The sequence below is a fragment of the Pseudoliparis swirei genome, chromosome 9 (assembly GCF_029220125.1).
Source record: "Pseudoliparis swirei isolate HS2019 ecotype Mariana Trench chromosome 9, NWPU_hadal_v1, whole genome shotgun sequence".
Lineage (NCBI taxonomy): Eukaryota > Metazoa > Chordata > Actinopteri > Perciformes > Liparidae > Pseudoliparis > Pseudoliparis swirei.
Window position 1 is genome coordinate 13,657,030 of NC_079396.1, and position 104,515 is coordinate 13,761,544.

The 104,515-nt window shown below is 42.0% G+C and overlaps 5 protein-coding genes across 7 annotated transcripts; 4 read left to right on the forward strand and 1 right to left on the reverse strand.

The window, feature by feature from the left end:
* Positions 1 to 9,794: 9,794 nt before the first annotated feature.
* sp5l (Sp5 transcription factor-like) lies at positions 9,795 to 12,472 on the forward strand. The gene is made up of 2 exons (XM_056423415.1): positions 9,795 to 10,228; positions 10,620 to 12,472. The coding sequence occupies exons 1-2, from the start codon at positions 10,175 to 10,177 to the stop codon at positions 11,667 to 11,669; spliced, it is 1,104 nt and encodes a 367-aa protein (XP_056279390.1). The 5' UTR covers positions 9,795 to 10,174; the 3' UTR covers positions 11,670 to 12,472.
* A 909-nt stretch (positions 12,473 to 13,381) lies between these two features.
* Positions 13,382 to 53,051, reverse strand: arhgef25a (Rho guanine nucleotide exchange factor (GEF) 25a). 3 transcript variants are annotated; one of them, XM_056423413.1, is made up of 17 exons: positions 52,926 to 53,051; positions 51,856 to 51,985; positions 25,905 to 26,212; positions 25,279 to 25,389; positions 22,012 to 22,136; positions 21,811 to 21,877; positions 20,960 to 21,063; positions 20,807 to 20,876; positions 19,199 to 19,288; positions 18,530 to 18,622; positions 18,059 to 18,109; positions 17,871 to 17,948; positions 17,550 to 17,741; positions 17,119 to 17,299; positions 16,595 to 16,824; positions 16,237 to 16,371; positions 13,382 to 15,297 (listed from the first exon to the last, which is right to left on the reverse strand). In XM_056423413.1, exons 1-17 carry the CDS (start codon positions 53,019 to 53,021, stop codon positions 15,175 to 15,177), a joined length of 2,184 nt encoding a protein of 727 aa, XP_056279388.1. In that variant the 5' UTR covers positions 53,022 to 53,051; the 3' UTR covers positions 13,382 to 15,174. The 3 variants fall into 3 exon arrangements, with proteins under 3 accessions (XP_056279388.1, XP_056279386.1, XP_056279389.1); XM_056423411.1 differs by having other exon boundaries at positions 13,382 to 15,300; XM_056423414.1 differs by lacking the exons at positions 51,856 to 51,985; positions 52,926 to 53,051 and adding an exon at positions 40,166 to 40,599 and having other exon boundaries at positions 13,382 to 15,300.
* Positions 53,052 to 62,686: 9,635 nt separating this feature from the next.
* Positions 62,687 to 65,043, forward strand: ankrd33aa (ankyrin repeat domain 33Aa). Its single transcript, XM_056423955.1, has 4 exons — positions 62,687 to 62,944; positions 63,057 to 63,186; positions 63,277 to 63,417; positions 64,130 to 65,043. Exons 1-4 carry the CDS (start codon positions 62,687 to 62,689, stop codon positions 65,041 to 65,043), a joined length of 1,443 nt encoding a protein of 480 aa, XP_056279930.1.
* A 5,334-nt stretch (positions 65,044 to 70,377) lies between these two features.
* Positions 70,378 to 81,174, forward strand: acvrl1 (activin A receptor like type 1). The gene is made up of 10 exons (XM_056423571.1): positions 70,378 to 70,987; positions 75,494 to 75,565; positions 76,563 to 76,799; positions 77,125 to 77,330; positions 77,416 to 77,515; positions 77,598 to 77,744; positions 77,861 to 78,136; positions 78,337 to 78,534; positions 79,713 to 79,843; positions 80,136 to 81,174. Exons 2-10 carry the CDS (start codon positions 75,496 to 75,498, stop codon positions 80,280 to 80,282), a joined length of 1,512 nt encoding a protein of 503 aa, XP_056279546.1. The 5' UTR covers positions 70,378 to 70,987; positions 75,494 to 75,495; the 3' UTR covers positions 80,283 to 81,174.
* A 4,757-nt stretch (positions 81,175 to 85,931) lies between these two features.
* acvr1ba (activin A receptor type 1Ba) lies at positions 85,932 to 99,374 on the forward strand. The gene is made up of 9 exons (XM_056423389.1): positions 85,932 to 86,080; positions 93,432 to 93,662; positions 93,775 to 94,029; positions 94,285 to 94,515; positions 94,628 to 94,795; positions 95,411 to 95,567; positions 96,280 to 96,404; positions 96,512 to 96,642; positions 97,055 to 99,374. Exons 1-9 carry the CDS (start codon positions 86,017 to 86,019, stop codon positions 97,178 to 97,180), a joined length of 1,488 nt encoding a protein of 495 aa, XP_056279364.1. The 5' UTR covers positions 85,932 to 86,016; the 3' UTR covers positions 97,181 to 99,374.
* The last annotated feature ends 5,141 nt before the right edge of the window (positions 99,375 to 104,515 follow it).

A 104,515-nucleotide genomic window follows, 5' to 3' on the forward strand; every position in this document is an offset into this window, starting at 1 on the left:
AACCATGCAGAGGACAACAAATAAAGAAACAGGAGAAATGGTGTACACAATCCAATATGGAAGCAGTGTCCTCTTGTGGAGGGAGACTGTAAAATAAAATCCACCACATCTTTTCCCTCTAAATCCAGAACCAGCTTTGTCTTATTTAGCCGTTTTTTTTCTCTTTTTTCTGCCATTTTCTTTTCTATGTGAGCCTCTGCCCCCCACCACACACAGAGGCAAGAGGGTTCCTATAGAGACACCATTGTGTGTGCTGTATCAAAGGGAGATTTGTTAGAGGAGCTTTGGTGTGCTGTGATATCACATCAGTCAGGACTGCCCGTGGGGGGGGGGGGGGGGGGGGCCTCGACTCACCTGCTCCAATTTCATAGAGTTCTGACCTGATTGGAAAGACTGTAATAGCAGAGGGAAGGTATCCAAAACTAGCAGAAGTCACAATTCTGGTGACTTTAAGCAACTTATAAGTCAATCTCCTCCTTCCTTAAAATCTAAATGTGAAATTGTAAATGTTGGCCTTTTGTAGAGACGTGATCCTGAATTCTCCAGTAACAGAAAGTATATTTCAGCTACTTGTGTTGTTTTATCAACAGCCCTCTCTAGTGGAGAACCGGCAAACTGTCTGCTGCATGTGTGGTAAAACAGATTTAGTTTGTATTTGGGTGGAACATGTGAGGGGAGTGGATCACATCTGTGAAAGTGATTGATTAAATTCACATTAAACATGTGCAAGGGAAAGCAAGACTATTCTCTTTGAGTTTCAGCAGAGAGGTGGTATTTATCAGCAGAGCGAACGAGCAGCATGAGTGTACAGTGATGTAGGTATGAAGTGACCGCTTTATTGACATTGTACTTGACAATAATAACAGAGTCCAGAATGTCACAGTGTGTATTAAAGGCCAATAGTGTGATGGGACTTTGTTTAAAGTAGTCATCAATAAAATACCTTGTCAAAATGCTGACGCTCAAAGTTATTTTGATGTATTCACACGATTGGTTACATTTCTTTTCTCTCGACAAAATAAATATTTAACTAGATTTGTTCAGTTTTAATTCTTTCAATTCAATTCAATTCAGTTTATGTGTATAGCCCAATTTCACAAATTACAAATTTGTCTCGGAGTGCTTTACAATCTGTACACATAGACATCCCTGTCCCGAAACCTCACATCGGATCAGGAAAAACTCCCAAATAACCCTTCAGGGGGGGAAAAGGGAAGAAACCTTTCCAGTGTAATATCAGTGGCAGCAGAACTTAGATACTTACACATTGGCTTATCAGAGAGTTGAATGACAGTGGGTGATGGTGAACAGTCACTACCTGGGTGTGGAGGGTTGAAGGTCCTGGATGTGGATGGAGACTAGGTCTGGGGTCTGATGGTCATTTTTATATTTTTAGTTTTTTAGTAGTACAATAAATTGAGAGAGAGAGAGAAAGAGAGAGAGAGAGAGAGTGGAGGAAATCCAATGCTTTAAAAAAAGAAAGCTTTAGAGTGTAGTCAACACATAAGCACATGGGTTTCCTTCACAATCAAACAGCACAGCACAGGATGATGTATGAGTAGACGCACCAGATGAAGAACGAACGCTCATGAAACTGAAGAACACTGACTAAAACTGATTCATCCATCTAGAGCTCCCCTACTTTTTCCTCTCTTCTTTTTTGAAGATCAAGCAAAGGCAAAAAGTTGAATAATTCTGCCTCTTTGATCTACACACACAAGTGAGAGTTCATTTCCATTTTTGATTTTTTTCCCCTTCCTTTCTGTAAGAGTGCCAGCATCAAGATTTACCTTGGTGTGCAAATGTGCTGGAATAGGTTAAAAGGAAATCTCGCTGCTCTCTCAAAGCACAAGTGCAGATGTTGTGAAGTTAATTAAAAATGTATCAATTCGTTTCTCCCGTCCCAATTTAGGCACCATGAAATAGAAGAAAACAGACGGGAAAATGACTTATGAGAAGTTTGTGTCTGTCTTTTTACATGTATGGCAGCGTCAACAAGGAGGAACATTTCTGTAATGTAAAGTTCAGCATGATACACCAATCCTTTACACCATTGATGTCATTCTTTTCAGGGGATGTGTCATTAATGACACTATTCAATCTTGTAAATGTATATTTTGACACAAAACAATTAATAAAATGTTAAATTATGATTATAATCCATCATTCCTACTTATTGGAAAACTGTCTTTATATTTCTTAAAATCAGTAACTTTGGCCTATGATGTTACTGAAAAATCAGAGGTGAGTCCAGTCATGATCTCCCAAAACACATTTCCCACAGCCTGCCTTATTTGGAAGACAACAGGGATAAACACATTGTAAACCGCCTCCACCAATCTTCCCAACAAGTAACCTGGTTTTATCCATGTTTACTAAAATTGCATCAGTATGTTGACATCGGCCCCGTATCTTCCACCAACTCTGCAATCTCCTCCCAAATAATAGTGCCATGCACAGAAAGGATGTCAAGTCTCAAGGTACTGCCCACCCCTCTCTACTCCCCCTGCGTGGATGATGCTCCAGAAGGGTAGAAGGAAGGGAGGGGGGAGTAGTTTCTGCGCAGGTGTTGCAGCTGCATTCGTACATAATTCCTCTCTGTGCGAGCAGAGCTCAGTGTTAGCCTCTCTGTGCTGCTTCCCCCGGTGGGACCCCTCCTCCACTGAGTGATATTACAAGAGGCAGCCGTGCGCCTCTGATCTACATGCGCCGGGCTCCCTCCTGGTCCTGGGTGAATAGCGCTTGACTTGTTCAATTTGTTTAGAAGCCGCGTACAACGCTTTGAAGCCACACATTTTAGCATAAATCATAACCTGTCTCCTTGCTCACAACTGCTTTGAAATGCAACATCTGCTTTTGAATCCCCTGCTTTTCAATTAGTGAGGCAACATCAATAGATTGACTCCCTATCATTTTTCTTGATAATGAACTGCTTTGTACCCGTGCAAGGGCATTAGTGGTGGGCCCATTTGATTTTTTAAGGCCAAGGTCCTGAGACGGATCAATCTTCATCATCCTCACGATGCCGGGCCGGCGTGAACTTCCTGAAGTGCTCAGCATGTTCTGACTGCAATCAGACACATGTGTTGAATTGGGTTACTCTCCACGGTAACCTACTTAGGAAGTGTCATGGTTGTGGGGCATGTTACCGGGCCGTGTTGTTTACTCTTTCATCACACTCTTCAGGTTCCCTGTTTGTTGGTTTGTTTTGCAAAGCACAGCCTTCTGTTCAGCAGTGGGAAAAGTGCGGAATCAAAGTCCCGGAGAGCAGCCTGACGTTGACACTGATAAGCTCGGCCTGTCACCATCCATTTGTCTGTCTGAATGACATTGATGCTCAGGTTGGATCTCTGGAGGAAGCCTTACACACGGAACCAAGGTGCATATGCTACTGCGCTGCGTGCCAAAGAAAGAGAAGTCTATGCGAGTTTGCTTAATGAAGTTTGTACAGCTCTAAGGTTAATGTATTGAAGAAAAGGAAATATGCACAATATTGGCAGAAGTTGCGGTTAATTGCTGTACCAAAGTTCAAACTCTCAAAAGCTGATCCGTCAGTGAGAAACCTCTCATCAGGTGCATTAAGAATTCTTTTTGCAGCTTGAAGGGGAAAATAACAATCCCAAAGATTTTATTTTCAAAGGCAAATATTTGATCAGTAGTCATCAATTAAACTTACTGAGGTGAAAATTACACCACACGGATTAGATGAAAGAGCCTCCGTGTCATTTTCTCCCCTCCTTCTCAAAGCTGGGCTTGGCTCGCGGTACACACAAACAGCCGGCTGATCCCTGGCATGGTGGTGACAGGGTGACACTTCCCCTCACATTACGCAGGCTGAGCTGACGGAGGGGCTTAACAGAGAGTGGCATCACAAGCGTACGTTTACAAATAAATCTACTGCTCTGGCTGTGCGGCACTCCTCTGCACATGTAGCCCTTGTATCTCTGATCCTGCTTTGAATTTTAAATTTCAGCTGGAGCCTTGCCATAAGATCCGGTTGCCGTACTGACGCGAGTCCCTCTTCCCAGATGGCATGTCGGGGCTTCCTGGGTAATATTTATGAAATGGGATCCACAGCTTTTGCCACTAGGCCTTCTGCGCACATAACAATACACAACAATAATATTCTACACAGTCATTTTCTCCTGTGATGTTAAACATCAGCATACAGAACATTAGAGAATCCATTCTTTTGATAACTGGTGTGATTGTATTCCTATTTCCTTCCGGAGTCGGTCCCACCTGAGTACAGTAGTTTGGATCAGACGCTGTAACACTGTGACAGGTGCTCACATCTCTCACAGCCACTCAACAAAGCCATAAAATCAATTGGAAGGGGTCCCTGCATGCTACAATACCCACATTGAATTGATGGCTGTAAGTGATATTGTCAAGTGTTACAGCTCATTATTTACCTCTGTTCATCTTTGTCCTAATGCGTATGGAGACGCTTCATGATTGATAATTCCGTTGTTTCTTTTTTTTCTTTTGTCTCTGCATTTGCTTTTTTATTATTCATTCTATGTGGCATGGTACAGACAGGCAATTGTAGGGAATTCATCTTTTAAGGGAGTTACACAGCAAACCCTATGAATAAACAATATTTCTTTTCCTGGTAAATTAGTTAGCATTAATTTTAAATGTGTTGGGGATATGTATTAACATAAACGCATTGGGCTCGGAAAGGCTGTGACAGTGGGCACCAACAGGAAATCCAGATAGGAGACAGACAACTGACAGACACACTGCCGGTGCCTGTTATTAAAAAGCAATCAACACTATTAGTTCAGTATGTTAAAGAAAGTAGAAGGAATTTGAATCTGTCGAGATATAATTAAGGCTTAAGGCATACAAGACAAAGACATGAAATCAAACAAAGACTGAGACAAACAAATAGCTATTATGTGCATGTAAAATTAAATAAATATACATAAACAACAAATATGTTGTTAAATTGCGTTAAAACATGTATAAACAAATATAATAGATATAACAGACTATATAACTACAACAGTGGTACGAATCTGCTTATCTAACTTTCGGCAAGAAAGATAAAAAGTGTATTGCACCAAAAAAAACGTGTCCTTTAACTCTCAGTAACTGACTGTTTAGTTCAAGAGTACTGTAGCCCACACTTGAGGCTTTACTAGCAGTGTCACGTATTATCTCTTGATTGACTACACATCTTTTCACGCCAACAAGAGTCTCTCTTTTTCAGATCAAACGCCATATTTTATGGGCTGAATCCTTCAAAGCATGTCGTTTCCTGTCGAGATGATGAAATGATTATGAAGCGCTATGAAAGTGACATTGGCAGATGGACTATATCCATCTTTATCACTACAGAGTGTATGACTTTCCTTTGATTAAACATGAAACACATCCTGTGCTCAGATTTCCAGTCCGTGACACGTATTTCAGCTCCAGCACTGATGTATCGATCTAGTTGAAGTTATTATAAGTCTATTAAACAAAAGGCTCACAGTTTTCAGGTTTATTTTGTGACACAAAGTTGCCAAGCAACACAACATTGTGTTGATTAAAATCAGTTGCATCATAAAACGTATTGAATAAACTTGGGCTGATGTATTCAAGATGAGTAGATTAGGCTGCATTCTTAGTGTAAAGGGCATCTCAGTTAGTCTTACACAACATTGCCACTAAAGGTGAAGAAGGCAGTGATTTCTTCAATCCATTTATTTTATATACTTCACCTCCATCTTCCTTGGATTTCTCTCTCTCCCCCTCCATCTTTCGTCTCTGGGAGTATGGGTGCATGTCAAGTGATTGTTGAATTGAAATATTGATGTGGAGTATCAAAGCGTGGCGTAGCACTCCTGTGTTTCCAGAACTAACCACGAAGCGCTTTGATCAGATACTCCTGTGATCTGACTTCTGAAGTTGTTAAGAGTGCTGGAAAACAAAATGCAAACAAACTTCAAGTGCTCTTGGTAATGATAAAAGTTTTCTTTGACAAGTGGAGACGCGTGCTGTCTGCCCAAGACTGGAGATTTGGGGGATTTCGTACATGCTAATGGACAAGAGATGAGGGCATTATTATAGATTTCTACGTCTCACACACCTAGCAATGTAAACTGTGGTACAGGGAATGTTCACAGAACCCTGCTGCCAGATCGAGATACTCGAGTAGTCATGCAAAAACATTGCAGTTCTGGGATTTGTTGTTTAATTTTTCTTAGATCCGGATTAAGCGTGCATTAAATTTACAAGTTTATTTAGTTAGCAAATAATTGAAAATAAAAACTGCAAATGAAGTGAGGGAAACCTGAAATTAAACCTTTTTAAGGAACTATGGACAATCCAAAATGTATTCATTAATTATGGATTTATGTTTTTTGGAAATTTAAGTACTGAACATATAGATTCTAAATATACGTTTTGAATAACTGATTTTAATTGCGCTAGTCCTCCTGGAATCATTTAACATTGCATTGTTACTGTGTCATTGGGAGCAGAAGAAGTTTGTTTTTCCATCACATACAATTAATAATGTTACTTCGAATCAAATAATATATGTTGAATGATGCTAGGCGCAGAAATAATGTGTATGTTAGTTTTAAAACAATGTCTGAATGGGCTGACATGAAGCAAGGTGGGTGCAAGTGGGCTTTCACAGTTTTCCGTCTCCACAATGTTCCCTGATGGAGGAGGACATGTCTCTCCACTGATGACGCGGCACAACTGAAGTAATGTGACTGAAGTGAACAGTTTCAACGTAGAGTCATGATCCGTGGGATTTGCAAATGTTCCAATGCCCCACTGAGCAATAGGCTCATAAGATGAGATACACCTCATCAATATGCCTGACTCTAAACATCAATCTCTCTGCCACTCCCTCTCAAACATAACCCATACACGGCTAACTCAATAGGAAACAGGAAAGAGACTCCTGAATGAAGTATCATGTTGTAGCGCTGTAAAGTCCAGCTGTTGGTGTTGCTCCTCATCCCAATGCAACTAAGTGTCATGCTAATCACCCCCCCATCTTGTCCTGTCTTGAAGTTGAATGGTTAAAGAGTGCAGCACTACAGTTGGCAGCAGTCTTTAACATGCTGTCTGTCTCATCCATTAGGGCCACATTTGTCACATGAGAGCCATTGAGTCAGCACGGTGCTGTAAAATTGGCTTCTTGACACGGCCACCAGTACAAAAGCCGCTGGCTCTCCTCTGTGGTCGTCCTTTTTGAGTGCAGATGGTCAAGACAGATGGGACAATTTAGTGATCTGAGACTTTTAAACTGCCCCGCAGGCATGATAAAAACAGCTTGAGTAGCCACTTGCATATTCTACGTTCTGAGCTTCAGAGTAAGGTTATGTCTGCAACAAAAACACCACCTTTTGTTTTTTACAATGAGCAAAAGGACTAAAAAGGAGATTTCAGGTCAATACACTATCACTAAAAGCCCTGTTGAGTTTTAACGTGTGTTCTGTTTTTCTTGGATGTATTTTCTGTTCTTGAGAGCTTCTCCGTCGCCTTGTTGGGATTTAGCCTGCGTTAGTTACAAAGTTGAATTTTCTGGTAGCCGCCCAGATCGGAGCAGCCATGTAATGTATGACGGAGCGGACCTGATTACCAGCTATCTCAGCAGCTGTTTAATGAACACAGGGACCTCTTTCTCTGGAATGAGATTTCCCTTGAAAACTGTGGAAGCTGTATCCAGGTCTATTTAAATGAGGTAACATGGGGAAGGTAAGCACCACCACATGAGCATTGTTTTCACAGTTCAAAGTGAGGAGAGAGTACTTTGCACTTCAAAGCCAGTCATCTGGGAGGCAGTACAGTGGGGGTGGGGTGGTGTGGGGGAGAGGGGACAGGAAATAAGAATCAGGGTAATTAACTACTTCTGCTCCGTAATAAACCAGAGACATAACAGTATACCTCTGCCTCCAAGACACACTCCTATTTCCAAGTCCTCCACTCTCTTTTCCTTTACTACTGTTTTCTTTCATCCTAAATGTTCACTTTAATTAGGAATTAAACTATTTACCTCAATGTTTTTGGAGTAACATCACACATATTAATTAATTTGCATTGGAGATTTGTATTATACAAAATCAATGCATTTTATTTCTGTCAGCTCATTTTAACGGCCTGCACATGTTCAACCTTTTTCGAAATGATGTATTTGGTATTTTTGTATCAAGACAGAAGCATTAGGCAACATTTAAACAATTATAATTCAAAATGAGACATCTTTTGCTTTTGCTTAAATATTAATGGGTTAATTAGTCTAACATCCTGCAATTATTTGTTGGGATACATATTATTTATTATTATTAGTTGTGTTTTCATTCCTACTAATTTTCTCTGTTTTGTCTTCACCTAAAATAAACACACTCTGTGTGACCTATGATCACGCTGCAGCTGAAGTCTGCACGTCATTGTGAGTCAGGAGACATCTTTTGTTTCAAGCGTCTCTGTCAAGGACATAAAGAAAGTTGCACTCTTTCTGCTCTGCTTTGATACCTATAACTTTAGAAAGGCCTAACCTGAATGATACAGTTGATACAGCTTATCTTTACTGCCTTGAATTGTTTTATTTTCAAAGCTGTAAAGACTAACAATTACAATACAATAACCATTTGTTTACATTTTAACAATACATTCTGAAGTTAAATTATTTCGAATGTTGGCTTGCTCATGCTTGAGGTATGTTTATTTAAGGATCACAGAGGGATCCAGAGACAGGGAGCCGTAGATAAGTGAGGAACTAGGAATTTACATGAGAAACAGGTTCCCAGCCTGGATTTAAACTCTTAACATTGTAATGGTGAACAGACTTACAGAATGAGATTAAGCCTCAATCTGCATTTAATGGAGCAGATCTGAAGCGGCCTCTACTTGACCTCTGAAATGTGAGAATGTCACACAGGGCAGCCTATTTGACATGTCACCCACTGGTGAGAACTCTGAGGCTTTGATTGAGTTTTATCAATTAGCTTTGTGAGGGAAAATACTGTTACTGTCTTCCTAGTGTGAGTGAGCCTCACGCCTGAGCGAACAGGAGCGGCCTGCTGCAGCATGAGGAACCACAACGTTTGGGTCATCTGGAGAAAAATAAAAAAAGACAATTAAATAAGTTAGCTCAGAATTACAGTCTATGTATTTATTTGTTATTCTCATCTCCTAATAAATCACTTAAGAGTATCCACATTAACTCCAGCTTCACATTGTCAAATGCCAAATTTAACTTGATCAAAAAATAAACTTGATATACTTCCCTGTATGTATACATGTATTATTTAGTTTGACTTTATATTTGTTGAGATCATGTAGTTTGGCCACCTTTTGTAATTCATAACTGCATCACTGATTTGCTAAAAATATAATATCCATGTATTTACTATCCTCACGCGAATTCCCACAGCAGAGTTGAAGCAGTATGCAAATACTCCCAGAGTGAAACATATTTTGACTAACTTGCGATATTAATCTTAGATCTTTTAACAGACTAAGCATTTTGTTCTTGTGCAAAATGTGGTCCTAAATGTAGAAGTTAAAAGTTGCTGAAACTCTAATTGTGAATACTTTAAAATGTTTTACGAAGTTGTGTGGGTTCATTTGAAACTTAAAGAATTAGGAACAAACATCAGTGGTCCAGATAGATACTCAATAATGTATCTATTACAGGAAACATGTTTTTGTTCCAGAACATTTGGGGGAGGAGTCAGCTCTGGGGGTCAGCATTTGGTTGAAATTGAGTGAAATTATGAGTAGCCCACCCCTTCACCCCCTTTCCTCCCACACATCTCCTCTCTATTGACTCGCTCTCCTGCATCATATTGGAGACCCCGTTGAGAGGATCTTTTCTCTCTATAAAGAGAAGATGCAGCTCAGGCGCCTCTGAGATGATCGCAAGGATTTACTGCGCGCCACTCTGCATCTAACTTCGGACGGGCGTCCTCTGCTGCTTCCACTTCCACACCAAGTCCTCTGGACTGCGACCACGCGAGAACGTGTTTACTCAGTGGACTGAGGGACATTTTAATGACGCAGGATTTACTCTGCCAAAGTCTCTCAGTCACAGAGACCCGAACGTGAGCGTCTTGTTCTTGTGCGCTCCGAGCTTTAGCTCCGAGCTGTAGTTCGTGCACGTCGTCGCCTCTTGGCGCAGTTGGTGTTGCAGGTGCGCGGAGAAGGAGCGCGAGGACAGATGGCTGCGCTGGCGATACAAAGGACTGACAACTTTTTACACACCTTTTTACAGGTTTGTTGTGTATTTGACACATTGCACGTGGATGTATTATCTGCTTTCCTGGAGGTGAAAACTCCGCATCTTGTGCGTTAAGAATGATTGTGCTTCACGTGCTAGATCTGTGTGAACATAATCAAACTTGTTTTAGTGGTACAAAAATATATTAAAAAACCCACAACAAATAATAGAAAAAGAGGCAAGTTAGACAACAAAAAATACGACATAAGGTAAATACCAAATGTATTTGTTGAAACTATTTGGGTTATCTCTTTTGACATTATCTGAAGGTTGTACTGTAACGTCATTATAATAATGTATTAATTAAAATGATCATAGATTTAAAAACTTTTAGTTGTCCACTAAGTGGCTTATGATGTATTTGTTTGTGTGTATCACCATTCAGGACCGGACGCCCAGCTCGTCTCCAGAGGGAGCACCCAACGCCCTCTCCTTCCTGGCCACCACCTGTAGCCAGGCCTGGCAGGTTGGAGGCGCTATGGGCTCAGAAGGCTCCCAGTTCCCCTACGAAAGCACCGTCAGCTCCACGTCAGGAATGTTTCAGCTCTGGAGCAACGACATAGCGCCAAGCACAGCCCTCAGCACACACCAGATGACCTTCACGGTACCTAAGGTGCAGTTCCCGGGACACATGCAGCCTGGTCTGGGTCACCATCATCATCATCACCCCCATCATCACCACCACCACCACCACCATGAGCTGCCTCTCACCCCTCCAGCTGAACCGCCATCTTCCTACTCTTTTGAACTCTCCCCTGTTAAAGTGCTGTCTTCGCAGCCACAGACCACCAGCCCCTATTATCCTCAGCACAATAGTGTGGGACAAAACTTCCCCAGCTTCATCCAGAACTCCTCAGCCAGGCACCACCTGCCTGGAGGCCATGTGGACGAAGGGCAGCAGTGGTGGAGCCTCCCCCAAACCAACGCCACCCCTGCCCACCATCCCTTCTCCCTCGGCAGACAGCTGGTGTTGGGCCACCAGCCCCAGATTGCTGCTCTTCTCCAAGGCACCTCCAAGGGCCTGCTGAGCTCCACGCGCCGATGCCGCCGCTGCAAGTGCCCCAACTGCCAGGCAAATGGTGGGGGGTTAGAGTTCGGAAAGAAGAGACTGCACATCTGCCACATCCCAGAGTGTGGCAAAGTGTACAAGAAGACCTCTCACCTCAAGGCACATCTGCGCTGGCATGCCGGGGAGAGGCCGTTCATCTGCAACTGGCTCTTTTGCGGTAAAAGCTTCACCCGTTCAGACGAGCTCCAGCGGCACCTCCGCACGCACACTGGAGAGAAGCGCTTTGGGTGCCAGCAGTGCGGCAAGAGGTTCATGAGGAGTGATCACCTCTCCAAACACGTCAAGACCCACCAGACCAGGAAGAGCCGGTCTGGGCCACCTTCACAGAGCACGGACCCGCTGCTCACGAATATCAAGAGAGAGTGATCTCTGTGAGCAAATCACTCCAAAATAATAATCAACAATGAATAGACTGTGTGACTTACACTAACCACCATAGGTTTGCACTCTAGGGTGAGCATGAAGCGGCCCGAAGATCTTCTCGTCAAAGCCCTACTTTTGACTTCAAAAATATATTTAAAGACCATTTTTAATTAAAGTAATTGTGTGCTATTTGAGGCACCTTTGAAGAATACTTGAAGCCTTTTTCAGTGATATTGTGAGATTTTTGCTGAATTCAGTGTAATGCCAGAGAAACAGATTTCCCCTGAATCAAAAAAAAAGATTTAATGCCTTCCACAATTTAAGATTTGTTTAAATTTCATCTGAAAAAACATTTTCAATATTCATTTTGTAAATATTTTTAGAAGGATGTGACAGATATCAGACAAATCCCACAAGGTTTATCTTCACATGTTGTCCATATTGTGTTCAAAATAAATGTATGCCTTAGAACAGCTAATGGTTGCTCTAAAAAAGAAAAAAATTCCTGCCCTTGTTAACGGGTTCAGAATGAAAATGTGCTTCTGTTACCGCTAATTTGATTATTATTCCAAAACATACCCACATTTGTGAGCTTTAAGGTTAAGACCTGTATTGAAATGTAAGTCTTTGATCTACAGATTTATCTTGTTTGCTCTTAAGCAGTAATGTGAAGCGGCGTTGCTCCAGATTAGCAAACATTCGAAATGTTCCAAATCTTTGTAAATTATGTATAAATATCATTAACAATTTTATTAGGATTATGGCCGCATGTACATTTTAATAAACATTGTCCTTGCTGAAACAATTCCCTGTTTCTAATAATGTTTTTGTTTTACATTTTGGTAAATATCTAGGATATACTTAACCCTCTTATCTCATTCAGTATGTGTGAATCTCTAACGCCCCGGAGCTCCAACATTTTATTTAAATGATAATTTGATTGCTTTCAGAATACGAATGCTGCCGGTGTGAAGGAAGAAGCTCCCAAAGAAGCCCTAACATGGTGGGCTGTTCAAAGATTTTCACACCTCAAAGTAAATAGTCAATCCATTGATGGGCTTGTTTGTCTCGCCAGCTGCAATCAAGTTCACAGTCATGTGGCTTTTAATGAGTGTTTTCTTTCTCTCAATGGAGAAGATTGAGTCAACAGATGCAACAGAGGGCACTGGAGAGGAATTCCCTGTGAATGGGACCCCTGTTGCTGAGACCCCCTCAGTGGTGACAGGAACTCCCTTTGATTTTGCACCCTTGTGAAAGTTTATACCCCCTCCGTCCCCAACCTCCATATATCACAGCCGTGTTACGATCGGCCCTGCTTTACTGCCCAGAATGGGGCTTTATTCAAAGGCCAGCCAACCAGATGTCTGCTCATCCAGGGGTTTCTTCTCTTTGTTTTTAATCCTGTTTGAACTTTCTGCAAGGGGGATGCCACAGCAAGCCAAGTGCTTTGCCTTTGTCTTCTTCAAAGGCTCCCAAAAGTGGAGCCTGAAGACTTCCATTGTGTCTTAAGCAATAAGTTAATAATAATTAATTACATTAATAAGAAATGAGCACACTAGGGTTTGGGTTAACCCTATGGATGGCAGCATCAGTCATCATGAGGGGTTCAAAAAAAAACTTTCAGAATAAAAAACCCTCAATGCAGAGGTCTCTGTAGACATTAAATGTAAAGTTATATCTAGAGATTAAGAAGCGAGAAAAAAAATCCCACTGCACAGTTTCAAAAAGACACTTTTTATTTGATATTATACAACAGTTCCTACTCAATCGTACATGGAATTAACCAACCCTCTCCTGGTTTTATATCCTTGCTTTTGGTTCTCTGTAGTGGTATTATTTTGTATTAAAGAAACATTGTCTGATCAGCAGTTCCCATGAAAACACACCAGTTCACATTAACTGCAGATAGATTCTGTGAGGTGGCTCCACTCACATGTGTAATAATGGTGTTTTGGACAGATTATTGAGCAGCTTTATCTTCATTGTGAGCACTGAAATATGAGGCCTATAGATCTTTGGTGCAGCTGTCTGATCTAACTCAACTAAAATAAAAGCCTTGTGGGGACCTCTAGTGGCCACAGAGCAGAACTGACCTGATATTAGCAGGACAGCCTTCTTCATCGACTTTGTGTCACTTAGGAGTTGACAACCAAGCTACTAACACAGACATCTACGATTGTTTTGTAGGTTGTTGCCAACTGAAATAAGTAAGAACATTAACCGTTGTGGTGAGCTGCTTTTTGGCACTGTTGTCTGAGGGAGCATGCAGAGTCACCCGCATCACTCTGTTTATCAAGCAACATATCATCCTTCATTTTAACCAACTGCAACGGTAACACTTCTTGGCATATCTGGGCCGTACTCCATTTTAGAAGTGGAAATGTTTGCCTTTATGCTATGCACTGTACAGTATTTAGTCCATGAGGGCAAAAGCTAACAGCGAGTATAGAAATGGTGCACAGCCATGACATGACAACAGTGGACTAAACAAAACTATTTGTATTATTTTAAACAATGCACTTTTAAGGACATGTGCCCCCCAAACCACAAGCACTCTTCGGCCTGTAAAGAAAGTCAATCACACTGGAGATGTTGCATGCAACACTTTGGGTCAGCACTGCAGTCCCTTTGAATGCACCTACTGTTTCCCGCAACCCTGGAGTATCCCAAAGAGCAGCATGTATTAAGAAGTGACGTCATACTCACAGAGAACCTCCAGGGGGCTCCCTCACATCTATTTTTTGTCCAGATCAAACAGGGGCCAAGCAAACGGAATAACAGAGCACACAGGGGCTCCCAACACGGTGGCAAGAAGGAAAGTTCTTCCCTTTCATTTGAAATTCAAGTGAGCCAAGTCCTTGTGGCTCGTTCACATCCAGAGTCCGGCCTTTTGCATTCTTCTCGACACAAACAGAAAACTCAGTTGTCAGCAGGGGAATGACAAAATGTACTAGTCCCACAATGGGGCATCAGAAGAAGAAACTTGATCACGGTAATTTACAAGAGGGTACAAGAGGTGCCCCGGCCACTACTTGCACACTCGCATGCACTCAAACACATTCACTCATCTTTGTATGAAGATACATTCAAGCACACGCGTAACTCCAGTGACCGCCCCAATTAGGAATGGATATTTCTTCAAACATATTCCCCTTGCCCTTTGAAAGAAAGAAGAGTATGGTGTACAAACTCTCAAAAAGCTAAAAAGCACTGAGTGTCCTTTGAGTTTTTTTCACTCTGAACCCATAAACATCTCACTGTGTGCTGTTCGAGGTGGCCGAGGCTCGTCACCTCCCATTGAGTGGCTCTCTAAAAACAGGAGCAAAGTCATTTTATAGCTGCAGCCCATAATTCCTTCACATGTTCCTTCAGGTTCCTTAAGTATCCTCCAGAAATCACTGAACCAGGTTTAGCCTGGTCTTAACAGACAGTAGACAAGTCTTCTTGTCTCCACAGCTGTGGCATTAGCTGTGGTCCTCTTCACCCAGGAGGCAGATGGCAACAGAGTTCAAAGGTCATCCTCGGCTAGCTGAGCCAGATTGCTGGGGCGTCGTCCAACTAAGGGGCCCGACAGTGAAGCCTGGCTCCCAGGATCAGCAGCCTGACCCCTACGGCAGCCCTCTCCTGCTCTCTGCTGGGGATGGAGTGAACATTCGTCACACAGGTATAAAGTACTTTACTGCCCTCACATTTCTATGAAGAAAACTGTATTTTCTTTTAGTTTTACACCAAACAGTCACAGTTGATTAAGTTATTCATTTAAAGTCACAGTTGAAAAATGAACTGGCCAAAGTGCCATATATTCACCCCACCACAAGGATAGGAAAGGAGTATGTGGCTTTGATAGGCATCTCTCTCTCTCTGACTTCCTCTGCAAGCTTAACCCACTTCCTGTTGTATTATGTACAAGGCCTATCCAGCCTGAGTAAGAGAAAGAGAGAGAGAGAGAGGGGGGGGGGGGGTGGCGAATGCTACTGCTGGCCTGTCAGCGCCTCACTGAGAATAACAGCCTAATGACGACATGAGATGTCGCTAATGGTAATTTAAAGTCCAACAACAAGATGTCCCCATTGTTGACTGGCCAGATGTTTAAAACTTCCAAGCGTAAGGGCAGACAAAGGCCTGAAATGGAAAATTTCCTTTTTGGTGGAAAATCACTGAGATGTGAGAATTTCCCTTCTTTGTATTCAAACTGCATTGTTCTACATTTCCTTCAGAAAAAAACATATTTTTATTGATTCCTTTTTCATCCAATAGGGGGAGAAATAACTCTTCTCATGACTCGATAAATCCGTTCACTGTATGTGCCTAAATAAATAGTTACCATTTAAGAAAGTCTTTAATCTTTTAATTACCCTTAATGAGCACATTGTAATACTTGTTAGGTGTTGTACAATGGCCCATTATTTCCCGGGGGTTATCTTGCTGTGGCTTGTTTTGTCATTAATTTTCCTAACGCTGTGTTGAATACCGACTGTTCACCACATTCAGCTATGTGCAAATAATTACTTTTGAATGTAACAGAGGCTCCGACATAGACTTAGTCTCTAAGTGCATACATATACAATACCTGTGTGCTTTGTGTGGTAGGTGTGCACAGCCCGTTTGACACAGTTTGACAGTTTGGTGGATCAGGGAAGCCCAGTTGGACATGTGACGAAGAAACAGTGTGGGAGTCAGCAGGGCCTGGCCGGACCACAGTGGGCTGCAGATGCAAACAACAGGTAGGTCACCCACCAACACTGCAGTGCATGCACACAATACCATTAGCTGTTTTTGGTTATCCCATTTGTGCAACAGACTAGAGCGTAAGAGATGAGCAGGGCCGCCGGGGTTTATAAATAGAAATGCTGTGTATGAATGGGTAGTTATTGCAGAACAGTGTCCCATTATAGAGCAGAGAAGGAGATAGCTGAAAAAAAACCTACGTCGCGCAGTGAGTATGTCTCGATGGCTCCTTGGCCCTGGCCTTGGCTGGGCAGGTAGAGCGTGGGCAGGGATGTGTTGTGAGAGTGAAGGGAGGGCAGCTTATGACGGTCAATAGAGGCCGAGGAGTGTGGCCGCAGGGCACTGGCAGCAGACAAAAGGGGCCTCATGCTGCGACCCAGGCTATTAGACTTGCTCTCTCGTCGCTGGTACTCAATAGGGGACTGTAAGGCTGAAAGACAAAGGAACAGAGACAGCTCTAATAAAACTCTGGTCCTGGTTGTGATTGAACTTCTCCTATGAAGACATATTTAGCATAGTACAACTGTGATAATGTTTTTCATTATCTCCACTTCTGGATACCCACAGTATGAGTTATGCTTAATTCAAACGTCTGCACCTCATAATGTGTTATATGTATTGTATTAAATGTTTGTATAGTACTTATTAATGTTCTATATGGGCGTTACAGAAAAGGTTTTTTTCCGTGTCCTAGGAGATGTGGTGTAGTTAAGCCGGGACTGACCGTTGAGGAAGTTGCGCTGGCTTTCCAAGATCTGAACCACATCATTAACCCAGGCCCTGCCGATCTCAGGGGAGGGAGCCTGCAACTGGAAGCGCACCACACTTGCATCGGGGTTGCGGGATGTCAACACAAAGCGGGCGTCATCCCCTTCCACACTGGGCTCCACCCCCAGGCTGCTCACCTGGAACATATCACATCTGATTAGCATTTGTAGGAGTTCATCCAGCTGGGTTTTGCTTGTGAAATGCAAGCCTCTAAAAAAGTCCCTGCTCTGGGATTACGTAACGTGTGCTGATTTAAGCGGAATAGAGTTAGTGTGCTGCGAATCTGTTGTGTAACTCATAACTTGGGAGTAAAATGTAGTTTTGGGATATTTTATTTTGCTAAAACATCCTGTGGAGCTGATCTGAATTCACTTAGGCTCAGCCCACCTTGATGTTGTTCTTAAAGATGTATCCAGGGAGAGAGAAACCTTTCTTCCTGTCGATTGGCTCACTGAAGATGACCAGCTGCTCGAACAGGAAGATGCGTCTTTCCTTGGCTCGGGACAAGAAGCCACTGTCCTGCTCAGTCACAGTGAAGGTGTCTTGCTGGAGCAGTTTTCCCTGGGCTGTGATCTTCCCCTGATACCACAGCAAAGATAGATACAATAAACCAAGGAAGTGGTTACGGTTGGATATTCTTGGGCGGAGTAGTTGGCATGGGAAATAGTTTGAAGACTTTAAAGGATTGTATAGATTCCTGAAACGTACCTCGAAGTCTTGTAGTCTGCCCACATTCATCATGTCATTGCAGCGTTTTGGCACAAAGCACATCACTTCCACTGCTTTCTGTTAAAAACAACAAAGTGAGATTGTTAAAAAGACTACTCATAACAAGTACGGCTTTGCACACACAAATCATCCCTTTAAACCTTTTATTTATAAATCAGGACACCCACCTCCAATTCCTCTATGTCCATCCCAGCTTTGGTGTAATACTTCAGGAAGTCCTGCTCAAATAAACACAACATGTTCACCAGAGCATTCTGGGTTTACTGCTCAGAGTAAGGTGCGGACATCTGGACGAGTATTTATGGGTGTTGAACCCATCTTTCATTTTAATGCCAAAGGGCAAAGTTTTATATTTAGGCAACGTTTTATACCAAGGATGTCATTTTATGATCATCTTCAAAGGCTTTCAAATATTATTGTTTAAATCCTATAGTAATAATCATATGATGTAATTAGCCAAATTTCCTCTTTGGCTGGAAAGTAGCCTGAACAGATGCACCTGTTTGTTGTGCTTTCTTGTATGTTTACAATGCCGTGACTGAACATGCGTGTGTGCGTATGTGCGTGGTGATTGTGTGCGTGTGTGCGTGCGTGCGTGGTGCGTGTGATCAACAGCATAGCAGTGCCCTGCTTTTCACCTTGAGCAGCAGCTGGTACTTCATGATCCTCTGCACAGGTTTGATCAGCAGGTCGTTGAGCTGCAGTCTGTGGCCCAGCTGCCGCCGCAACTCCTGACAGCGGAGAGACGGACACAATAACACGACACCAGTCAACATGACAGCCACAGCACAACACACAGGAGCCAATGACCAATACAATCACTCTAAAACACCATAGCACAAGGGTTATACTGTTTGTTTGATGATTAGTGTTGTGTTTACTGTCAATAAAAAGGAATTGATTACATTTTGTCTAATAAATGGCATCTGAAAAGACACCCACATGGCTACGTGTAATATATTGTACAGGGACAGTTAGACATCCATGCATACTGAAGGGCTTATTAACGAAAGGCCGGAGTGGCAGGTGGCTTCTCTATCTTTGGTATCCAAGTGTTGGTCCAGTTTTTAAAAAGTAGTTCAACACAAACTTAGAAAAAAATACTTTCATAATGGAATAATCATTTCGGTCTGTTAGGTCAAAGCCCAAACATGTGCTTGCTTCAGCTCAGCATGTGTGATAATTTGTTTTCATCTTTGAACATGTAATATGTTTAGTTGTCATTTCTGACTAGTAACATTTTCACTATTTTCTGACATTTATAGACTAAACTAAATATTCGCTTAATCCAAAAAAGAGGTACTCACCTCAAAGTAAGTCTCAATATACTCCGATACGATATGTTCCGACTTGGGCTTGTTCTGGCAGTACACAACATACATATGCAGACGCCTCTCCTACAAGTCAAACAAACATCTCATTGCAAAACCATTTTGTCGAACCTTTGGTAAAACAATTAGTCACAAATGGAAAATATACTTGTTTTCTGTCAAAGAAAAGTATCTTTAATTGCATTACAGATAAATGAAATTCCTCAGGCTTTGTGCTAAAACATCAACAATCAATGGCTGTGTCTCTGAGCAGAGCCTTTGAAGCTGACCCTGTCTGGTTAGCGCTTACTCTTCTGTGAATAATTGGCATGGGAGCACAGATGTGGCCGCCCTGAGAGTCATAATGGAGTTACATGTAGATGAGCATCAGGTTATATATAATTCAGCCAAGTTACACTCAGTGCAACCTGAGCCTTTCAAAGACTGCAGATATAAGGCTGTACCTAGCAACACGCTGCATGGCTCAGTAACCTAGAGACCAGCGAGCTGCTTTCCTGAATATGGACATTGTGTAACATGGAACAATATGGCTGCATGTGAAATATGAGCTCTTCCAACGACCAGCTTTCAGTATACTAGTGTGGCTGCATGTTTACATGTTGCATGTGCGTGAGTGAGCACACACATGTCACATATTGGGGACACAGCTCTTGTTAAAAGCAGATTGGGCATTCTGCTTTTCCTTACGGCCATGTTCCCAGTCTGCTCGTTTTCAAAGTGTTACGCTTAGATTTAGTTCCAAGTTTCTTTATTCCCCCACAGGCTTTTTAAGTTAATTATCCAGTGGGCTGAGCTTTAATGAATTGTTTGAAGAGCTTCAGACAGAACGTGAATATAATGAAAGAGAGACAGACATTTAATTTAATCATTGTAACACACAAGAAGCAAAAGAAAAATTATCAAATTATCAAATTATCATGTCTGCTCAGTCTGCATGTGCCACTACTTAAGCAATATACATACATCTAATTATTCTCCCTGTATGCCGTGTGACCCTATTTCGGCTCAGGCTCTATTCTATTCTAAGAAAAATATACTTAACAGTGAATATTTTGCATTGCCTTGCAGCATCCAGTGTATGTAGGAGGACGTCGGTCGGCGTTTGGGGTGGAAAAAGGCCTTCATATCAAAGAGCGCATGCTGAGGTTTTGTAATGCCTCGTCTTATTCATGTTGTCTTTACCAGCAGTTTTTTCACTGGTGTTTCTGGACCAGTCGAGGCCAAACTGAAAACCGTCCGGTGTGTTGTTGTGTGTATGTGACTGGTTGCCGTGTGCGCTGTTGTAAAAACACAGCTTGGACTGAGACGTATCAGTAACAGGGAAGTGGAAGGAGAGATGCTGGCAGTAAGTTGAGGGAGAGGGTGAGGGAGAAAGAGAAGGAGAAGGAGAGGGGGAGGGAGAGGGGTACGGTATAAGATAAACAGGAGCTCTGTATGTTTTCTTAGCTCTATTTACCCTCACACCAAACAGCACAAGGAAGCAGACCCAGACACTTCCTGTTTGTGTGTGTGTGTGTGGGGGGTGTGTGTGTGTGTGTGTGTGTGTGTGTGTGTGTGTAGGTGTGTGTGTGCGTGTGTACTCACATGTTTAATGAAGAGCTGAGCCAGCCTCTCTGGCTCTGCTATACACTTCTCCAGCTCTCCCAGGAAGTAACTACAGGTAGAAAACATAAACACACACAATCATTTATTTTAATTTTTCTCAAAAAATCAATAAAATAAAAATCAGGGACTTACTCTTTATGCCAGTCAAATATTTGGTGAATGTTCCCAAAAACAATCTTGTCTTTTCCCTTCATGTCCTCCGGTATACCTTTAGAGTGCATTGTGGCCATGTAGCCCTGCAATGGAAAATAACAGAACTGCTGACATCTGTTCATACCAACAAAACCATCACCGGGCTCTGAATACCACCAGTGCATACAGCTAGATTATTATAACACACATCAGCTAATGCTAAGTTTGTATCAACATTCAGATGGCAATATTTCTTCTCTGAACCAAAATAACTCAATTAAAGACACCCGTAAAATAGATTGCCTTGCAACATAATACCCTTCAAGCTAATAATTCCCCAAATCAGCTTAATACTGGAGACAGCGGGATGGAGGCAGACCAAAATATGGCGTGAAGTGGAGGAATTGTGATAAAGATTCCAGACGTCTCTGACAGACTGCGTTGCGTGAATGAAAAACTCTGTTTGAGCTCCAGATCACATTTGCTTTTTACTTTTAGATACTGCAGCCCTTACAGAGTATGTACTGTTGCATGTGGCATGCATTCAATTGGAACATACTACTTTGTCATGATATTACAAATCAAACTTTGACCCTCTTGCTCATATATCTGCTGTGCAGAGGATTGTGGGTCGGAATGGCCAGAAAAGCATGCTGGCTTGCATACTGCAACATGCAAACAGATGCACTAGGACCAATGAGTTTTTTGGCATCCTGGATTTGACATATTGGCACATGCTCAACCTTTTTCTGGATTGTATAGCCGTAAAGGTATTGGGACGCAGAGTAAATGAACCCCCTTCTGTGTCAGTGCAGATTGTGTGTTCTGAGCTGGCAGACTTCGAGGTTTACCTCCACTATGAGCCCCAAGTCCACCACATAGTGCTTCTCTGTCTCAATAAGCTCCTTCAGTACATACCTGTAAAGATGAAAAAAAGAGGCAGATTGGTGTTAGTTAAGCTACCACATTTATTGTGCACACTGCACAAATATTGCTAACACTTCATTTTAAAACATATTAGATTTGTTTAAAAAAAAAGATAAAAAACATACATGCTTTTCTCTAAGGCACTCCTCCTCTCCTCCTCAGTGTCGGCCACAGCTGACCATTGGCTGGAGGTGTCGTCCATCAAGACAGAGCTGCTGTCATCTGGCAAAACACAAGAGGACTGAGTGTCCTGGGGAGACAGACAGACAGAGAAACTGTTTATCAACGGTCCATTGGCAGTAATGGGGATCATGCCAGGAATAAAGAAGGCCAAGGGAGATAAAGAGCAAAAGAGAGACGATAATGATGCAGGTTGCCAAGGTAACCAGAAAACGCAGAGAGACACGAGGAACAGAGATTGAAGGATAAGAAGATCAGATTCAGATTGTCACCGTTCATGGTCCGCGCTCTGCACATCAGCCACAGATTGATGGAGAGAAAGAAAGATATAGAGTTGGAAGAGCAACAAGCTCCCAAGCTGATCACCCGCTGGCAATTACATTACCGATTTGTGTGTAAATTAATAGATGAGATATTTTCCATTTTACCCCCTGACATTTCAAACCAATATGTAAATACATTACACTGTGTCTTTTTTTTCCATTTCTTCATCTCCTATAACCAATAGAAATGCACGCCAGATAAATGCAAGGTTACTAGTGGATTGTGTTCATGCGTTGCATGACCTCCTATTCAAGGTTTTTCCTGGAATTGATACACTTTCCTGTGGGGGTCCTGGTGCAAATATAGAGTCATTGTGCATGCGGAAACAAAGCCTGCAAAAACTAAAATCATCACAAACTCAATACATGTTCTATTTTTCTTGCACAATAGGCCAACAAAATATGTTTGTACAATGACTCACAGGCACCCCTCTGTTCAATTATATGATTATAAAAGTTTGTCCCTCTATTTCTAGCCATGCTGCTCAGAGGTTTCTTTTTAAGCTAGTGACTTTCTCCTGACTGTGTAAACTTCTAGGAGCAGCCGTCTGTCCTCACCTAGATCTCTGCATCCAACTGTCCTAGTCAAGCATAACCTCCACACCTTAAACACATACACATAGCTGCACACACACCCCAGACATACAGCTAATCCCCTGGCAGGCAGCTACCCCATGGAGAAAAGCATGGGCTACATTGATCAGATAGATCAACATAAAGCAAGTGGAAAAAGCTGTGGAATTGTTTCCAGTTCCCCTCTGGCCTAGTTCAATTTGTTCACCTGCCATTCTCATGATAAACTGGTTGCTCTCTACAAGTTGTGAGCATTCTGTTCTGTCACAGTGATGTGTCACAAAGAGACAAAGAATAAAATTGACAAAGCGCAGCCAAGTAGTAGGCAGGGGTGTGGGAAAAGACAGAGAGGCTCCATAAAGACCCTCGCTGCCCCGCGCCGAGTGTTCCAGCCGGGCTGACCGGCCCCCCTGATCGCCTCCAGATGTGCTGTGGCAAAGCCCAAAGGCCCAAAATTCACCGCGTCTCCCGATGTTACAAGTTGGGTTTTTCTACTCAGCAGCTCATGAACAACACCGTTTTAATAAAAGCTGAGGGTCATGCTTTTGTATAGGATCTTACATTTTAAAAAATCAAGAACAGTGTTGTAATAAATTATTTTGCATGTGACTATGTGTCATAACTTCTTAAGCTCCAAATCTCAAGTAAGAAGCATATCTGTTAAACGTCTAATATGTTAAAGTATTGTACAATGGCAGGATGCTTTTGCTATTTTCTTTGTTGTCCAAAAGCAAAATGTTCAGTCATAACAAATATATATTTGTTTTTGAATTGTTTATCTCTCGCTACCTATTCAACTATTTTATATATATAACTACATTGCTACTTTATGGACATAGACACCGCTTAATGTTGGAACTCGTAACATTATGCAAATCTGCAATATTTAAGTGCACGACATAAAGAAATGCTACGTTTTATATATATATATATATATATTATATACACATATCTGAGTATGATGTTTTTCATCATATTCGGATATAAAATTGCTGACGCTTAAACCTGGTGTGTTATTTACATTTTCAGCAGAGGCATCAGCAATTTCTCTTTTTTGGGATGGAGCAGACAACACAAAGGGCCGGTTTATATTACTACTATACTAGACATGTGAGCAAGAATCAAAGGTATAGTACTGAGCCAAGGAGGAACACAGTTACATATTCTCAAGTGCTGAAACCGGCAATGTGTATGTATTGTTGCTAGTCGCAAGGGATTGGCATTGGAAACCATCTCACAATAACCATTGTATGTATTTGTGGGTCGAGATGACAGACTGTACAAACTGTTTCTCAGGACAAGCTATTTAATAAATATTGAGATCTGCAGTTCCAGCCTTCTTTTCGACACCACATCTTGTTTACCTGCTGACAATCACAGGAACTTTCCTTTGACCAACAAAACACTACATCAAAAACTGCTCTGCTGTTATCGTGAGATTAGACACATTAGTGTGAAGAAAAGAGGAAAAACAACAATGCATAAAACACTGGACATGAGGTCATTGAAGGTGAAATACAGGGACAGAAACACAGCTCAGAGATATCGGCCCTACATCATTTAATCTCTACTTCTCTATTTCTCTCGCTCTAAACCCCGAGCACTAACCTCATCCCCCTGATGTAATCGCATCAATGCCTTTTGATGTGTTGCTCAGACTGTAAATGAGGTTTTAAATGCTATGGCATTGATTTACCAACCAGAATCACTCCACAATGCTAAAACACATACTAATAAGATGTCATTATTGTTTTCCTGTGTATCGATAAGGTTCAGGTTCTCACGATTCTTGAAATATTACTGGTGTTCCAGAAAATCCCAGCTTCTGCCATGCCGCCAACTCAAAAGGGATCCTCTGAACACTTGACTTAAGACGCTCCTTTGCCGTGTTGATGGAGAAATGAAAGTGTATGTGCACACACAGCGTTCTTTGTCAGCTCATAGAAGAGGAGTCATCTTTCATCACATCTGCCATTTGTGCTATATTCTATTTACCTCCAGGCCTGTCCTTTTGTACATGTTGAATGTGAGTCATGCATCCAACTGGTCGAGGTTAAGCTCTGCCCTCTGGTGCATCGATCTACTCTAAGAGGGCCTTGTATTCACTTCGACTCCCTTACATGTGGGGGGTTACGTCTATGTCCATATGCTTAGGTCTATATATCTATATATGCATCTGTGGTTGCAGAAACCAACACACACCAACACAGATCTGACCGGAGGGCCATGGAAACAGTACGGATGTCAGCTCCCTGCCATGCTGTGTGATCTAAATAATATGCGGTGACAGATACAACAGGTTAGATGGTGATAGACCTGGGTGTTTGGCAGAGACGTGCAGCCAATCAGCGAGTCAGTTATGTAGCTGGGAGACTGCAGTGCAGCTGGTGACAGGTCTTCAGGGCTTGCCAGGCCATCTTTCCACTCCTGGAACACACACGTCACATCACACATATCACCAGTGTTGGAATAACACAATATCAACATGATGCAAAATGTCTGGAGCATGCTCATACATTCGGACAGCTGCACAACGGCAAAAAAAGAGCACATGAATCACAGAACATGGCGCCATGAGTTCCTGAGGGATGAGCCAGCAGAACCTCTGTTTATGTAACAGCATCGCCACCTGCTATGATACTTAGTCCTTCATGGATCAGCTCTACGTTAAACCTGTGTTGCCACTAATAGTCTTGAGCTACCCAGTGTAAACAAGACACTGTCAACATGTTGGCTTTAGTTCGTATTTATACAAGACTAAAGCTTTGCATGTTTAGTGATAAGATGGTGTGCAAGAAATTCAATAAGTGTACTTATGAGGTGGTTCATCTCTAACATGGAAAAGGAAACTTGAAGCACAAAGACGGCATGCCAGACTGTTTGATTAATTAATGTGACCAATAAAAAAAGATGCATCCTTCTTACAACTTTTAATTTCTCACCAGTTCTCTGTGGGTGACAGGCAGGATGATGAAAGTATCTTCAGACCTCAGGGGGCTGCCCAGATCCTGGCTGTGGCCATGGGACGGAAGAGGGGGAGGCTTTCCCTCAAGTTTGCGAACTTGACGCTCCCCTTTGGCGGTGGCCCCGACGCTGAGTTTGCGGACAGGGTTCGTGAGCCACTTCTTCAGGGTGCTCACAGAGCGCCTGGAGCCCGGGGAGCTCGGAGCCGAGCTGCCTGATGCCTGTGGGGGGAGTGACGCCACAGAGGTGGACATGCTGCCCTCACTGCCTGCTGCTGAGTAAGAGTCTGGAGACAAGAGACGGGGAAATACATTGAGCAGAAGCTTATTGGTAAAACAATGAGTGTCTGAGGAGACAGTGGAGGTTAGAGAACTAATATATATATATATATATATATATATATATAGAGAGAGAGATACATATATATATATATATATATATATATATAATAAACTATATATACATATATATATATATATGTATATATATGTATATATAAATGTATATATATATATTAAACTATAAATATATATATATATTTAATGGTTCAAAAGGCATAGTACATTCTGACTCTCTTCGTTTAGACCACAGTCCATTCATCAATTAATATATGTGCAAAAACAGCATTTTGATTAAGGCAATATAACTTTTGACTGACTAATAAATGAAAGCAGCTGTGCTTCAGTGAGAGGTGGCAACACATGAGAAAAGAAGGGAGACATAAAACAAGGTGTTGATATATAAATAGACTTCCTCTTCAAGCACAGCTGTGCAGCTGTGAGCTGCAACATAAACGATGCACTATTATGTTTACGTCACGCAAACCATGTGTTGTATGTTTGAGCTGGGCAGCCAATCACATGAGCAGCACACACTCTGATGCAAGGCAGACAGATGAGGTCAGAATGGTGGATGTGAAAAACACTCCAGACCAGTTGCAGACCGGCTGCTGCACAGGGATGTCAGGAGGACATGGGAAGTGAGCTGGGGGGCGAGCTGGGACCGGACATCCACTTTTAGCCTTTGTAGAAGGGAAGATCCTTGCTTGGGACAGTTTGTTTTTTCTGTCCTGTCCCCCATTCCCATCCTGCCTCATCCACCCTTCCTCAGTCCTGAGATAGCTCTTTCTCTTAGCTGGGTGTCTTGAGTGTTTTACCTGTTGTGTGCAAACGCAGTTCAGTCATGCCTCCCAATTCATCTTCTTGCGCCCGAACTGACCTCTGACACTCAATCACCACTCTTCTCTCGTTGAAGAAGCACTCTCTCCTGCCAAAGCTTATTATTGTTCGAAAACAGATGCTATTTCACGCCAATTGTCAGCTAAATGTGACCAAGCTGAAAATAAAATTACTTTTAGTTTTCAAGAAAATGCACTTTTCAAAAAACTTGTATTAAGTTTGTGAATTTTAAAGCATTTGTTCATAAAAAGACAACACTGACCTCATGTTAGTGTTCTTTATGTGAGCCACAGAGGAAGATTGTATCACAGAACTCAGCGGTAAGACTCAGACCCAAACTGCAGGAGCAACCTTGACACAGCATGGCCCATTTTGTGAGTGTATCGTCTTCAAAGGCAAAACCATAATACATTCACAATGGCCCTCAGTTTTCCTACTTAAAGAGATTGAGCCTTTCTGCACTATATTCATTGTTACTCGAAATGCGATCGTAGCCACTCTACTGATAAATGAAAATGAGCCGGGTAAAAATCCTATCTGTGTATTTTTAATACATAGACAGCATTTCCTCTGTAATCGTTCTCCTCTCTACATACATTTTACAGACATCATGCACGTGCGTGTGTGTGTTTCTGTCTGTGATCCCAGGGTGGCCAATTTCCCCATCCTTGCCCACCCCCATCCACATGAAAGGCTGGAGAGAGTAAGAGGGGATTTGAGTCAGGCAGAATGGAGGATTGAACAGAGGAAAGAGGCACGGGAGCAGAGAGGAGTACAAAGACAGGAGACGACTGAACGCTGCGGGGAATAGACAGAAACTCTGGATGGGTCCACCGACAGTAAGATAACATCATAAGGAGCAGCAGTCTGAGTTCAAGCCTCTGCCTGTTGGGAAGTGGCTTCGCTGTAGAAGACAATAGGATATAAAAAAACATCAGAAAGCTATTATATGTGTATGTAAAAGCCAGAGGTGAAGCATGGACCATCTCTGAGGGTCACCGTTTTGAAAGAACAGAGGGGATGTGAAAATTGCACTGGTAAATGTGATAACCCCCCCCCCCCCCAGTTCTTCTGACCTCGAACAAAGACCAAGCCTAGAGGTCTGTGTTGTCCAGTATTTTTTCCTGCTCAGTTTCAGTCAGCCAGAGTTTAGTGGTCACAGTGCAGAGACACAGACGCAATAACACCGATTCTAATGTAGCTTCACAACATCAACACAATGGGAGAAGAGAGACTGAGACCCTCTCTGAGACTGGAAGTAATTAAAAGTGAGTGGAGACAGCAGTGCAGCTCCGTGATTTGCGACTTGACGTCAGAATGACACAGTGGTTCTGTCAAATGTACAGATTTACAGCATGCAGAGTGTACATAATTTATCGGTTTTATAATGAAGATTATTACATCTACATCCGTCACCATGGAAACTCTGCAGTTCTCCGAGTGATGGTTGTGCATATGGGTTGGTTTCCCTGTTGACCCCGGAGAGCTTAATCCCTGTATTGTGATGAAACCATAGGCCACTACAGGGATGTCATCAACAGCTTTTTATTTTCACAGCAATAGCAAGGAAAGTGTAAAATGCAAAGGGAGATGATGAGCTTCCCCACGGAGCAACATGCCTCCGCTCTCCCGACACATTGCAAGATGAGAGGTGTTGTTGCCATTATACACACACACAAAAAAAGATTGAAAAGAAGTCCTTCCCATTCTCCCTCTGTCTTGCTGGATGCTGATAGTGCCCAGTCACATTCATCTCCATGGCGCTGCTAAAAAAAGATTACCCGCGCTGAGTCTGTTAATGCCACCGGACTATTGTTTATGTGGCAGTGATAATGAACAGTTGAGGGCAGCAGGGCTGCATTAAGCTGGACTGATCTGTGGTGATCAGGTAATGCTGGCTTTCACCAGCCGCCCCCTCACTGTCTGAAAGGCTGAGCGGAGGCCGGGTGGGAGGCTCGCCTAACAAGTTGCTGTACCGTTGTTAACTTTAGAGCCGAGTGGGTTTCTGCTGCGCAGTAGCTCCAGACTTTGTCTTGATGCTGTTCACTCACAATAGTGAAGTTTGACAGAACTCATCGCCTGAGAGGACAACTTCAAAGAGTGTAATTTAGGCCGTCTATGCTTCATTTATTCATCATCACTTTTCCTTGCAATAAAATCAAGCTTTTGACATCATGTATGCTCTAATCATTTTAGAGCTTCCAAAAAGGACTATTTTCCTTAACAATTAATCTGCCGATTGTTGTCTGGAATAAGTGATAAGTAGTTTGGTAAAACTTTAGAAAACTGCCCCGAAATGTCTTTGGGCCAAAGGGATTTGATGAAATGTTTTGTTCTGTCAAAAGAAAACGTGGGAACCATCATCGCATATTTGTCTTTCAGACAGTGAGTGGGCGGCTAGTTAAAGCCTAGCATTGAATACAACTAATAATTGATATAACTGAATAGTTTTAGATTCATTTTCTGAAGTTTGTTTCTGATTGTTGAAACTCTTCATCGGTTGATGTTTATCTGTTTTCTTCAAGTGGTTTACAGTGAACGATGGCTGCTCAGCAACCTTTTGAATTTAATTGTAGCTGAATTGAATTATCCAGTAATTATCTGGTTTGTAGGTAGATTATGTGGATGGATGTGCTTTAAGTGTTGGTCCCCCTGAAGAAGTTTGGTCCAACTTCCCTTTATTGATCAGTTGATAAGTGAGTGCTGCTGAGCCAACAAATCAGGCTAAAAGCGTTGGCTGTAATGGAGAGAACTTGTTCACAGCTGCTCCACTCTGGAGCTCTCCGTCAATCCCACAGCCTCTTGGGACAGTATGGGCAATTTAGGCATCCCTGGACTCCGGCAATACAGACAGACATGCAGGTGCCCACACACATGCACATGCACAAAAATGAAACATACAGATTTTGTCCAGGGTAACTGGACGTGTGGCTGAAGTCTGTTGACTTGTGATGTGAACTTCCAGTGGCATCTGTCTGTCACAGTAAACAATACAAAGCACATCCAGAGACAGGCACCCTGCTGGTCACCACGGTGTAAAACATGAGAGATGTCCAGCTTTGCTGCCAATCAATGCCAGCACCTCAAAGATCACAAGGGTTCTGAGAGTGCAGCGGTCAACACACAGGCACCAGACACCCGCCTGAGTCATCAACAACTCAACAAAACACCATGCTTATCTTCTTGATTCTCGAACACTCGTTCATTGCCTTCCCCACCTTATGCACATCAGCTTGTATATTACATTTCACCTACTCAGAGGAAATGGACACTCTTCCCATCAACTAGCAAGACCTGGGCTGCACCCAGGCACTCAGATGTGCAGACTGATAGACCTGTGAGACAACAAGGCACTTAGTACCAGATGCATATGACCGGAAACCCCTTAATTGTCCTCGGATGAACTTTTGCAGAAACAACAAAGCAATATTTAAGATCTCGTTGTATACGTGTCAGCCTTCTTTCTTCGTCCCTTTCATTTTTAATCACATTATATTTCATCCTGTTGGCCACAGGCTGTTTCATGTGTATTTTGTTTGTACTGCTTCTGATTAATAAGGCCTGGCTGTTCAATCGTTATACTGTCCCCCCCCCCCCCTCTTCCCTTCTACATATGGTCGCCTCCTTCCTCTTTTATTCCACCACCTCTTTTGAACTCTAACCCACTCTAACCACTCTTCTCCTCTCTGCACTGCAGGGGTTTTTAGCTGTGTGTCGCACCTCCTCTGCTGCACGGCCCTGCTCTGCCTCAAAGCTGCTGAGACCAGCACAAGCTTGACATGAAAAAACACCTGGCAGAGAAGACGGACACCAGAGTAAAGGAAAAAGTACTTTGGAAAAAAAAGCTCTCTTCTCTTTAGTGGTGATTACGTACGATATACGACTTAAGCCACTAAACCTTAAACATTAGAAATCCTCTGAAATGATCAGGCTGATAGATCTTTCCAGTGAATATTAATGTGTGTAAATGAGCAGCAGAAAGAGGGAAAGGCTGAGATGGGCTGATAGGGAGAGCAAGGATTATTCATGATTTAGGCGAGCAGCAAAGGAAGCTCAAGCTCATCTACAAGACGTGAGTGATTAGGGCACATGTCGCCTTTCAAATATACTTAGGAGCATAAAAGCAATCTAGGAACATGGACATGTATGCAGAAGTGCAACCATCGTCATCATTGTGTGTCTATTTGTGCAAGGAGAGACACGTTGCAGTCTGACAGACAAGTGAACAGAGAGTTCCTGTCCTCCTACTGACCTAGTTTATGCAGACACACACGGATGTGATTGCAGGAGCAGAAGAACATGCTCAGCAGAGTCAAGTGAAACACAAACAAGCCATCAGGGTCCATCTTCTGTGGCGTGTTTTTCATTAGCAAAAAGCATCATAGCCATAGAGTGAATAGATGATGCTGGCATTAATCATATTGTCTATGGAACATTGTGTTCAGACTCTTCTGAAACAGTAAGCTGTAACGCGTCACAGCTGCTGCTTACATCTCAACCACGGTTTCAGTCCATCCCCCGGCACCTACATGGATCTGAATCTTGTGCTTTTTACAAACAAAGGGTCCCTCAGCAGTGCAGTTCCTCTGTAGAACGATGTTTTTCCTCTGCTGCTGCTGCAGGCTTGTGGCAGTCCTAAACTACAACCATGTTTGTGGTTGTTTGGCCTGAAAACTCCAGACATTCCTCCAGAACCATTCGGAGAGAGACTCGCCAAGTTCCTTGCACCATCTGCTTTTATTTCTCTTAATGTAAACTCTAGGAACGGTTGCAGTGTGGTCTACTTCACTCTCAAAACTCAACGAGAATGCGGACGCAAATCATGATTCATGCATTTCATTATTGAAACCATAGAGAATTGTCAAAATCAAAGCAGCAAATACTTTCATTCTCTTATATTTATCGAGCGATAAGAACAGCCAATTCTACATTTCCCATAATGCACTGTCTAATGATATCCCGAAATTTCAATCCAATACCAAATAGTACAGGTACCAATTATAAGCAGCTTAGGCCAATACTTTCATGTTTCTTCCCGATGTTAATTGTTTAATCATGTGCATGTTGCAACGCAAGACACCCCCCACCCCTACCCCCCCCCCCCCCCCCCAAAAGTTACAAATTGAAATAGATGAGTTTTAAGTGCAGTTTTGAAATTGGCGAGTGAGAATCTGAGGTGCTGAGGAGAGAGTTCCAGAGGGGAGGGGGCAGCCATGAAGAAGGCCCTGTCCCCCCAGGTCTGATGCTTAGACAGAGTAGGGGGGGTGAGGAGGTTGGTGTCTGCAGATGGGAGCAAGTCGGTGCAGCAGGTCAGAAAGGTATGAGGGGCGAGGTTGTGAAGGGCTTTGTATTCATGAGTAGATTGTTTAATTCTATTCTCTGCGTTATTTGAATCGATCTTCCCACCCCTCGTGGACCCACAAGGACATTATGAGAGCAACCATAGCATGCTCACCTGCACTGTGCAACTAAAGACGCTGTGCGCTCTCATGATAACACAGAGAGCGATCACCTTCATTCTTTGATATTACTCCACTGTCTCTTTACATAGCACATAGCTGATGATGCTATATTAATGGCCTGAATGTCGTATAAAACAGTAATTCCTAAAGATTGGGGAAGGACACACAGGGGAATTTCCGAAGACATTTCTTTATTTATTTAGCTAGTATACTGTATCTGCAATACACCTTCGTAAACACACAAAAGAGCCTGAATGTTCATATTGTTCCGAAATGGCTCTAAAAGTATCAGGATTGTTCATCTATGCACAAATTCTGCTCTTAACATGATTCATAGAAAAGGCCAATTTCGAATTGGGTCGCAATGTTTTTTTTGTTTTTTTTTAGAATGGCAAAATAAAGAATTATTATCTCATTAGAATTATTGATGCATGCTCGGATGTTGATTTGGCACACTGTGGGCGTAGACGTGCGGGTAGTTATTCTCAGTCCGACTTGATGGGCTTTCCAGACACACAATCTCATTCCTTTCCATGGTGCTAGACCTCTCCCCACTCTAATCACCATAGTAACAAAACCCAGAAGGGAGACAGCCGCAGAAAAGATTGGCTATTATGAACTCAAACTACATATTTTGGCACACACACATGCCTGTCTGTGGCAAACACACACACAGTGTAATAATTAGCAATAGATTTGCATCAATATTCATTCAGTAACACAGCATTTAAATCTTTTCATGCACTTTGTAAAACAATGCACACTAAGGATGCCTTTGAAGAGCTCATTCCAAATAGAAGAAAACTATCTGCACCAGCTGTCAGCTTTTGTCTTGGATAAAGAGGCTTCCATATGGCCATTAAGAGGTCGACTTATGAATACACAAAATCTATTCACGAAGAGAGTTGCAGGAGGGGTTTTCCTTCATTCGGTAGTTTAAGGTGAAGGTGCTGACAGGAAGCATGAGGAGAGAGAGGGGGGTTTCTGTGTCGCAACAGTTACCTGCGGCCTTTTGTCTTAACCACGAGGCCACCAAGACCAGACCCTCTCGTATAAGATGCAACAGACTCGCTGCTGGCTATTCCTGAAGTAGAGCGTGAGAGTGTCTGTTGTAACAATCAATGGTACCTGCTGACGACCGACAATCAGTGCTGTGTGCTGACAAAAGACTTGTAAACCTCTCCTCTTGTTTCTGCCTGCTCCACCACATCGTCAGCAAACAACTGATCTGACTCCCGAGGACTGCCGTTAAATCTTTTATTTCATCCTTTGCTCTCTTTAATGACTGAAATCCCCATTAAAAAAGATTATTGTCCTATTGGCGTTCTTCCACGAGACACGGTTTGCCCGCTGGAGGGAACAGAGCGAAGAAGTTATGAGCTACATTTGAGTCTAGATTTACCAATAATTTATTTTGGGACTGAGTAATACTTAAGATACTACGAAGATACTTAAGTCCACTTAAGATACTCAATAATTAGACACTTTTGAGCAACTGATGAACTTGGACAACTAGCCTCTGGTCACATGGGAGAATTCCTCTCAGGACACAACAGTAACACATCCTGAACATAACATCAATTTGATTAAGAACCATGGAGCCAATAAGACACAACATAGCTGTCGTTCTCTACATCAGCATCCTCAGCTCCTCTAAATTGTAGTCAAAACTCAAACTTGTTTAATACAACTCCATATTGCTTTCAATATTGTCACTTTCCATTGTTTGCTTTGCTTTGTGCACTGTTTAGGAAAACTTTCTCAGCGAGGCCTCTCTCAAATGTTCTCTGGGGAGGACTGCGGAGCAGAGCAGCCCAAATCGGAGTACTTCTCTACTCTTACATCCTGAGGGGTCAACTGAGGCAACCGTTGTAGTTAACCTGTGGCTAAGCCTTATAGTACGGTAACCATACTTCAATCTAGCTGGATGAAAAGACCGTCAGAGCAGAAAGTGGAAGAGTATTTTTCCCACTCTACTCAATTTCACTTCATAAAAGCAAAGTTAACTCTGAACGAACATAAGAGGGAGTGAGAAAAGCAACAGTAGTAACAGTTTTAATAGTGTACAAACAAATGAGACGACACCCCTGAAGACGGCAGACATATAAAGAGCCATATAGCCGGTAAGTGGGCGCAGAAGCACATAGGGGAAGCGGCTCTTCTCCCCCTCTGCGCTGTAGGAGAATTTTCTCTAAACAAGGTATGGAATGCACTCCTGTGTGCTTCATAATTTGTTCCCTCATTCTTCTCCTCTGCACGTTTACAAACAGAGCCCAGAGGAAGAGGGAAAAAAGAGAGGAAATAAAGTGGGAGATAAAGGAGAGGGCGTGGGACTCCTGGAGCTATGCCAGGGCAAGGCCGTTTAGTAGAGGGAAAAGAAAAGGAGAATGAAATGTGGTAAAAGGAGACGGTGAAATGAAAAGGGGTGAAGACACAATAAATAAGATAATGACTGGCTGCGTCGACCGCTCAGAAAAAGAGAGACAGAGGTTGGGGAGAGAGTGAAGGGAAGAGGAGGAGAATGAGAGAAATGAGAGTGATCCTCATGCTTTACTTGGTGTTCACATTCCAAGTCAGCAAATCATGCAACAGTCGGCCATAAATTAAGACCGTGTCATTTCCTCATCCAGCTGGGAGACTGGGAGCACTGGTTTGCGATACAAGTCTTCTCATCCTTTCTCTTACTCAATTTCTCTCCCTCTGTCATTTTATCTTTTGCATATGTGAAAGAGAAACAATATGGAGGAGATCAGTTGCACAGCAGAGAGGAGACAGGGGGTTGGGTAGGAGGGCAAGAGGAAATGACGAGGACGAGGGCGAGGGTCGGCTGGAGGGCAAAGTTAAAAATATCTCAGACTGACAAACACAAGGCTGGGCCACAGCAGGCCAGCAGCATACCTTCAATTTTAGCTATTTTTGTTGCTTTTTCCATAATGTCTGAAGTCTGCCTTATAAGCTGATGACAAAGACGGTTCTCCAGCTGAGACATAAAAAGACACGCCGGTTCTGTCACAGCAATTTTCCCTCGAGTTTGCCAACAGCGCTGCTTTCTGTCAAGAGCACACTTGACTTGCTATCAAAATTATTCATAGTCTCAGGGATCTCAGGGAACCCTGGGGATCAAATGTGTGCATCTGAGCAAGACATTGAGCCCTTCCACCTCCAAGGGATGTAACACCATCACCCACTCAGTCTGTGAAGGAGGGCGAGGGGACAAAGAATATTCTGATCCAATATTTTATGTTAAATTTACTGGAAACTGAAGCAAATGAAAAAGCACAATGGGTGAATCAAAGCCAAAGGAACAGTTCAAAGGTGATGCAGTTTAACACAGGGAAATGATTACTTTATTAAGTACTAAGTGGCAAAATCGATGATCACAAATATTGTTAGTTGTAGCCGTAATTTAAGATAGCAAATTCGCAATTAAATGTCACAGGTCTAAAGTATTGTCTTGTAGATGTTTGTTACTTTGACTTATGACAATAAATATACATGTATTTCTGCTTGCATGTGTGTATGTGTCTATGCAGTTCCATATAATGTCCAATTATTTTATGTTGGTACACTTTTCCATGTATTCCTCTGTCCACTCTGTCTCTGCCATTCAACCAATACAGTGTGTGTATGCATGTGTGTGTTCTGGGGGGATCGTTGTCCTAACCCATTGCATGATTGAGTCAACACCAGCCCCAAACATTCACAAATAAACACACTCACAGATGCACAGGGAACACATATAGATGCACAATGCACATGCAGCACGTAGCCTTCTGAATAGGAACATAACAAGAGAACAATACACAGAAGAGAAAGTGGTAGACAGAGAGAGTTATAGAATAGAATAGAATAGAATATACACTTTTATTAATCCCCAAGGGGAAATTAGTTCTCTGCATTTAACCCATCCTTAGTTATTAAGGAGCAGTGGGCTGCAGTGAAGCGCCCGGGAAGCAACTGGGGGTTCAGTGCCTTGCTCAAGGACACTTCGACTTGCAACTAATGGGGAGAGCGGGGATCGAACCCACAACCCTGCGGTTGCAGGACGGCCCTCTTACCCCACTGAGCTAAAGCTGGAGAGAGGGATATTCTGGTCAATATATAGAATACTGTCTTTAGTTGCTCTGCCACTGTGACAGCTGCAGCCACATCATGTTTAACCCAAACTCTCAGACAGAAGTGAAGCTGCTTCCTGGGGACAACACAGCCGGTCAGGGACATGTTGCTCCTTCATGTCCTTAAAATGCATTTTAAAACTGTTGCAAATGTATCCCAAACAAATTCAGAATGCATTTCAGAAATGTATAGTCTGATTATGTTGTATATTCTTCTGCTGCTTAACATTGTTTAGACCACATTTCAGACAGAGAAGTACTGTGCTTAGCAAAGGGAGCATCCCAAATACCATTAGGTGTGTGGGAGGCTGTGCTGCAGCAGAAATGTGATGTAGAAATGAGTTGGCTTAGACTGCAGTGGTATATCATGTTTAACATGACCATTTATGAATAAGGAAAACATTGTGAGGAGTTTGTGCATTCTCTTTATGTGATTTTCTTCCTTCATTTGAAACTTGCTATTTGATCCTCAAAAAGTATATTAAATGCCTTGATTTATGATCATATTCCAGATATGAGATATTACTTGTTTTATTCTACCTTTCCCTCACAAATTATACACATTTCTCAAAGTACAACACAGATCAAATTTAGTGAATCAACAGGTTGTATTTCCTCACTCTGGACAATAAATTGACTGAAGACACACCACCTATTTTTAACTGGTTTGTCAACAGTATTTGCTGGGAAGCAGCCCTTACTAATGGCCCTCTGGCAGCCAATCCACTAATGTGCCCTGCAGAGCAGCGCTAACATCAGAGCTAAAATGATGCATGCTTTTATTTTTCATTATACCCATCTCTCCACCTGTCCGTCTTTCTGGGCTTCTCTATCAAGTACTGCTCAGATCAATAATCCCACCCCTCCCCTTTCCCCATGCAGGCAAGCTTATGTATTGTCTTATTTCCTGACTATTTTAATGCCTTCTGGCACTTGTCAGGACTGTAATAAACCTGCAACACACACATTGCAACAACAACCCCCTAGCTAAGGACTTGATACTGTTCTTCCTGTTTCATTACACATTGATTTGGAAAAGAAAAAAGATTTTGGCAGGCTATTCTTTATAAGGCCACAGAAAGCCATTGATTTGCTGTTTTTCTGACGCACTGCAGTTCCCTTTCTGCATTCAAGTGAATTGGCAAGAAGTGATGGTCATCATGGGCAAGTCATTAAATCTGAGAGACAGCAGCTAAAATTACTTCAAGATTAGTCATTTATTCACTAATAGCTTCATATGTGTTAATCCGAGTGTGCATGTGACTGGAGACGCATGCCAGACACACTATGGTGTGGCAAAATGGCATCCTGAACTGTGTCATCATTCAGTGCACAAGCAGGTGTTATTATGGCTAAGTAGGGAATGAATCATGCAGTAAACTATCATTTCCTCTTGCGTCAGCGGAGAGACTTTTTTAGAATCAATGAATGGTGTCGATGCATCGTAAACTGTTTCCTCTTATACAAGAGACGAAGACAGCTCGTCACTGAGATGAAAATGACTATAGAGGAGAACGTCGTTGTTTGTCGTTGTCACAATAGAAACCTGGCAGCCCTCACCAAGCAGTGTATTTGAACACTGATTATCTGAGCTGAAAAAGCAGTCAGCTAGTGCATTATACAAATACAAAGCTGCCCTACAGTCACACATAGACATTATTTAACACTCTGACATGCTTGACCTGCATGAACATTGTCTTAAGACTGCCAGTGCTGACGACCTTGGCTCGTGGGGTCAAACCTGCATTGTTCAGTGTTTTTCCTAGAAACACCACAACTGAAAGAGCAGCGTCCTAGATGTCAGTTTAGTTTTAGACACAGTCAATGAGTTTGAAAAGTCAATGTATCAAAAGCCTGAGAAGAGATCAGATCATAAAGAAGAAAGTACCATACAAAAATAATCCTCAACTACGTCCGACCCCCCATCCCCCTCTAATACTGTGTTAATTATAGAAACTGCCTTACAGCATTGGAGAGGACTGTATGTGAGCTCCTGGTGGGACCAAACCAGTGGTAGCAACATATAAATATACTTTACATGTTCTATGAGGAGGGTTTATAGAGCACCCAGCTTCACATAAATAGTTAAGAGTAGTCTAAGAGACTACTGTAGTTTTATATTGTGGTTTCTCCAGAGGGGGTAGAGCTCTCATATTTATCCTGCTCAGACTGTAAAATTAGATCAAGAGCTGTTCTTCTTCTGACTGTAAAGTGTCTCATCTTGACATGTTGGATCCAAAACGACCTAATGACACATTAAAACCAAAGATTACTGGATCGTTGGAATAAAGCTCTTTCTGTAAATGTAGTAAGATTTCCTTTAATGGCCTGAAATGTTTCATTCTTCCAATCCCCCATACATCATGATCTAAGCGTGCATATTTGCTCGGAGAACATGGTAGAGGTCCAATAGAGAGCTACAGTCTATGGAAAGGGAGAATATCTATTACATAAGAGATTAAACTGAAGGAATCTGAGGTATGTATCCAACAACGCTGGCCAATAATATGAAAAGACCCCCACCCCATGTGCAAGGGCCTCCGCGGGTAGGTCCACTGTTTATCCCTTTGATGTAGGCTTGTAAAAAGGTAATAAACACACAGCGTGGTACCCAAAAATATGCTTATATATTATTGGCCATTGTTGTTCTTTTAACTTTGCCTCCGAGGCACTTTGAGAAGAGGTTGTGTGTGTGTGTGTGTGTGTGTGTGTGCACAAGCGAGCGACAACCAATTTGATTTAAATGTTTTCCTTGCTCTCAGATAGCTGTTACAATGGGTCTTGAGTGTTGTATGAACTCCAGCCATGTTGTAGCAACATATTATGCAACCTGCTGCTTTTAATTATCGTACGGGCTGCTGCTGATAGATAAGACAGATAAGATAGAGACTATCTATATCGCTGCTGTTCTGTTCAGCTCTCACTGTGAGGAGTAGAGCTGTGGGTTGCATCTACCCATGTGCTGCACATACCTGACTGACACATCAAAATGAGGACGGTCACTTTCCAAATCACACACACACTCTCTCTCCTGCTCTCTATTATTAATGGAAGAATGTATGATGCATGTTCTTTTTCGCTATCCTCACCATGTAGTCATCTGAAGGATGGTCTTTATTTTTTTGCCTGCTCTGAAGTGTGTATGTGACACACATCTGCTGCTTTAGCTGGAGGCGGAGAGAGGCATCGAGAGTATTGAAGCTTACGTTTAAACCATTAGCATACGCTCGCAGGAATGGAGCGAGTGATAAGGGAGAAGTGGGTGGACATGGAAGAAAATGTGGAGGAAGAGCAGCGAGTGAATGTAGCGATATCAAGTGCAGGAGTCACTTCAGTTTAGTATGATCAACACAGACAACTCAGAATAACCAACTCACAAACACAATTGTAGAGTACAGCATCAACTTAAAAAGGGCAAAGAAACTTAATCCGAAATCGACAAACAACATGTATGTGTTTGCGTTTGTAAGTGTGTGACACTGACCTCTGACTCGGGCATAGCAGCAGCCACACTTGACCAGGACTTTACGGAACAAGTGTTGGCAGCCACAGCCTCGGTGGTGGCGATGGTGATGGTGGCCCCCTTTCATGCTGTTGAACCATGAGCAGAGGTGGGCATGGCCCGACACTCTTTCTCTTCCTCCTCTCCCCTCTCAAGTAGAGGTTTACTCCCCCAAGTGTAAATCCCCAAAGTTGTCAGTCGATCGTCCTCCTCAGTTGACCGCAGACAGACTTAAAGTCCACATCCAGAGCGAGAAGAAGAGAAAGAGTCCACAAAAGCAGCAGCCAACGAGAAATCCACACTCAGGGTTTTTCAGATAGTGATAAACAGCCAAGGAAACGTTCCAGCAAGCTTATCGTTATATTGGATGTGCTTCCCTTCCCTCGGTCTCTCTTTTTCCCTGTTTTCTTTTTGGAGCTGAGCTCTCGCCTCTATGAACTGCCTGGTCAAATGACAGACTGGGAGACTGCTCAGAGAGGGAGGGAGAGAGAGAGAGAGATAGTGAGGGAGAGAGAGAGTGTAAGGGGAGGGGTGAGAAGGGTGGAGTCTGCAGCTCTAGTTGCTACTATTCCAGGATCATCTTCCCACTCCCCTTATTGTCTCTCTTAATGTCTTCTGTTTCTCTTTCTCGGCAGTTTTTTCTTGTTTCCCTGCGTATGCGCTGCTCCAAACTCCAAGACCAAACTAAATGCCTGTATCTCTAGTGTAAATCTGGCTCTCCTGGAAATAGTAGCTGTCAGGATACATAATGCTATTTAGAGGGGAGACGCATGTTGGTTTGAAGGTCTCCTGTAATTCCCAGTAAGGTGTCTTTATAAGTGTGTTCAACTGACAGTATATGTGTGAATGTAAACTTCATGTATCATCAAGGGTGAATCAACACCAGAGACTTTGGAGATCCTGCAGCAGCACAACTCCACTACTTGTTTTATACCAGTCAAGTTGGATGTATAAAGGTGTCTTACGTGGGACTGGAAAAAGAACATAAAGTATGTGCTGCATTTGGGAATGGCCAGAGTTGCTTCACGAGAACAGACTACAATTCCTCGACTGGGTCTCACATTCGCAGTTCTTGCTATTCGAGTTTCTCAAATGTGTGGGAAGGAGTTGCAACTTAAGCTGGAGAAATCCGTCTTCTGGACAGACACCACATCAGTCCTTAAATAAATCTCAGGCGATTCAACACTTTTGTGGCAAACAGAACCTCTGTCATCAGAGAAGCAGCAGATGTAGCTCGGTGGAGATTTGTGGGTTATACGGAGAATCTGGTAGATGGAAGCATCAAGATTTCCTGAAAGGCAGGAGATGGATAATGGACCTGAGTTATAAGTCAAAGGAGCAATGGCCTAAACTGTTTGTGGATCTTGATGTGAATTCTGCAGATGATCCAGAAGTCAAAGGGGACTTAATGGTGGTTGCGTTCGTCAAGGATTTTGAAAATGCCACCTGATCTATTATATTTCATCTTGGATTAGCTTGGTTTCTGAAGGTCAAGGAACATTAGAGAAAGGAGTGTTGTGCTTCTGCAGGCCTCAAGAAGAACAATCTGGAGATTCAGGGGGCATGAATGATGAAAAAAAGACCATCGTTATCTACTCAGAAAAGATGTTACTCCTTCAGATCAAGTCTTCCACCATACGGGTCTATAGAAGCGCTCTTCACTTTCTCACGAAATTGGCCCTAGGGGCCGTGTTCGTCCAGCCTCGACCCACTCAAACATCGCAGTGCTGCTCAAAGGGCTCCGTAAAGCTGCACCACACTCCACGCCTAAAGGTTTTCCCCTCAGGCCAGACCTCCTCAACGCTGCAGCCATACAATACGCTCAGGCTCCGGAGCTCCCTTCACAGACAAAGTATTAGAGTCCATGTTTTTGCTGGCTTTCTTCAGCTTCCTGCGCTACTCAGAATTCACTGCCTCGAACTTCAACCACCATCCTTCACGACACGCCATCATCTCCATCCATTCTCCCAACACCATTGTCTATCACCTCAGCCCATCTACCTCTTCCATACGAACCCATACCTAACTACTTCAGCTCGAGATCAGCCAGACAAACTTCTCCGCAAGATCCCCTGTTTGTCCCAGAGACGGGAAATGGGGAAACACTTTCTTTTTGTTCTGGTTTCAACACCACTTCCACTAAGATATCTTAGCCAGATCCAGAATACTTCCAGGTTTTACTCGGACCATTCATTCTGCATCGACGCCAAATCCCAGACCACATCATTAAGATACTTGACCGGTGGACTTCCTCTGTGTACCTCTCTCCTACATTCATTCCATCTGAAAGACGTTAGAAATGCCCACCGGCACCTCTCTTCATGAAGCTGTCTCTTGCGGACTCTGCACAACCAGAGCTTCTGAAGAGACAGCCCCCACTCAAGAGTCTTCACTCCCACCGATCCCACCAGCCATTGGACGCCAGCGGTCCGTCTTCGCACCCCTCCAAACTTCTTTACATGACCCCCCTCTACCCTCCTCATTTCTTCTTCCCTACACACCCATCCCTTCCTCCCCCAACCCCTAACCGCTTCCTAAATCTAATTTATCTCTCATTCCATCTCACAATAACCCGTTTGAAACCCGTAATGTTATTAATTTGGTCCTTGTTAGTGAATTAATATGTGTGCAATACTTGAAACATGGCTTTGCTTTCCTTTTCACATTGTGCGATGCTCCATTCCTAACTTGACCTGCAGGATTGTTTGTTACACAGAACCATCTGCAAAGCAGTCATTGTAAACTGTTTAGAAAGGGCAGGCACTTTCGAAAAACACTTAGCAGGTGATTAGATGAACCATCCATCAATCAAACTCTCACAGAACCCAGTTGGGAGAAGAGCAAAGACATATTTTCCATAGAGAAAAGCCATTAGTGTTGTTCTTTGCTCTTCTTTCCATGAAACAGGAGGTTTGTTGTGCCTCGCTGGGCATACACTTCAGCTACACCCATAGCTACTTCTAGCTATTCACAGGACAGGGATTGGTCCATGCACTGAATTACCAGACACACATGTTGTTCATTACTTGAAGCCCCAACAAGATAGATTTGTATTTGATATGAGCGTTAATCCAACTGCCGTTAAAGGTAACTATATTCCTGCTAATTAACAATTATTTGCATCAAAATAAGACCAACAATAAGGTTCTTCTTCACCTGAATTCAGTGCATTTGTGTTTTGCCCATCTGCTCCCAGTCAAACAAATAATATACAGTATATTACTCTTCTGCTCTAGACTGCAGACACAACGTTTCTGATAGTGGTTTATGGGATACCGCTGTATTGTGAGTGGCAGCAGCATGACATCTCCCCAAAAGGAAACCAAAACGTTTTGATCATCCCCTGGTGGCTGGCTGTTAGTTTAGGAAGCACTTGATTTGATATGCAGCATAGTTTTTTGAGTGCAGCAGGTTTTGTTAAAGGTCATTCTCAGAGTCGATCATGTTCGTATAATTGTGGGAAGCCAAAATTGTGTTCATGATTAATATCCATTTAATTGTGCAGCTCTAGTTACATCTGAGTGCATGTGTGTCTAAGACTGAATCAAAATGACAGACACAGTGACATGAGTGTGCATATCTTATGGAGCGTTTGTGTAAGGCAAGGTGAAAACACAGGACTGTATCCCTGCACATACACCCACACACACACACACACACACACACACACACACACAATCTGTCTTCTTCAGAAAGCTTTTCATAATCTAGGTCATGATTATGTTAAAGCTGCTGAGGTTGTGTAATTGCTCATATAGTAATATACAAGTTAATTTATATTTTACATCAGAGCACATAAAGGTCAATCAACAGTACATGATGACATATCAGCCTCTTACAGACGAGTCAGTTGACAGGTCAGGACACAACTCAAGACATAAAAGACAGAGGCAAGAAGATAAGAAAGTTTGGTGATGCTGCAATTATGAAATATTGCATATCTGACTGAATTATTTTGTGACCAATACACATCCTTTCTTGGGCCTGAAGCTGCTGAGTTTATGACTCAGTTTGTAATCCCATCTCACGTTTGCAGCACTCATCGCGCCATGCTTCTCTCACACAAGCTACAATCAGACTGTGTGGAAGTCACCACCTGGTAACTGGAACAAAGACGAGCACCTACTCAGGTTCCTCTTTGGTGGCATCGACGGAAACAAGAGAAGGCCGAGTATCGGCTGGCACTGAACCAACATGCACACACAAGCACAAGAGCTCACATCCCTGAGGTGCACTGTCAAGAACTTCAACAGTCGGCAGTGCTGTCTCTCCATTAACCATCTCCATAGGGACAAGGTGGTGGCAGATTGCTGTCAGGATGTTTCTGTCCTCTACAAAAGACTGAGAGTAAACAAAGAAGCCTGTCTGCCTCACCCATTACCCACACAAGTAAAGTACACACACACTCAGTTGCATTTGACTTTACACTCTCACCATCACTCACAAATACACAGGGCTGACTATAGCAACTATACCATGTAAAAGAAAAAGAAAAGAAAGACCTTTTTCACAAGTGAGAGAAGGCCGACAGTGATAGATAATATCATCTATTCTAAGGCTCAGACAGCACACTGGGTTTCCACATGCACACTCGCACTCTGCACAGATATAGATAGATCACCATCCATGCTTCCTCCTCCCGGCCTGCCTCCATCTCTGCAGTTCTTTTGCTTATAATGAATGCCTTAAGCGACTGTGATTGAAGGGGCAATGCACCAGAGGAATATTGAACAGCACCGCTGAATGTCTCCACTTGTCGAATGCCAATACGGCTGCCAAGCACTGTCTTGGCATAGGAGCACGATTCAAAAAGGGTTGAGAAACAATCAATTGACAGCAGAAACGAGGGTTTTAAAAGCTTCAAGACAAGAGCCCGAGGGCAAAAGATTACAAATTGAGTGAGTGTTGCCTGCACGACACGTTCTACACACACATCGACTACCTAGCGGGGAGATGAGGAAAATACACTGCTCTTGAGATGCATTCATATTTCATGAAGTGAATGCAGGGAACTCTTTTCATGTGCTCTTAAGTTGAAGGATGCCAGAGCGTGTTTCTGCAAAGCCCCCAGTAGGGGGCATTTGTACTTGTTGCATAAGCTTGATGAGTTGGTTCACTTACTTGGCAGTGCCTCTTCAAAGCAACACAAACATGAACATGCTGTTTTATTCTACTTTTATAGATTAATATATTGTTGCAATAACAGCAACACAAATGTTTGGAATACAAAATATTCCACAGATAAAACACATTCTTACAAGAAACAGAATGGCGAGATTGTACACTTAGTTTTTGTATTCAGTGCTGATTGTGACTAATAATCCTATTTCTGCCCTGACGTTCAACTCATACAGTGTCCTTTTCTCAGTCTAAAATCAAACCTTTGAATAAGTGAACACCCAAATCGGGCCAGGAGACACGTACGAAGCCCTGAATGTTATCAAAAATATGGAACAAATGTTCCTCCCCTGGTTTGCAGAGGGGAGTGGGGAATGTGTGAGGTGAGGTGTGCATTAACACTCATTCATCTCTTTCCTTTTATCTTTGCTCTCTCTCTCTCTCTCTCTCTCCACCCCCCTCTCTCTCCCCATCTCCCACACGAGAGATGCACTAAAGATGATTCATCTGCACACGTATGCTTGTGCAGACAGGGAGAGAAAGACCCGGACTGCTACAATGAGAGCGGATGAATAAAATAAAATCTGTACATATATGATCCCACCGGACTAGATTTAAAGGCTTGCTTAAGATAAGCTTTCTGGTAGACAGATGTGTTTCTGTCTGAGCCAAGCCAGCCAAACAGGGAGAATGTATCGTCTTTCCACTCTGTGTGGGACACAGCCAGTCACACTTAGGAGGCGTGTTCAGAGAGGAATCTTGATTACAATTCATGAATCAGCTAATCAGATCATGGAAATGAACATAATTCATTTCCTAATGTTCTTTTATCGTGACATTTCTGGAATACAGACATTGCACACCTAATACATTCTGGACAGTCATTCATAATGTAGACTATTAATGCACACACCCGTAAACTGCAGAAGGAACAGGCGAATAGACCACGTTGATATGACTTAAGCACGTATAGTAATAGTTGTCTCAGTTCAGCTTTTTCGCAGTGGAATTCCCCAACCCCCCTCTGACATTAGCCTCTCCTCACCCCATCAGCCAGCTGAAATCCTGCCAAAATATGCTTCACTTAGATTTTCCTTCCTCCCTCTCGCTCGCTCACTTTTTCCTCCCTTAGTTCCCCTCTCTTTTTCTTTCTCCTGTCGTCTCTCAGCTGAACGCCAATTAAGGCAAACTGGCATTCTGGACAAATCGGTGTGGGGGGGAGGTTTTTTGCCTATTGGCCGAGGTCCCGTCCTGGAGCAGAAGTCACAGAGTTCTGCAACTGTCCCGTTCTCTTCTATGCTGCTGCTCTGGGCTGCTGGGCTGCAGAGAGCTGCTGTTTTTATCCAATTAGACTAAACAACACTGCAACACACCAGGGAGACTGACAAGTGGGTTGCTTTGTGTTTGTGCATGAATTTGTGCGTGTGTTTGTGTGTGTGTGTGTGTGTGTGTCTGCGTGCACATCGTCATTAGTACCACTCAGTACCTCACCATGCAGTGAGCATGTGCTCTGCATTACACAAAGGGGAGGTACACCACCGTGGAGACCTCTTTCTCAAAATATTCATGACACTCACGTACCACCCACAATTATAGGCACACACAAAGAGACACGCTTTGTGCATTCACACAAACATCTTCTCCTTTCCTCTTGCACTTCCTCTTTTTCCAGAAAACCATGATGATGGTATTTGTCTGAAACCTTTCAGAGTTCTCCGTCTCTACCTGACCCCCAGCCTCCCTCCCTCTCTGTATCTCTGTGAACCTTGCTCTAGAAGCAGCAATGCTCGCACTGAGCCTTTGGGACTGCTGCTCACTGTGTTCAAGGCGTAGGTAGGCCTGAGCTAAAGCATCACCCAAAGGAGAACATGTTAATTAAACAAACGGAACCACACATGGAGAGACACTGCTGCTTATATTTGATTAATAATTACAGAGACCAAAGGTTTTTCTGTTGGAAAAGGAAAAGTAGAGAAAAGGAAAATTAGAGATTGTGTTTCTGCTACATTGAAATACAGTCTGAATGCTGTAAATCCCTTAAAAACGGAAGACAATGCAAATCAATTGTATTGTGAGTGTATGTGGCACATGTGGGAGCACAATAATGCCTAGATACATATATGTGCCTGTAACACTGTGTGTATGCCTCTGTCCTCACTGCATGCAGTCTAAATGCCAGCTGTGCTGCAGAGCAGTGGCCTGGCAGGTGTCCTGCCTTGCAGCGAGCTCTGCCTGACCCACTTCGAAAACAGAACATAAATGTGGACAATTAAACCACACAAGATACACACAATCGACTCTTTTAACACACGTTTTCATGTAAAAGGACATGATTCACATATTTCAGTTTTCATATCAGAGGGCAGGCCACTCTCATGTGTTGCTTATAATAAACATGTGGTCCTCAACCCTTTAAAGGTGCATCAATGTAAAAGGGGTTGCTTGTAGTGATGAAGCTGCAGATAACGATCACTCAAATCTGCAGTTCCTCTAAGCCTCACAGCTTATGTTTTAACTGTTCAGTCTGTCAAGACCACTCTGACAGGTGTCGTTTTAGGGCACAACAAGCAGCTGTTTTTAGAAAAAAGCTCCAATAAACCCACACACCTGCTCAGCCGACAGATAGAGTCAGAGACGAGCAACTAAAGTACCAGATGTTACCCTCAGGAGTTAGTAGGGACCAATAAAAGAGCTAAAACAGAGTGAATATTGTTCTCAAATCTGTTAATTGTTCACTAACACAACTCCAAATCTATGGTAACGTTGCTGCAACTGCTGGATGTGTAAATAAGCACATAAAGCGTAGGAAATTGACCAGCATTGCCAAGTCAAATTCAATCTATGTGGTAAGGAGCCCACATATACAGTACGTGAGGTAAATTATTATTGTTTCGCAAGAATACTTTTCAGGAACGGTGAATACTGTTCAGGAAAGTCAAAAACATTAGCTATTTATGCAGATAGGAATAATTATATTGTATGACTCAGAATGTATGAAATCCTCTGAACAAGTACATCTATTTTGTATTATAATAAAAGAAATGAAAGATATAACATTCAGGTAAATAAACACAATTAGTATCCATCGGTTCGAGGTAATAATGTCTATTTGTTTGCCCTTTAAACCCATTATGATGCAACTTTAGGCTGTTCTCTGTCCATTTAAGGTCCCACACACTGTTCAGTCCCCGGCTCCTGTGGGACCAGCATTCCTCCTTGGATGGCACACTCTCCGAGCCTCTCACGAAACCCGATATGGACAACATCTTATACATAGTTCACATCTACTCATGATTATGGAGAATTATGTAATTTAATTTGCGCTCCAGGGAGGTGCTCATAACCATAACCATGTGTTCATGGGTTTTGCTTTTTATCAGAAAAAGTGGCTTTATATATTTATTTATTTTACTTTTAAATACAGATAAATACACTTCGACTCAACACATTCATGTTTTGCTCTCCAGTATTTTTATTCCATTTACAATTCAGTAAAAGAAAATGTAATTGTAATGCTGCGTTCACACCAAATGCGTTACTCTCATGAGTTTACTCGCTTGACTATTTGTGACTTTTCGCGTCATTCGCTTCATTCGCACCTTAGGGGGGGCCGGGCTTATCTCCATGGCTTTACTCCGTGGAAACAGTTATCATTTCCGCCATCCACCATGGAAGAAATAACCACTATTTCTGCTTTGTACTTGTTGTGGACATCCCACACACGTGGGAACATCTAACGCCCTCTTGTTTGGCTTCATAACATGGCTCACACAGCTCGGTGACTTTCACCGACTACGTCTGAATGATTGACGTTTCTACCGCCATTAGAGCAGCAGCAGCCAGTTAGATTCAACAATGGCCGAGCATCTCAACGCTGAATGGCTTTCGCAACTCGCCGTTGGGCGAATTTTTCGCCAAAGTTTAAATATTTCAACTTGAGGCGAATGAGACACATTTTTTGCGGCACACAATTTGCGTCATTCACAACCATTCGTGTCTGTACATTAACTTTGCATGGGCTCCATTTGCTCGAAAAATTCTCAACGCTTTTGCTGTGAACACAGCATAAAAGTAAAAAAAACACTGTGTGCATTGATTGTGAAGCCTGAGGCACAGAGTATGAAGTGTGCCTTAGTATTTTCCCAGAGATGTTCATATTTATTTCTGTACGTCTAAAAGAATAGCATGTAATAACTTGTCTTACACTAATAATAAATCTGCAGGCCATGCTAATTTAGAAATAGAGATGTGCAAAGTGTATGTGTCTCACACATGACCAGTGCATGCAGTTATGGGTCAAATACTACATTGTTATTCTTACTAGTTCAGTGCAGTTTCCTGTTGATGTGGCTTCATGAATTTTACCTTGAAAAAAGACAACGTCGTAAAAAAGAGTTTGGACAAACATAGCCATCCATCACTGATGGGTGTTACGAAACTCTCGCTGTAGACACATTGTCTGGGTCTGTGAGTGAGAGTATGAACTATAAGGCTGCTGGGAGTCGGAAGAGCCAAGACACAGATTTGAGAGAAATATGATCAGCAGCTCTGTGTACTGTGAGGGGAAGCCAGGTTTAAAATACCACAGCTAAATAAAAGAAGATATATAGGGATTGGAAAACAAAGGAGAGAAAGGAGGGTAACATGAAGATGATCAGGGGGAAAAAGAAAGGACAAATTGTAAAAGTAAGTTGCACTACCGAGAGGAGGGGAGACTAGCAAAGTAATTGAGAAATGGGGAAAAGAGATCTGAATTTGTGGAGGTTGGCACTTTCCTGTGATTCTTAGGAAGCCACTAGCAGGCATGTTGTGGCTAACATATAACAGATGGCTTGTATAGCACCATGAAGAACATCTTTAAAGAAAAGGGGCCTCTCCTCTTTTCCCTTCTCTTTCACTGCCACAGCGAGGGCTGGAAACAACACCATGACCTCTGTCAGTCAAACCAGAGCTAAATGTAATCACATGTGCTGTGTGTTTAACTGTACTAACTATTACCTTGATTAAAAAAATAATGATAAAACTCTCTATTTAAGGAAATTTGTTAAGGGAAAGAAAGGAGTCCATCTCATTAGTGTTTGAATGTAGTTGGTTGCCATCCCTGCTTATTGGCACAAAACAATGTTGATCATAAATAGTGTATTGGGTATATAATATATTGCAATATAAAATTGCAATCACTATCAGTGATTCATATTGATACATTAGGATATTTACAAAAATTGTTTAAAAAACTTAAATTAACTTAAAATGAAATCTGTTCTTTTAGACAATTAAATAATATTGAATATGGGACTTGTGTCATGGTTCAATTAAACCGACAGCCAATGGATTAAAATACTTTTTTTCCAGCCCTATTCTGTGCTACAACAGCGTCTGTATCTTGTTGATGTCTTTCCGATGTTTTTCTGCCTTGTGTTTCATTGATTTTCCATCCTACTCCCCATCCGGAGGATATTGGGCTGTCCAAAAACAATTGAATAAAGGAGTTTGTCTGGGATTGGAATCAACTATCTCCCTTCGGTCATCATCCTTCCACATGTCCTTGAATAATGCATTTTCTTACCTTTTGGTTTTTCTCTGCACTGAGCTGTGCACTAAAATAATATTTGACATAAGCTTAAGAGCACACCCCATCTGAGTAAGACTATGACAGATAACCATCGTGACAACTTCCTCTGTCTCACTCACGCCCCTTCTGTACGCCATGTACTCCACAGTTTGTGGTCCAGCCACATGGTACACGCCACCAAACCCCCCATATATACACACACACTCCTTCTAACCCAAACCCAGATCCAGCTACAAAGGTCCTTTTGTTCAATTCCACACAAGGAAAATAGAAATGTACGCAACCCTTTTACAGCAAAACCCAGTGCAACCAACAGGGCTGGGGCAGGATGGGTAAGCTGGAGTTCAGCTGCACATGTTTTTGTGCCCCATCTGGAAAGTGTTGCATGTGAATACACACAAGACCTCTTTCTCTCTCAAACGTACTTATGTATGGCACATTACACCAAAGCAATTTAGTGCCATCAGTGCTAATAGAGGATACAGAGGGTGGAGTTTAATAAGAGTAAACTACCAAGACTCAAGTGACTCCAATCTTATACTTTCCCCAAAGTTATTACTGCCTGATGACCACCATCAGATATGGCTGATGGGAATCCGTTTTTATTCCGAATTCACAGATGTTTCACATGCAAAAGCAGGCTGTGCTGAAACTGAAGCAGCTCACGTGGAACGTACACATTTTATTGATTCAAGGTTGTTTATTTCTCAAGAAATCATCACTGCAGAAATGTCAACACCAACACCGACTGCAGCGAGGAATTTTCATGAGAGGGATTAAGTGGCTGAGCAGGCTGTTTCAGACGTCACTGCACAGAAATCTGAGGTGTTTAACACAAAGAATCAAAGCTGAGTCTCAAAGTTTGTGTTTCGGTCTCTAAGCTGACTGGTTTGGTTCAGGCCAATGTTTGGACTAGCATTGTGGGTTTGAGGTCACAAACTGGTCCGTCGGTCACGCTCAGTGCAGCCCTTTCAGGTCTTACCTGTTCTGTCTCTCCGCTCTGGCTTTTCTGTAGCAGTGGCCTGCTGCTCCCACTCTGGCTCCCACTGGCCCTGCACAGGCCCCTTCTCCTGCTCGCTTGATGGGAGGTCCGCCTCGACCCCCTCTGAGAGCTACACACAGAGATGCCTTTGTCAGCGGTGGAGCCGTCTCAAGGAGGAAGTGATGGTAAGATTGTACAGAGTGCTTATGGTCACATAACCACAACACATTACACCAGTGGCTGTGTGTTTCCACTATTCCCTACATCCTTGTCATCCCTGTCTCCATTACACACTGAGCAAGAATGCAATAGAAATTGTTGAGGTTCAACTTCTGCCACAGAGCTTGGATAAGAACTGCTTGTCAGACAGCAGTTTCAATATTTAAAAACTCAGCAGCCACGGAGTAGAGGTAAATAGAGGCAGTTATCAGTCCTCTGCAGGGATGGAGGGAGATTACAATCATTGTTATGTTATTCACCACTCTCTGCTTGGGAGGAAATTATGTATCAAGATCTACATTTTTCAAAGAGAAAGCAGAGTTTGAAAAAGAAACCATTTAGATATTTTAGTGTACTATGACCTCTGTATGTTTGAATTTCCAGATGTGTCAAAACCTACATGCTGCAGTTTTAAAGTTCATTAAGTTAAAATGTCAGACTCAATATTGGTTGTGCAACTGTAGTTTTATAGCAACAGTAATTATATTCATATTTTAGAATGACAATTGATTCGGCTGCATAGTTTCCTCCACCCTTTTCTGTTTTGATAGCAGATAAAAAGAAGGAATAAATAGGAATGTGCTGGATTGCAGTAAGGCACTAGACCTGCATGAGCTTGTTTATGGTCAGATGGTTTAATCACCACTCCTCTTCCTGTTCCTCGGAAACATCCAAGATTCCATCTAAGCACTGAACAGAGACACACAATCCTCTCTCTCTCTCTCTCTCTTTCTCTGCCTGTCTGTCTTGACATTTTAGGTTTGTGACCAAATTATAGAGATGACACAAAATAATTATCTCTGTCCAATACGATATTACAGATATAAGCTGAACATCATGCCACAACTCACCCACTGTTGATTGGGCATGGCCACGGAAGTAAGCATATCAGCCATGGCTCCCAACATCTGGTCAGTGCGTCCCTGATTCTTCTGGAGAGCTTTCATTTTCCCCAAACGGCAAACAAAAACTTTCCTCAAATTATTCCCTGCTGTTGTGACCCTTTGGCTCTCTGGGTCCTCCTTTTGGTCCCCTGGTTCTGCTCCTTTTACTCTTGTCTCACGGCACACTGTGCCACACTTCGGAGCCAAGCCACTGCAGTCCGCCTTGTTCTAGCCTGATACACAGGAAACCTCGTGCATATGAATAATTGATCCTGGAAGAGGGCGGCTTGTCTCCGTCTGGACAGGAACCTCAGAGCTCAGCTCTTTCTTTCTTATTCCTCGCACAGCTCCCCCAATTCGGACACAGGTAAGCTGACTGGGGGTGTTTCTAACTCTGGCTTAGTCCAGAGAAATAATATCCACCCTGTGCTCTAAATATAAGCTTTCCCTGGAAACTCAGATCAAAGATTTTCTGTGTGGAAGTATTTCTCTGCGAGGTTGGTCTTCTCCTGTCCTTCTGTCTGAATGCTGAAACGGTGAGCCATGACTTCCAAACTGAGCACATCACCCACCCTGAAATCCTCCTTTCTTGTTCTTCATTGGCTATTGAAGATTACCACCCCCCTACCCAAAACCTATCCTCCTTCAATCATTCTTTCTCGTCTTTCTTTCTTTTCCTCCTTGACCTCGCTGCCTAATTCTTTTACCCAAAATCAAACTTTTCTATATCTCTTTCTTCCAGTCTGTCTTACAGTCACTCTTCATCTTTGCCCAAGTTTCAGGCAGTGAGACTAGGATTGTGTGAACTCTTGAGCAGCAGGGCAGCCCCAAATAAGGTATAAATACAGTCCATGAAGCTCAACTATTTAAGAGACTGTCACCGATTGCTCAGACACACACACACACACAACACATTACACAATTATTTAACTGCTCAAGTCAAACCAGTAGTGTTTGTTTTTGATTCACAAATATGAGACACACTGGAATATGTCCCTTGGCAGGAGACAAGGAAATTGAGTCCTAAAACAAGTCCTAAAAATATTTTTTTAAGGGCTTTTTAATTCGATGCCTGAAATAAATGTAACTTTTGGTTCGACATAGAAATAGACATATACCTCAGCCTTCATGAGGGGACGCAGGTGACCCACTTGCAAGCCTACATTGGGTTGAAACTTTTGGCGGGAGGGTCTAAGTCAAAAGCTGAAGCAACAGTGATCTTTTGGCATCCTGAAAGAGGGGAGGTATTTTCAGCCACCATGTCTCTTCTTCGTACGCATTGTGACAGCAAACAGGATTCATGGGACAAATCGGTCCAGGGATTTTGTTTCTTTACAACGTACGTAACTGTGGATCATGTCTGGTTGCATTTCGTGGGTGCTATCCCTTCAGACAATATATATACAATGAACTGTAAAAATAGGGTATAAAAATAAAGACATTATGTGATGCAAAATCCAGTGTGTATTAGGAAACAAATACAGTAACTATCCATCCCCCTGGGGAAGCACCTGAGGAGAATCGAGGCTTAAGGATGCACTAGGCATGGCTTAACCGGCCATGGTGTGAGATCACATGCAATTTTATGACATCCAGTTGGATAATAATTCCAATAATGTTCTGGATGTTTAAATTTCTTGGGTCAAATGAAACCCAATAATAAGAAATATTGGTTAGTTTGGTTGCTAACAAGTGGCTCAATATGACTATAAACTTAATCCAATTGACTAGTCCGTCTGTATTTTAGCTGTGGTTGTGTAAATGTATGCGATTGTAGTTAATTTATATCCTAATGCAACTGTATTTACTTTTCAAATAATGTAAAAGTGGTGTTCATTTATAAAAAATAATTAGCGGAAACAAAACATTAAAGTACTATGAACGTTTGTTAGCCACAAAACTTATTTTCTCCGCTAATCTCAAATCCAATGACAATTCCCATGATATTTTTTTTCGAAGGAACTAAACCTTTTGTCGCATTCGCTTATTAGTGCGAGACACAAATTACAGCTGAGGCGGTGGGAGTGTCCTTGGCTTTTTATGTGTTTGGTCATATATCAAAGAATTTAACATATTACAATTTTGGCATTATGATGACGCCAGAAAGTTTTATGTCTGAATTGACAAAAAGCACTTTCAGGATGATTATCTCTTTGGAATGATGCAGGTGAAAGGTTTAAAGCTCTCCCAAATCATAGGACAATATGTTAACAGTCTCTCTGCAAAGTTTCACTCTGAAAAAGTGAAGCACAACAAAGGTAGAGAGGTTTTAGTACATTGAGTTCAGGCGAGATCTCCAAAATTGACATTTTGGCAGATTTTGAATTTTGACTTCTATGTTGCTCATGGTGTTCAATACATCCAAGGTATAAATACACTCGAGGCAGGAATTTGTCGTCAATAATGTCCTTTATAAGGGTTTGCCTAACAACACCCTTGAAGAGGACATTATTGACGACAAAGTCCTGCCTCTCGCACCTTATTGCTTGAATAAGAAGCCGAAGGTCAGTTGGATTCATCCTCTCGGGAAAATGAATGCCTGGACAAAATGCCAATCAATCCAATGGTTGCCGGTCTGCAACTGAATGCAGACTGGTCTAACATTTGTATTTTATTGAGCAAATTTCTGTTAGCGCTAAAATAAAATCTTTGTCATGTCTTTCGCAGATGTATTTTCAATCTGCCAAGAAAAACATTTTATTTTATCGTCACTTACATCGCCGTATTATTTAAACAATGTTAAAATCTCTTTCACGAACAGGAGTTACGAGTGTGAGCTTTTACAAAAGAAAAATGTATTTCAATTTATGAAAGTCACAAGAAGGAAAGTTGTAAACCTAGAGAAACATACAAAGCTTTGCAAAACAGATATGTTTGCGACAAATCAGTCAACAAATCAGTAGACTCTAAGACCATAGTATTCTTTTAATTACATGTAACAGCATATTGTTGTGCCTATAAACTCTGTAATCCTTCTGTCTGGGACAGTTGAGTATTTCCAGATTGCAGACAGTCCAAAATGTTGCTGCAGTAATATTTTAGGACAACCTGTCTCAGAGTTTTTAAGTTCCCCTGAGCCCAAGTGCACCTGAGATCCACACGCTGTTCTGTTTTGGTCACACACAATCAAAGCCAAGAGTGATGGGTGGCTGCCATCTTGGTGTCTTCATTTGAATCTTGCTTTAATTGTTCTCTGTCTTTTCCACCATTTGATTGTGTTTTTCTTCTAATTTCTCGGTCACATTTTTTTCGGGGGTTGCTGCCAAAACAGATTAAACTAGAACGGGCACTCGGTAGAGCGCATACCTTCGCCGCAGCCACTTTGTTGGTACCTTTTCATGACCTTGACCTTTGACCTGATCGATCCCAAAATCTAATCAAATGGTCCCCGGATAATAACCAATCTTCCCACCAAATTTCATGCAATTTGGTTTAATACTTTTTGAGTTATGCAAATAACACACATACACACACACACACACATACACATAAATGAACTAGAACGGGCACTCGGTAGATCGCATACCTTCGCATATCACAAGATTGGGCATTGAATTATGAACATTTTGGCATTAGTTGCATGCCAATTGGATACAAATTGACCGCGCTATGGTAAAAAGAAGATTTTGACCTTTTCATGACCTTGACCTTTGACCTTTGATCCGATCATCCCAAAATCTAAACAGATTTCAAATGTTTCGCATCATCCTAAATACTTTCAGTAATTGCTGATCACCTTGAAATATCCCCCCTCCCCACACACAAACAAACACACACACACTCTCCCATCTATTTAGGGGCTCTATCAGCTACTCTGTGGGCTACATTCTGAAAAGATACAAATAATATTTGGATGCACTTATTAAGCGTGAAATATTATATTGAAGAAGCCATGGTGCATGTTGTTATACTTCTGTACTGGTTTTGTTTCATTGACTTAACCCTAACCCTGCCCATAGCAAGTGTAATGTTGGCTCAGAGAAACTATAACTCTGTCTCTAAACAATCAATGTTCTAAGTGTGCAGTATTGTTGCTCATATCTTATTCACTATTGAGTCAAAGCACAAACACCTCAAACCTCAACTTATCATTGAAATAATTAGAAAAAATATAGCAGATGCTCACAGAGTCGAAACAACGTGCTGGTAAGACTGGTCCTGGAGAGACTGCCAACAGTCTAATATTAGCTGAGCACATGGCTGTCTTTGGAATCAGTCACTAAGCTGGCTAAACTTAGTTAATTGCTTCCCAAGCCTCTTTCCAAGTTGTAAAATCATCCGTGACTGCACCGATCTTTCATCGTTTAAATCACTAATCAAAACCCACCTGTTCAAAACTGCGTTTAATGTGTGATTGTGTGCTCTGAACGTTCTTATTTGCTTTTATCGTTTGTTTTTATTGTAATTTTTAATTCATAGCTTTTAGGATTTTTAAAATTATGTGTTGTAAAGCGTCTTTGAGTACTATGAAAAGCGCTATAGAAATTGTATGTATTACTATTATTATTATTATTGCTCTACCACTGACCTCTGCTGGGTACAATGGTGTCTGGGGAGAAGCTTGACAGCCTTTTGCAGTGGTGAGTGAATGACTGTGTGTGGAATTTGCAAAATAGGAGGAAAATAACTCTGACCCTAAAAGGAAAGTGTTGGTATATCAGGAGGTGGGAATCAGAACAAAATGTTCTTTAACTCAAACATCAGATTAGTAATCGTTTGTAGGAATCTGTTGGATTTTCTTTTGGCATACACACAAACTGCTGCTGTTTATGTGTGCTACATGAGCTGTGCTGTCCTCGTCTGGTAAAGCTGTTTATTTATTCTTGTATATCTAACAGGATAAAGGAAAACACCGAAAAACACACAGACCACTCCCTTTCCTCCACATTTATCAACTTAATTTCTGTGTTGGCCTTTCACAAACTCTACATCCTCACCCCCAAGCATGCCCTTTCTTCCTCTTCCTGAGTTGCACATCAGTCAGAAGTGAGGTCACACCTCAGACTTGTGTGTCTAAACATAGCATCTTTGGAGTAATGGATCAGCTTAGTGTGATGTTGTAGGTCTGATGTGGGGAGTCACAGCAGCCGAAGAGGCAACTTCCAATAAATAATTGGTTGAGGCATTTGATGGCATTTAGTGAGATTATGTCATTGGAGGTGTGTCTGCTTCAGATGGCAGGTATTAGCAATATGTCTCTGTTAGTTAACTCCTCAGAGCAGAAGCTATAATTCTCAGGATCAAAAAGCTTTTGAATGAGTCACAATTTGAGAAATATAAAAATCAGAATAGTTTTGCTGGTGAACAGTGCTGGCATGAAGCATTCGCCTTCTTAACGGTATGTTTCAGAGCAGACAAGACGTGCCTTGTTGTAAGATGGTGGATATATTTGGAGGTGATATAGACAGCAGCTGAAACCTTCAGTGAGGATTCATTTTATAAACTTGAGCTATCTAAACATTTTGATGAACAACATAAACAGGGATCATATCCAACACTGCATTACCCAGTTAAACCAGTAGAGGGCAGTGCACCCCACTAACAGAGAAGAGTTGTTGCATAAGGCAGGATAGTTCACAAATTGGTCTCACTCCAATTCACCATCAGGATTAATCTATTTATGTGCTCCTTTTAATGCCACGTGGTTGAGTCTGTGGTGTTATGAATAAACCTGTTGACGCAATATTCGCGTCCACATATTGGGATTTGACCCTTAAACAAAAGGGTTTGTTGTTACCAGTGGCGGTTCGTCCATAGGGGGCGCTAGGGCGCCGCCCCTCTTAAAATTTTGAGATGAAAAAAAAAAGAAGAAGAAGAAAAAAAAAAATCCTGTCAAAAAACATTATATGCCAAATCATTTAAATAGTAAATATACCGTGTTGACGCGCTAAATGTGTGTGGGAGACCGTCAGCCTGTCAACAACCACTTAAGTTAATGTGAAAAAATATAATATATCGCCATTATCACGGAGAGAAGCCCCTCCCCTTTTCCGAGGCGATCTAACGTGTGTGTACGGCATCGAGAAAACATTTCAGTCGTTTCGCCAAGGACGGCTTCTCATTGGCGGATGAAACGGGAATCTTGGGTCGCAAAAATGTGCGCACGCGATTGGACCGTATGTTCCCTCAGCCCATAGAGCAGTGTTGCTAGGTCCGCGGTTTTCCTGCGGAATCGGGCTACTTTTAGGACCTAGGTGAAATAACTGTTTAGGGAAAACTGCTTTTAATGCTGGTGGCATACTAAACATATGTTGTTACTTTGTAGATATTACAATACATTTGGCAATGATAGCAATGCTGTTGGACTTTAAAAGCAGTGTATATGGTTTGGCATGGGCATATTTTGAGTTCTGATATTGGGCTGGTTTTTGGGCTGGTTGTGTCACACAGACCTGGCAACCCTGCTGCCCAGAGCTCCACGGAGGTACGCGAGCAACATAGCTAGCAGAAGCTTTATGTTAGTATGGCGTCGGCAACTGAAAACTCTGTGGTATCTCGACACCAAACACCTTTCAATCGACGGTCAGATATTGACAGGAAGAGGCTGAAAGAGTTGGGACCCGAACATCCGGATTTAAACATTCTGCAGCAAAGCGCTGACCGCGGGAGGACGTACATCTGGAGATTCTCCTCAAGCCTATATGCTAACCGGAGCTGGTTAGCTGGATGCTCCATGAGTAATTCGTTTTTTGTTTCCCCTGTCTGTTATTCCAAAGTCCTGGGACTGAAACTCTCTGGACTACAATGGAGTGAGGGATCTACAGAGCTTCAGACAAGTGTAAAGCACGAATCTTGCCGCAGTTATCTAGCTAACAGCATGAAGCTAACTCGCTAACAGCATGAAGCTAACCCCGTTTGCAGAGCAGCAGAAGGAGACCGAACTGGCATCGAAAACACAACGAAGAAGTTCTGAAAAACAGACACATTCCCTCAAGAATAATGAAACAGGCTGGTTACAGACATGATTGACTTTAACCAGAGAGTTATTGAGAAGTTTGCCAACTTTAAAGAGAGGAGCTACTTGTCTTTACAGTAGTGGGTCTACTCTGTCCCCCATGTAACATGTGATCTCTTTCTGACTCTATTCTGCTCTGAACCTCTTTCATGTGAGGGTGAAACTCTTTTATTTTGCAAACCTCTGAAACCCAACCCAATGTTTCTTAAAGCTGCTCTGAACCTCTCATGCCCAAAGCTACAGTGTGTTGATAGTTGTTATTGGACCGTGTTGAGCACGCTGTGTTCTTGAAATAAAGCTTTGTGTTCTACTATATTCTACTCAAACCCTCTTTTCTTCTCATTGTTGAGTGCTATTTAAACTGCGCCCCCCCCCAAAAAAATGTCACCAGCCGCCACTGGTTGTTACAGTTTCAAGCAGAGACTTGAACCAATGTGAAACTAGTACAACATGTAATTAAATCATCTTAATCTGGTTTCTTTTAATAGGAATATAAGATTACTTAGAATATTATAACTAGTGATATTTTTGTTGACACAAAGTTACCCGAGAAACCAGTTTAAGAAGAAAATTAAATGAAAATGTGGGGACTGAAACAGCGGATAATGAACATATTTTTGCTGTATTTTAAATGACTCAAGCATACACATTTTCCAAATCAGTTGCTTCAAACTTTGACAGCAGGTGTTTGTGTGATGGCGTCTTATATTTAAGCATTTCTGTGCATGCATCACAGACTGTCCATGTGTTTCCATGCATGGGTCATCCCTGTCTGGAGGATAATTACTAGCAAGGCCGGCTTATTAAAGTAACAGCAGGGCTAGTTTGTGGTCCCATAAAATGGATTTCCAAGATAAAACAGGCCCAAGACTCTGTCTCCCATCACCCAGGCATACTGAAATGATTCAGACATGGGGTCCTCGGCAGCACAGCAGATTTAGGAGCCATAGTCTCCATGATTCAGTCACAGCACTTATTCGGACAGTTAAGAGAGGTTTTCTCTGACACAACAGACGGGCAGTGGAGAGCTGTGGATGGACAGATTCAGAGAGAGCTGAGGAGGCAAGTGAGAGAGAGGAGAGGAGTGAGCCGACGAGCTCCACGGACTGTAAGGGGAGCAAGGTTCGCTGTTGTCTGTTTCTTTCTCTTCATCCTTAAATCTTCTGTAATCAGGATGAGAGGGAGAGAGCATGTTGCCTGACTTAGGACAGCAGTCTATGTTAGGACCTGTAAGGATTGCAGGCTGATGAAGCATCCTAACTGGTCTGTAGGAGAGATGGAGGGAGGGGGAAGGCATTCAGCTGGAGACAGTTTGGAAACGTAAACTTAGCCAGTTTCTACCAAGAGTCAACGGGAAGACGGCAAGTCCAATTAAGGAGGATGGTTTAACAACTCAGAGCGTCTTCCTTTTGAAAGAAGAAAGAGAAGAGGACTTATCCGTGGATTGTTTTAGGGTGAGAAGTTTTTTGTGGCACATATTTTTACACCTTTACTCCACAGCTCCTGTTTAGGATCCAGATGAAGAAGCTTAAATCGGATTACAAGGTGCTGCTCTGCAGGATGTGATCGACACAAAGGCAGAGGTAAAATAGGAGCAGTCTATATTTGTGCAGAAGGAGGAGAGAGAAAAGTTTGTGTGACTGTAATCTTCATTTTTCTGCATGGCACAATTCAGAAATAGAAAGATTGTTTGTGGCATTAAAGGAGTTGAGCAGTTCTATTTAGCATTTAGTGAGAGCTTATCCGAAATGTGCTATTACTCTCATACAGTGTCAGCATGTGTATAACTGAGGCTCTGCAATCTGTGTTAATGTGTGCCTGTTGGGATATGGTGTAACGATGTGTGCAAACAATGTCATCACTGGTTTAAAAATATCCTTCATACAAACATAACATTCGTATTTTAATGGGTTTATACCAAAAGACCACTGGATGACCAAGTGCACTTCTACCGCTCACTGAGTGACACGGCTAAGACACCATGACAGATGATGTCATTCACCTGGACTCCCGTTGCTTCTGGCACCATATGGCCTTTCTCAACCCAGTACACCCCTCCCACTGTGCCTTCAGTCACATGACGTTCACAGAGCAAGCTCCTGCAGTTTTACAATGTTTCTTGACCATTAAGTGTATACATTCTTATTTATTTGTAGATGTATATGCATGTATTGCACGCATTCATTATCTTAAAGTATATAATAGTGAAAATATAACACTCAGTTACAGCTACTTACTCTCTTTTTCTGTTCTATAATGGGCTGAGGGAGTGAACGGGCATTGTCAAAAAACATGTCGCACAGTCAGCTTACACATCTTGTAAGTCAGACTTACGGAGCAGTCTTGCGGATCACGAAGGTGAAGATGAGGAGCAGCTCATCCTCCTCTTCTAGTCACCATACCTTATACACAAGGCCCTTACATGTCATAAGACCTATTTAATACGCTAACTTCAAAAGTTGCCATTGTCTTGCCATCATTCTTGCATTCATTTGAGGGGAAGAGATCCTACACAATCCTGTCTCAGGTGGCACCGATCAAAATGGAGTACTGATGTGCTTTTTGCACACAAATATTTTGCAGTCACTAATAGCTTCCACATTAGGATAAGAACAGATTGTTGACAGTACTTGAGTTGGAACATGAGATACATCCGTTAATGTTGTGTCAGTTTGTGTCCACATTGACAACTATGAATGTTTTCCTATTCAAGATGTAGATGGTGAGCAGCAGACCTGATACCCAGGTGTGAGCACAGGTGGAAAGGGGGACAATGGCCACTGCAAAGTATGACCTCCACCTGGGCGCAGGCCCATCTGAGGACTCGGAGATCCTCCTGGATGATTCTGACTCAGGGAGTGTGCTCTCTGACGACTCGGTGCTTCCCGACTATGAAAGGGATGAAAAGTACACCGAGCCGGCTAAAACGTTGTATGAGGCCTGCGCCCGGAATGAACCCAAGTCCCTGAGCAGGATCCTGGAGAGAGGAGTCACTAAAGATGAGGCCATGGACCTGGACATCAATGGCAGGGTGAGAGGGTTAGATTTAATTTCCCTTTTTATAACAGTGACATTGACACAAAGTGAGAAATCAATATGTTTGTATGTAGGTGCATATATTTGTTGACATTGTTCCCCCTCAGAGTGGACTGATGTTGGCTGTGGTCAAGGGATTCGTAGACATTGTCACCATGCTGCACATATGTCCATTAATAGACATCAACCACCAAGACAATGATGGCAACACTGCCCTCATGATTGCTGCTCAGGCAGGTATGTCTCATGACATAGACACCCCATAACCTCAACATCTCGTCTCAATTCATCAACCGACCTTATTGACATGATGTTTGTTTTTCCCAGGTTTTGTAACTATTTTAAACAACATCCTTAACTTCTTCTCTGGAGTGGACACCGAAGTCAGGGATCCCCGGGGCTTCACAGCTCTCATAAAGGCAGGCCTACAGAGCCGAGAAGACTGTGTATCCGCCCTGTTAATGCATGGTAAGTGTATTGGTGCAGGACACCTCCTATTACCTTTGCAGGAGGAACATCTGGTGTGTGTGTGGACGCATGAACAATAGATGTATTCAGAGACAATAGGCCCAGGTTCTTACATTGGTGCAGACGATCACCCATGGGACATATTTCATGGTTTAAGAGAAAACTCAATGTCCAGTGAGGATGAAAGTATGTCAAATATTGTGTGCTGAGGATAATACAGACCAAAAACCATGGATGTGATATCCATGTGATTTAAAGGGTAAACCTGGATATCTGATCTGTGAACTAATCTGATTTTATGTACTCAAAGTTTATGTCAGAGACAGATAATTGTACCGTCAAACAGAGACATATGTAACATAGAAGTATATGTCTGGTGCTCTTGGTTTTGTTTTTAAGTCTTGATTATTTATTAAGCGGGTGATCACAGTCTTTGAAATAGATACATGTTCTTCCAATAATGAGTTCAACTGAATAATTACTATCAGATAGCGTAAGAGCAAATCTGCAGAATTCTGGCCTGATTGATGCTGTGAAGTGTTGAGTTGTACATCTCCTCAAATAAGTATCCTCCAAAAGTGACCACATGGTGGGGTCATTTTACTGAAGGAGCAATGGATTTCCCCACGTCCCTCAGCATCCAATGATTATTAACGTGTGTCCTTGTTGTTACAGTTGTATCTATTTATTGTTCTCCTCTTTTCATGCGCAGGTGCAGATATTAATGCAATGGATATGGTCCACGGGAGAGGTCTAAAGGATTGGGCCCTTAGGACAGGCAGGTTTGAGACTCTACACAGAATCCGCCGCCTGCAGGCTCATTCTGTCGCCGAGCAATTCTGTGATAGCTACATTCCTGAGTGGCCTGAGCTGAAGCAACTGGTAGCAAAGGCCACAGCCATCAAAACAACCAGCCAAAAGCTGAGGCAGTGCTTAAAAGACAGTCTTTCAATAAGCTTCCCTCATGACCCCTTAGACAATGGGGTCATGGACCATATGGTGCGGATGACTACGGGCATCCACAGCCACCTGATAAGCACTGGTTGCCGTCCACTCTGTCCCTCCAGCCCCCCAGAGATTGGCAAGCGGCGGTTCGCCGTGCCCGAGCTGCTTGAAAAGCACAGCAGCAAGGAGTTGGAGGAGAGCACAGTGTCCCACAGTAAAGGCTACATCACCACCTCTGATTCTCAGGTTTCTGTGTCAGCCAGCTCTGTATCTCTGACCTCCTGCTGCCAGGAGCGCAGGGAAAGCATGAGGAGCTCCATTCCCTGCAGCAAAGCACACAGGAACAGCATCTTCCCCTCAGGATGTATCCCCAAGATTGAAGTGACTAAATATGGGGAGCCCACTCCAAAGAAAGAGAAAAAGAAGAAAAGACAGAATGGTTACCTGGAGCCTCCTAACTGGAAGTACAAGGAGGCCAAGGAGGAGAAGAAGAGAGAGAAGAAGCAGCAGGAAAAGGAAAAAGAAAAAGAACAAGAGAAAAAACAGAAGGCTTCCAAACGTTCATCCAGCCAAACATTAAGGCATTATTCTCTTTTCCTTGGACAAATGCCCTGTGATAAAGTCGTGCATGAGGAATGGACAAATGTGATTACAGTAATGGCTGTTTTAACAGAAAACTAAGATATTGCAATACAATTTTGGAAGTGATCAATTAACAACTGATGGATTTGAACTTTAGAATATTGTGAACCAAATATTATTTGGTTGCTGATTTCTTCCTTGAGGATTGGTAGATTAATTTTCATTGGGATGCAAAGTTACCACAAACATTATTTCAATTGGAGAACAGTGTACATTGAGGATTTTTTAAAATCTGTGTATTGTAAATGGTGCTGCAAGACAACCAAAGCAAAAGACAATACTGTTTATACAGTGCATGTGAGCTAAGGCCTTCACAAATTAATTAGTGTTTTAGCTCATCAAAGGCATGTATGGATGGATGGAGACAACACATCTTCAAACTATGTGCTTTGCTCCTCTACGCCATGCGCTGAAAAGGCACAGTGACTGCTTTTTACAAGACCAAGAATCGGAGGAATGATACTTTGTCCGATTGAGATCAGAACTCCTCAGTCAGCTATTTCAATATACTTCAAATATGATAACCAGGTTAAATTCAATATTACAACGTGATATAAATTAATTATCACCATTTTGAGATTTTGTCAACACTCTTATTTTCAAGGGTCATCCAATCTTTACTGTATGCAACATGTAGAATATACCGCATGCCTTTTATTGTGTCTTTTTGACAGAAGTGTAATACTCATGACTGTTAGGCTGCAGCATGTGGATGATGTTAGCAGCCAACATGCAGGACAAAATCACTTTTTTAATTTGTTTTGAAACCTCAAAAAAACCTCACACGTGCAGAGTTATGTATGTATGTATGTACTGTATGTACACTACCGTTCAAAAGTTTGGGATCACTTAGAAATTTCCTTATTTTTCAAAGAAAAGCACTGTTTTTTTTCAATGAAGATAACATTAAATCAATCAGAAATACACTCTATACATTGTTAATGTGGTAAATGACTATTCTAGGTGGAAATGTCTGGTTTCTAATGAAATATCTCCATAGGTGTATAGAGGCCCATTTCCATCAACTATCACTCTAGTGTTCTAATGGTACATTGTGTTTGCTAATCGCCTTAGAAGACTAATGGATGATTAGAAAACCCTTGAAAACCCTTGTGCAATTATGTTAGCACAGCTGAAAACTGTTTTGCTGATGAGAGAAGCTATAAAACTGGCCTTCCTGTGAGCTAGTTGATTATCTGGAGCATCACATTTGTGGGTTCGATAAGACTCTCAAAATGGCCCAAAAAAAAGAACTTTCATGTGAAATTCGCCAGTCTATTCTTGTTCTTAGAAATGAAGGCTATTCCATGCGAGAAATTGCAAAGAAACTGAAAATTTCCCTCAGCGGTGTGTCCTACTCCCTTCAGAGAACAGCACAAACGGGCTCTAACCAGAGCAGAAAGAGAAGTGGGAGGCCCCGGTGCACAACTCAGCAAGAAGACAAGTACATTAGAGTCTCTAGTTTGAGAAATAGACGCCTCACAGGTCCTCAACTGGCAGCTTCTTTAAATGGTACCCGCAAAACGCCAGTGTCAACGTCGACAGTGAAGAGGCGACTCCGGGATGCTGGCCTTCTAGGCAGAGTGGCAAAGAAAAGCCATATCTGAGACTGGCCAATAAAAAGAAAAGATTGGTATGGGCAAAAGAACACAGGCATTGGACAGAGGAAGATTGGAAAAAGGTGTTCTGGACAGATGAATCCAAGTTTGAGGTGTTTGGATCACACAGAAGAACATTTGTGAGACGCAGAACAGGTGAAAAGATGCTGGAAGAGTGCCTGACACCATCTGTCAAGCATGGTGGAGGTAATGTGATGGTCTGGGGCTGCTTTGGTGCTGGTAAAGTGGGAGATTTGTACCAGGTAAAAGGGATTTTAAATAAGGAAGGCTATCACTCCATTTTGCAACGCCATGCCATACCCTGTGGACAGCGCTTGATTGGAGCCAATTTCCTCCTCCAACAGGACAATGACCCAAAGCACACCTCCACATTGTGCAAGAACTATTGAGGGATGAAGCAGGCAGCTGGTATGCTGTCTGTAATGGAGTGGCCAGCACAGTCACCAGATCTCAACCCCATTGAGCTGTTGTGGGAGCAGCTTGACCGTATGGTCCGCAAGAAGTGCCCATCAAGCCAATCCAACTTGTGGAGGTGCTTCAGGAAGCGTGGGGCGAAATTTCAACAGATTACCTCAACAAATTAACAGCTAGAATGCCAAAGGTCTGCAATGCTGTAATTGCTGCAAAAGGAGCATTCTTTGCCGAAAGCAAAGTTTGAAGAAAAAAATTAATACTTCAAACACAAATCATTATTTCTAACCTTGTCAATGTCTTAACTATATTTTCTATACATTTTGCAACTCATTTGATAAATAAAAGTGTGAGTTTTCATGGAAAACACGAAATTGTCTGGGTGATCCCAAACTTTTGAACGGTAGTGTATATATGTACTGTATGCACTGTATCTTTGTATTGTATGTATGTAAGTGTGTGTGTATGTTTGTATGCATCTATGTGTGTATGTATGGGTGTATGTGTGTGTGTGTGTGTGTGTGTGTGTGTGTGTGTGTGTGTGTGTGTGTGTGTGTGTGTGTGTGTGTGTGTACTACTTGCACAAAATGCCATTCAGTAAATCTTCTGAGATAAGTTGTCATCATACCGTAACAATCTGTGAAGGCAAGATAACCTCTTTTGGGGTCCAGCTTCCATCGGGGCATTTAAAAATATTCTGTGTACAGATCAACTTGGGAATTGATCAAATGGTAACTAATAAGTTCTGAAGGTTTAATTGCAATACCTTTTGTAATTACAGCTAATATATTTAAATTATTTTAATAAAAAATAATGTATTTAGATAATGTTCTGACAAAAAGTGAGAACATCTTTTCTGGGGTTATTTATTTGAATGTGGAAGCAAGAGACACAAAAAGCTCAAGTCTTGTACATTTTGAAGTGTGAGACATATGAAAATGTGTGTTTGTATACAGGTTTGAAATATATTTTCTGACCTTTTCAAGAACATTTTAGTTTTTCTGCACTCTACCTTGGATTTGGTAATCACAAAGAACTATGATATTGTATATTAGTGTGGTCATAAGAATTATACACATTTACACAGTAACAATGCTGCTCTTACACAAGATGCTGCTCTTACATAACATGCTACTCTTACACAAGTCCCCTAAACATGTACCTATTTTACGACGTACAACTAAACATGAACAGGCATGTACGTGACGGATGAGCCTCTTGTCTGGCACGTAACCTTGGCAACTGTCTCCCAAAGTTACTTTAAGCTTCTTAAGGAAGCCATTAATGCGCTCTCTACATAACAATTAGTTTAATTGGATTTGATGTGCTCAAAAATATTTTATGGAATAATTTCCTTGAAATCAGCTGAGTTGATGTTTTAATTTAAAGTTTTTTACGTCAACATTAAGCCAGCTCATTTAACATGTTCTTGTGATATGTTCAGTAATTTGGCTCACTTCCTCTTCTCAGGGGGGGAACTTAGTGACCTGAGGTCAACTGAAATAAAAACCTCTTTAGACTACAATGAAGCAGCCCATTAGACTTTAAACCTGTCAATGAGGACCCAGACTGTAAGCACATATCATCATACAGTTAAACACACAGCCTGGATCAGATTGCACAGATCCTCACCTCTGAAACTGAGGCATCACACTGTGAAGCACAAGTACGAGCTGTGTCAGCTAAAGTATTGACTTTTTACTTTGAACAAACTGGGAGCAAAACAAGTCTTCCCTTCATCAGGAATTTGCTCATAAAAAACTAAGTATGAAAACATATCTGCTAAAGCAAAATCACATTTCCTCTGCTCTCGTAGATTACACAACAAATATAAACTTTTAGAAAAACAGAGATTGGTAAAGAAGCAAAATAAGTGCTGATTAAAAAAAGAACAACTCTCTTTCTTTACATGACAGCTGATGTGAGAGCTTCCAGCTGTTTCTTCAGTCCTAAACCAAAAACTGAAAGATTACAGAGCCTGAGAACAGGGGGGGGATGTATGTTACAGACATGAAGACATCTGTCTCAGGCTCTGCTGAATGAAGTGTTTTCACACAGCCGGGTCTGTCTGGCATCAAAGAGACAAATGCATTTGCCATTAAGAGACACTTGAACGGCCACAACTGCAATAACAATATACTTGAGCACTATTGTTATCCTCAATTTGATTAGTAAAGTAAAGTCCCATGTCCCTTAGTTGTGTTTTATTATTACTCCAAATGGATGTTTTACCTTTACTAGACATAATTATGTATGTGCAGATTTTGACATAAAAGCATTTTTTTTCCACATGAATCTGATTTAGGCAGAACGTTTTTCTTTCCTCACATTAAATCTCCGTTTTAGACTCGTTTAAGTATGTATGAGCATGATTTCATGACATTACAACTACCATCGTCTGGAAGTAGATCGTGGTCAAATGTGCAACCTAAATACAAGTGATAAGTTAGATGCACTGATAATTACTTCTCATTGAAGTAGGATAGAGCTTGTGTTCAGCAGCTGAAGCAGCTATAAGTGATTATTTATTTTTTTACGTTGAAACTAAGGTTAAACCGTGTTTAATCTTTAGAGAAATGTCCCCTGAATTTGCAGCACCGATCGAGGTCATGCGCCTGCAAGGCAGCTCAGGTCTTCTGTCCTTTTATAACCATCAGGAGACGGTGAGGAGCTCCCCTCAGCTTCACAAAGCTGCATAGCAAGTTTCAGTGCTCGGTTGTTGGGCTTCTTCCCTGCTCTCAGGGCATTGTTTTTGGCCACAGCAGGCAGCTGTTTTCAGTGAAGCACCAAAAACAATGCCCTCTGGCGAACATGGGAGAGCATTTAACATCTAAAGAGCCATATTTCCATCTGGAGTTGGTAGAAACAAAAAGCAGAGGAATGAATATTTGACTACGATTCACAACTCCAAAAGTTGGATGTGGAAATAAACAACTGTGCACTAACTACTCACCATATCAACTGTTCTGTTATTACATTGTTGCATAATCATTCTGGATTTACAGTATTAATAAAGTTTAGTTCATATGGAAATGGTAACATGTCTGGAGGGGATCATAAATTCATATAACTGTTAACATAATAAGCTACATAATACAGCCTCCACTGGCTCATTTATATTGTTTTTAAATAGGAATATAGTAAAAAAGTGATGCAAACTGGTAAAAGTACTAAGTCCTTCTTGTTTTTGACCACAGACATGTTATTATTTGGTGGGCACTTTGAAGCACATTCCTTTCAGTGCAGTGATGACAGCAATCCACAGGGGAAAGAGGGAAATAAGAGGTTCAGCAAGAAACAGGAAAACCGCTATGAGAACACATTCCGGGCCGAGCGGAGCCGTGCGGGACAATAAGGGGTGGGACAGAGCTGTATCCTATTTAGAAATCTGTAATCTTGCCTTGAGATCGGGACTGGAGACCACAACAGAAAGCGTTCATACTTCGGGCTTGCAGAGATCTTTCAATCGTGAGGTTCTCAACGCGGAAGCAGTCCGGCTCCAACCCGACGAGGCTTTATCAGCGCAGATTTGGCCCGAGATGAGATGAGATAGCGGCTGACATCGGCGCGTTGGCTGTCGTCCTGCCAGCAAACAGCTGCCGGTTCTTTTCACTTTGCACTACTTTCACGAGCGGAGGTGTCACGTTTTGAGAAGCAAGCGGGCTGTTTTAATATTTGGAGCAACAGGGGGAGGAAAAAACTTCGGACAAAGTGTTCCCAGAGACGGCGGGTGAACGTCAGCGAAGCAGGAAAGGATGTGAACATCTGCATTTGAGCTGCTGAGACGAAAAGCACAACGACTCTCTCATAAAATGGAGACAGTTGCGTTTAAAAACGCACTATTTTGTATTTGAAGCACTTTGGCCGCGGAGGGAGGGCTGCTTCCAGCTCGCTGTGATATGGGAGTCGTGCGACGTTTGAGTCTGTCGGGTTAAAAGGCGAGTAGAAAACAGGTAGGCTTATGGGGAACACACTTGTTTTGTCTTTCTGTGTGTGTGTTTTATGCTGTGCTGTAATTTCCTAACTAGTAAAATGCAAAGATGTAAATATAGATATCACTGGATGCCATGTCACCTTTGGCATCACTCCACGTGTTTGCAGATGAACAACAGGTGTCAAAAGGTGGCCCATTTGACCTGAAGGTAAAGGATGTTCTTGAAGCCATCTCCTGTGCACTCATTATCATGAAAAAATGGGGTAGCCATAATAAATCAAATTTATTAAACTCTTTAGATCTTAAAGCACAATGTGGAGGTATGTTGATTCTGCACACTACATTTTACACTAAATTAATGAAGGAATTTGATTAAATTTCGACTCTCCTTAATGTATCTTAAAGCTACCGATAGTTACATGTTCAACTACCAGACCGATAAATCAATAAAGTCGATAAATTGGCAATATTTGCTTCTTGCAGATGTCGTATCATAGTGAGGTAGCAGTGTTGCCATTACAGACATAGTTTGTCCACCAAAGAGCACTGACTGACAGTTTATGTATTACCCATCAAATTTAATATGTCCCACTATGTCCTATTTGTAGTTGTTTATTTGTTCATGTAAAAAGAAAAGGCTATTGGCTCACATAATCGTACCATATTTCTTAAACTATCATATATCGGTATCAACTTGCTAGGCTATAATTACAAGATACGTTCACAGATTAAGCACATTAAAATGTATTACCGTATGATAAATACGAACAACCCAAAAGGATTTAAAGGTACTTCCCCCTCAACAGGTTACATACATAAATTGATGCTTGAATAACAAAGCATCAGCAATTATGATAAAATGATGATAAAAGTATATCATGCATGATGATGTAATACTTCAGGGTCATTCTTTTTTTACATCATACATAAATATGTGTTTTTAAGTTAAAGTGAGACTTTAGGTCTGAGCCTAAGTGTGACAGTAGCATGATAACATGGACCAATTACCAAGATAATGTTTGCTAGCTCACTAGCCAGATGTACACAGTGGATACTTAATAGTAAAAACAACCGATGCCGGGGTATCTGATAAGAGAACTTTAATATTCTTTTATTTCATGACGTAGATTTGTCTCAAATAGTCGACTGATAGTGCTTAGAGCCATTTTCAACCATAAATGCAGATTTTAATAAATTTGGAAACACATTTTAATATTAAAACCAGGCTTAATATGTTTCATTACAATACAGTAATCCCTTCTAGTTTATAGTTTAACAGACACATGTAAGTGTGGAGGTAGTACTCCTTGAAGTAAGACTTTTTATGTGACTCCACTTTATAGCAAATGTTCATACCTCTTTCCTCTCATGTACAGAATTGGCATAATTGCTGGAGGTGTTGAACTTAAATCATGAATCAAAGCAGCATCTCTCCTTCCTGCATATTGTTTATTGATTATCCATCACTGCACTTCACCCAACACACACACACACACATTCATGTTCAAACGACTACGCACACACACGCACACACACACACGCACACACAAACAAACACACAAACAGGAGCCATTTTCTATTTTTGTGTATAGGTCCTGATATAAGTCACCAGCTTCTTGAAGGTGGGTGGCTGTTGTCGGTCATTGAAATAAGATTTGTGTGCCTCATACTCATTCCTACATGCGTTTCTCACTTTTAGAAAGACCAATTTGTGTGCAGTGTGTCGGACGAATATACATGCTTTTCTTCCACAGAGCTGCATTCATCGTAGGTATGCATGTGAGAGCATGCAGACAGTGACTGAGCCATGAAGCCTGCCAAGCCTAGCTTTGTCTGTGAAATGAAGATATGATCTGTTGCTGTGACTAGCGCAGTCACAAAAGGCTTTTACCACTTAACAACAACACACAACACAGAGGACACAAGTGATTTACTTGTGTGGCTATTTAATTTTTTTTAAACATAATTTGATGTTATCTTTCCATATAAACCACATCATATAAGATTCTACAGTCACAGTGCTTAAAGTAACTTTCCAGAGTTATAGGACTTGTTTGGTATGACGAGGCCTATAGTTAAGGGGCTGTTGGATGCTGCTGCGCGATGCCATTTCCCCACTATACCCACACAGAGTCATCCAGATGGAATGAGAGATCTGCCTCGCAGAGTTAAAGCTGTGTAGATGAGAGGAAGAGATGACAATGGATCTTTTCCCCTTGGGTCAGGAGGGTGTAACATTGGACAGAATGGAGAGAGCTCAGAAAGGAAGTGTGCTGGAATCTAAAGTCAGGCTGCCTACGATGGAGGACGTGATTATTGCTCTCGCCTATGTTAGGATGATAAAAACGATAGCTAGAGGAAATAAGACACAGTCATGCCCCTCCTATGGGAATATGTTAATTGTGTGGGTGGAGTATAATGTTTTGGCTTTTCCTCATTAACCCACATTAACCACCACAGGCATGTAGGTTACATGATACAGGAAGTGCTTAAAAAAAAGTGTAATATGGCTTGTGTTTTTAGCAAGTCAGAGCACCATGCATTGGGTTTTCATCTGTTGAGCTGGAGCCTCACAGCTAACCCACAGAGGAGGAAAGTCTATAGATAGCTGAACAGACATTTTTCTCATGTCAAATGTAAATCTAATCTAGCAGAGACTCCCCATTTGATTTAACACTCTGTTCAGAACATGTTCTCATTAAATTAAAAACATCCAGCTATGAGTAAACAATAGATGCATTTTAAAGACAATAGATAAACATTATTGGAATGACAAAGATAAGCCGACACAGTGAGTGGCAGATCAGTAAAAAAGTTAAAATACAGATATTCATCCTCAACACGTTCCCTCTTCTGGTTTTTCGTTTGTGACACTTGACTCGTGAAATGACTACGGTAATGTGATGGCTTCCTGTAGGTTATACTTAAATATATCTAGCTACATGCATCAAAACTAAAGGAGGATATCCGTGGTATTGTGCTGCTGACGTGTGTAAGTTCCTCTGCCAGATGTGTGCAGGTCAAGGGTTATTAGCCATGTGTGAAGTAGGATTTCTGTAAGAATATTTGACAAATAATCATAGTGCTGTTCACTTGCAGTAAAGCAAAACAAGTTACTATTTTAGAAAGTATAGTCCCATTTTTATTTACAGACTAGCTGGAGCAGCATTCTATTTACATGAATTTGTTTTTTTACGCAGTATGTTATCAGTCTGTCTAAAAATAATGTATTTATTATGGCCAACCGGTCTGTGCCTTCATTTTCTAAGTTCATTCTGATTCTACATTATGTTTAAATCTTAATTGTAGCAACATGCTGTCGAACTGGTGATGCATTGTTTTTTTTGGCCAGTGACACAGGAAAAAGACTCAAACCTGCCAGTTCGAGGTGTTCGCTGTCCGGAACCACCTTGTATCCTCTTTGGGCTTCAGTCGGCCTGTATGGCTGCTGTCTCCTGTATCTAAATGCACACAGCCCAAGTGGCAATCGCGCGCATGTGAGATTTAAGCCACATCCACCTCAGAGGTCACAGGACAGACCTCAGGTGTTGCATATGATTCTACAAGAATAGTTTCCTCCTCTTGCGTTGATGATTAATGAAGCTGCCAGCAGGCCTCAGTAGATTTAGAGTCTGAGCAAATAGTGCCAAGCCACATTAGCCAGCTAAACTGCTTCTAACTCAAGGCCTTTCAAACAACATCATTTCCAAAAGATGTGCTTTTAAAGTGATAGTAATACTACTAAATAATGAGAAAGAAAGACTTTAAAAGACCCCAGGGTTCATTTGGGTGGTGTGTTCCTGTGTGGGTTTTATCATTCCTTGCTGACAAGGAATATGTAGTCTAAATTGTGCACAGAACATAAAAAAACAAGAGGCTTTTATATTTACTATATCTCTCACAGTAAATATGTCTACAGTGTTTTAAACAAAACAAAATACACTTTTTACTAATAGTTGTGATGAAATGCAACAGGTCTAGGCTACGTGGGAGTCAGGTTACAGACTTTGTGTATGAAGGCCCTCCTGCTTTCGTGACCCTCAGCAATGCAGCCCAAAACAATGAGCAGACCTCAGTCTCGCCGGGCCAGCCGGGTGGGGCCACTCAATGGCAGGAAGCGCAGCCATCAATATTTACTTTGCAAGCAGGGCAGTCGAGGAGTCGACAGGCCTGGAGACTGGGTAGCACAGCGCCACACGCAGTCTAGTACACATACACAAACATTTTGGAGTGCTGTTACAGTCTCTTTTCCCGAACCAGCCTCCTTTTCCCACCCAATGCAATTACAACCCAGGCAGACAGACTGGGCCCTCGGGCTGTTGTTTTTGACCTCATAGCTTCCTCTGCCAAAGTCCGGTCTTTAGCCACTGCCCGACTCCATATAGACACTAATAAGTTAGTCAGGGCCATATCCTTTCCATAATGCCTCAATAAAATGTCTGGTGTCTCATTTTGAAAACACTAATTATATTATAATCATTTGAGAATACTAATTGTTATTCATTATTTTGTTCCTGTTTTACAGAGATGGGACGCTCTGCTGTGCTCACAGTTGTGCTAGTTGTGGCGTGTCTGTGGATCTCTGCTATCCATGCAGGTGAGGGGTCCGATGTTGAAAATATGTGTTGTTAAGAGCATTCACTTATTCATTGAAAGCTCCATTAAAGATGTCTGACAAATAATCACATGGCTATTAGGGAAGGGGTCACGGGTATGTCAGAGCCCATTGAGGATGCAGTTTTGTGTTCTTTGTGCGAGCTGGAGAATCAAAACATGGACAGTATGGTTCTGTCTCACGATTCTCACCAATCCTCGAGTGTAAAACAATAGGTACCTGTTTCCAGCAGACAAGCTCGGGTAGGCAGAGTGCACCCTACCTTCCCTGAGTCAAAGTAAATGAATGCGTGGCGAAACCATTCAAATATCAATTCAGGTAATGGTTGTCCAACGCACAACTCCAAGGCTCAGGAATATGTATGCTTTGTCAGCTGCTCGAGTCTCTCTGTGTCCTAGTGGTCAAATATTTAACTTAGCTTAGACTACAAATAGTCTGTTTTAAAAATTGGTTATTAGGTGGTCCTCCCTTTTATTGTCTTTTATTTGTCTTTTCTCCAGAGCTTTGTTTTGGACATTTAGATATGAGAATGCCTTTGCTGCATGTCTTTGTGCCTTTTCATGCACACAGTCACTTGACTTTTACTGAGTGCATGAAAAGGGTAACACAAAAGTACTAAAATAACACCTCTTCCTTTGCCATTCAGAATTGTAACTGTCTATGGTTCTTTCTTATTCAATCACTTCTCCTGGTTAACTACACAGTCTTTGTGATCTATGTGATGTCTTATGGCTGCCGGGGAATGTCATTAACAAGTTTATTTCTATAACCCATCGGGTTTCCCCTTGAAAAGGCCACATCTCTTAAGTAGTAGAGTGTCACTGTTGAATAGTTATTTGTGTGTTTTTGGCCTTGCTCTTCTTTTACAACTTCCAGATCAATCATCTGTGGCAGACAGTTTCTCAACTTACTACTGACTCGTAAGGCCGGTAATAGCCTTTCTATCAACACTGGCTGTGTGTACTTCCTTTTGCCTCAGATTCTGAAGACGATGGGAAGCTGCTCTGCAGATGCGAGAATAAAAAAGGCACATGCGTAAACGGGACTTGCAGAGGAGACCTCTGCTTCTACACCTGGGTCAACGAAAATGAGGAGAGGGGCTGTTTCTCCTCAGTAAACTACAGGGAGCAGTGCTACACCTCCTTTGAGCGCTTCTTTGTCCACTGCTGCAGAGAGAATCTGTGCAACGCCTTCACCACACCACCTCCAAACATAAGTCAGTATCCACAGCTTTTGCTTGACTATATTATAACAACACATGTATGAGTCTGTGGATCTGGGCCTCTTAGTTAATTGTCATTCAGTCCTCTCAGTCACACAGTTCAGAGCACATCCTGCATTACTTTGTACTGATGGGACTCAAAGCGTTGCTCTCGGTAGTAACTGGTTCCCCCTGGTGGTCAGTTAGAGCACATTTAATGTGTCGTTCCTAGTTTTTTGTTTTGTGTTTTCTTTAATTGCAAAAAAACCAAACATTTCCTCTTCAATGTGTTGAAATGTTCCTCAAACCTAAGTGTGTGTCTGTGTGCATGGATCTCCAGATGGAGAGCCGACCACAACGCCCCCAGCGTTCACTCGTCCAGAGCTGTGGATCACGTTGTCTTTGCTGCTGTTCATCATAACTGCCAGCGTCTGCGGCTTGGTGCTTTTCCTGCGCTTCCGTCGTGTACATTGCAAACTGACAAACATCGAAGAGCATGATGTCACCATGCTCAAGGCTCCTCATGGAGATGACCCCACCTACGGCGTAAGAGACATTTGATGAAACAAAATACCTTCAAAATATGTTCACAATTTTGAATTTGTTTATTATTTCTGTGTCTCTGTCTCAGGATATCTTTGATGAGTTTTGTACATCAGGGAGTGGGACAGGGCTGCCCTATCTGGTCCAAAGAACTATGGCCAGACAAATCTCACTGATCCAGTGTGTCGGTCAGTCTCCCTCCTCACCACTGCTGCTCTTCTTTGTTTTGTTGATTACTTTGCAGTTGAGTAATTGTAACTCGGTTTCCAGGTAAAGGCAGGTATGGTGAGGTGTGGAGGGGAACCTGGATGGGTGAGAGTGTGGCTGTCAAGATATTTTCATCAAGAGATGAGCAGTCCTGGTTCAGAGAGACGGAGATCTACAATACTGTGCAGCTGCGACACGATAACATCCTGGGTAGGGCAGCAGATAAAAGAGTTTAGTTTTTTTCGTGCAGAGAAAGGTGCTGTCATTTCTTAAATCATCAACTGAAAGACAGATGTTGAAATAGCAGTCCCCTATTCTGTCTTTAGGTTTTATAGCCTCTGACATGACGTCCAAGAATTCCAGCACCCAGCTGTGGCTCGTCACCCACTTTCATGAGCTGGGTTCCCTCTACGACTTCCTGCAGTACAGCAGCTTGGAGCCTGAGAGCTGCCTGAAGATGTGCATGTCTGTGGCCTGCGGGCTGGTCCACCTTCACACTGAGATTGTCAGCTCCCAGGAAAAGCCAGCTATCGCCCACCGAGATCTGAAAAGCCGAAACATCCTGGTGAAGCGGAATGGACAGTGCTGCATCGCTGACCTAGGTGATGGTTGTGCAGAAGCAAGGACAGCAACATCTCAAATCATCTGTTAGACTTGTAGTTGTATCCATTTCCAACTTCTGCAAATAGTTAAGATTAATTGATTTAAGATGAAACAGCTGTTTCATGCTGATCTTCATAGTTGTGTAATTCACTATCAATTAAATTAAAATGCATCTGTTTGCTGTGTCTACTCTTGTCAGGTTTGGCTGTGATACACTCTCAGTCTCATGACTACCTGGATGTGGGCAACAATCCTCGCGTGGGGACCAAGCGCTACATGGCTCCTGAAGTGCTGGATGAGACTATTCGTATGGATGTCTTTGAGTCCTATAAGCAAACTGACATCTGGGCCTTGGGCCTTGTCTTCTGGGAAATTACCCGCAGGACAATAGTCAATGGTGAGGAGGCAACAACCAATTAGAAGAATGTGCCTTTACAATTATTTGCTCTCGCTATCTGGCCAACTTTGATGTTGTTGGCATTTGCATCATGCGCAGCTAAAAAATATAGGCTACTGTTGCAGTGTGAGCAGAAGGGAGCATTTCCATGGAGTACAGAGGAAGGAGAACGCCTCCTGGAGCTCTTTAGAACAGACCAACTTTCTCTTTGGCTTGAAAGCAAACCGTTCGTGTACTACTTTCAGTTGGAAAGAGTTGAAAGAGTCATTGCTACTGCCGTGACGACATAGTGATGGACACACATCCAGAAAAATCTGGCTTGAATTCAGATGGTGCATTGTTTGTCTTTTTATTGGGTTCGCCAAAAATTAATGGTACAGAGCAAGAAAAACATCAAAACGACGGCTGAAAACAATATAATTCTTATTTAAACTGTGTTGAAAACCGGGACAATTAGGTAGTGAATAACAGTAATAAACAATGACTTCTTTTTTTAAATTAAAAGTAAAAAGCTATAGTACTACCCATCAGGCACGTCATATTGAAATGTGTCTTCTCTGTCCTTTCTGCATGGCTCCATATACATAAGAGGCAATCCGTCCCATGTCTCTCAGCAGTCAGCACCAGTGTTTTCCTAGTCTGTGTCTGTCTCGACTATCCTCTCTCATGATTAGCACTGCAGTAATTATAAACAGTCTTATCTGGTGTCAGCACTGTCTTGTACATAGTCCAGATGCAAGCACACATTCATGGTCAAACGACCACGCGCACACACAGACACAGACACAGTCCAGATGGATAGACATTCATAACTTACACACACACACTCACTCTCACTCAGCAGGCCTTGCAGATCTCCATCCCAGTGTATTCACCAGGGAATTGATATCTCTCCCTGCTCTCTTGTTTAGTCAAACATACTTTACAAAACTCCCACAACGGACTATCGCAATTTACAAATGTGCTTTTCAAGCCTTTCAAGAAGAGGAATGTATGTTCTGAAAATGTTTGAGGAGTAAAATGAAAGTTATAACAGTCATCTACTCATGAGGTTGATAATGGGTTACAATATTATTGCAGCCACCCACTGCCCTTTAAGTGTTTAGTAGTTGTACTTATGCTGTACTAGAGAAGAAGTGACACAATGAATAATTGTTTTCTCTTTTGGATTGTTTTAGGGATTGTGGAAGAGTACCGGCCTCCCTTCTTTGATCTGGTGCCCGTGGATCCCAGTTTTGAGGAGATGAAGAAGGTGGTGTGTGTGGACCAGCAGAGGCCCAGTCTGCACAACAGGCTCCATTCCCACCCTGTAGGCCATCTAATGACACACACACACACACTCAGACTCAGACAAGTGCAATTATATTTTCCAGGGTTACTATAATCTCTGCACAGGTTATCACCACTTCCAACCTTTAGCGTCAATCTATTTTTTCATTTACAGTTCAGCGAGATAAACAGCATGCGCGAAAACACATCAACATAAACACCTGATGATGAGTGTAGAGCCCACAGGCTGCAGGATACACAGTAACGGTGCCACACATGTTTCATTCTCCTGGGATGACCAGGTATATTACAATGTGTCTCTGTGTGTCCAGATTCTGACGGCCATTGTGAAGATCATGAAGGAGTGTTGGTACCAGAGCCCACCAGCCCGCCTCACTGCCCTGCGGGTGAGGAAGACACTCTCCAAACTGGACCATGACAGCGACTTCAACATTGAAAAACTCAAGCGGGACATCTAGACCAGAGCACCGGGATGAAACGGGGATTAAGCACTATTCCAAAAGCACAAAGTGTATATTATTAGTATGTTTTGAGCTAATGACTCTCACAGTCACTGCCTTATGGTGTAAACCACATGATTTTGAGCAGTAGTGTCAAGACTAGCTTCGATGGCTTTTTTTTTATGTAGCCTTATTTTTAACCCAAAAAGAAAACAATTAAGACCAACATATTATGTATATTTCCTAATTTAGGTTCAGCAAAAGGACTTTTCCAAAGCAGAATAATTAACATCAAACAATTCATAAGCCATTCTACACACATGGGGTTTTATTCATAATTCGTCATCGTCATGACCGAAAGAAGAATTTGTGGCATGGCACACTTACTCATCATTTTAAATCAAGAAGGGGAAGAGCACGTCATTCTGGACTTTCTCAGAAATACAGTTAAATTGCACAATGGGTTTTTCCAAAAATGACCAAAGTTACAAATGACATGGAGGCCTTGAAGGGGGGAGGGTTCTATGAAAAGAGGAAATATGTAAGTGATAACGTGCTCATACCAAAGCAAATTCCCTTTTCCGTAAGCATATTTAACTTATATAAAATGAGCATTTATTTTCTGCACACAGGCACATTGAGCTATTTAGTTGAACATATTCTAACAGCATTGAGGCTGTTGTCTTGTTTCACCATTGATGTTATTGTAAATATATTTTTGAAAGGGCTGTTATTCAATGAGACACATTTTATATACTTTTTTACCACACATTTTCAAAATATTTTTTTACATTTCTGTAGGCCAATTATGGATTGACCTACAGGCCATTACTATTACTATGGTCAATAAAACAACTCACGACATGTAATATGGTAAATGTTGAATAAAGGATTGTATTTTTCAACACTGCGCCGTAGATCTTCTTCTTTTTTTACCACTGCTGTTAGCAATTCTGTTGTTGGCCAGTAGAGGTCCTCAGATACCAGACAAACATCTATCTATGTTGTGCACTTACTTTGGGAGATTTACTGAATCCATTTAGCAATCGTTTTTTAATTTTCCTACATTCTTTAACAAAAGGCTTGAGACTAATATCTAATCACAACACTGAAGTATAATTAACAGTTATCAGCTAACATGAATCAGTGTCAGGGGATTATTTTACTCGCGTACATACATTATCATATTTGAACAGCCATAATGTTCCTTGTGTTACTTGCATGAAATGTCATTAAGATGAGATAACGTGCTTTCAATTTCTCTCAGTCACGCTAGCCTCAAATACTGAGATGCTTAACCAAAAAATATAAATAGACTCATATAAGACGAGCCTGACTGAATGGGGACTTCATGAATAAACATTTATTTTATTATATATTTATTTGTCTGCACTATTCTTAGTTGGTATTCTGTATGCATTGAACATACAAAACTTAACATTTCTCATTTTTAAAGGAGAGTGCAGATGTTCACCTATCCAATCTGAGGAGCTTAATTTCAAACTTATTTATAGATCTTGCTTTAAAAGAAAAATATAAATGTGACATATTTATTAAACAAACATCTGTTTTTAAAATCCAAACTACTTGTAAACACTTTTGTTTACTCTTCAGATAGGTCCCAAATATAGCAACAACCATTACAACCCTTTAAAAACACTATAGCAGCCATAGTGTCAAATCAGTTATCAGATTCATCTCATTTCATAAACATGTAACAACAGTAGTTTTGCATTCAAACTGATCTTGTGGGGAAATGTTGTCAAAGCGAAGCATAAAAGCAAGAAGTTTGATGTGCAGAATGCCACACTATCCCAAAGAATACCAAATGTCCAACATTAACCCAAATAGCCAAACAGTGTTTGGTTAAATAGTTGTTTCTGCTCTTTCATATAATATCTGTTTTCTTTGTCTTTCTTGTTGTGCTTATTTCCTTCCCCCGAGACCCAGCCCTATCATTTGTGCCCTCTGTGGTGGACATTTTGGTTTTGCATCCCTTTTTTTTGACTGATCTGAGTTCTCCTATCAAGTCCTGCTGTACTCTAAAGAGGACATCCTGGGCTTTCCAGTGATAGCACATGTGTCGGGTGGGATGATGACAACTTCCTCTTTGTTTTGACACAAGATCAGCCAGCACATTTTAGGGAAGTTAAAAGGTTAAAAAAAAAAAAAAGAGTCAAATATTGCTGAATTATTGTCTTTTTTACTATGATATTCATATATTTTCTTGTTTATTAACATGACAGGAATGATATATTTAGTTCTCAAAGCATTTCAGTTTTTTGTTTATTAAGTAATAGTCCTTTTATGAATGTCAACTATGGTGGACACCGGGACAATATTTAGGTATTTAATGACTCAACATTGTATGGGAGGTGTACCAAATGCATGATATTCCTCTACATTTCCAGAAATATCAACGCTTAAAATTAAACATGCAAAATAATAGATGAAGAACAGTAAATAATGATAAACAAAGGATTAATTTAGATAATCAAAATTAAAATAAACATCTGTTCTATGTTGGTTCTGGACATACGGTTCAGTTGTAATAAAAACAATTCTACCAACCTTCAACCAACAAGCAAAACAACCCAGATGGATGAATGAGTTTAAAAATCAAGTGTAATGTATTATTGGTTTAATATCACTCTATAGCCATAATTTGTTAGTTTATCTTCTATATTTGTTTGTCTTTTCACACGAAATTGTCCTGAGTTCCACTACAGTGAACATGCTGTAACATTTAAAAACAAAACAATTTTGAAAATGTTTCAATTTATTTAACTCTAAATAGGTAGAAAATCAATAAAAACAAGAAGTTGGAAGACACTATTTTCTCTCGGTTCTCAGGAGGTTATCTGTGTAGTGTGTGTGGGTGTGTTTTTGTTTTTGTGTGTGTGTGTGTTTTCTGTCTGCCTGGTTGTTGAACAAACTGCAGAGAGATAATAGTCCCTCAAAGCCCCAGTCTGGTCAGTCAGATGAAGAGCTGGTTATTTATAACACTGCAGAGGGGGGGTGGGGGGGGGTTGTTCAAGTATCAGAGAGGCCGAACTCCCCCTCTGTGAGTGGAGGAGCCCATCTCACTTCTGTGTATTACTTTTCGCAGTGGGATCACTGCAACTGGCTTAGTAGAGACAGAGGGATTTGTTCAGCAGACAACGTACACTTAAGAAATGCTGAGATAAATTGGATGCTGATGACGGGTAATAAAGCAACAGAGCACAATATGCAGCAGAGAGGAGAGCAGTGGGAAGACAGGTGATACAATCAGGCACAGATAAAGTCCCAAATGTACCTGGTTACAGCCTGATTCATGTCTTCTTGAGCTAGCTTCTCAAGCAGTGGCAGCCGGTGTGTTATTGGGGCATAGACAGGTCGGGTATCTAAGCTGAAGGAAAGACTAAACTGGACAAGAGGAACTTTTGCCATTATTACGTCCAGGATTATTTTATACTGCAAGCGGCTGTATTGTTTTGAAAAACATATTTTTTCCGCAGCTGATATGTGATCTGAGATAAACTGGAACAAACCAAATTGGTTTTACAGCTTTTAATCAGGGGACAGCCGATTGAAATATAGATTCGACAGCTGCAATGCCCCAAAGCTATAATATCAATAAGGGATTTGTTTGATAATTGATAAGTTATTGCATATGGGTTGGTGGACACGTGTGTCATGGTCCGACTAACCTAATACTGGTGCTGCCAGAACAAATACAGGAAGTCCCAAAGTCACCTGCTGTGCATATAAGGCCCATCAGCTCTCTTCAATACTGCAGTGTTGTAGTCGGTCATTACGTTTGATTCCTCTTTCATTTATCCATTAGAGGTATAGCCTGTAGTTTACATTAATCATGTGTACACATTTTGAAGGAACAAAACATTATCAGTCATCTCATATGTTAACTACTTCTGGCTTTTTTTGTTTTGTTTTAATGTCTTGATCAAGAATATATTTTAATGTCATTTGAAGAATAATTTCATTATTTTACTTTTTCAGTAATAATGTTAGGTTGGCCAGTTACATCCAGATGGTCCAATAAGTGCATTTGTTTCATTTGGATCCGTCACCCAAAGTCCTGTCTTGAGTAATAACCTCAATCAGTAATACATAAACCAGGCATAACCAAGTTAACCATACAGATTAAATTGATGTAAACATAAGGTTGCTGTTTGTTTCAAGCCATTCAAATAATGAACAGATTAGAGGAAACAAATGTACCCAATGTGTTCACTTTGGCATAAACTTTGTATGATTGTAAAACAATTGTACAATCATAAAAACTAAACTGAGATATATTCTTAATATACGATTAAATAAATAAAATATTGACTGATTACTAGATCCATGGGTGTATATTTTGAAGGACAACTAACAAAGATGGCATCAGAACATGGCATATTATTATTTTCACCGTCTTTAGCATTATCTTTATGAGTGAAACTAATTTCTCGTTTCATAAAATTAGATTTCAGGAATTTACATTTTCATTAATAAAACAATCAAAGGTGGCAAGCGACCCAGTTTGTTCCCTCAATACATTCTTGCTTCAAATAGGACCCCCCCCCCCCCCCGCCCCACCCGCCAGCACCATCTTAAGTATCAACACAATATTTAATTTAAGTCTTAAGTCTGATTTAATATTACCTCCCATGTGTTACATTACATTACATTACATGTCATTTAGCAGACGCTTTTATCCAAAGCGACTTACAATAAGTGCATTTCAACCTAGAGTATAAACTAAGAACAACAAGAATACAGGAAGTAACATTTCCTCAACATAGTCGAACTACAAAAGTACCATAAGTAAGTGCTATTTAAGTGCCACTGAAGTGCAAATCTGTGTTTTAATCCAGATATAGTCGGAAAAGGTGTGTTTTCAGTCTCCGGCGGAAGATGTAGAGACTTTCTGCTGTCCTGATGTCAGTGGGGAGCTCATTCCACCACTGAGGAGCCAGGACAGCAAACAGTCTGGATTTCGAGTGATTAGCTCGAGGTGCAGGAGTCACAAATCGATTGGCTGTTGCCGAACGGAGCGAACGTGCCGGGGTGTTGTTCTATGTTGTCATCTTTAAACATGTTGCCCTACTTATTCTAATGAATTTAGTTTCAAACAATTTATAAATCCCTTTTAAAAACAAACGATCATGTTCATTTAATGACTCTACATCTTCAGTTTGACCCAGTGTGTTCCCTAAATATGTAACTAGATTAATCAGATGCAGATGTGACCTCAAGCAAGGTTAATGGTTTATAAATTCCTCCAACAAATCGTGGAAAAACCTAGTACACACATGAAACTACATAGCAATATCATTACAGCATATTTAAAATACTTAATAAATAGGTATATAAATTCACCAACTTTTGAATCTAACATATTTACACATTTAGACATAATACAATCATATTATGCATTGAAATTAAAGTGATAATGTGAAGATGTATTAACTGTTACGTCATAAAGATACTGCTGGAGGCATTCACTCTGTCTTTTGATAAATGAGATAACCTTTTTATTTGCCACACACAGCCGTGACCTCAGAGGCAGAAGGGTCCATGCAGCAGGCAGCCCTCCCCTTTAAGCACGCGCGCACACCCCTTTAAACGCGTCACTCGCCCGGCTGGCTAGTGTTTGGCTGTGTGGTGCGTGCGGTCGGACTGTGGTTGTGCTTCAGGTCGGGTCGTGTTGATAGCGACACACTTCGGACGCATTTCATCGCGGGGAGATGGGAATGTGGATGAAATGGCTCTAAAAGAAATCGCTCTCGCGCTCGTGGCCCTGCTCGGCTCGGCGGCTCTCGGCGACGGTAAGTTTCGTGTGAGCGCCTCTCCGGCTTTTGTCTCGATGTGTTTCCCCGGACCGGGCATCGCCTGTTGTCGCTCATCGTCATGGCGCTGCGTGTCGGGGATTTGGCTCACGGTGACCAGCTTGCGTCGACCTCAGCAGCCCCGCTCGCTGTTCCCCCGAAACCCAAATTCACAACGTTTTGTTTGTTTATGTTTTTTGTTGGCTGACTAAAAAAAAAAAAACTCGCCGTGTACCTGCTCGTTATTGAACACGGAGCTAAAAGCACAACAACAACATGGTGGTGCGGTTTGTTTCGAGGCGCCAGCTAACGTCGGCTAGCTCGCTGGATAATATTGGACTCTTTGAAGTAGATTATTGTCGCTAATTGTGGCTCGTGTGAGGGCTGCACGACTGAATAACAACATGTAACATGGCGTGGAAACGCAGCCAGTGGCGACGAACAACCCACAGCCTCCTCTTGCCGCCTCGCTTATCAGCTGCTGTTATGCTAACGTGTTTACCAAACAACCTCTTGTTGGATTGGGGCTGCTTATCGGCGGCTGGTCAGACGTGTGTAATGTGGTCAGTTACAGGCGCGTCACGTGCCGCATGCCCCCGATGGAGCGGAGTGGGTCGCTGAATGAAGGCCGAGCATGGGGTGCGCATGAAATGTGTTTTTGGGAGTAAACACTGGCAGCTCTTGCATTGGTGTCTCTTTGTAAGGAGTGAAAAGGCTGCTTAGTGGCCTCCAGGAGAAAGTGAATGCTGGCATAGGGTGAGAACAGCCCTTCATTCAGCCATCCCAGACAGAAGTCACAGTTGAAGTCTGGGTTCATTGTGATGGAAATGTGGCAAGTGGGGTCTTTTGAGGCGCCAGTTATGGGGCTGCTTCAGCCTGAGTCCTCTGTCTGCAGGGAGCAGCTGATGCCACCATCGCAGGGCCATATGTTGGACTACACTTGCGTGTTTGTCTTTGCTGCTCGTCTATTTTGCTCCAAACAACACTCTCTTTTCTTTCTTTTTTGGCATCAGAATGTCCTAATTTTCATTAGAGTCTCGGGTTACGCAAACCTCCATTTCTTTTTCTCCTTTACTGTGTTGAAACTTGCCACTCAACAGATAAACTAAGTAATACAAAAACAAGTTCATGTTTTGCTTTAACCGATTGAGTCATCGTGCCGATCGTATCAATAAACCCGCCTCGCTGAGTTTAGCACACACAAAGACCAATCGGATCGTTTGAGGCATGCTAGAAAAATGACAACACTGAACAGTCAATGTTTGAATGGTTACTCCAATATTCACAGGGTTGTGCGAGGGGAGAGTGGGCCTGAGCACACAGGGGATGACGATGGGCTTTGTCCAGCTGGCGGCGTCTGCCGTTCATGGGGCCCGCAAGTCTGTCTCGAGCCGAGGTTTCACACCGTATAATGGATTCCACCGTGAAACCAGACAAACCTGAAAGTAGCTGCGCTAGAGCAGACTCCAGGCCGGCTGTGGCGAATGAAGCATGCTACTGTGAGAATACGCTTTACTCACAGCTTTGATGAATGGGTCACGTGTTGTTGACTTCATCAGGATTAGGAGTCACTAGTGTTATGGGCGTTACATGCCTGTGTGACGCAGTCTGCCTGGGTGCATTGAACACAATAGCAATGTGATATGGGCACCGTCAACCACACTGCCAAGAAGTAGGGCGCGTCCCTCTCTTTCTCCTTTTACTCCTGCCCTTCCTATTCTCTGTCGCTGTCATATTTAAGGCCAGGTACATCATTTAATCTGTACTATATCTGTGTTCCCATTTCTGCTTTTTACCCACTCATTGTCATCTTAATGTGGGGAATCGAGCTTCAGCATGGGCTGGGTTTTGTTTTTTTGTCGTCCAGGTGAAAGTAAGGCCTCTGGTTACATGAGCTGCTGCTACCTCTTGAACTCTGCACTCACTTTTAGGAGCCATTATCAAGACGATGCCAGCGTCTTGTCATTGCTTAATGTGCCCGTGTGTCAAATCAGAGACGAGGTACTTGGAAGCAGAACAGTCCCGACTTGCACTCCAACGCGTTCGGGGAACTAAACTCTGCTACAGGTGTGATTTAATGTCAAATTGGATGTGAAGGAGTTCTGGCTGAGGAAGTCGGATTGCAACATGTGTACACCTGCCCATTGGATCAGAGCCAAGGGAATGTACGGAGAAAGGTTTACACTTATTAGGTTCACAGGTGTTGAGGAGAAGAGTTTGGAGAAGGGGGGGGGGGGGGGGTATTTCTATGCTGGAGATGGAGAAAGTTGTTTTGTTCCCAAATGTGTAGTTTGGGTTGTCTCTGTTAAATTGTTATTACATTTAGTTGCATTTTCCATGTATAACATGTCAGGTTATATCCTGGCCCAGATACATAACGAATCTGTTTTGATCTATAGTCCAGGGCTGAGCCAGTCGGGGTCAAGTTGGGTCTGAGATGGTCTAGTTTGCCCTCCATAATGACCAGTGTCGTTAATGACCTCCGCTGGCCCGGAGGCACAGGGCCCTAATTGCTCCAGCAGACAGCGTAGCCCTTCGCTGACCCAGCGTCGCCATCACTGATGTTGGACCACAAGGGATTACTCCCACCGCAGAGCCGGCAATTTCACCTTTGCTTGCGCACTCATCCATGCAGTTCATTTACTCGGGATGCTTTGTGTGTTTTTTCTTCTTCTTTTAATGGAGTATATATCTCAGTGCTATAATGACATCTGCTATTGTGCCGCACTTTGAATGTTGTTATTGTCACACCACACCCAGACAGGCCCAGCGGCTCTGAGAGTTCATGTCTATATGGCTGAACCTGACACCCCTCCATTACAAGTCTCTTTGGAGAGGTGTTTGATTAGTTTTGTTGGCAGCTGTTGGAATGTAGATGAGACCTGCTCTGCCGTGGAATTGTCAGCTTCAAGGTGTGCAGCTGACTGATTTATTGGTGTGATCCGGGGAAGGGCAGTTGGGAAGACGTGTTTTTCTTGGGGAATCTAGTGTGAGTGTACATTATCCATAGCTAGAAGCATAACTTGAACCGCCATCGTTCACCTTTCTCTGGCCTCCCAAGTTGACTTCAAAAGAGTGGGTTTCGTCTTTGCAATAAACCCATACCATTTGTATCTATTTTTGTTTCTTTGCAGCACCTGTATTTTTATTAAGATTGTATTATGAATGTTTGTGGCTGTCTCTGTATTTCCTACCTCAACCAGCAGTACGGCCAGACTTTTTGAATGATGATAACCAGAAGTGGTTTTGGGGTCAGAATATCTGATTATGTATTGTATGCAAAATAACATTACATAATCATGTGTTGGTTTGTCCATGCATACAACTTTTGATACTTCAGGTTCTTTTGCTCTATTACGAAACATTTAAGTTTGATACCTAAATATAACCTCAAACTTGTTGGATAGTTATAGAAAGAGGAAAAGGGCTGTAATTGCTGAGTCTGTCCTGTTAATACTCAGACTATTTTTTTAAATCTGCGGTCACATGGCAGATGCATTGGCTCACAGTACTGTAGTATAATGGGATATTATAGTAGATGCAACATGGATCAGTTTGGGATTTTTGAGCAATAAAAAAAAATCCAAAGTGAGCCTGTGCTCACACTTGTATGCCTTTGAACTAATCCAGGGCAGCAGACCCAGACAGGATGGGATGTAGCCTGGAGGCTGCTGGTTGCAAGATAGTAGGTGCTGCCTCAGCCCCAGAGACTTCACTTTAGAATCAGATCAGTAATCTGACCCTGAGATGCAGACAGAGGTAATGACTTTCCTCCTTCCCCTAACATTGATTAGGACACAGTTGTAATGTGTGTGTGGGAGCGTACCCGTGTGTGTTTGCACTCGCACTGTCTGGTGGCGTCTGCTTGTCTTGATCAGCTCTTAGTCTGGTATCTGTATGGATTTAATTTCAGCCAGTGCATTTTGGTAATGGTGCTCTGCTCCGCGTGCACACGCGCGCGCGTACCCGTCTGTCTGTGTCGTTTAGCTTGCAGAAACCCACTGTTTGTGTAGCCCTGCTGCCCTGTGGCGAGCATGCTTATTTTCCACACTCTCATCTTACCATACGGGAAGCCCCCCCCTCCTGTTTTGACTGTGTTGCTGCGCATGAGTAGGTCTGAGCAACACGTCGACACTGGCATACCCGCAAAAGCCATTACGGTTAATGTGTGAAGCTGTTTGTAGTGGGACTATGCTGTGGTTTCTAGTTGGGTCCAGGTTCAGGCAATGTGGCAACAGTGGTTCATTAATCCCTTCCTCGCTCTGTCTGCCTTTTCCTGCCTCCACATGAACGGAATGGTCGGAACTTCACACGCCGGCAGCTCTTTGCGCTGGGTTGTCCCCCTTTTCCACACGGTTCCCTTTTCCTGTTGTTCACCCCCTCCCGCAAGTCAACGTCTAGACTGGGTTTTAATGACGGTCGCAGCTGGTCACTTGGGCAGACCCCAACTGCAGCTGGGGGGGGGGGGCTGTAAGTCCCGCTCGTTGGCCCCCTCCTCGCCGTATTGTCCTGGCTAACTTGGGACCAGCCCCCATCCTGTCTGGCCCGCAGCAGCCCCCCGAAGTTGTTCCCGTTAGCCCTGGTCGGTCCCCTGTGCGCCGCCCATCCCCCTCGCTGCGCCATGCTGAAGTGCGCTCCCCCACTCCGCTCTTTGTTCGCGCAGGGCCAGTCCAATCCCTCCTCATGTCGTCTTAATCTCCACACAAAGGACCAGTGTAAAGACCACCAATTACGTGGATACAAGAGCAGAGTTGACTCAAAAAACGCATACACCCGGGCTCTACTCTTATCCATGTGTATCCAGGCGTGATATTATTCCTTCAAGTGTAGCTTTGAAACACTTCTGCTTCGAATTCAGTGCGATATGCAGAGCGCTGTGCAAACAACGCTGCATTTCCGTAAATACCAGTGAGTGAGGAGATCTTTATTGGTGCACAAGCACATGAATAATTCCAACAATGTCTTTCTTGCTTGACATTAATTTCTTTACATCTTCATTAGTGTATGTGTATATATATATATATATATAATCATGTGTCACAATGATTTGTCAGCCGGTAAAAACTTTTTGATTGAGGTTTCCCTTTTAAATTTTTCTGGTTTCATTTGGGAAATGTTGCAATTCAAGAAGCAGGACGGTTTCCTTCGAGTACGGGTTTTTCACTTCAAAATGAAGAATTACCTTAATTTGTTAGGTATTTGAATAACTCAATCGGTCTAAATTTAATCTATGAATGGTTTCCATCTGTGTCAATACATAACGTGATGATCTGTCATAGTCGTTCTCCATATCGGCCGCCCATAGGGAGGCCTCTTGTTTGTGTGGAAGCAGTCGACATATGGTGTTTCCACAAGGTAGCCTTCAGCGAAATGGAAGACGAACCACAAACCCAAATGCTGGTAGACCTCAAACCATCCGTGGCAGGCTCGAGGAGAGAATGTGTGTTTTCAGCCATGTTTGGTTTTCCTCCCAAGCCCCTCTATCCAAGCCTGTAACATCTGTCTCACCACACACAGTCTCCGTCATGGATGCGCCGTGTCATCTTAGATCACGGTGTCCTTATCGGATCGCTCCTGTTGAATATTGGTGCAATGTGTCGTGAAGTACTTTGTCGCCTTATGTTTTGATTTCAATGAGAAAAATGAGGGACATTAAATCGAACTGCGCTGCTGTATTTCGAGTGAGGTGCGAGGAAAGTGTTTCTCTAAAGAAGCAGTAAACACCAAGCCGACAAGTGTGGGAGTCGAGATGTCTACGTTTGATTGATATAGAGCATCTCCCGGCTTTCTCACCTCCAGCTGCTCCTCCTGTCCTCAGTGTAATCTAGCCAAACCATTTGCTCCGTTGCTGCTGCGGATTAGCAGCACCCGGCTTGTTTTCCTTTTATCAGGCCCAGTCTGCTTCACCTCTGTGTAATCTGCAGGAAATTCCATCTGCATGCGAACTGCGGTGAATTTGGACGCGCTCCACGAGGACTTCCTGCCACTTTCCCGCTCGCCTCCTGGAGAGCAAAACACACACACACACACGCTTACGCTCCACTCTAAATGTGCTCCCGCACAATGCAACTTCCTAGAATTCAGTGAAAACCATTCCTATGACACCGGGTTCGTGGTTGCGGCCGCTTGGGTGTTGCATGCTGATGGTGCAATCAGTTCATCACGCATTCGTAGTGTTTTTAAATGTATTTTTTAAGGACTAAAGCCTCATCGTGTGGCGACTCGGTCGGTTCAGGAATGTACTGCAATCTGCTGACACCTTTTTGAACGACACCCAAGTTGGTACTAGCGGGGGATGAGTGTGCTCATCTGGCCAAAGACACCCTCAGGATAAGACGCGGAGGATTAGTGGACGCTTGCCACTCTTAAATTCCTTTCTTTCCTCTGGTCCAGATATTGTCAGTGGTCCAATTGCTGCTGAGCCTCTTTTGAGGGAGGAATCAAGATTAAAATTCCTCTCTGCTTTGTGTCTCCTCCTGTGGTGGTGTTGTTGTTCTGACCGTCTTGTCTTTGCCTCGTCCAGTGTGTTGTCTTGATTGCTCTCGTTTTTTTTCTTCTCCTGCTCTGTCACGCCTCACTAACGGCCCTGTTCAGTCAGACGGGTCGTCATTTACCGCCGACAGAGGTTCAGTTGAGCTTAACTGCTTCCCAGAGGGTTTTGCCATGTGAGAACCAGCCTCCTCCAGCCTTGCCTGCTTTGGACTCCGTTTGGTTGAAGAGGACCTTGGAAGTCGCCTTTGGAGCCGGCCTTACTCTAAACGAGAAGCGTGTGTTCTCTGACTCAAAATCACATTTCACCCCAAATCTAATCAGTTTGCAGTTTCTTGCTCTCGGATTGCCCAACCGACTGGCTGTGTTTCAGATGTGGGAGATTTGTATCAACCTCCCGGCACTGACCTCTTGATTGTGTCGATGGGCCGTCGTAGTCTTATTATGAAGGCTGCAATAGTTCCATCGCGTCCTTTAATAGGTCCCTGCGCTGTATTAAATGAAGCTCCTGTCTCATGAGCTTGAACAGTAGCCGCTCTCTGTTCAGCATGAGGGAGCGGAATGGGGCAGAATGCTGCATCGGGGACTTGGCAGGATCCCTCCTCCCCTGTTGGGTTTCACTGTGTCGGCCCCCCTGGGCAGCTCTGTCTCCACCCTGCATGTTTGGGTTCATCTGCAGTGGAGGATCTGATTTCAGGGCGAAATTCCAAACTCTGTGTCTGTTACAAAGTGCCCACAACGGAATAGGACACTTCAATCTGGATCCTGTGGTGGAACTGTGGGGTTAGCTTGCCCCCTGCTGGACATAACGGAAGTGACATCTGTTGTGTTAACCTCACGGCTCTCTTTCCTTTCCCCGCAGCTTTACGCTGTAACTGCACAAACTGTGAAAAGACTGCCTACGAGTGTGAGACCGATGGCGCCTGCATGGCCTCCACATACTACATCCAGGGGAAGGAGCAACACGTCCGCATCTGTATCAACCGGGTCAACCTGGTGCCCCCTGGACAGCCGTTCTACTGTCTGAGCGCCGAAGGCCTGCTCAACACGCACTGCTGCTATCTGGATTATTGCAACAGTATTGATGTCCCCGGTGAGGCCCAGTCGTCACACACCAGAGCTCCTGCACATCAATAGTTGCACAGTTTCACTTTAAAGTAACCACTTCCGCTTCTCTATCTCTTTTTTTGTTGTTGCTTTCTTAGTGCCAACAAAGGACTGGTCGGGCTCAGGAAGCTCCTGGGGGCCGGTGGAGCTGGTGGCGGTCATCGCAGGGCCGGTGTTCCTCCTCTGTGTGCTGCTGATGGTCGGCGTGTTCCTGTTCCAATACCACCAGAGGGCCTATAGCCACCGGCAGAGGCTGGAGGTAGAGGACCCATCCTGTGACCATCTGTACTTGGCTAAGGACAGGACTCTGCAGGACCTCATCTATGACATGTCCACCTCCGGATCCGGCTCTGGTCAGTGCAAGCAGCCCTCTGATGTGACATACTAGTGGAATGGGGGAAAAAAGAGTTTGGTTTTGGAATACACATTTTCTGAAATGTCTGTCAGCAAAACAGTGTGTGTCATTTTATAGCTACACAAATGAATGATTATTTAGCTGCAGCACATCATTTGCTGAGGGTATTCCGAGGGTACCCAACGCACGCACACCAAACAAGTGTCCAGGGAACGTGGGCCGATGTTTTGTTTGTCTCCGCTGCCCTCTGCAGGTCTGCCTCTGTTCGTGCAGCGGACGGTGGCGAGGACCATCATGCTGCAGGAGAGCATCGGGAAGGGCCGCTTTGGGGAGGTGTGGCGGGGGAAGTGGAGAGGAGGGGATGTGGCCGTGAAGATCTTCTCATCCAGAGAGGAGCGCTCCTGGTTCAGAGAGGCTGAGATCTACCAGACGATCATGCTGCGCCACGAAAACATCCTGGGATTCATCGCAGCGGACAATAAAGGTTCGTTTAAAAAGAACATTTCAGGCATTTATCCAAAACGTACAATGAAAGCAGCGTAGTTGATTCATCTCCATGTTAATTGCATGATGTTTGACTTGTTGCTCCCCTCCAGACAATGGCACATGGACTCAGCTGTGGCTCGTGTCAGACTATCATGAGCACGGCTCTCTGTTTGAGTATCTCAACCGCTACTCTGTCACCATCGAGGGCATGATCAAGCTGGCCCTGTCGGCTGTCAGCGGCCTGGCTCACCTGCATATGGAGATCCTCGGCACTCAAGGTGAGATCAGCCGTCCCGTTAACGCACAGCACGCAATAAATGAATAAACTAACTAGAAGGGTGCATTCAATAGAGTGCAGCTCTGTGCCAGGTGTGTCTGCAACAACCACTGTTGTATCGATTCAATGAACACAAGTTGGCTCAGCGCCCATCCAGCCAATGTGTCGTAACACGCCGTCAAACGCACTTCCTTCAAACTCAAAAACAAGCAGTGATGCAGTCGGCTCCAATTCATTGAATAAAACATGTTATGCAAACATCAAAATGAAACTGGCCAAGCTGTCTAACCGCAGCGAGCGGCTGAGCGGTGAGAGAACTGGTGGTGTGGGTACAGGCCGGAGCCAAATACGCCTGACAAGACAAGTAGCTGCAGAGGAACGCAGGCAATAAAAGTTGTTTTGCAAAGGTGGGACAAACGGCAAATACAAGAGATCCTTTCAGCAATAACTGGGCATCCCAAATATTCTGGAGTTTGCGTCAACAAACTCGCTCCGCATGACCCTGCAGGCCGAGATGATGATGTAATCAGCGGGGACTTGAAAGTGAAGTCGTAACAGGCGAGTGCTCTTCCTGCTCAGCTCTTGATGCAAATGCTGTGTTTCTGTTCTCCTGCAGGAAAGCCGGGCATCGCTCACCGAGACCTCAAGTCTAAAAATATCCTGGTGAAGAAGAATGGCACGTGTGCCATCGCTGACCTCGGCCTGGCAGTCCGCCACGAGTCCATCACGGACACAATCGATATAGCGCCGAACCAACGCGTGGGCACGAAGAGGTAAATGTTTCTGTCGTCATTCATTAAGGGGAGGTTCCTTCTTAAAGCCAAAGTCCGGCTACGTTCTGTATTTTTGTCATTGTCGACACGTCCCACGACGAGATCACATGACTGAGCCACACCTGTCTCTTCATAACAATGAACACCTCACTGTAGAATAAGTTTAACTGTCAACACTGTCCTGCTGCTGTAAAGTGGGAATGAGTTTCTTTTTTAGGAAATTATTCAACCGTACAAAATAATAATACATTTGTGCCATTTTTCCATCTTCGACAACACCCAATGAGCTTTGGGCTGTGAGCCACCGAGGGTAGACAAGTCGGAAAGAGAAGAAATAGCCATATCCGTTTTTTAACTCAATGAAAATGTATGAATATACATTTTGATTCTGAAATAACAGGCTTTGAAATGTCTAAGACTAATACAATTAAAAAATATATATATTATATTATATATATATATTTTTTTTATATATATATTATATTATATATAATATATATATATTATTGATCAATTTGCTTAAGCTCTTTGGATCTTACCCAGTTATGGATATTTATTTGTGCTGATGGTCATTAAGAAATAAGCTCTTTTTCCAAGGGACATTTATTATCATCCCAAAACATAACAATGACTTTAACTCGCAAAGATTATTGCGACGTCTATTATAATGGTTTACTTTACGTCTCATGCTACCGCTCGTTGCTGCCTCCAGGTATATGGCTCCAGAAGTCCTGGACGAAACCATCAACATGAAACACTTTGATTCCTTCAAGTGTGCCGACATTTATGCGCTGGGCCTCGTGTACTGGGAGATCGCACGCCGCTGCAACGCAGGAGGTAAGACCACAAGCGGCCCATGTGGGGGCGGGATGACATTAATATAAATTGGTCAAATGAACGGGATTCTGAAACCAGAGACTGAGAAGGCTTCCTCACTGCTGCAGGTATCCACGAGGAGTACCAGCTGCCCTACTATGACCTCGTGCCCTCTGACCCCTCCATAGAGGAGATGAGGAAACTGGTGTGTGACCAGAAGCTGAGGCCGAATATGCCCAACTGGTGGCAGAGCTACGAGGTATTTCCCACTGAATATACACTCTACACACCAATAGCGGATGTCTTTTAAAGATGCTTTGTGTGGCTGTATAGAGAAGCAGTTTGGCAATATCGGGTTAAGCAGGACGACCTGGCAGCTCATTTTTATTTAAAGTATTGCATGAATATTATTTAATATCATTGTTATTATTGTGAGTCCAATGTGTTACATTAACCTATATCCTACATCACGTTTTAATATCCTCTCGTTATCACATTAATGTATACTATGACAAAAAAGATCATGGTGGTTTTGTTTCCAGAGGAAATATTTATTAAAGTACTACCATTTGATAAAATAGTGGCGTTGTTGGGGCGGGGAACACTAACGATTGTCATCAGTCGGCATCAGGGTTTCAAGTGAACCGAATTCTTGTGCCCTTATCCTGCAGTCGCTGCGTGTGATGGGTAAGATCATGAGGGAGTGCTGGTACGCCAACGGAGCCGCCCGGCTGACGGCCCTGCGCATCAAGAAGACCCTCTCGCAGCTCAGCGTGGAGGAGGACATCAAGATGTGAGCGGCGAAAAGTCGTGCTGGAGACGCACAGCCGGGCCACTCCCGTAGGAAACGAACACGAAAGACAGACTGCAAACGGAAACCCTGCCAGTTTTAAAGCCACACTACAAGTTGTGACGAGGCCTACCTCACCTTTTTAGCCAAAACTACTGAGTCACTCTTCCCCTCCGGACTTTACTCTCGCCCCGCCTCCCCTTTGTTCCTCGTGTCTCCTCCCTGTTCCCTTCCACCTCCCCTTCTCCATGGGCCACAACACTACCGCACTACCACTGTTAATATCATCACAATCAACCTTTTTTTCTTTTTTCTCTTCATTTCCCACGGCAGGAATTAGTACTACTGTACAGCGACGGGATTATTTAGTTTGATCTCTTTTACCTCTGAACTATGTCCCATGATGGACTAACCTTGTCAAGAATGTTTAATGTTTAATAATAACACTGGCCAAGCAGCATCACATTATGTTGCTGTGTGTGTGTGAGAGAGTGTGTGTGTCTGTCTCTGTCTGTCTGTGTGTGTGTGTGTGTAAGGGGAAATTCAGAGGCTGAAGAACTGTTTCTAGTGGTGTGTAAAGGAGTCTGGACTACTAGCATGTTTCTGAGACTACGATGTCCCCTCCAGGCTGCAGCTCAGTGGACCGATCCAGTCACGGGACATTAAAGCATGAACATCCAGGTTTAGCTTTTTAATCCCTCACTTGATTATCCTTCAAATAGAGACGAGATGCACCCCTCTGTAGCTTCCTCATCACGTGACCCACATGACCCATGTGGTCCAGTCCTGTTAGTTTAAAATGTGCCGGGGATAATGTTTTGGGATGGTTTTAATTTTATTTATTTGTGGATGGTTTTATTTCATATTGATGAACACTGTGAGATGAGATGTGACAGCGTCTAATATGACAGGACAATTAATGTTCAGTCCAAGTCGTCACCATCTTTCAGACGTTCGACTAACGGGATGTTTTCCCAAGAAACTGAGCGCCAACATGGATGTAGCCATGACCCCGTTGGTGACGGGCGAAGGCGTCGCGTCCACTGAGCAGGCGAGACGCGTGTGGAACGGCAATGGGAAATACTGTTTTGTTTTAAAAAAATATATTTTTGTGTTTTGTGTAAAGGCATCATAATGGGTGTTTTCTTTTGACATTAGACACTACTGATGATGGGTACATATGATTTTTTTATATAAAAGATGCGTTTGTGTCCCCCTCTTGAGCGTCGGTGACATCGGAACAGTGATCTTTGTTTTAACGGTACTCTCCGAGGTCGCTCTGGATTTCTCTGCATGGTTTCTAACTGCCAGGAAAAGGACTGCCGTCTGCTGGAATTTTGTTTTTACCTTTCTCCTCTCACGGCAATTTGGTGGTACTACTGATCCCAGATAACTTTGCTGCAACCTGTTGTTATTATGTGTAATTGTTATTGCTTGTTGAGTTCGGTGATGCAGATCTGTTTCTACGTGACATCTCGTTCTCATCGACACTGGAATATTTAGACGCCTCGTCGTAACCCTGAATTCTGAGGATGCCGATGGTTATTTATTCAGACGCGAAGCCGGCTGCTGGCGGCTCCCCCCACCAGGGAGCGCACGCCTCTGTGTTTAAAGGAGATGTTTTATCCTAAAAAACGAACCACGTGCGCCAAAGTGAACCTGCATGTTTTCATTCTGCTCGAGTCTGTCTGCAGACTAATCTGTGAAAGTATTACACTGACGGTTGTCCCGGTTGGGCTCTGCACGGTTATGTCCACACGGGCTTTAGTTCATGTGAATGACGTCATCACTTCATGCAGAATCCCCGTGTCACGTTCGAATCCCATTTTGCATGCAGTCTCAAACACTGGGTCCTCTGCACCGAGGCCGATGGCGCGAGACGTGTCTCTGCCCTCTTTCTCCCGGTAGCTTTCCTCTGTGTTTCTGTTGGGGTTGTTGTCCGTGTACCCCAGGAATGTTGCTGCTTACTGTCAACATGGTGCAGGTTCAGCCGGCGGAGGACAGAGGGCGACTGCTGTGAGCTGAACCAACATTGTCAAAACCCTCCTGTCCTCGTTTGGTTTGTTGCCATGGGTATGTGACCATCAGACATCCTGTTCATGAGTAATACTTCAATATTTCAAAAAAATCATGTTGTGCTTTTCAGAATTGGTTTAAAAGTGTGTATATAGATGATGAACAATAAATTCCTCTTTTTCTTATCTGGGACTTCAGCTGTGGTGCTCATTCCAGGCGGCATGCCGTGTTTTCACTGTAGAGTTCTGCGCCGTTGTATTTAATATGGTAAATGAATTAGTTGTTTGAATGAGTTGTTGGTTAATGTCTGAAATAAGGTGGTTAGCACGTGGTTAAGAGATTTTGTCGTAAGGATCCCGAATGTGAATTCGGATGTTTTTACAGCCACGGTGTGTCTGCTCGGGCGTAAGTGACCGTGGTGTCAACAGAGAACCACAAATATGAACCATATCCGATATAATTGCAATTTGTTTTGAAAAAATACACTGAATAACTGCAGTGTATCAGTTTCACAAGATGTAATCACAATGCACTCATTCTGAAGGTTTCTGCTTCTAGCGGAGTATTTAACTTGTGCTTCACACACAATAAGAAAACACCAAAGTGTCTCTCTTTGCTCATCTCGACGTGTGCAGAAGTCGTCGGATAGAAGGACTCGTGGGCTGCTGCGCTCGGCTGAGGAAGGATGTCAATGTGTTGGTGACTGATGTGCAACCTGGGGACCCGATAGCCCTGTGGTACACAGGATCAGCAAATACCTCAATTAATATATTGTTATTTATATACCGGAATCAGCGATTACAAATATAAATAATATGACTTATCTAAATATACATGCACAGATGTAGACAAACGGCTAAAAACCGACAACGACGAACATTTGACTTCTATAAACCATGTGAGACATCTGTAAATGAGAGTATTATGCTTCCATGTTTCAGTCTCAGACATGAACTCATATAGTGGACTCCTAAAACAGTGTTCACACAACAGTGTTATATCATTCTTTAGACCAATGTGCCGACATTATGATGTGATTTTGTCGGACGGGCTTGGACCCGGTCAGCAGAGTTGGAACAGACAGGTTAGATGTTGACTGGTTATGACATCAGTGATGATATAATCATGAAGGTAACTCTGGGAAGCACAGGATGTGCTATGACAGGGTTTTAACTGAAGAGGTCCTCTCAAGGCTGTGAAATAAGTATAAACCTACAAGTTTTTATTTTTCAATTGTCCTTATTTATAACAATGAACGACACATCCATGTAGGACTGTTTGGTTCTGAATTGATACTATTAAAATAAGTAAATACAGGAGGTTTCTAATTAAGCATGGACATCAAATATTAGAGAAAATAAACAGCATTATACATATGTGTCAATAACCTAGATAACTATCAAAGACAATGGAACTAGATGTATGGTTACAGACACGCGTACTGCCCTCTGCTGGTAGAAAGGGGAAACACTGCGGTCACTGAAGGAACAGCCCAACAAGATGGAGCAAAACATATGAGTGCTAACAAACAACTGCACACCAAAAAATGAATAAAGTATATCACTTGCCTCCAGTCCTTCTATTGCCTTGGCTTTTATTTTGACAGACTCGTAATCTGGTCGCCTGCTTTGCTTTGAGTACCTCTTCAAAAGAGAAGGAAAAAAAGGGATTTTTCAAAAACCCAAATCAGCTAAAATTAATTAATTCAACAACTCGCTTAATGCCTCTCGACATTGTTTTTCTTTCTCAACAGAAGCATATCAATATGTGTTGATGGCTGTACACTTCAGGCCGATGGAGTATTTGATGTGTAAGGTCACTAATCAACATCAACATAACAACACAGAGGGCACAAACGACCTGGGCACAGAGGAAGAAGTGATGCTCTGTGCCAGGGGTCAACTGGTAGTTATTGTAAAAACTTCATTCCTACTTAAGTGTAATTAATATAATATTCAACACATATCTTGAATTTTAATTTATGTTTGTTTCTTGTCTAATTAGCTAATTCCTTGGATTCATTAAATGTCACCTCTAAGAAGCGCTTGAATTGTTTTTTGAGTGCTTTAACTGGAACAATATCACAGTTATTGGATCAATATCACTGTAAAGTAATACAAATTAATAGTTATAGAAAATTATAAAGTATTAAAAAGTAATATAAAAGTAATAAAGTAATTAAAAATAAAAAGTAATTAAAGTTTAAAAGTATTGAAAAAGTAATACAAAAGTAATAAAAAAGTAATGAAAGTACAAAAGTATGGAAAAATTAAAAAAGTAATAAAAAAGTAAATAAGGAATTAAAAAATGATAACTAATTAAAAGTTTTTTAAAGTAATAAAAAGAAGGGGAAACAAGTAATATAGTAGCGAGGTTCAGTCTAAACTACTATGACAAACAAATACAGTTACTAAACAAGTAATTTATTTGGTATGAGTTCACTTCTGCTGAGGAGACTGAGGTCCTTAGGAGTGCAGGGAGCACTCCTGAAGACCTTCTTTGATTCTGTGGTGGCATCAGCCATCTTCTATGGAGTGGTCTTCTGGAGCAGCAGCATGGCAGCGGCTGACAGGAAGAGGCTGAACAAGCTGCTAAAGAAGGCCATCAGCGTGCTGGGGTGTCCTCTGGATACTGTGGAGGTGGTGGGGGACGGGCGGATGATGGCAAAGCTCTCGTCTCTGATGAACCACGCCTCCCACCCCATGCATGACACTCTCGCAGCTCTGCACAGCTCCTTCAGCCACCGGCTGATTCCTCCCGAGGGAGAGGAACCACAAGTCCTTCCTTCCTGCTGCTGTCAGGCTGCACAACAAACTGCAGTCGATCGCTGGAGATCCTGGCAAACGCTGCACTTTACTTTGTTTTCCCCCTGTATATTTAGTATTAGTATTTAGTTTTTTGTATTTATTTTTGTGTTTTATATTTATTTTCATTGATGCTCTGTGATTTTTGAAATTTCCCCACTGTGGGACGAATAAAGGAATATCATATCATATATCATATGTTAATCTTGCTGCATTTGGTCTCGTCACAGTCAGGAGAAAAGGCTCAAAGACGACTGAGAGCGCTTGAATCGTTTTTTGAGTGCTGTAACTGGAACAATATCACTGTTATTGGATCAATATCACTGTAAAGTAATACAAATTAATAGTTATAAAAAAGTATACAGTATTAAAAAGAAGAAAAAAGTAATATAAAAGTAATTAAAAAGTTAAAAAGTATCGAAAAAGTAGAAAAGTAATAAAAAAGTAATAAAGTAATAAAAGTAAAAATTTAATAAAGTAATAAAAAAGTAATGAAAGTACAAAAGTATGGAAAAATTACAAGTCATACAAAGTATAAAAGTAATGAAAAAATACAAAAGTAAGTAAAAGTACAAAAGTAGTAAAAAGTACAAAAGTAATAAAAAGTACAAAAGTAATGAAAAAGTAATAAAAAATACAAAAGTAATGAAAAAGTACAAAAGTAATAAAAAGTATAAAAGTAATGAAAAAGTACAAAAGTAGTAAAAAGTACAAAAGTAATAAAAAAGTACATAAGTAATAAAAAGTACAAAAGTAATGAAAAGTACAAAAGTAATTAAAAAGTACAAAAGTAATAAAAAGTATAAAAGTAATGAAAAAGTACAAAAGTAATAAAAAAGTACAAAATTACTAAAAAGTATAAAAGTTATAAAAAATACAAAAGTAATAAAAAGTACAAAAGTAATAAGTATAAAAGTTATGAAAAAGTACAAAAGTAATAAAGTACAAAAGTAATTAAAAGTACAAAAGTAGTACAAAGTACAAAAGTAATAAAAAAGCACAAAAGTAATGAAAAGTACAAAAGTTATTTAAAAGTACAAAAGTAATAAAAAGTATAAAAGTAATGAAACAATACAAAAGTAATAAAAAATACAAAAGTAATGAAAAGTACAAAAGTAGTAAAAAGTATAAAGGTAATGAAAAAATACAAAAGTAATAAAAAGTACAACAGTAATTAAAAAGAAATAAAAAGTTATTAAAAAATACAAAAGTAATAAAAAAAGTCATAAAAAAGGGCAAAAGTTATTTAAAAGTTTTAAAAAGTTAAAAAGTAATACAAATTATACAAATTAATAAAGCAATAAAGTAATAAAAAGTCATAAAAACGTAATAAAAAGTAAAAAAGTTTTTAAAAGATTTAAAAAGTTAAAAAGTAATAACATTTCTAAAAACGTATAAAGCAATACAAATTAAAAAAGTAATTAAAAAGTTTTTAAAAGTTAAAAAGTAAAAAAAAAAGTAAGAAAGTAACCTGATCCGCTCCACCTCCTCGAGGGGAAACAAGTAATATAGGTTCAGTCTAAACTACTATGAAAAACAAATACAGTTACTAACCAAGTAATTTATTTGATATGAGTTCATGTTAATCTTGCTGCATCTGGTCTCGTCAGTCAGGAGAAACGGCTCAAAGATGACTGAGAGGGCTTGAATCATTTTTTGAGTGCTGTAACTGGAACAATATCACTGTTATTGGATCAATAACACTGTAAAGTAATACAAATGAATAAAGTTATAAAAAATAATAAAGCAATCAAAAGTAATCAAAAGTTATATAAAAGTAAAAAAGTTATTACAAATTTTAAAAAAGTTAAAAAGTAATAAGATTTATAAAAATGAATAAAACAATACAAATTAAAAAAGTAATTAAAAAGTTTTTTAAAGTTATTAAGTAATACAAATTAATAAAGCAATAAAAAGTAAAAATAGTCAGAAAAAGTAATAAAGTAATATAAAGAAGGGGAAAAAAGTAATATAATAGCGAGGTTCATTCTAAACTACTATGAAAAACAAATAGTTACTAACCAAGTAATTTATTTGGTATGAGTCTGCGTTAATCTTGCATCTGGTCTCGTCAGTCAGGAGAAACGGCTCAAAGACGACTGAGAGCGCGAGATCTGGCACATGTGCAAAGGGTAGTCCCCAATTAAACACATTTATTTTGCATTTATATGCACACCATCTAACCTAAATATATCCAATAAATGAAAGTATTCCTACATTTTGTGTTACACCCATTAAATACTGCTGCTCCGGCTGGCTGCTTGTCTGTGCTGGTTACCTTCTGCCCCCCACTGGCTGGGCTTACCTCTCCCCCAAAATAATAAATAGTAAATAATAAGCAGGAAAAAGTATAAAAGAATTTCTGCAAGACAATGTTTAAAAAATATATAATTTCAATGAACCAATTCAGGCCTTCAGATATGTCATCAAATGATGTCTGAAAAGGGAATATCATCTTTGATTGAGCCCACGAGTCACAAGTTAAATAAAAAGGAAACATCGTCTCTGCATGACAGACTTAA

Bases quoted from the DNA above. Each gene is read 5' to 3' on its own strand.
- ankrd33aa (XM_056423955.1), top strand. From the start codon at position 62,687: ATGGCCACTGCAAAGTATGACCTCCACCTGGGCGCAGGCCCATCTGAG. The intron at 62,945-63,056 runs GTGAGAGGGTTA...GTTCCCCCTCAG, and splicing joins ACCTGGACATCAATGGCAGG to AGTGGACTGATGTTGGCTGT. The intron at 63,418-64,129 runs GTAAGTGTATTG...TTTCATGCGCAG, and splicing joins ATCCGCCCTGTTAATGCATG to GTGCAGATATTAATGCAATG.
- sp5l (XM_056423415.1), top strand. From the start codon at position 10,175: ATGGCTGCGCTGGCGATACAAAGGACTGACAACTTTTTACACACCTTT. The intron at 10,229-10,619 runs GTTTGTTGTGTA...ATCACCATTCAG, and splicing joins TTTTACACACCTTTTTACAG to GACCGGACGCCCAGCTCGTC.
- acvrl1 (XM_056423571.1), top strand. From the start codon at position 75,496: ATGGGACGCTCTGCTGTGCTCACAGTTGTGCTAGTTGTGGCGTGTCTG. The intron at 77,516-77,597 runs GTCAGTCTCCCT...CTCGGTTTCCAG, and splicing joins CTCACTGATCCAGTGTGTCG to GTAAAGGCAGGTATGGTGAG. The intron at 79,844-80,135 runs GTAGGCCATCTA...CTGTGTGTCCAG, and splicing joins ACAGGCTCCATTCCCACCCT to ATTCTGACGGCCATTGTGAA.
- acvr1ba (XM_056423389.1), top strand. From the start codon at position 86,017: ATGGCTCTAAAAGAAATCGCTCTCGCGCTCGTGGCCCTGCTCGGCTCG. The intron at 94,030-94,284 runs GTCAGTGCAAGC...TGCCCTCTGCAG, and splicing joins CACCTCCGGATCCGGCTCTG to GTCTGCCTCTGTTCGTGCAG. The intron at 96,405-96,511 runs GTAAGACCACAA...TCACTGCTGCAG, and splicing joins ACGCCGCTGCAACGCAGGAG to GTATCCACGAGGAGTACCAG.
- arhgef25a (XM_056423411.1), bottom strand. From the start codon at position 53,021: ATGAAAGCTCTCCAGAAGAATCAGGGACGCACTGACCAGATGTTGGGA. The intron at 22,137-25,278 runs GTCTATCACCAT...CTGTCTCCCCAG, and splicing joins CGTCTCTGCCAAACACCCAG to GACACTCAGTCCTCTTGTGT. The intron at 18,623-19,198 runs GTGAGTACCTCT...CTCCGCTGTCAG, and splicing joins ATATTGAGACTTACTTTGAG to GAGTTGCGGCGGCAGCTGGG.